The 125797-nt window shown below is 45.7% G+C and overlaps 1 protein-coding gene and 1 long non-coding RNA gene across 3 annotated transcripts; one reads left to right on the forward strand and one right to left on the reverse strand.

Moving 5' to 3' along the window:
• Nucleotides 1–16946: 16946 nt before the first annotated feature.
• On the reverse strand, nucleotides 16947–79303 carry LOC139530635 (protein GREB1-like). Of its 2 annotated transcripts, none has more exons than XM_071327218.1 (33): nucleotides 79065–79303; nucleotides 51674–51834; nucleotides 51414–51515; nucleotides 50958–51134; nucleotides 46938–47120; nucleotides 46079–46195; nucleotides 43459–43605; nucleotides 42443–42565; nucleotides 42144–42266; nucleotides 41504–41689; nucleotides 40823–41194; nucleotides 40389–40517; nucleotides 37885–38082; nucleotides 37396–37593; nucleotides 36796–36976; nucleotides 36522–36711; nucleotides 36257–36393; nucleotides 33634–33988; nucleotides 30191–30306; nucleotides 29889–30103; nucleotides 29307–29694; nucleotides 28536–28695; nucleotides 28303–28405; nucleotides 27746–27901; nucleotides 27279–27415; nucleotides 26997–27158; nucleotides 26338–26542; nucleotides 25873–26035; nucleotides 25465–25701; nucleotides 24888–25023; nucleotides 22674–22874; nucleotides 22450–22588; nucleotides 16947–19318 (listed from the first exon to the last, which is right to left on the reverse strand). In XM_071327218.1, exons 2-33 carry the CDS (start codon nucleotides 51825–51827, stop codon nucleotides 19155–19157), a joined length of 5754 nt encoding a protein of 1917 aa, XP_071183319.1. In that variant the 5' UTR covers nucleotides 51828–51834; nucleotides 79065–79303; the 3' UTR covers nucleotides 16947–19154. The 2 variants fall into 2 exon arrangements, with proteins under 2 accessions (XP_071183319.1, XP_071183317.1); XM_071327216.1 differs by having other exon boundaries at nucleotides 51414–51518.
• Nucleotides 65932–71555, forward strand: LOC139530634 (uncharacterized). Its single transcript, XR_011666087.1, has 2 exons — nucleotides 65932–70509; nucleotides 70797–71555. It is a non-coding gene; the product is annotated as an uncharacterized lncRNA (long non-coding RNA).
• Nucleotides 79304–125797: the final 46494 nt, after the last annotated feature.

Genomic DNA, 125797 nt, shown 5'->3' on the forward strand with positions numbered 1-125797 from the left:
ATTTCTGGATCAGCCAAACTCAGTAACGTAATCTGTTTACTTTCCTCTACTTTTTGATTACTTTCCCCATCACGCCTTTTTGATTACTTTCCCCATCAAACACATTTGGTGTGTCATCATAGTGGTCTCTGACTTGTGGTCAGACTTGCTCAGGTGGAACAAACTAAAACCTGCGCCTATTTTCAACGCTGAATTGAATGTCATTGAGGAAACAGAAAGGTGTCATAATGTATTTTTTTGCAAACATCCTTTCTGAATTGAAAAGTCATCCAAGAAGTAATCCTCTAGTTTTTCAAAAGTATCTGTTATCTGTTTACAATATTTCTGCTAGTAACGTAACTGATTACAGATACAGTTTTTGTTGTAATCACTTACTCCTCAAACCCTGATGCCTGGCAATGCATCCATTGACCTGTCACCAACTATGCAATAAACAATTTTCTATAGAATCTAACAGGCCTATAGGTGAGAATTCCCAGAAATGCAATACATAGCAATACAGTGTTTACAATAGGAACTAGGACTGGGTAGGGCAGGCCAAGTGGCATATTTACAGTAACTGTAATGACAGTATTTCAAGCCAGTGACCGTGCCTCTTTTCCTTTCTTCTACTCATAAACTGACACACTGAAAAAGCACCAGTGCCTGTAATCAGGGCAGGGCCTGGTTTGTTGCAGGTGCCTATAGGCTCTACGGGCAGCAGAGTGAGAGTAATAAGTGACTAAAAAGACTGAGGGTGGAAGAGCCCTGAAGCTTGTTTCAATGAGCAATGTGATTTAGTAGATACAGCCATAACTTGTGCGAGTCCTCAGGGAAACTCTGGTGACTAAAGTTGCAAGTACCGGCACAGGGACATGCTTGAGTGTACCTCAAAAAACACACATACACTCTGGCATTCACACACACCCCCGCACACACACAAACACATGAGAAGGAGTGAGTGAGTATGTATACTGTACATAGGAAAAATGGTATGTTAGAATTGCGAAAGTTGCATTTCAGCACCTTTTTGTTCCCATAGCAATCCCTTTCTCTCTCAGTATGCAAATCCAGCCAACAACAAAACTGAAGTAATTTACTTTCTAAAAACATTAATATTGGTATGCAACTGTTTTGGCGTACTCTTGGCATGCCCCACATTGATTTCAGACACAGATTGATTTATGCACTAGGAGTATCAAGTCCTCATCCTGTCCAAACACAGCAAGCTACTTTGTTGCTGCTCAGAATTCCAAGAACACCCCAGAATTCCACTCATTATGACATGACAGCACGTCTTCCCTCCACCGCAACGCTGAGTAACCCTGGGCATTGTGAGTGCTGGGCTGCCAGAGGGGAAATAAGGCTCTTGGCCCGATTACATAAAGCATCTTGGGTTAATTTCCCTCTCATCTTTCCCTTGAAGTTTCCTTAGCTTTAAGTCAGTTGCACAAAACATTTTAAGGTGAATTTCCCCCTGACATTAAGTGAAAAAGTTAAGGGTGTCCATGAGGTCCCTTAAGTGCTTCATTTAGTATGGATATCAATGTAATTAACATTTGTGGAGGTGAATGTTGCTTTCCTCTGACCTGGTTTCAAAAGGAAAACATCCACCAGCTAGCTAGCTACTTAGCTAAACAATGGAAAGTGCACAAACCATGGCTAGAAAGCTGCTGGCTAGCTAGCTGAGGCAGGCCACCAGTGATACAAGTCAGCTTTCGACATCCATCCATGTCTGAGGACGTCAGGAAATTACATGGAAACCGGCCACTAGGGGCATCAGTGAGCGCTGTTACCTTCAAGTAGGTTTCGGTTTTGCTAGAGCATTGTGGATGGGGAATGGGCATAAGCATCTGCCTCTGATTACAAAGGTTGCATATTCAAATTCAGCGATAGAACGTTGTTTTTAATATTTTAGTTTTAAGCCTATCCCAAACCATTACCCTTACCTTAACCATCGGAGTTAATGCCTAACCTTTTTAATTTGTATTTTTTTTAGTTCACCTTTATTTAACCAGGTAGGCTAGTGGAGAACAAGTTCTCATTTACAACTGCGACCTGGCCAAGATGAAGCAAAGCAGTTCGACACATACAACAACACAGAGTTACACATGTAATAAACAAACATACAGTCAATAATACAGTAGAAAAAAAAGTCTATATACATTGTGTGCAAATGAGGTAAGATAAGGGAGGTAAGGCAATAAATAAGCCATGGTGGCGAAGTAATTACAATATACCAATTAAACACTGGAATGGTAGATGTGCAGAAGATGAATGTGCAAGTAGAGATACTGGGGTGCAAAGGAGCAAGATAAATAAATAAATACAGTATGGGGATGAGGTAGTTGGATGGGCTATTTACAGATGGGCTATGTACAGGTGCAGTGATCTGTGAGCTGCTCTGACAGCTGGTGCTTAAAGCTAGTGAGAGAGATATGTGTCTCCAGCTTCAGTGATTTTTGCAGTTCGTTCCAGTCATTGGCAGCAGAGAACTGGAAGGAAAGGCGGCCAAATGAGGAATTGGCTTTGGGGGTGACCAGTGAGATATACCTGCTGGAGCGCGTGCTACGGGTGGGTTCTGCTATGGTGATCAGTGAGCTGAGATAAGGCGGGGCTTTACCTAGCAAAGACTTGTAGATGACCTGGAGCCAGCCAACGAGAGCGTACAGGTTGCAGTGGTGGGTAGTATATGGGGCTTTGGTGACAAAACGGATGGCACTGTGAAAGACTGCATCCAATTTGTTGAGTAGAGTGTTGGAGACTATTTTGTAAACGACATCGCTGAAGTCAAGGATCGGTAGGATAGTCAGTTTTATGAGGATATGTTTGGCAGCATGAGTGAAGGATGCTTTGTTGCGAAATAGGAAGCCGATTCTAGATTACATTTTGGATTGGAGATGTTTAATGTGAGTCTGTAAGGAGAGTTTACAGTCTAACCAGACACCTAGATATTTGTAGTTATATATTCTAAGTATTCACATATTCTGACATATTCTAAGTCAGAACCGTCCAGAGTAGTGATGCTGGATGGGCGGGCAGGTGCGGGCAGTGATCGGTTGAAGAGCATGCATTTAGTTTTACTTGCATTTAAGAGCAGTTGGAGGCCACGGAAGGAGAGTTGTATGGCATTGAAGCTCGTCTGGACGTTAGTTAATAACACAGTATCTAAAGAAGGGCCAGAGGTATACAGAATGGTGTCGTCTGCGTAGAGGTGGATCAGAGAATCACCAGCAGCAAGAGCGACATCATTGATGTATACAAAGAAGAGAGTCGGCCCGAGAATTGAACCCTGTGGCACCCCCGTAGAGACTGCCAGAGGTCAGACACAACAGGCCCTCCGATTTGACACACTGAACTCTATCAGAGAAGAAGTTGGTGAACCAGGCGAGGCAATTGATGGAGAGAAACCAATTGATGGAGAGAAACCGTAGAAAAATGCTTACCGATAAGAATATGGTGATTGACAGAGTCGAAATCCTTAGCCAGGTCGATGAATACGGCTGCACAGTATTGTCTCTTATCGATGGCGTTATGATATCGTTTAGGACCTTGAGCGTGGCTGAGGTGCACCCATGACCAGCTCTGAAACCAGATTGCATAGCGGAGAAGGTACGGTGGGATTCGAAATGGTCGGTAATCTGTTTGTTATCTTGGCTTTCGAAGACCTTAGAAGGGCAGGGTAGGATAGATATAGGTCTGTAACAGTTTGGGTCTAGAGTGTCTCCCCCTTTAAAGAGGGGGATTACCGCTTTAAAGAGGGGGATTACCGCTTTCCAATCTGTGGAAATCTCAGACGATAAAAAAGAGAGGTTGAACAGGCTAGTAATAGAGGTTGCAACAATTTCGGCAGATAATTTTAGAAAGAGAGGGTCCAGATTGTCTAGCCCGGCTGATTTGTAGGGGTCCAGATTTTGCAGCTTTCAGAACATTAGCTATCTGGATTTGTGTGAAGGAGAAATGGGGGAGGTTTGGGCGAGTTGCTTTGGGGGGTGCAGGGCTGTTGACCGGGGTAGGTGTAGCCAGGTGGAAAGCATGGCCAGCCGTAGAAAAATGCTTATTGAAATTCTCAATTATAATGGATTTATCGGTGGTGATACTGTTTCCTAGCCTCAGTGCAGTGGGCAGCTGGGAGGAGGTGCTCTTATTCTCCATGGACTTTACAGTGTCCCAGAACTTTTTGGAGTTTGTGCTACAGGATGCAAATTTCTGTTTGAAAAAGCTAGCCTTAGCTTTCCTAACTGCCTGTGTATATTTGTTCCTAACTTAAGAATTCTGAGTTAATTGCTCAGCTTAACCCTAACCTAAAAAGTTCATAGTTAAAACTTCTTCAGGATCGGTGTCCCGTCCGCGGGACGGTTGAGCTAACGTAGGCTAATGTGATTAGCATGAGGTTGCAAGAAACAACATTTTTTCCCAGGACAGACATATTTCATATGGGCAGAAAGCTTAAATTCTTGTTAATCTAACTGCACCGTCCAATTTAAAGCAGCTATTAGAGTGAAAGAATACCATGCTATTGTTTGAGAAGAGTGCACAATTATGAACTTGAAAATCTATGAATAAACCAATTAGGCATATTTGGGCAGTCTTGATACAACATTTTGAATAGATATGCAATACTTCACTGGATCACTCTAAAACTTTGCACATACAGTGCTTCCATCTAGTGGCCAAAGTCTAAATTGCGCCTGGGCTAGAATAATTTATTATGACCTTTCTCTTGCATTTCAAAGATGATGATATAAAAAAAAATACAAAAAAACGGTTGGCTTTTCTTTGTATTATCTTCAACCAGATCTAATGTGTTATATTCTCCAACATTCCTTTCACATATCCACAAACTTCAAGGTGTTTCCTTTCAAATGGTATCAAGAATATGCATATCCTTGCTTCAGGGCCTGAGCTACAGGCAGTTAGATTTGGGTATGCCATTTTAGGCAAAATTCAAAAAAAGGGTCCGATCCTTTTAATGCCTAAACTTAACCTTAACTTCTTATGGCTGCAGGGGCAGTATTGAGTAACTTGGATGAAAGGTGCACAGAGGTGCCCATAGTAAACTGCCTGCTCCTCAGTCCCAGTTGCTAATATATGCATATTATTATTCATACTGGATAGAAAACACTCTGAAGTTTCTAAAACTGTTTGAATGATGTCTGTGAGTATTTCAGAACTCATATGGCAGGCAAAAACCTGAGAAAAAATCCAAACAGGAAGTGGGAATTCTGAGGCTGGTCGATTTTCAACCAAGATCCTATTGAATTCACAGCGAGATATGGATGAGTTTGCCTGTAGTCTGTAGAACCTTGTCTGATGCCTCTACTGTGAAGGGGGGCCGAATGAGAGGGGAATTAGTCAGGTCTGCCATGACCTGACCATGCTCTGACCATGCGCGTTCACATGAGAGGGAGCTCTGTTCCATCGCTCATCTGAAGTCAATGTAATTCTCTGGTTGGAATGTTACTGAAGATTTATGTTAAAAACATTCTAAAGATTGATTCAATACATCGTTTGACATGTTTTTACTGACTGTTACGGAACTTTTGGACATTTCGTCAGCTTTTAGTGAACGCGCTTCCTGACGTTGGATTTGTTTACCAACCACGCTACAAAAATAGCTATTTGGACATAAATGATGGACATTACCGAACAAAACAAACATTTCTTGTGGAAGTGGGAGTCCTGGGAGTGCATTCCGACGAAGATCAGCAAAGGTAAGTGAAGATTTATAATGCTTTTTATGAGTTTTGTTGACTGCACAATTTGGCGGGTAACTGTATGGCTTGCTTTTGTGGCTGAACGCTGTTTTCAGATTATTGAATATTGTGTTTTGCCGTAAAGCTTTTTGAAATCTGACACAGCGGTTGCATTAAGAACAAGTGTATCTTTAATTCTATGTAAAACATGTATCTTTCATCAAAGTTTATGATGAGTATTTCTGTTATTTGACGTGGCTCTCTGCAATTTCTCAGAATATTTTGGAGGCATTTCTGAACATGGCGCCAATGTAAACTGAGGTTTTTGGATATAAATATTAACTTTATCGAACAAAACATATATGTATTGTGTAACATGAAGTCCTATGAGTGTCATCTGATGAAGATCATCAAAGGTTAGTGATTAATTTTATCTCTATTTCTGCTTTTTGTGACTCTTGTCTTTGGCTGGAAAAATGACTGTGTTTGTCTGTGATTTTGCGGTGACCTAACATAATCGTTTGTGGTGCTTTCGCTGAAAAGCCTATTTGAAATCGGACACTTTGGTGGGATTTACAACAAGATTACCTTTAAAATGGTATAAAATACATGTATATTTGAGGAATTTTAATTATGAGATTTCTGTTGTTTGAATTTGGCGCCCTGCATGTTCACTGGCTGTTGTCATATCGATCCCGTTAACGGGATTGCAGCCATTAAACACTTTGAAATTTGACGTCTGAGAAACATGGGTGAACGTCTAATTCTGACGTGAGACTGTGAGAGCTTGTAGAGCTAGCTACCTCCACTGTAAATTTTCTTGACATGCTAGAAAGTAATAGAAACAAAAAAAGTAACTAAAAGAGACGGGTTTTATTATTTTCCGTATCAATTTGTTTCTCCTGTCTTGAATGTAGAAGTTCTAAATTTCGACCTCCCCAAATAAATGCGCTCTCTTTGATTCGAAATTCAGTCAGTGAATCAGGTCATCTCCATAGTAACCAGAGACTCTTTCTGCCACACGGTCCTTCAAACTACCGTAAAACCCGTAAATGACGCCCTTAGCTAATGAAATGTTTGAGGGCCTCTATGCAACACCCTTAAACAATTCCCATAGCTAAGGGAAAACTATTCCTTAAGGTAAAAAAAAAAAACTTAAGGGAAATACTCACAGAAGTAGTAGCAGTTGCTGCAGGAATTGGGGCCCAATGTAAAGGATAACTCAGGGGTGGGCTGTGTGTGTGTGCACGTGCTTGCATGTGTGTGTGTGCATGCAGCGCCTGACTCCCGATTACAAAACAGCCATTTATTACGAAACAGCCAACAGTCATTTATCTGGCAACAAAAGAGCCCCGCGGGACATGGTTGGAACAGAATACACATGTGCAGTGTTTCTAGGAACTATTAGAATGGTCGGTCATTGTGTGATAGCCAAGAGGGAGGAGAATCTAATGTCCCCTGGCCTCCCCAGAATACGTATATGACTCCTGAGGGAGGTATAGGATAGATAGGGGTCAGGTCAGGGGTTAGGGTCAAATAGGGAGAGCAGCTCTGACTGAGAGACTCTTAGTTGTGCTTTTAACATTCAACTAATGGATCCAACTAATTGACCACTAGAAAGAGCTTTTGAGAGTTCAAACAGCTTTTCCACACCAAATAGAGCTGTACTTCACATGACAATATTTTTTAAATACGGCTTATACAATTGTGTTAAGAGCTATTTACAAATCAACCTAAGCATTTGACTGTTGATGTTGTGATTGTTGACCAGGCACATGATGTGTGTTTAAACTTTCCTCACCTGAAGCTGTTCATTTCCTTCCTCAGTCAGCCGCCATGTGAGAGAAAGAAGAGAGAGGGGGGAAGAGAGGGAGAGAGAGAGAGAGGGAATCAAGAGAGAGAGAGAGAGTGAGAGGGGGTAAGAGAGAGAGAGAGAGGGGGGGAATCAAGAGAGAGAGAGAGAGTGAGAGGGGGTAAGAGAGAGAGAGAGAGGGGGGGAATCAAGAGAGAGAGAGAGAGTGAGAGGGGGGAAGAGAGGGAGAGAGAGGGGGGGGAATCGAGAGAGAGAGAGAGAGAGAGAGAGAGAGTGAGAGGGGGGAAGAGAGGGAGAGAGAGAGTGAGAGGGGGGAAGAGAGGGAGAGAGGGAGAGAGGGGGGAAGAGAGAGAGAGTGAGAGGGGGGAAGAGAGGGAGAGAGAGAGGGAGAGAGAGAGGGGGGAAGAGAGGGAGAGAGAGAGGGGGGAAGAGAGGGAGAGAGAGAAAGAGAGGGGGGAAGAGAGGGAGAGAGAGAGGGGGGAAGAGAGGGAGAGAGAGAGAGGGGGAATCAAGAGAGAGAGAGAGAGTGAGAGGGGGTAAGAGAGAGAGAGAGAGGGGGGGAATCAAGAGAGAGAGAGAGAGTGAGAGGGGGGAAGAGAGGGAGAGAGAGGGGGGGAATCGAGAGAGAGAGAGAGAGAGAGAGAGTGAGAGGGGGGAAGAGAGGGAGAGAGAGAGTGAGAAGGGGGAAGAGAGGGAGAGAGAGTGAGAGGGTGAAGAGAGAGAGAGTGAGAGGGGGGAAGAGAGGGAGAGAGAGAGGGAGAGAGAGAGGGGGGAAGAGAGGGAGAGAGAGAGGGGGGAAGAGAGGGAGAGAGAGAGGGGAAGAGAGGGAGAGAGAGAAAGAGAGGGGGGAAGAGAGGGAGAGAGAGAGGGGGGAAGAGAGGGAGAGAGAGAGTGAGAGGGGGAAGAGAGGGAGAGAGAGAGAGGGGGGGGAAGAGAGGGAGAGAGAGAGTGAGAGGGGGGAATAGAGGGAGAGAGAGAGTGAGAGGGGGTAAGAGAGGGAGAGAGAGGGGGGGAATCAAGAGAGAGAGAGAGAGAGTGAGAGGGGGGAAGAGAGGGAGAGAGAGAGGGGGGGAATCGAGAGAGAGAGAGAGAGAGAGAGAGAGAGTGAGAGGGGGGAAGAGAGGGAGAGAGAGAGGGGGGAAGAGAGAGAGTGAGAGAGCGAGTGAGAGGGGGGAAGAGAGGGGGAGAGAGAGTGAGAGGGGGGAAGAGAGGGAGAGAGAGTGAGATGGGGGAAGAGAGAGAGAGTGAGAGGGGGGAAGAGAGGGAGAGAGAGAGGGAGAGAGAGAGGGGGAAGAGAGGGAGAGAGAGAGGGGGGAAGAGAGGGAGAGAGAGAGAGAAAGAGAGGGGGGAAGAGAGGGAGAGAGAGAGGGGGGAAGAGAGGGAGAGAGAGTGAGAGGGGGAAGAGAGGGAGAGAGAGAGAGAGGGGGAAGAGAGGGAGAGAGAGAGAGAGAGGGGGAAGAGAGGGAGAGAGAGAGTGAGAGGGGGAAGAGAGTGAGAGGGGGGAAGAGATGGAGAGAGAGAGGGGGGAAGAGAGGGAGAGAGAGAGGGGGGAAGAGGGGGAAGAGAGGGAGAGAGATAGTGAGGGGGGAAGAGAGGGAGAGAGAGAGTGAGGGGGGAAGAGAGGGAGAGAGAGAGTGAGAGGGGGAAGAGAGGGAGAGAGAGAGAGAGAGGGGGGAATTGAGAGAGAGAGTGAGAGGGGGGAAGAGAGGGAGAGAGAGAGAGAGAGGGGGGGGGGGAATCGAGAGAGAGAGTGAGAGGGGGGAAGAGAGAGAGAGAGAGAGTGAGAGGGGGGAAGAGAGATAGAGAGAGTGAGAGGGGGGAGAGGGAGAGAGAGAGAGAGAGAGTGAGAGGGGGGAGAGAGGGAGAGAGAGAGAGAGTGAGAGGGGGGAAGAGAGAGGGAGAGAGAGAGAGTGAGAGGGGGAAGAGAGGGAGAGAGAGAGGGGGGAAGAGAGGGAGAGAGAGAGTGAGAGGGGGGAAGAGAGGGAGAGAGAGAGAGGGGGGAAGAGAGGGAGAGAGAGAGTGAGAGGGGGGAAGAGAGGGAGAGAGAGAGTGAGAGGGGAAGAGAGGGAGAGAGAGAGGGGGTAAGAGAGGGAGAGAGAGAGAGAGAGGGGGGAAGAGAGGGAGAGAGAGGGGGGGAATCGAGAGAGAGAGAGTGAGAGGGGGGAAGAGAGGGAGAGAGATAGAGAGAGGGGGGGAATTGAGAGAGAGAGTGAGAGGGGGGAAGAGAGGGAGAGAGAGAGAGAGAGGGGGGGGGAATCGAGAGAGAGAGTGAGAGGGGGGAAGAGAGGGAGAGAGAGAGAGAGAGTGAGAGGGGGGAAGAGAGGGAGAGGGAGAGAGAGTGAGAGGGGGGAGAGGGAGAGAGAGAGAGAGAGAGTGAGAGGGGGGAAGAGAGGGAGAGAGAGAGAGAGAGTGAGAGGGGGAAGAGAGGGAGAGAGAGAGAGAGAGTGAGAGGGGGGAAGAGAGGGAGAGAGAGAGAGAGAGTGAGAGGGGGGAAGAGAGGGAGAGAGAGAGAGAGAGTGAGAGGGGGGAAGAGAGGGAGAGAGAGAGTGAGAGGGGGGAAGAGAGGGAGAGAGAGAGAGAGCGTTGCAGCCTAATCTCTTCCAGGAACTCTGGGTCAAGAATGCATTCACACTGTTGTCACGGAGACGGGGGAGTCTCCTGGGATGGGTTTTGTGGGCCAATCAGAGAGCTGCTGAGGCACGCATAATGAGTGAACTCTCAACCTGCCCCTGTGTGGGGTATTTACGAGCCATGAGACATTCCTGAGTGGTGGGAGATTCCATTGTTTACTACTATACTGCCGTTGTTGCTGAAAGGGCCGGCAGGCACAGGCTGTTCCGATCCTGGGAGTAGTCAATAAATATCCTACTGTCGCAATGTGACTGACACACGTACGCACGCACTCCGAACGCACACACACAAACACAACCCACTAATCCTGTGATATAATTCCATTGGGGGATTCACCTTTAAGAGAATTTCTCATAAAGTAGCCTTTAGCTACATGAGTCCCTATCACCTTGACCTGTTCGTTATCTCTCCCACTAAATACAGTGTCAGCTGTGCTGTGTGTGTTCTTTTGAAAGAACAGGCAGTGTCCTGGAACAGATAACACAGGCTGGGGCTGATAAACTGATGTTCAGTGACTTCCATATATAGTCCATATAGATCCATATGGTATTGATTTCTTCGCGTGGCTGTAGGGTATTACATTGGGGTCAATAGTGGGTTTCCCTGTTGTTAACATGACATAACAGGATGTGCTGTCTGGGCAATGACCTTAAATAATATCCAAGCCCGGACCATCTACCCTGCAGCCATATAGGGAGATTTAAACCCACATCGAAAGAACAGGTGCCTTTGTAACAGAGGTGGTTGGGTGAACCAAGCTCACGTCATGAGTCACCTTGCCTGAAACCTGAGTACTCAGAAGCCTGATTCACACTATAGGGCCAAACTGATCCAATCTGATCTGATCTGGACTGGTTACGCATCCATCATAGTTGCTGGAACCATACGGGACAGGACAATGTGAAAATATAATATAAACTGTGTGAATCAGGTCTCAGATGGGCTTTAGCCCCCCTAGTTTATGCCTAGACTTTAGCTCAGCGGGCTACCACAGTCTTGTGGCACACAGACGACCCAGGTTCAAACCCATTCAGTCACACTTTCAGTACCACCAGTACAATATAAGAATACTATTTAATATGCATTAGGGTAGAATCACTGAGGGCCATTACATGATCATGTTGACCTTTCAGGGAAATGCAGAAGGAAGCTAGATGTGAACTGCAGCCACAATTACTGTATTACCACAATGACTACCCATAACCATTATCCTGCTGTTCCTTTCCTGATTTATTTAATTTATTAAAAGCCTTTAATAATTATGAAACCATTAGTAAAAAAATAAAATCCATCTCCATTGCCTCTACTGTACTGTACATGGTCAGAGAAGTCCAACTCCACGCCATAAACAATGTGTTCATCACAGCTAATGGAATGCAGCATTTCACTGTCTCTGCACAAGATGTAGGATCTTAATTTGACCACTCTTAGAAATGCAAACTTGTAGTGTATTCAAGTGTAATTTTCACTTTCAAATGTCAGACTTGATTTCCCCTAACAAAAAATGTATCAACCCCTACAACAAAAAAATCCATAAATTATAATCCACATTATAATTCACATTTTCTGTTGCTGCAGAATTATTTTCCTGTTGTAGCAAACTGCCTCAAAGATCCTCCCTCTGTACAGCCTTTCAGATTAAACTCAAGATTGTGAGTGCTACAGCTGTACAGTACACATGACCATGTTATTTCACCTTACAGAGAGTTTCTGAAGAGTGTACCGTGTTAGTGCCCACCAGTGTGTGTGTGTGTGTGGGGGGGGGGGGGGGGGGGCAGTCTGTCCAAGGAAGCCTTTTGAGTGCACAGCGCAATCTGAGACGTTCCCACAGCCCCCCCTAAATCAAATCAAATTGTATTTGTCACATCCTTCGTAAACAACAGGTGTGGGCTAACAGTGAAATGCTTACTTACTTCCCGACAACGCAGAGAGAAAGAAAATAGAGAAATAATAGAAAAGTAATAACACGTTATTATAAAAGTTATATTAAATACACAATGGGTAATGATAACTTGGCTATATACATGGGGTACTAGGACAGAGTCCATGTGCAGGGGTACGAGGTCATTGAGGTAGATATGTACATATAACTAGGAATAAAGTGACAGATAATAAACAATAGCAGCAGCGTGTGCGATGAGTCAAAAAAAGTTAGTGCCAAAAGGGTCAATGCAGATAGTTAAATAGTTAACCAAGTACTGTAGCTACCCTCACACATTCTTTAGCAGTCTTATGGCTTGGGGTTAGAAGCTGTTCAGGATCGGTCCCGTTGGTTCCAGATTTGGTGCATCAGCACTGCTTGCCGTACGATAGCAGAGAAAACAGCCTGTGACTTGGGTGGCTGGATCTTTGGCACTTTTTAGAGCCTTCCTCTGACAAAGGAATACCCTCCCTCATTCCTCTCTCTCCCTCTCCCCCCTCCCCCACTCTATCCCTCGCTTTCTCCTCCCCTACTCCCTCTCCCCCTCAATGGAAAAGGAATACAGTCATCATTCACCATTCAATCTCTAAAATATAACCAAAACACAAGCAAACCCCGCTGCAAATGCATCCAACGCGTTTGTAGCGTTACACATTTGATGTAGTCATTGCGTGCTAGGAATATCCATCCCTCAACAGCAGCAGAACTAACCAGCACTGTACCATCCATGTGTGGACATGACATTTAGCTTATTAAGATTGGATAACTATCCACCAAAAGTACAGGAACAAGCTTCTACCAGCCTACATTTTCAGTATCTTTCTTCTCTCTCTCTCTCTCTTTCATCTCGCCCTCTTTCCCTTTCATCTCTATCTCCCTCTCTCTCGGACAGGCAGACAGACAGGCCACCCTACCCAGAACCAGTTGGGACAGGCAGACAGACAGGCCACCCTACCCAGAACCAGTTGGGACAGGCAGACAGACAGGCCACCCTACCCAGAACCAGTTGGGACAGGCAGACAGACAGGCCACCCTACCCAGAACCAGTTGGGACAGGCAGACAGACAGGCCACCCTACCCAGAACCAGTTGGGACAGGCAGACAGACAGGCCACCCTACCCAGAACCAGTTGGGACAGGCAGACAGACAGGCCACCCTACCCAGAACCAGTTGGGACAGGCAGACAGACAGGCCACCCTACCCAGAACCAGTTGGGACAGGCAGACAGACAGGCCACCCTACCCAGAACCAGTTGGGACAGGCAGACAGACAGGCCACCCTACCCAGAACCAGTTGGGACTGGCGTCGTTGCAGAATCCTTCCAGATGTTCCTCTGGGGTCATGGTTCCATGGCACGGCTCGATCTCCACTCAGGCGTAGGATCCTCAACTTGTGTGTCTGTGTTAGAAACCTGGTGATCCAACTGACATGTGTGTGTGTGTGTGTGTGTTAGACACTTGGTGATCCGACGGACGTGTGTATTCAGGTGCAAGAAACCCGGTAGTCCGACGTGTGTGTTCAGACGTTAAAAACAAGTAGTGATCTTTGCGATTCTCTGTAAGACTGTTATACTGTGTGTCCTCACCGGTCGAACTGTCTATATAGTGTTTCTGGAGATGTTTAATTTTACCGAGCGTGTTCTGAGAACCACGTTCCAAGGCGAAACCTGAGAGGACAGACCAGATCCCATCCCAGCTCCTTTAGATGGTGCTGCTGACACCCAGGACAACACACGCACACACACATGCGCACACACACACACTTTACCAGTATTCATGTGTACATGAGCATTTACACACATAGACATAGAATACACAAACACATGCATTAATTGCATACACACTGTCATGACATAAATGCATGCACACTTTGATGGTACAAACACAAACAAACACACACGTATGCAGGCAGGCATGCACACACACAAACACACACACACCACACACACCATAAGTAAAACATCTCTATGGGCAATAACTCCTGGAACTGGTTTGCTACCCAACTCTCAGTTCCCTAGGTGACGTGATCACAGCCATTTGGGACAGGGACCTGGTGTCCACTAAGTTCTGACCGCTGCTCTACCCCCCCCTACCCCAGGGGCTGCAAGACGAGTAGGTCAGCTCAACATGCTCTTACAACCCAGGGCTCAGTTGAACGTCCCCGTCTGCCCCCTCGCACCTCTGGGTTGGACCCCTGAGCTGTTGCTCAGAGTATTCTTTCTTCATCATATGCAATGTATTCTCTGTGAATTTGGTGTGTTTTTTTTCCCCCCTGTTCAGAGAAATGTGTCATTGAATTTGTTAGGTTAATGTCCCATCCCATCCTACATCACAGCCAGCTATGACCAGATTGGCTGTGACTTTAGTGAATTCTATACATCTGAGAAACAGTGTGCAGCTCGATTCCTTTTTAGAGTGCTGAAACAAGGCTCGGGGTACATGGGTGGATGATTTTCAGTCAGGAGACTGAGTGTCGAACACAAGTACCGATTTAGTTGATTTAGCCCAGGCACAGACTCCTGGCTTTTACCATGGCAGGAATCCTAGCATTATTGTTAACACAGAACTCCTCTGTCAATAAAACACTAAATGATGAACCTGGGCCTTAGGTGTTTCTACCAATAGACCAGTGCTGACACCGCCAATTACCACCACTCTCACAGATAAACCCTAGTCAAAAGATCCTATAGGATTCCAATATATTTTTTTTAAATTTGAATCCAAAAGGATCTTCTTTTGGATTCTAATAGGATTTTTTTGGACTAGGGTCAAATATATTATTTAAGGAGATCTGAGTTTTTGATTCCAGGACAGATGTAAATACAGAGGGTGAGGAAAGAGACAGCTGGCCAAGGAGGCATATGTGGTCTAGAGTCAGGAGCTTAGACCACGACACCAGACATCAGCACACTGATAAAGGGTTTCTTTAAGATATCCGTATAGAAATTATACAAGGCTGGCTATGCACTATAGTTAACCTGGCTCCTTAAAATATTGAGCACACACCCGCCAAATCTCTTGAGCCTAGTGGCAATAGCTTCCGCTGACTGTCAGTCATGTAAACTTATAGTGTGTGCGGCCCTCTGCTGGCCATAGATAAGGTTCAGTCTCTTGTGTGCAGCAAACAGAATGTGAAGAAAGGGAATAGAGGGAGACACCGCCCCCTAGAGGTGAGAAACTAGAGTTGCTGTGAGAGATTTGTGAAGTGAATCAACGTTTAGAGTAGGGTTGTGTAGGCTTTTGTTCCCAGTTGTCGTGAACGAGCCTAGTCAATATGACCCGAGGACTACTCCAGTCCCCAGACAGAACTCCATGTAACAGTGAAACAAGAAAGATCAAGAAGAAGCTGAAGAAGAACAGGAAGAGGCCTCAACCACAAGCAGCTAGAGAGCATCAACACCCAGTCAAGTGCAGGGAGGAAGTGACAGGTGAAGGTAGACTGTATGCAGATGTTCCTCTGCTGGGGGGCAGAGGTTAATCTAATATGTTGACATACCCGTCGAACTCGAGCCCTGGGATGGAGCTGGTGGAGTTGCCTGATGGCACATGGGTCGTGAAGCAGATGACACCACAGATTGTCTATGTAGATATCCCGGGTGAACGAGACAATTTGTTATGTAACTTTGCTTAGATGTCACGTGTAAGGGGGATGACGTGTTGTGTGGCTGTAGTCAAAGGAGGCATGAGCTTGGGCAAAAAGTGTATAAAAACCAATGTAAAAGATGGGGAAAGGGAGATTCTGGGGAAGACAGGGGCTGATTTATGTATTAGAACACTTTGGTGCAAGGTAAGAACTGAATTTAATTTATATTGTTAGAAGCTACTGCATTAAAATAGCTAAATAAAAAAATTATAAAATCAGGTGTGAAGCTGTGGAACCAAAATATAAGTGTTACTGGTTTTCATTAACTAGTTAATTTATTGGTTGAATAAATAGTCAAGAATTAGAGTAACATAACAACTAAGCTTAGGGGTTCACCTTAGGTAGCCTGCGGCCAGACCATATTGTGGGCTTGAGCAGGAAACCAAAGGGGGGCTTGAAGGTAACTGTGTAAAAAGCACACTAAAGGAGCACTGGGTGTCTTTAGTTTGTCCTCTACCCAGACGAAGTGCAGCTAGTTTTAGCTGCAACCCTATACCCGGGACTTAGCTGGTGTGACTCACCCATGTGGGTGCTGTCCAGTCAATTAGATAGGGAGGACCAGCCGCTAGCAGGAGTGTCTGACATTATTCCGGAATTATAATAGTTTAACCCCGTGGCGGAACGTATCCACGCAGTAAGAGCCGCACCACGTAATCAAGTCGTACAGAGTGGACTATAAATAATTATTGGATCGCTCGTTGGTGTTGAACACAAAAATAGCCCCGCTGACGCGTAATATACAGAGTCACAAACTACCCGTGAAGTGTAATCAGTAGGAAGGAGTGAGCTAACCTCTGTGGCAAGCAGGGCTAGACCAAGAGGGGTGACCCGGGTTGATAAAGTGAAACTCAGGGCTCCACTGCTAACTCAGCTCAGGGTAGGAGGACAAGAAGTCCCCCATCACCTAGAAAGAGGCTCATAACAACACACGGTGGGAGTTGACCCAACCTGTGAGGCCAAGAGAAGATCCACAGGTGTAAGTGAAGCTAGTAGGGCCATCAGGGAGGCGGCCCGCATCAGTCACCTCAACACCCCCCAGCACTAACTAATCCAGGTCCAGACTGAAGCCTGCGATTAGTTGATTATTAGAAACAGGGGTGCTGGGCTGGCTCCCCAGGGCATGAGGTGGAGAGGCCTTGTTTACAGCCCCGTTCAACTGTGTAACTCCCCCCAAGAAGTAGATCATAGTAAAACAGATACAACATTCAGAATGTACACAAACCTGGACTGGTGTATAACCAATAGAAGGCAGCAGAGATTGAGGTCGTTTTCAAAATACGTACATTTACACATTCAGTACATAAAATATGGATTCAAGTTTCTCAACATAGTGATCATCAGAAGGCTACAAACACTGAGCGGCAGAAATGACAACCACATACACGTACACGTAACGCTTTCGTAATGAACATTGTTACGAAGACACCGAAGAAAACATTACATAGATAGGCACTTTTTACATGACACAAAGCTGTCCAAATATATGCAAAATATTTCATCACAAAAGCCCAGGCAAAAACAAAGGTCTACAAAAATAATATTTGTACAAAATACACTAGTCATAAATATCACTACAATATGAACGGCGGCAGACACTGTGGAATGATTGCTTTTTAACACATCACAACAGAGAGGTGGAAGGTTAATAGGAGTATCGTAGTACATTGTAGTTGATACTAAATTAATACTACGGTGAACAGAGCCATACCAGCCCCAGACTCATACAGCTGAAGTCGGAAGTTTACATACACCTTAGCCAAATACATTTAAACTCAGTTTTTCACAATTACTGACATTTAATCCTAGTAAAAATTCCCTGACTTAGGTCAGGTAGGATCACCACTTTATTTTAAGAATGTGAAATGTCAGAATTATAGTAGAGAGAATGATTTATTTCAGCTTTTATTTCTTTCATCACATTCCCAGTGGGTCAGAAGTTTACATACACTCAATTAGTATTTGGTAGCATTGCCTTTAAATTGTTTAACTTGAGTCAAACGTTTCTGGTAGCCTTCCACAAGCTTAGGTGAATTTTGGCCCATTCCTTCTGACAGAGCTGGTGTAACTGAGTCAGGTTTGTAGGCCTCCTTGCTCCCCCACGCTTTTTCAGTTCTGCCCACAAATTGTCTACAGGATTGAGGTCAGGGCTTTGTGATGGCCACTCCAATACATTGACTTTGTTGTCCTTAAGACATTTTGCCACAACTGTGGAAGTATGCTTGGGGTCATTGTCCATTAAGAAGACCCATTTGTGACCAAGCTTTAACTTCCTGACTGTTGTCTTGAGATGTTGCTTCAATATATCCACATAATTCTACTGCCTCATGATGCCATGTATTCTGTGAAGTGCACCAGTCCCTCCTGCAGCAAAGCACCCCCACAACATGATGCTGCCATCCCCGTGCTTCACGGTTGGGATGGTGTTCTTCGGCTTGCAAGCCTCCCCCTTTTTTCTCCAAACATAACGATGGTCATTATGGCCAAGCAGTTCTATTTCTGTTTCATCAGACCAGAGGACATTTCTCCAAAAAGTATGATCTTTGTCCCCATGTGCAGTTGCAAACCATAGGCTGGCTTTTTTTTATGGCGGCTTTGGAGCAGTGGCTTCTTCCTTGCTGAGCGGCCTTTCAGGTTATGTTGATATAGGACTCGTTTTACTGTGGATATAGATACTTTTGTACCAGTTTCCTCCAGCATCTTCACAAGGTCCTTTGCTGTTGTTCTGGGATTCATTTGCACTTTTTGCACCAAAGTACGTTCATCTCTAGGAGACAGAACACTTCTCCTTCCTGAGCGGTATGACGGCTGCGTGGTCCCATGGTGTTTATACTTGCGTACTATTGTTTGTACAGATGAACGTGGTACCTTCAGGCATTTGGAAATTCCTCCCAAGGATGAACCAGACTTGGAGGTCTACAATTTTTTTCTGAGGTCCTGGCTGATTTCTTTTGATTTTCCCATGATGTCAAGCAAAGAGGCACTGAGTTTGAAGGTAGGCCTTGAAATACATCCACAGCTACACCACCAATTGCCTCAAATGATGTCAATTAGCCTATCAGAAGCTTCTAAAGCCATGACATAATTTCCTGGAATTTTCCAAGCTGTTTAAAGGCACAGTCAACTTAGTGTATGTAAACTTCTGACCCATTGGAATTGTGATACAGTGAATTATAAGTGAAATAATCTGTCTGTAAACAATTGTTGGAAAAATTACTTGCGTCATGCACAAAGTAGGTGTCCTAACTGACTTGCCAAAACTATAGTTTGTTAACAAGACATTTGTGGAGTGGTTGAAAAACGAGGTTTAATGACTCCAACCTAAGTGTATGTAAACTTCTGACTTCAACTGTAGCTATATTCACTACCAACTACTGTCTATGGGTTATTGGCTTGATCCACCAGAAGAATACTGCCAGTTTTTGGCTTTCTGTTTTGACCCCACTGCAGGGCTCACGGTGAGGGGTACGGCAGTTCATATATGTTTCCCTGTGAGGAAGAAGAGGGGGCGGTCCTCTTTAGCGTTGGCCGTCTGGAACTCGTCACTCAGCCGGAACCTCCACTCGTCCTCGAGCTCCAGCCTCACCACCGTCTGTCTCAGAGAGCTGCGGTCAGCACATATCACACACAGAATCGCACCTGGACGAGGGAAGAGAGAATACCTATGAGGATGTGATGGCTTTTGTGTGTGTGTGTGTATATGTGTCACACCCTGATCTCTTTCACCTGTCTTTGTGCTAGTCTCCACCCCCCACTAGGTGTCTCCCATCTCCCCTCATTATCCCCTGTGTATTTATACCTGTGTTCTTTGTTTGTCTATTGACAGTTCGTTTTGTTCGTCAAGCCTACCAGCGTTTTTCCCCTTGCTCCTGTCTTTTCTAAAGTTCCTGTTTTCTAGTTTTCCCGGTTTTGACCATTCTGCCTGCCCTGACCCTGAGCCTGCCTGCCGTCCTGTACCTTGTCCCACCACACCAGATTATTGACCTCTGCCTGCCCTGACCCTGACTGCCTGCCGTTCTGTACCTTTTGGACTCTGATATGGATTACTGACCTCTGCCTGCCCTTGACCTGTCGTTTTGCCTGCCCCCTGTTCTAGTAATACACTTTTGTTACTTCGACACTGTCTGCATCTGGGTCTTTCCTAAAATGTGATAGTACGAACTGGCCCTGACCGATCTAGCAGACTCAGACCAGCTGCACAATGCTGTATCCCTGCAAGGAGCCACCATTGGACGACACAAGGAGTTACTGTAATGTCTTATGGAGGGACTCCATACCCTGGCAGAACGCCATGACCAGACGTTCGAGACTTTGCTGGAGCAATTCCGCGGATTGCCCACTGGGCAGCAGGTCACACCCGTAATCTCCCAGCCTACCCCAGTGTCCCGAGAACCCTGCTTACCTCCTCCGGAGCCTTATGCTGGAGATTCCGGAACCTGCCGGGCTTTTCTCCCCCAGTGCTCCCTCATTTTCGAGCTGCAGCCTTCTTCGTTCCCCTCGGACCGCTCGAGGATAGGGCTACATCATAACGCTGATGTCTGGGAGGGCACTCGCCTGGGCTACGGCGGTGTGGGAGCAACAGTCCACTGTCTGCCTCAGTGTAGAGGATTTTGTGGCGGAAGTTCGGAAGGTGTTTGATTCTTCGTTGTCCGGGAGAGAGGCTGCTCGTAAGCTGCTCCAGCTACGTCAAGACTCCAGTAGTGTGGCAGACTTACGCAATGGATTTTCGCACGTTGGCGGCTGAGAGTGCCTGGAACCCGGAAGTATTGTTCGACATGTTCCTTCACGGACTATCGGAGGTGGTCAAAGATGAGCTTGCAGCCCGGGAGCTACCCATGTACCTTGATTCCCTCATAGCCTTGACCATCCGGATCGATGGGTGGCTTCGAGAATGTAGGAGAGAGAGGGAATCTGTGCCCTGTCGCCCTCGATTCCCACCTCGCCTCCAAAGAATCCCGGAGACCCCCGAAGTCTACATGTCTGAGTGAACCCGACGTCACACAAGTTCTGTCGGGAATCACAGAGGGCTGCTGACTCGCCTCCTTTGGAATCCAGGCACCTGGGCAGGGCTAGATGAACACTTACGTCGACTCCACACACAGAGCTGTCTATATTGTGGAACTACGGGACATTTCGTAGCTACCTGCCCATTAAAAAAACAGGCTCATCAAGGGGTGAGTACTCCGGTGGGCCTTTTGGAGAACTTTTCCTCTCCCCTTACTCGCACTCCTTTTCATGCCATCCTGCTGTGGGGGAACCAGTATAAATCTCTCTGGGTACTCATCGACTCTGGGGCCAATGAGAGTTTTTTTGGACGCTACCCTGGTGTCCGAGCTGGGCATCCCCACTCAGCCCCTCTCCATTCCCATGGATGTTAGAGTGCTGGACGGGCGCTCTATAGGCCGGGTCACTCACAATACCACTCCCATGGTATTGTGAGGGGCTACAGCGAGGCAATCCAATTTATGCTGATTAAGTCTCCTCAGGTTCCCGTGGTATTGGGATTCTCTTGGCTCCAGCGACACAATCCCATCATAGACTTGACTGTTGGTGCCATTATGGGCTGGAGCCAGTTCTGCCACACACATTGTCTGAAGTCAGCGCAACATGCCCCAGGACGTCTTCCTATGGGCTCGGAAGTTGCCCCGGACCTTTCCACCATACCCACGGAGTACCAGGACCTCCGGGAGGTGTTCAGTAAGGCCACAGCCTACATCCAGGGTGCAGCTACAATGTTTCCTGGGATTCTACAACTTTTATCGCCGCTTTATCCAGGGTTACAACACCCTGGCTTCCCCCTGTCTGCACTCACCTCTCCCAAGGTTCCATTCACGTAGTCCCCAGATGCTGACCGGGCGGTCCGGGATCTCAAACACCATTTCACCACAGCTCCCATCTTGGTTCATCCTGACCTGTCTCGCCAGTTTGTGGTGGAGGCCGATGCTTTGGATGTCGGAGTGGGGACTGTCCTGTCCCAGCGTTCTGCCCTGGACCTCAAGTTATACATCCCTGCTCCTTCTTCTCCCATCGCCTCAACGCCACGGAGAGGAACTACGATGTGGTGAATCGTGAGCTTCTCGCGTTGAAGATGGCGTTGGAGGAGTGGAGGCACTGGCTGGAGGGGGCGGAACATCCGTTCATTGTGTGGGCTGATCACAAGAACCTGGAATATCTCTGCACCGCCAAGCGTCTCAATTCCAGGCAAGCTAGGTGGGCCTTGCTCTTCCCCCGGTTCAACCTCTCCCTCTCTTACCGACCAGGATCCAAGAACATCAAGCCGGATGTGCTGTCACGCCGCTATAGCCCCGTGGCTACATCCTCCGAGTATCGTCTCGGACAGAAGGTATGGCTGTCCACCCGGTATCTGCCCCTCCAGGTGGAGTCCCACAAACTTTCCCCCCGGTTTATCGGCCCTTTCCCCATCTCCAAGGTCATTAGCCTCTTTGCTGTTCGTCTTCTGTTGCCCCGTACCCTCCATATATATACACCACTTTTCATGTGTCTAAAATCAAACCCATGTCTCACAGCCCTTTGTCTCCTGTTTTCACCACACTGGATTATTGACCTCTGCATGCCCTGACCCCGAGATTGCCTACCGTTCCTTTTGGACTCTGATCTGGATTTACTGACCTCTGCCTGCCCTTGACCTGTCGTTTTGCCTGCCCCCTGTTCTAGTAATACACTTTTGTTACTTCGACACCGTCTGCATCTGGGCCTTCCCAAAAACGTGATAATATGTGGTGTGCCTGCATGGGTCTTTGTGCGTGTACCTTTGAGGAAGTGAAACTTCTTAAGAAAGCCTGGTGTGACGAAGGAATCGCAGAAGCAGAGCAGCAGGCCGCTGAACAGCAGCTCTGCAGTACTGATGTTGATGGAGTGAGGTCTGGAACTCACAAAACACACCGTCACCTAGAGGGAGGGGAAGAAAAGACGCACCGTTGAGTGATCTGACATCGAAACAATCACATATGTATTTGTGTGTGTGTGTGTGTACCTCAGGCCCCAGGTTGAGGTAGCAGTCTACAGACAGAATGGGGTGTGTGTAGTTGCGTGCGCTGAGGGGGAACAGGCGTTGGCTGGTGTGTTGCAGGTATTTCTCTAGCAGTAGCTGTGCAGGCGTGGCCAGGAATGGATGCTTGCTGTCCGGGGCACAGATGTACTGTGACGGCTGGATGGAGGTGGGGACGTCAGTTATCTAAAACCACACATGACACCAACATTGCAATGGTCAAAGCATGAACAACAGACAAAATTGGCGACTGGATTCAATACATATCGCTGAAGTGCCGCCTTACAGCGCGATATACAGTGGGGAGAACAAGTATTTGATACACTGCCGATTTTGCAGGTTTTCCTACTTACAAAGCATGTAGAGGTCTGTAATTTTTATCATAGGTACACTTCAACTATGAGAGACGAAATCTAAAACAAAAATCCAGAAAATCACATTGTATGATTTTTAAGTAATTAATTTGCATTTTATTGCATGACATAAGTATTTGATACATCAGAAAAGCAGAACTTAATATTTGGTACAGAAACCTTTGTTTGCAATTACAGAGATCATACGTTTCCTGTAGTTCTTGACTAGGTTTGCACACACTGCAGCAGGGATTTTGGCCCACTCCTCCCTAGAAATCTTCTCCAGATCCTTCAGGTTTCGGGGCTGTCGCTGGGCAATACGGACTTTCAGCTCCCTCCAAAGATTTTCTATTGGGTTCAGGTCTGGAGACTGGCTAGGCCACTCCAGGACCTTGAGATGCTTCTTACGGAGCCACTCCTTAGTTGCCATGGCTGTGTGCTTTGTGTCGTTGTCATGCTGGAAGACCCAGCCACGACCCATCTTCAATGCTCTTACTGAGGGAAGGAGGTTGTTGGCCAAGATCTCGCGATACATGGCCCCATCCATCCTCCCCTCAATACGGTGCAGTCGTCCTGTCCCCTTTGCAGAAAAGCATCCCCAAAGAATGATGTTTCCACCTCCATGCTTCACGGTTGGGATGGTGTTCTTGGGGTTGTACTCATACTTCTTCTTCCTCCAAACACGGCGAGTGGAGTTAGACCAAAAAGCTCTATTTTTGTCTCATCAGACCACATGAACTTCTCCCATTCCTCCTCTGGATCATCCAGATGGTCATTGGCAAACTTCAGACAGGCCTGGACATGCACTGGCTTAAGCAGGGGGACCTTGCGTGCGCTGCAGGATTTTAATCCATGACGGCGTAGTGTGTTACTAATGGTTTTCTTTGAGACTGTGGTCCCAGCTCTCTTCAGGTCCTGCCGTGTAGTTCTGGGCTGATCCCTCACCTTCCTCATGATCATTGATGCCCCACGAGGTGAAATCTTGCATGGAGCCCCAGACCGAGGGTGATTGACCGTCATCTTGAACTTCTTCCATTTTCTAATAATTGCGCCAACAGTTGTTTCCTTCTCACCAAGCTGCTTGCCTATTGTCCTGTAGCCCATCCCAGCCTTGTGCAGGTCTACAATTTTATCCCTGATGTCCTTACACAGCTCTCTGGTCTTGGCCATTGTGGAGAGGTTGGAATCTGTTTGATTGAGTGTGTGGACAGGTGTCTTTTATACAGGTAACGAGTTCAAACAGGTGCAGTTAATACAGGTAATGAGTGGAGAACAGGAGGGCTTCTTAAAGAAAAACTAACAGGTCTGTGAGAGCCGGAATTCTTACTGGTTGGTAGGTGATCAAATACTTATGTCATGCAATAAAATGCAAATTAATTATTTAAAAATCATACAATGTGATTTTCTGGATTTTTGTTTTAGATTCCGTCTCTCACAGTTGAAGTGTACCTATGATAAAAATGACAGACCTCTACATGCTTTGTAAGTAGGAAAACCTGCAAAATCGGCAGTGTATCAAATACTTGTTCTCCCCACTGTACATTTCAAGGTAATGTTGATAACTGGATTCACGGTACACGTCACCGGCTCAATCAGAAATGACCTAAAAATGTCAATCCCGCTATAACGCGGAACTTCAGCAATCGGATTGACTCGAGCCCCAGAACTGAGGCATTAGAGAGGGATATGAATCGATCCCATCGGAACACTACATTTGATCTTAAGTCGAGTGACACGATGATGAAGGTGGTGATGTGTGTGTGTGTGTGTGGTGTTGTGTATGTCTACGTATTTGATTGTATGTTTGCGTGTGGTTTTGTGTATGTGAGTGTGTGTAAGCCTGTACCTTGGTCTTGATGATGAAGGTACGGTATCCTCCGATAGAGATCTGTTTCTTCATCACACTGAAGTTGTTGAAACGACAGATGAGCAGACCAGCACTGTGGGCTCGCAGGGTGAAGTCCACATCATCACACATGAACCTGAGGGGGAAGAAGAGGAGAGGGGGACCAGAGGAAGAGGAGGAAGAGAGTGGAGAGTGAGAAAAGGAACATAGAAAGAAGAGTGAGGAAGAGTGATGGTTCAGTGAAGTTTTTTTTTTCACCAGAGATGTGATGTGTTTCACATAGAAACCACTTCAACCTAGCAGCCACACTCTTACCATAACAATGACTTATGTAAAGTGGCTGTCCTCTCTCATCTATTCTGGTTGTATTGTATTCCATTCTTTCATATTCGGCAGCAGGTAGCCTAGCGTTCAAGAGCGTTGGGCCAGTAACTAAAAGGTTTCTGGTTCAAATCCCTGAGCTGACTAGGTGAAAAATCTGTTGTTGTACCCTTTAGCATGGCACTTAACCTTAGTTAATCTGAATAAGAGCGTCTACTAAAATGTGATAATATTTTACTCTATTCTACTGTCTCACCTGTTCTCGTTGTATTGGACATCCTGGGTCAGGTCCACATTGAGAAGCAGGAAGTCGTGGAGGTGTCCTCTGGAGAACGGTTCCTCGTGACGGGCTCCTCCCCCCTTCCCCTGACCCGGGGAGCAACTGCCCCACTTCCTGATCCCACAGAGGCCGTACTGGGTGAGGTCGGGACACGCCTCCATGTGCTGCAGCACCTGCTTCAGAGACACGTTCCTCTCTACAGGCCCTGAGGCACTGGAGGGGAGAGAGAGAAAGAGACGGAGACATGATTACAGAGCTCCGCGAGGACAATACTTTCAAAACATCAATATGAAAAAAAAAATGTGTTGATGTGTGTGTAGCTGAGACTTGTTCCTTGTTTGTGTGAGTGTGTGTGTGTGTGTGTGGGTGAGTGTGTGTGTATGCCTGTGTGAGTCCAGGTCCACGGCGTTCCACATGACGCAGGAGTCATCAGAGACTATGATGAAGGGCCAGACGTCGGCCGGCGGCCCCCCTCCTTCCAGCCTGTGCCTGCGCTCCAGCCCCAGGTTGTGATAGGACAGCTCCTTGATCAGGAAGTGGGCAGCACCTTGGGGGAGGGGCCAGAGGTCAGAGAGGGAGACATCGGGAAACACTGTTGTTATATTTCTGTGTTAGTGCGTCTCATGTTGTTAGATAGTCTGTCTGTTGTGTGTATTCTCTCCTCCACTCACTCACTCACTCACTCACTCACTCACTCACTCACTCACTCACTCACTCACTCACTCACTCACTCACTCACTCACTCACTCACTCACTCACTCACTCACTCACTCCACAACGGGGGAGAGGGTGAGAGATAGACAAAGAGAGTGAGAGGTATGGGAAAGAGAGTGGAGGTAGTTAGAGTACCGATGCCGGCTCCATTGAAGACAGTGGGCAGCACCAGCATGATGTGGTTGGGCCAGTACTTCTTATAGACAGCCATCTCGTACTCCTTGATAACCAGGATGTGGAGGTGGGCCGCCCCGTCCATGGCATGGTACAGGTTAAACAGGCCGTGCTCATGACGACCCGTTGTCGGGGTGAAGATGGGGCTCTTGATGCAGTCTGGGTTCTGATGGGGGAAAGGAGAAACATGCAGCGGTATATAAAAGTCTGAGTGGGTTCTGCAAAGATTTGATGATCTTAGGGCGTCTACACTTTGTCGGTCTGTATATAGAGGAGGTTTCAGATAGGGAAGGCGTGAAAGAAAGCGAGAAAGAGAGAAACAAAGAAAGGTTGGCAGATGAGGAAAACAGGAACTTGGGTGGGGAAATTAGGCAGTGCATTCTGCAGGGGTTAATGTAAATGTTTAGAGTATGGCTGTGCTCCGACTCTCTACTCTTCTCCTTGACTTGTGCACTTGCTCATCCCCCGTAGCAGATTGAAAGGCACCCGATTGCTGTAAGGAAGTTTGTACCACATTTCTTACATCCATAAATAGGAGTGAACGAGTGCACCCTCGAGGAAGAAGGGTAGAGAATGGGTATTACGGTTAGTAGTAGGGGTAAGGGGCTTAGTTAGGTTACCCAATCGGAGGTGAGGGGCAGTCTCATGCTCTCCAGCTGGCCTCCTGGTTGGCTGAAGCTGAAGTGGTGTTGCTTAGACTTGGGGATGATGAAGTAGAGCTGGATCTCCTCACCCAGCAGCAGGTGGGAGAAGGTGAAGCCATGCAGCAGCGATTCATACATCTACATGGTGGAACACATTATCTATCTGCAGGTCTAGAATACATTATTACACATACCGTAGACCAACTGAGCAATGATTGGTAAAAGTAAGAATAAACCGTGTGTGTGTTCTTTGCTCACCTGGTACCCGGGGTTGAAGCCCGTGTACTGGTGACACTGTTCACAGTGGTGGTAGGTGTTGTAGGCTGCGTATTTGGACAGTTTGGTCCTGGTCGTACGCCTCCGCAGATACACGTCCTCCTTACGTCTGGGGTTCCCTGGGGGACAGAGCAGGGGCTGGGGGTTAGTTAACCTGGCAAACGCAAGTCTAGAACCATGGAACATCTCTGATAACCACAGTCACGTACATATAGCTACACTCTTAGAATAAAATGTGCTTATCTAGAACCCAAAATGGTTCTACCTGGAACATAAAAGGGTTCTCCTATGGGGACAGTAGAATAAGCCTTTTTTTTTCTTCTAAGAGTGTACAGAGCTCAGCCAAGCTAGAAACAGTAGAAAAAGAGATCAGGATGTCCATGACATCATCTAGTAAATCTCACAATCATAATGATAACCGAGAGAGATGCCCCACTCCCCTATCCTACCGTCAGTGTTGGGGTAGTAGTCAGGGCAATAGACAGTGCTGATGTCTTCATATTTGGGGTTGTGGATGGTGTAGTCGAAGGGCATGCCCCTCAGTGTGCCTATTATCGGCCAGGGGGCACAGGCTGGGTGGTACTGGACACACTCCAGCTGGTCACCTATACCACACACACACACACACACACACACACACACACACACACACACACACACACACACACACACACACACACACACACACACACACACACACACACACACACACACACACACGTGTTTACATTCATAATACATTCACAACAGCTCATGGGTCCTTAATAAACATCTATACATGCATGGAAACCTATAGGATTCATTCATAATGCATTACACATGTTGTGTATACAACACACAGACATCTCTACCAGCAAATAGCTACTTAAAATAACCTCTTCGTGGAAGCTATAATTCATTCAAAGTGTATTACACACACGTGATGCATATTATTAAGACTAGTGCAGAGTGGAGGGTGGTGGTAGTTATGGAGCTGAGGCCAGGGTGTATTGTCATGGTAACTCACTGGTGTTGATCTCTTCCTCGTCATAGATGTCCACCTCCATCAGCCTGATCAGCATACGAGACAGGATGCCCAGAAACTGGAGGTACGCCCCTGTCTTCCCCACCTGAACAGGTTCCAGTAGTCAGAATAGTGTGTGTGTGTGAGTCTGTCACCAGTGTGTGTGTGTGTGTGTGTGTGTGTGTGTGTGTGTGTGTGTGTGAGTCTGTCACCAGTGTGTGTGTGTGTGTGTGTACCTGTGGGGGCCCGCTGAGCAGCAGTCTGCGGGGATGGAAGTTGTCCGTGCGTCCCTCTGCGGGGCGGTTGCTGCTGTCCATGTGGCAAGGCCTTGGGATGGTCCACTGGCGGTAATACAGAGACTGTTCTGTACACGTCATCATCTTACTCAGCAGAGGTCTGACACAGAGGAAAGGAACGCAAAGGAAACATTAATATAGAGCATCATCTTACTCACCAGTGTGTGTGGAGCTGGCCCAGACTACAGACAGGTGAGGTGTGTGTGTTTGTCCCTACCTGAAGGAGCCGGCCCAGACTACAGACAGGTGAGGTGTGTGTGTTTGTCCCTACCTGAAGGAGCTGGCCCAGACTACAGACAGGTGAGGTGTGTGTGTTTGTCCCTACCTGAAGGAGCTGGCCCAGACTACAGACAGGTGAGGTGTGTGTGTTTGTCCCTACCTGAAGGAGCTGGCCCAGGCTACAGACAGGTGAGGTGTGTGTGTTTGTCCCTACCTGAAGGAGCTGGCCCAGACTACAGACAGGTGAGGTGTGTGTGTTTGTCCCTACCTGAAGGAGCTGGCCCAGACTACAGACAGGTGAGGTGTGTGTGTGTGTGTGTTTGTTCCTCCCTGAAGGAGCCGGCCCAGGCTACAGACAGGTGAGGTGTGTGTGTTTGTCCCTACCTGAAGGAGCTGGCCCAGGCTACAGACAGGTGAGGTGTATGTGTTTGTCCCTACCTGAAGGAGCTGGCCCAGGCTACAGACAGGTGAGGTGTGTGTGTATGTCCCTACCTGAAGGAGCTGGCCCAGGCTACAGACAGGTGCGGCAGGAAGGAGGTGCAGCGAGGCAGTCCACTCTCGTCGAACGCCGTGATGATGTCATAGAGTGCCCGGGGCAGCAGCACGGAGGGGGGGCGACTCACCCCCCGCGCCCAGGAGCAGCTCTGAAGGGAGGAGGGGGGAAGGGTGGAGGAGGAGTCAGAGGAGGTTGACTTGGAGGGCCAGCGCTGGGTGTCGGAGGGGTTAGGGTTTGGACAGGGGGAGGAGTGAAGGGGGTCAGGGGGGGTGGTGTGGAGATGGAGAGTGGCCGCAGCACTGCTGTCGGAGAAGGGTCGGAGGGTTTGGGGGGCTGAGTGAGGGGGAGGGAAATGACCCAAACCAGGGAGCTCCGACTTCAGAGCTAGAGGGAAGACAGGAGAGGAAGAAGAGAGTAAGGGATGTATACAGAGATGAGTTTACTGTTATAAACCGTCAAATGTGTTGTTTAAGGTTATAAACACCCATATTGAAAGTATAGTGTCTTATTGAATAGCTAGAATTGTGTTGTATTTCATTGAATTGAATTTGGCCAGTGGATGGCGCTCCATCATTCACCGTTCTCTCTCCCCTCCTCCTCGTTGTCGGTACTGCCGTGTTTGTCCCGGTCGCTCTCTGATAGGTCGCTACCGGGGCCGGGGACGTGTCTGAGGGGTTGTGACCCCTGGGACTCCACCCTCATTAGGTAGGCAGCCAATCCCAGCTCCTCCTCCAATGACGTGCGCTGCAGGTAGGAGGAGCTTATCACACGCAGGTCACAGTACTTCAGTGATCTGGTTGGAGGAGAGAGAAAATACATCAATCAACCAATCAATCAGTCAACCAATCAGGATAAATATACAGGTACTATGTGTGTGTACCTGGGTAGGGACTCTCCCAGGGGGTCTGCCCCAGAGAGGATGAGGATACAGGGGAGAGCCTCTAGCTCCAGGTAGGTACGGGGAACCCAGTCTGTCTCCTGGATCTTCAGCCATGTCTGGACACACACACACACACACACACACACACACACACACACACACACACACACTTTAACCAGGTGCTAGAACAACAACAGATCAAATAATATAGGAAATTCCGCCCATTCACATTGACTGACATTCCCACCAACCAGTCCCATCCGCTTCCTGTTGCAGAGGCAGGACTTCTGTCACACCCACTGACTCTTTAAATTGACTCACCTGAAGGCAATCAGTGGCTACCTAATGGACTGGAAGCATGACCAGGGAATGTGTAGCGTTAGAATGTTTGATACGTAATGTATAGCTCTTCAACCTTGGTGTTTACCTGGAAGTTTTATTTAAAAAAGATATATGTGTTACCATCCCACCTATATTCATGGTAGCCCATACCAACACCAGCAATCCAACCAAATATAGTCTTTTCAGCCTACCAGTTTTTACATGGTCCTTCAAGCCGGATCAGGCTATCGCGGTGGAAATGGAGAACAGATCACCAGCCGACAGAGCGCTCACCTTCCGGGAGAAAATTAGGGCAATAAAGGGGAAAATCGAGTGTATGGACAACAAGAGATGTCCAGCCTACCAACAACCTTATAACCTGCCTCTACCCAGTCCCCACTTATGCCAGTCCCTCTCCAAGTCCCTTATCAAAAAGTTCCCAGTCCCAAATTCTACCTCCCTTATTCCCAGGATCCGGTATTGTACCTTCTGCAATCCCAGATCCTAAGTCATTCCCATGTTGTCAGGTCTGCACCAGTCCGAGTCCAAGCGACCAGCCTGCTCCCCAAGAACACCCTGGCTTCCATTGTGCCCACGAGTCCATTCCAGTGGCCATTCAACCGCATCAGTGTTCTGCTCCGCCCCCCTCCAGAGCAACTTCCTGTGGTATTCCATGGGCGTTACCCAAGCTATTCCACCACCTGCTGATGGGTGGCTCCGTGACCATCTTCCTACCCCTACAGCCCCCCAACCACTTACAGTAGCACACTTAATGGACATCTGTTCCTGTAATTAAAATATGTAGCATATTTAAGGTGGTTCTGCCCACTCATATTGACTGACTTTCCCACCAACCAATCCCATCCACTTCCTGTCCCAGAGGCAGATCTTCTGCCACACCCACTCAACTAGTGACAAACATTTAAAGGTTATCACAGCCACAAAGTTAGAATTGGCTATATACACTGTAAAAATCCATGAAAACAAACGTTTGATTTTTGGTTTTAATTTCAGGTTAGGGTTAGGCATATGGTTAACAGTGTGGTCAGATGGAAATTTCAAAGAAATTCTACTTCATATTCATCATCTCAAGCACCAACCCAACATCATAGCCATGCAGTATTACTCCCTATTCAACCTGACAGCGCTTGAGAGGATCTGCAGAGAATAATGGGAGAAACTCCTCAAATACAGGTGTGCCAAGCTTATACCCAAGAAGACTCGATACTGTAATCGCTGCCAAAGTTGCTTCAACAAAGTCCTTAGTAAAGGGTCTTAATACTTATGTAAATGTGATATTAAATGTATTTATTGTCACGTTCTGACCTTAGTTCCTTTTTTATGTCTTTGTGTTAGTTTGGTTGGGGTGGGTAGTCTATGTTCTTTTTTCTATGTTATTGTATTTCTGTGTTTGGCCTGGTATGGTTCTCAATCAGAGGCAGCTGTCGATCATTCTCTGATTGAGAATCATACTTAGGTAGCCTGTTTTCCCCATTTTGGTTGTGTGTGTTTATTTTCCGTTTCAGTGTTTGCGCCATACGCGACTGTTTCGGTTTTCATTTATTCTCTTGTTCTGTTTTTGTATTTTGTATTCATTCTCGATTAAACGATATTATGGATACATACCACGTTGCATTTTGGTCCTCCTCTCCTTCCACCAACGAAAGCCTTTACATTTATATGGTATACATTTGATACTGTAATCGCTGCCAGTTGCTTCAACAAAGTACTGAGTAAAGGGTCTTAATACTTATGTAAATGTGATATTAAATGTATTTTTATTGTATACATTTGCAAAAATAAAAAATAAAACAGTTTTTGCTTTGGCATTGTGGGGTATTGTGTGTAGATTGATGAGGGGGAAAAACGATTTAATCCAATTTAGAATAAGGCTGTAACTTAACAAAATGTGGAAAAAGTCATGTGGTCTGAATACTTCCTGTGAAAATGGCACATTTCTATGTTATGTAGAAAAAAAGATAGTGTAGTGTTTCCAATGACATCATCAACCAATTAGTAGACAATTAGTAGGCAATGCCAACTCACAATTGGTCAATCACACGACGCACACCGATGATGTCATTGGAAACACTTATTTTCCTATATTTTTTACTACAAAACATAGAAACATGCCATTATCACACATGTTGATGTTGGGGTGGTGCTGGAGATGATGAATATGAAGTTGAACAATTGTGAAGTTTCCCTTTAAGATTAGGGTTCAAATCAGATTTCAAGAAGATCAAATATTATAAATATTAGAAATAGGTGGGGTTTAGACATAATTATGACTTTGTGGCTGTGGTAACTAGTGACGATCCCTTTAAAATGGACTCACCTGAAGGCAATCAGTGGCTACCTAATGGACCGGAAGAATGACTAGGGAAATGTGTAGAGATAGTCGAATGTTAGATATGTTGGCGTTTACCTGGATGTTTTATTGAACAGAAAAAACATCTGTTACCATCCCACCTACAGTACCAGTCAAACTTTCATTCAAGGGTTTTTCTTTATTTTTACTATTTTCTACATTGTAGAATAATAGTGAAGACATCAAAATTATGAAATAACACATATGGAATCATGTAGTAACCAAAAAAAGTGTTAAACAAATCAAAATATATGTTATATTTGAGATTCTTTAAAGAAGCCAACCTTTGCCTTGATGACAGCTTTGCACACTCTTGGCATTCTCTCAACCAGAAATAAAGAAAAACCCTGGAATGAGTAGGTGTGTTCAAACTTTTGACTGGTACTGTATATTCCCTTAACCATTTCACCGGGTTAGCCCTTTTAATCTGTACTCCTGCCCCTGTGTTCTTAATAACAGCACACCACCATGGTAGCCCATACCAACACCAGCAATCCAACCTAATATAGTATTTTCATCCTACCAGTTTTTACAAATAATGTTATAATATATGTAACCTTCCCCAAATTGAGATTTTTTATCTGTCATGTTGCTAACCAGGATCTGTATGTATCAAGTGTCTCAGATTAGAGACCTGATCCAGGATCAGGTCCCTGTCCATGTAATCTTATTCATTGTGATCTAAAAGCCAACGGCACACTGATTTTAAATCAGAACTCTTCATCCAGTTGTCCAGTGGTTTATCCCCTACCTTGATGCGCTCAGTGAAGCTCTGTCCTATGCTGAGGGCTTGGCTGGGGTTTCCCAGGATGATCTCAAAGCGCTCCCCCAGCCCCAGTCTCTGTCTGACCCACGCCAGCCGCTGGTGAGCCCACCCTGCCAGAGCCAATGAGGGGATCCGTAGCAGCACCATGTGACCGTGGTGGGTGGGGCATCGCTGGGCGGAGCTGAGCAGACTCTGGACAATCTCCAGCGTCTCGACGGAGGTGTGTTTATGTATGCTCCGCCCCCCTGAGCCAGGCCGACCTGACACGGCCATCAGAGCCACACAGTAGTGCTGGACCAGAACCTGAGTCCGGATCACTGCACTGTGTAGCTTGGGGAACCTGGGACAGGGGATTGATACATTTTGTTATTTGCTACATTCTTGTGTCATTTCGATAAATCAAATGTGATTCTCTCAGTGATGTAGTCGAGTCACTAAACCTTGAGTCCGAGTTGAGTCCCAAGTACCCTGTGCTCGAGACCAAGTCTGTGTCACCAATGGGGCGGCAGGTAGCCTAGTGGTTAGAGCATTGGGCCAGTAACTGAAAGGTTGCTGGATCGAATCCCAAGCTGACAAGGTAAAAATCTGTTGTTCTGCCCCTGAACAAGGCAGTTAACCCACTGTTCCCCAGTAGGCTGTCATTGTAAATACGAATTTGTTCTTAACTGACTTGCCAAGTTAAATAAGTGGTCGAGTCCCAGTGCTTGAGTCCTGGTCGTGTTGGATTCACAGGTTCACATTAACTCAAAATAAAGTTATTTACCCAGTTAGATATAGTATAGCATAGTGGCAAGAGGATTTATTTAGTCAATAAATTGTTTGCTATCCCCTTTCTATTTTTTCTGTGCCACCAAATGTTTGCATTCGGGTATAGGCTACTGGTAAAGTTACCAGGTTGTTAGCTAGCTAGCTAGCTAATTAGGTAAATTGGCTGAACAAATTTTAGCCTAAACAAATGGTTAGCGGTACAGTCCGCAAGTCACCTACTTTTAGAACGGCCTGCGATATGGTTTATGCATGTAAAATGTGGCCCGCCAATGTATGCTAGAAAGGAAAAAAATGTAGCATCGGTCATATGGGTCCTAACTTTTTGAATGGTGAGAAACAAGCCGTACTGTCTGTAGAAAAGAGGGAGACTTGTCAGAACCTGGCTATGGGACGCAGTGGGGAAAGTGGAAGGGAGCGAGAAGACAAATTCAAATACAGCCTACTTTCTATACTCAAAGGGGAGATGGACAAAAAAAAGCGAGACCGTTGTTTTACTCATGAACTCAATGCTATCGTGTCTTGTGTTTCTGAACGTTTTACTGCAGTGGGCTAAAACAGGGTCACACAGAGTGTTTCTTGGTAGTGTTAAACAAATCTACGTCGAAACAAAAGTATAGACCTCACACACACGTTTATGGGCTTAGAAAAGAAGACAGCATGTCAGATATAGACTTAATGTATACAATGTTGAGTTTGCATCCCAATACTACACTTTATATACATCACAAAAGACTGAAATATAACAAAACTGTTTGACATAGAAACACAACATTTTCGTCAATTAAAAACAATTATTAATAACATTCCACCCATGAGGCCAAAGAGGACGCTTTTGGTCATTGGCTGCAGGGTAGCTAACTAGAAGGCTGGTGACTGGTTAGCTACAGGGAAGCAAGAGAGTCTCCTGAGCAATGTGCAATGGTCGGAGGCGGAGCCTGCCTGCCTGTCTGCCCTTACTCATCGCTTGCTCCCCCGCAGCTCACCAGCTGATGTAGGCTGTGTGCCGGCCGGATGTGGCTTGTCCCTCCCACTGCGGAACAGGACAAGACCCTCGCTGCGCTGCGCATCTAGTGCTGCTAATATTCTGCTTATCATAGCCTATCCAGTCCAAGTGCAAATACAAGTCACGAGAAGGCGAGGCCAGGTCGGAGTCACAATCAGGAAAATCCTGGACTCGAGTACTACAACACTGGCGTCTCCATTTACTGTATATTTGCATATACAGTTAATTGTGTGTATTTTCTGTACCTGTGTGATTGTGTGTGAGCATGCATGTGTGTTTGTGTGTGTGTGTGTACAGTATGTATGATGAGTGTGTGTGTGTCTGTACAGTATGCATGATGAGTCTGTGTGTGTGTGTACAGTATGCATGATGAGTCTGTGTGTGTACAGTATGTATGATGAGTCTGTGTGTGTGTGTGTTCAGTATGCATGATGAGTCTGTGTGTGTGTGTACAGTATGCATGATGAGTCTGTGTGTGTGTGTGTGTACAGTATGCATGATGAGTCTGTGTGTGTACAGTATGTATGATGAGTCTGTGTGTGTGTGTGTGTACAGTATGCATGATGAGTCTGTGTGTGTGTGTGTACAGTATGCATGATGAGTCTGTGTGTGTGTGTGTACAGTATGCATGATGAGTCTGTGTGTGTGTGTGTGTGTGTACAGTATGTATGATGAGTCTGTGTGTGTGTGTTTGTGTGTGTGTGTATGATGAGTGTGTGTTTGTACAGTATGCATGATGAGTGTGTGTGTGTACAGTATGCATGATGAGTGTGTGTGTGTACAGTATGCATGATGAGTGTGTGTGTGTACAGTATGTATGATGAGTGTGTGTGTTACCTCTCCTCCAGGACAGAGGCCATGCTTTCGAAGGAGCTGTCGTAGCGAAGGAGAGGCAGACCGCTGCCTGAACGAGTCGAGTCCAGCAGCTCAGACACACCAAAGTACCGCGTCTTCTCATGGTACAGATCCATGTCCTGACACACACACACACACACACACAGCTTGAGACAACAGTGTGTGTCTGTTTGTGACTGTGTGTGTGTGTGTCTGTGTCAGTGTGGGTCTGTGTGTGTGAGTGTGTGTGTGTGTGTGAATATCTTACGTTATTGAAAGCAGAGGGCCAGTGTATCTCGTTGTAAGGGCTGATACGTGTGTGTTGTGTCTGCAGGGCAAAGGGGAACGAGGTGACGTGGAGAGTCAGGATGTTGGTGGCATCTCTGATCTGAAGGGAGTTGAGCAGGCTGTCCACCAACCCACCGCCGGAGTCACCACCGCTGGCACCGTACGGCCCACTGGGAGACAGGGAGTATATATACTGTACGGTATGGTCACGTTATAAACACGCAGACACACGCAAGCAAAAAAAGCACACACACCTGCTGATGTCCCAGTGTGCGTGGTCGTGGACCAGGATGTAGAGTGTGTTAGAGTTCCTGTGTGCTTCCTGTATGAGGTCATCAATGCGCGCCCTCGCCTCCTGGTCCATCTTGACCACGTAGTGCTCAGCTTCTCTCTGAGACAGACACTCCTGCTCCAACCCCAGCTGCTGGAGGACACCTACATGCACAGACAGGGATTAAGCACACACAAAAGCTCGGACGCACACGTGCACATACACACGTGCAAATACACACACGACACCAATTTGTTTCAGTTGAAGGTTTGAGTAAAGCAAGTGAACACGTTTCTCAAGAATTCTACAATACACCAGCAAGGGGCTCTATACAACACAGACATCGGCTAGAGGAGGACGAGACCTGAAGACAACTTCCTGGAAGACACCTCAGAGGGATTGAGGTGAAGGAGGGAAGGAGGAGAAAGGGGAGGGGCAGAGGAGGGGAAGATGAAGAGGAGAGTATGTTGAACTGTGAGATGAAAGTGGAAGAGAAAGACAAAGAGAAAGAGGAGCGGGAGAAGGAAGAAGAGGAGGAGGAAGAAGAGGAGGAAGAATAGGAGGAAGAGAGGAGGGATCTTACCTGAGTTCCAGAGATGCAGTACAGTCTGTTGGAAGGTGACCTCAGATGGAGGGACACAGATGAGGAAGTGGACCCTGTCGAAGGAGCCCAGGTCCAGGTTCTGAGTGTTGGAGTCAGCGATGGCACACACATGGGACAGCAGCTTCCTGGCTACCGCCAACTGGATGGGCCGCACCTCCCGCCACTCCACACAGTACTCTACACACACACGGAAACACATACACGTTAGATGCAAATGTACACACACACACACACACATGGAAACACACATTTTAGACACCACACAAATTTATAAACACAATGTACACACACACGCACAGATTTTGGACAGACTACACATATCATGTACAAAGTCATAAACTCAACACACATACACACAACACGTATTACAAACACATCTTGCCACTTCACATGAAATTCTACAGCATGTAGCTTGGTCAAACTACACACAATTCATGATGTTCTCTCCACACAGATTGCATTTCTCACCTGAGCAGGAGTCCTTGTGGCTCTCAGCTCTGTCTTTGGGGTTGTCTGTGGCTGGCTCTTTGGGGCTGCATGTAGCTCTGTCCGTCTGTCTGTCTCTAGGGCTGCTGTCTCCTGTGGACTCCTGACTGCTGGACAGAGGGGGCGGATGGCTCCTGCTCTCCCTAGCAACACTCCCCAGCAACACATCTACATCACCATCTGACACACACATACAATATGGTGAGATACATACAGTTGAAGTCGGAAGTTTACATACACCTTAGCCAAATACATTTAAACTCAGTTTCACAATTCCTGACGTTTAATCCTAGTAAAAATCCCCTGTCCTATGTCAGTTAGGATCACCACTTTATTTTAAGAATGTGAAATGTCAGAATAATAGTAGAGAGAATGATTTATTTCAGCTTTCATTTCTTTCATCACATTCCCAGTGGGTCAGAAGTTTACATACACTAAATTAGTATTTGGTAGCATTGCCTTTAAATTATTTAACTTGGGTCAAACATTTCGGGTAGCCTTCCAAAAGTTTCCCACAATAAGTTGGATGAATTTGGGCCATTCCTCCTGACGGTGTAACGGCTGTCGTAGTCGTTCTCCTCCTCAGACGAGGAGGAGCATGGATCGGACCAAGATGCAGAGTAGTTAGTGTTCATATTTTAATGAAAAATCAACAAAACACTTCAAAATACAAAACCAACAAACGTGACAAACCCGAAACAGTCCTGTGTGGCCCAAACACAGTCACAGGAACAAACATCCACCAAACATAAGTGAAACCCAGGCTGCCTAAGTATGATTCTCAATCAGGGACAACGATTGACAGCTGTCTCTGATTGAGAATCATACCAGGCCGAACACCAAATCCCAACATAGAAAATCAACCATAGACCAACCCACCCAACTCACGCCCTGACCAACTAAAATAAATACAAGACAAAGGAAAACAGGTCAGGAACGTGACAGACGGAGCTGGTGTAACCCACAAATTGTCTATAGGATTGAGGTCAGGACTTTGTGACGGCCATTTCAATACCTTGACTTTGTTGTCCTTAAGCCATTTTGCCACAACTTTGGAAGTATGCTTGGGGTCATTGTCCATTAAGAAGACCCATTTGCGACCAAGCTTTAACTTCCTGACTGATGTCTTGAGATGTTGCTTCAATATATCCACACTTTTCCTCCTCATGATGCCATCTATTTTGTCAATTGCACCAGTCCCTCCTGCAGCAAAGCACCCCCACAGCATGATGCTGCCACCACTGTGCTTCACGTTTGGGATGGTGTTCTTCGGCTTGCAAGCGTCCCCCTTTTCCCTACAAACATAACGATGGTCATTATGGCCAAACAGTTCTATTTCTGTTTCATCAGACCAGAGGACATTTCTCCAAAAAGTACAATCTTTGTCCCCATGTGCAGTTGCAAACCGTAGTCTGGCTTTTTTATGGCGGTTTTGGAGCAGTGGCTTCTTCCTTGCTGAGCGGCTTTTCAGGTTATGTCGATATAGGACTCGTTTAACTGTGGATATAGATACTTTTGTACCTGTTTCCTCCAGCATCTTCACAAGGTCCTTTGCTGTTGTTCTGGGAATGATTTTCACTTTTCGTAACAAAGTACGTTCATCTCCAGGAGACAGAACGCGTCTCCTTCCTGAGCGGTATGACAGCTGTGTGGTCCCATGGTGTTTATACTTGCGTACTATTGTTTGTACAAATGAACGTGGTACTTTCAGGCGTTTGGAAATTGCTCCCAAGGATGAACCAGACTTGTGGAGGTCTACAATTATTTTTCTGAGGTCTTGGCTGATTTCTTTTGATTTTCCCATGATGTCAAGCAAAGAGGCACTGAGTTTGAAGGTAGGCCTTGAAATACATCCACAGGTACACCTCCAATTGACTCAAATGATGTCAATTAGCCTATCAGAAGCTTGGAATTTTCCAAGCACAGTCAACTTAGTGTATGTAAACTTCTGACCCACTTGAATTGGAATAATTTGTCTGTAAACAATTGTTGGAAAAATGACTTGTGTCATGCACAAAGTAGATGTCCTAACCGACTTGCCAAAACTATAGTTTGTTAAAAAGAAATTTGTGGAGTGGTTGAAAAACGAGTTTTAATGACTCCAACATAAGTGTATGTAAACTTCCGACTTCAACTGTACATACAGTAAACAGTGTACAGTGTAAATCCCTCAGAGCACTTAGAAAATATGTATATGAAACCAATCCATTAAATTTAAGATGGGTAACCCCCCCCCACACACACACACACACTTTCTCAGCATCCAGGTGGGTTGTGTACAGATGTCATTTGATCACAGTTTTGTCGATGAGAAGCAGGAAATGCACATTTCAGACTTGATCTTCCCTTATGTAAAATGTATTAACCCCTACAAAAAATGAATTCCAACAATTCTAATCCACATAATAATTCTAATTTCCTGTTGCTGCAGGACTATTTCCCTGCTGCAGTAAACTGTCTCAAATGAAGATCAGTAGCAGTCTTACCAGGTCCCAGAGAGTTGCAGAAGGCAGTGAGCTCCTGGGTCATGCCAGAGGACAGCTGTTGACTGATCTCTCTCAGACTATCAGTGGGACTGAACATCCCCTCAACCAGGATACGACACTGGTGTTTACCTACAACACACACATAGTATACACCAGTTATTACATACACGCATGCATGCACCAAAACGTCTGCAACTCCACTTAAGTCGATGTGTAAACACACACACAGCAAATTTAAGACACAGGTAGGCACCCACACACAATACAATTACACCCCCCTCCCCACCCCTCTACACACACACACACACACACACACACACACACACACACACACACACACACACACACACACACACACACACACACACACACACACACACACACACACACACACACACACACACACACACACACACACACACACCCACACACACCTGTCACCACCACACAGGACTCAGTCTCCCGTCCCTTGGCTGTACAGATGATGACCACATAGTTGGTATGAGCCAGCCGTCCCTCCATCAGCCTAGTGAAGGTGCCAGCCAGTCCCAGAGCCATCGAGGCCTTCTCCTCCAGCACCACCACACCCTCCCCACATGACGAGGCTGCCAGCTGGGCCAGCCAGGGCAGCTGGGAGGGGGTGAGGGCCTGGGCCTGTGGCAGCCCCGGCAGTGTAGAGGGCGCCTGGGGGAGGGAGAGGCCAGGCTGGGGCTGCTGGTGCTGGCGAATCTCACGGAGGTGGGACTCTCTCCAGGAGCGCATGAAGATCTGCTCCAGGTCCTGGATCAGTGGGACCTGGTCTGGGCCTGGAGGGACACGTCAATAACCAGTTATTACACACTAGGTTTTTAATGATTGCCTCAATGTAATAGTACATTCTGCACAATTCAGCCTTAGTGGTTAAGTTAAGGGGCTAGGGCCAGTAACCGAAAGGTCGCTGGTTCGAATCCCCGAGCCAACGGAAAAATCTGTCAATGTGCCCTTGAGCAAGGCACTCAATGCTTATTGCTCCTGTAAATCACTCTTGATAAGAGCATCTGCTAAATGACTACAATGTCAAATGTAACTGTGAGCATGACAAAAATGTAAAAAATGAAATCAACCATCGCTCTCACCTAGTTGCACCAGGTAGTATACAGTGAGTAGTATCTGCATCTCTACAGACAGGGGCTGTATGGGAGAGGGTCCGTAGTGTTGGTAGACCCTGGGCAGGGCCTGGCTGTTCTGGTAGCAGCTCTGGAGCAGGGAGCTGACCTGCACATCACACACCTTACCACTCAGCTGGGGTAGGCTGCCGTGACCTGGGGACCAGAGACACACACACACAGACACACACCAGATGCTACTGCACAGGATCAGGTTTTGGGAAAATGGACAGTGAGCTAATGGATACTCCCAGGGGATGGAGGGATGAGGGGGAGGGGTGGCATGTTGAGAAGTGAGAGAGAGCAGAGGACATTATGATCTTTCCATTGCTTAGCTAAGAAGCGTTGCTAAGAAGCGTAGCTAAGCAATGGACACTGGGATCAGACTCCGGGCCTCAGTGTCTGCTGAGGTTTGTGGCACTCTTGTGTTTAATGCCACTGAGGAATAGAACACCACACTCACACACACACTCGCACACACACACACTCGCACACACACACACACACACACACACACACACACACACACACACACACACACACACACACACACACACACACACACACACACACACACACACACACACACACACACACACACACTTCTGACCTCTGAAGATGACGGGCTGGAGTCTGCAGGTGTGCAGCAGTTGATCAGGCACTGTGACAGACGGCCCGGGGGGAGAGTGGGGGTTGGAGGACCCCTGGGACACACTCTCTGGGGGGGCATGGTCTGTGGGTAAAGAGAAAACACACACACACACAGCAGGGAGCAGACATAAAACAGTGGTAACTAACTGTACCCACAAAGAAAAGAGCAGCCTTGTATGCCATTTCGCTTCTGACATCTGAAAATGAATTCTCTCTCTCTCTCTCTCTCTCTCGCTCTCTCTCGCTCTGAGCTCCTACCTGGTTTGGCACCATTGGTGAGCGATGAGGAAGAGGAGGAGGAAGCTGGGGGGGTCTTCACAGCAGAAGACTCTGGAGACCAGCCTTTGTGTCTCTTTTTAGGTGGTCCCGCATTGAGTGTTCCTGACAGGACAAGCAACACACTGTTATGTATTGTATGTCTCATGGGTGATGATTCTGGATGTGCAGGCAACTTCAAAATACAGAATAACCAACCAGCCAGCCAGCAAGCCAGCCAGCCAGTCAACCAGCTGGCCAGCTAACTAACCAGCCAGCAAGCCAGCCAGCCAGTCAGCCAGCCAGCCAGCCAGCCAGCCAGCTAACTAACCAGCCAGCCAGTTAACCAACCAGCCAGCAGGCAGTATAACCGTAGCTCACTATTGATGATAAAGATAGCACTGTCTTTGTTACATTAATCATCTCCTTCCTCATTCCCCTCTACACATGCTGTCTTCCCTCTCCTCTCTGCCTGCTCTCTTCTTATGCAGCAACAGAGACAAAGACCAAAGGGCCCACGTGTTGAAACGCCCCAATCAAAACCCAGACTGGCAGGAAGAAGGCCTTCCACTTTACAACTAAACACACTGAGAATGAGACAGACAGAAAGAGAGGGAGAGAGGGAAAGAGAAAGGGAGAGACTTTTTACTGTGCTACTTTTATTGAGATAACAGTCTGAGGGAGATAGAGGGAGGGAGAGGGAGAGGGAGAGAAAGGAGAGAGTTGCTGAATGAAAGGGGGTCGTAACAATGGGGGCCCACACACACAATACGGCCGGCTCCTACTGGGCACTTTAGACTGTTAAAACACAGGAGCTCTCTCTTTCAGGGGGAGGTGTGAAGATGGGGGGGGGGGGGGGGGGGCAACAATGACATCACACATTTAAAGCCATGCCTCTTACCCCATAGAGATGCTATAATGCATATGTCATTCTATGTCATACCCCTTTATAATAAACAAACAAACACGCGCACACACACAAATAGAAACACACACACACACACGCACACACACGTTACCTATAACTGTGGGTCTCCCTGGTCCATTGGACAGTACGGCCGTATGGGGCAAAGGATTCTGGGATAGGGGTGTGTGGCTCCCATTGGTCAGGGGAGGGCGAAGGTCGGCCAGGTAAGGCTGGCCGATGGGACCTACAGGGGCGCCGGCTGGATTGATGGAAAACAACAACAGCAACCAAGGTCATCTAGTGTGGGGTCATGTCTGTGAGTGTACTGTCTGTGAGTGTACTGTCTGTGAGTGTACTGTCTGTGAGTGTACTGTCTGTGAGTGTACTGTCTGTGAGTGTACTGTGTGTGAGTGTACTGTCTGTGAGTGTACTGTGTGTGAGTGTGCTGTCTGTGAGTGTACTGTCTGTGAGTGTACTGTCTGTGAGTGTACTGTGTGTGAGTGTACTGTGTGTGAGTGTACTGTGTGTGAGTGTACTGTGTGTGAGTGTGCTGTCTGTGAGTGTGCTGTCTGTGAGTGTGCTGTCTGTGAGTGTGCTGTCTGTGAGTGTGCTGTCTGTGAGTGTGCTGTCTGTGAGTGTACTGTCTGTGAGTGTTCTGTGTGTGAGTGTACTGTGTGTGAGTGTACTGTCTGTGAGTGTACTGTCTGTGAGTGTACTGTCTGTGAGTGTACTGTCTGTGAGTGTACTGTCTGTGAGTGTACTGTGTGTGAGTGTACTGTGTGTGAGTGTACTGTCTGTGAGTATACTGTGTGTGAGTATACTGTGTGTGAGTGTACTGTCTGTGAGTGTACTGTCTGTGAGTGTACTGGGTGTGAGTGTACTGTCTGTGAGTGTACTGTCTGTGAGTATACTGTCTGTGAGTGTACTGTCTGTGAGTATACTGTCTGTGAGTGTACTGTCTGTGAGTGTACTGTCTGTGAGTGTACTGGGTGTGAGTGTACTGTGTGTGAGTGTACTGTGTGTGAGTGTACTGTGTGTGAGTGTACTGTGTGTGAGTGTACTGGGTGTGAGTGTACTGGGTGTGAGTGTACTGTCTGTGAGTGTACTGTCTGTGAGTGTACTGTCTGTGAGTATACTGTCTGTGAGTGTACTGTCTGTGAGTGTACTGTCTGTGAGTGTACTGGGTGTGAGTGTACTGTGTGTGAGTGTACTGTGTGTGAGTGTACTGGGTGTGAGTGTACTGTGTGTGAGTGTACTGGGTGTGAGTGTACTGGGTGTGAGTGTACTGTCTGTGAGTGTACTGTCTGTGAGTGTACTGTCTGTGAGTGTACTGTGTGTGAGTGTGCTGTCTGTGAGTGTACTGTCTGTGAGTGTACTGTCTGTGAGTGTACTGTGTGTGAGTGTACTGTGTGTGAGTGTGCTGTCTGTGAGTGTACTGTGTGTGAGTGTACTGTATGTGAGTGTACTGTCTGTGAGTGTACTGTCTGTGAGTGTACTGTGTGTGAGTGTACTGTCTGTGAGTGTACTGTCTGTGAGTGTACTGTGTGTGAGTGTACTGTCTGTGAGTATACTGTCTGTGAGTGTACTGTCTGTGAGTGTACTGTCTGTGAGTGTACTGGGTGTGAGTGTACTGTGTGTGAGTGTACTGTGTGTGAGTGTACTGTGTGTGAGTGTACTGTGTGTGAGTGTACTGGGTGTGAGTGTACTGGGTGTGAGTGTACTGTCTGTGAGTGTACTGTCTGTGAGTGTACTGTCTGTGAGTATACTGTCTGTGAGTGTACTGTCTGTGAGTGTACTGTCTGTGAGTGTACTGGGTGTGAGTGTACTGTGTGTGAGTGTACTGTGTGTGAGTGTACTGGGTGTGAGTGTACTGTGTGTGAGTGTACTGGGTGTGAGTGTACTGGGTGTGAGTGTACTGTCTGTGAGTGTACTGTCTGTGAGTGTACTGTCTGTGAGTGTACTGTCTGTGAGTGTACTGTCTGTGAGTGTGCTGTCTGTGAGTGTACTGTCTGTGAGTGTACTGTGTGTGAGTGTACTGTGTGTGAGTGTGCTGTCTGTGAGTGTACTGTGTGTGAGTGTACTGTATGTGAGTGTACTGTCTGTGAGTGTACTGTCTGTGAGTGTACTGTCTGTGAGTGTACTGTGTGTGAGTGTACTGTCTGTGAGTGTACTGTCTGTGAGTGTACTGTGTGTGAGTGTACTGTCTGTGAGTATACTGTGTGTGAGTGTACTGTCTGTGAGTGTACTGTCTGTGAGTGTACTGGGTGTGAGTGTACTGGGTGTGAGTGTACTGTCTGTGAGTGTACTGTGTGTGAGTGTACTGTCTGTGAGTGTACTGTCTGTGAGTATACTGTGTGTGAGTATACTGTCTGTGAGTGTACTGTGTGTGAGTGTACTGTGTGTGAGTGTACTGTGTGTGAGTGTACTGTCTGTGAGTGTACTGTGTGTGAGTGTACTGTGTGTGAGTGTACTGTCTGTGAGTGTACTGTCTGTGAGTGTACTGTGTGTGAGTGTACTGTCTGTGAGTGTACTGTCTGTGAGTGTACTGTGTGTGAGTGTACTGTCTGTGAGTGTACTGGGTGTGAGTGTACTGTCTGTGAGTGTACTGTCTGTGAGTGTACTGTCTGTGAGTGTACTGTGTGTGAGTGTACTGGGTGTGAGTGTACTGGGTGTGAGTGTACTGGGTGTGAGTGTACTGTCTGTGAGTGTACTGGGTGTGAGCGTGCGTGTACCAGTGTAGCTGCCGGGTGGGTGTCCAGGGTGAGCGGTGACTGCTGGATTGAGGAGGTGCTCGTCTGAGATCACATGACTGTCAGAGGTGTTGGGCGCTGTCTGTCTCCCTCTAGTCTCTGAAAAGACAACGCACACAGTCAGATTAGCATTTGGCTACACACACAAACACAGCCAGACCGGCATACAGAAACCTACACTGTCAAAACCATCGAAACACAGTCAATGCTCCTGTACTTACACAGTGTGTGTGTGTGTGTGTGTACTAATTTGAGAGAACAGATGGATATTTTCCGTGAAAGCATTAGAGTCACTCAAGTGATTATGTTAGTGTCAGCTCAATTTACATTTGAATGTAAACTCTACTCTAGTTACTGTAGGTCTGAAACTCATCCTTCTTCCTAATCTGTGTGGATTAGACTTGATTTACTGTCTCTCCGCCTCATATACTGTATACCACAGGCATTGTCAGTTACACAGTAACAGTCTAGCCACAGGCTTCGACCCTTCTTCACCCTGACCCCAGTCCTGACCTCTCACCCTAGGCCTCTGTCCTCCACACCTGGACAGACAGGTCGGGTCACAGACCCCTCCTCTCCTACAAACTCCAACTTTGACCCCAGACGAGCCCCCTGTCCACAGAACGACAGCAGAGATACACAGAAGGAGAGACTGACCCACTGGCCTGACGCCCCCCCCCCCTCTACTACCTCGCTCCCTTTCTCTCCCCCCCTCTACCTCGCTCTCTTTCTCAATTCAATATACTTTATTGACATGGAACGTTACACCACTTACACTGTCATGGAAAGATCACACATGAAAACATCCCCCAATCCCCTCTACTCCCACTGCTTGTGTTACCGAGGCCCTTCCAGCAGATAGCAGCCCCTCTGACCAGCAGTCCCTGGCTGTTCTTGTACAGATGGTACTTCAAGTGCTTCTGTTTCTTGGGCTGGGTGCTCAGCTTCAGGTTGATGTGGTTGGAGAACTCAGTGAAGTAGCGGAACCCCTTCTCTCCACAGCCCATACAGTTCCCAGAGAACCCTGAGGACGACCACACAAACACTAGTTCAGTGTGTGTGTGTGTGTGTGTGTGCGTGTTGTGCTTGTGTGTGTGTGTGTGTGTGTGTGTGTGTGTGTGTGTGTGTGTGTGTGTGTGTGTGTGTGTGTGTGTGTGTGTGTGTGTGTGTGTGTGGTTGGGAGACTCAGTGAAACAATAATAAGCCCTTTCTCCCATTGTGAGAGAAAGAGTGTGTGAGCGATGATGTTTCCATGGTTACAGGTCAGCTGGGTTCTGAGATGGTGTGTGTGTGTTGTGCTTGTTTGTGTGTGTGTCTAGCAGAGCCCAGGTTGAGGGACTAATAATGTGTGTATGTGTCTGCAATCAGGATACCCTGACTGTTCTCTATAGCCTCTCTCTGTCAGTCTCTCTCTCTGTCAGTCTCTCTCTCTGTCAGTCTCTCTCTCTGTCAGTCTCTCTCTCGGTCATTCTCTCTCTCGGTCATTCTCTCTCTCGGTCATTCTCTCTCTCTGTCATTCTCTCTCTCTGTCATTCTCTCTCTCTGTCATTCTCTCTCTCTGTCATTCTCTCTCTCTGTCATTCTCTCTCTCTGTCAGTCTCTCTCTCTGTCAGTCTCTCTCTCTGTCATTCTCTCTCTTGGTCATTCTCTCTCTCTGTCATTCTCTCTCTCTGTCAGTCTCTCTCTCTGTCAGTCTCTCTCTCTGTCAGTCTCTCTCTCTGTCATTCAATTCAATTCAATTCAATTTGCTTTATTGGCATGACGTAACAGTGTACATATTGCCAAAGCTTATTTACAATATAAAAAAAAAGAGAATCAAAATTGTCAACGGGACAACAGTAACAACAATAACCAAGTGTCAAAATAACCATACATTGAACAATAACAATAAACATACAGTAGAGTACATGTGCAGGTTGGTTGGTCTGTCAGACACTGTCCCTCAACTTATGGCAGGCAGCAATGTAGTGCGCTGCCAACCCACAGCTCTCTGCGTCCTCCCCCAACAGGACGGGTAGCCTATCCTCATCAGAGAGGTCTTTGAAACCTTGAATAAGAGTTTCAAATTTGGGGAAATGACACTCTCTAATTGTTTTGTATTTTTTACATTTTGTCAGGAAATGCAGCTCTGTCTCGGGTTCTGCTGTTGTGCAGTGGTTGCACAGTCTTTCCTCTACAGGGAGCCAGGTTTTCCTGTGTCTACCCTTCTCAATGGCAAGGCTGTGCTCACTGAGCCTGTACTTTGTCAAGGTTTTTCTAAGGTTTTGATCAGTAACCATGGTCAAATATTTAGCCACGGTGTACTGTCGATTTAGGGCCAGATAGCACTGCATTTTGCTTTGTGTTTGTGCTTGTGTTTCCCAATAAGCAATATAGTTTTGTTTTGACTGTGTTGTAATTTGGTTTATCCTGATTGATTGGATGTTCTGGTCCTGAGGCTTCAGTGTTTTAGTAGAACAGGTTTGTGAACTCAGCCCCAGGACCAGCTGGATGAGGGGACTCTTTTCTTTGCTCAGCTCTTGGCATTGCAGGGCTTGGTAATGATATGAGAGGGGGTCACTGTATTTTAGATGTTTCCAAAACTTAATTGCTCTTTTTTGAGTTTTTATTATTAGTGGATATTTGCCTAATTCTGCCCTGCATGCATTGTTTGTAGTTTTCCTCTGGACATGTAGGATAATCTTACAGAACTCTGCATGCAGGGTTTCAATGGGATGTTTGTCCCATTTGATGAAATCTTGTTTTGCAAGTGGACCCCACATCTCGCTGCCATAAAGTGCAATTGGTTCAATGATATATTCAATTAGTTTTAGCCAAATTTTAATAGGTATTTCAATTTGAATTTGCTTTTTAATGGCGTAGAATGCCCTGCGTGCTTTCTCTCTCAGTTCATTCACTGCCTCATTAAGGTGTTCAGTTGAGCTTATTTTTAAACCTAAGTAATTGTAGTGTGTGCAGTACTCTATATATTTTGTACCAATTGAGAACTTTGGTCTAATTCCCTGAGATCTGGATCTTCTCTGGAAAATCATTATTTTAGTCTTTTTGGGGTTTACTGCCAGGGCCCAGGTCTGGCAGTACTGCTCTAGCAGGTCCAGGCTCTGCTGTAGGCCATGTGCTGTGGGTGACAGCAGGCATAGGTCATCTGCGAAGAGTAGGCATTTAACCTCTGAATTGTGGAGACTAACACCAGGGGCTGAGGATTTTTCTAGAATAGTGGCCAATTCGTTGATGTAAATATTGAAGAGTGCAGGGCTCAGATTACAACCCTGACGAAGGCCCCGCCCCTGGTTAAAGAATTATGTTATTTTCTTGCAAATTATAATGCTGCACGTATTGCCAGTATACATTGATTTAATTATATCATATGTTTTACCCCCTACACCACTTTCAATAACTTTGTAGAACAGTCCTGTATGCCAAATAGAATCAAATGCTTTTTGGAAGTTGATAAAGCAAGCGTATATTTTGGTATTATTTTGGTGGACATGTTTATCTATCAGGGTGTGTAGGGTGTAAATATGATCAGTTGTGCGATGTTTTGGTATAAATCCAATTTGGCTTTTACTCAAGACATTGTGCTTATTAAGGAAGTTTAGAACTCTTACATTTATAATACTACAGAAAACCTTCCCCAGGTTACTGTTCACACAAATGCCTCTGTAATTGTTAGGGTCAAATTTGTCTCCGTTTTTAAAGATTGGGGTTATGAGTCCTTGATTCCAGATGTCAGGGAAATAACCTACACTCAGGATCAAATTAAACAGTTTTAATATAGCCAATTGAAATTTTGCACTAGTGAGTTTGAGCATCTCATTTAGGATGGCATCAGGTCCGCATGCTTTTTTAAATTTGAGGGCCTGAAGTTTCTTATAGAGCTCCTGGTCAGTAATTGGGGAGTCCAATGGATTTTGATTATCCTTTATAGCTTTTTCTAATCCATTCAACTTCTCATGAATTTGGCGTTGTTCTGTGTTTGTGTCAATTTGAACGGTGTTGTAGAGTGTTTTAAAATGGGTTGTCCATACTGTATGTCACCATTTTGTATCGCTAATTCCTCTTGTTTAGATTTTTTTATTTTTTTCCAATTTTGCCAGAAGTTGTTTGTGTTTATGGACTCCTCAATTAGCGTCAGCTGCTTTCTGTTGTACTGGGCTTTTTTGGTTCTGAGTGTACGTTTATAGAGTTTTAAAGTCTCACAGTAATGAAGGCGTAATTCACCATTATTTGGGTCTCTGTGCTTTTGGTTGGATAGTGTTCTAATTTTTTTCCTTATAATTTTACAATCTGCATCAAACCAGTTGTCATCTGTGATCTTTTTTGTTTTGTTTTTTATCAATTTCAATTGTGCTTCTTTTGCCGTTTGCCTGAATATATAGTTGATGTTTTGTACTGCTAGATTGATGCCTTCTTTACTGTGAGTGAATGTGGTATCCAGAAAGTTATCTAAGAGTGTTTGGATATTTTGGTTCCAGGTTGCTTTCTGGTATTCTTCTGTGCTGTTTTGGGCCCATCTGTATGAATTTGTGATGTTGTACAGCTTGCTGGGCTGTGAATGTGTGGTTGTTTCCATGTCTGCTCTTTTGAGGAACAATGTAATTTTGCTGTGATCAGACAGAGGTGTTAGTGGCTTGACAGTGAATGAGCTGAGAGAGAAAGGGTCAATGTCTGTGATCATATAGTCTACTGTACTGTGGCCAAGAGGTGAGCAGTAGGTGAATCTCCCCAAAGAGTCCCCCCGTAACCTACCATTGACAAAGTAATTATCTCATTCTCTCTCATTCTCTCTCTGTCATTCTCTCTCTCTCTGTCATGTCTGTGTGTGTCTGTGTGTCTGTGTGTATCTGTATGTGTATCTCACCCAGCAGTGCGTTGCGTCCTCGTTCGTCGGGCAGGAACCTGCAGTCGACAGCACACACCAGCAGTGTGTCTGGTGCACTGGGGGACTTGGCCCCTACCAGCAGGAAACCTGGGGCCACGTTTAGAGGCTCTGACGCCAGGGAGGACAGACGCAGGTCCCTACCGGCCTGGCAGAACCCTGAGGGACACACACACACACACACACACACACACACACACACACACACACACACACACACACACACACACACACACACACACACACACACACACACACACACACACACACACACACACACACACACACACACACACACACACACACACACACACACACACACACTGTTACCCTAACCAAACAGACAGAGATCTCTTGCCACCAGACAGAAGCCTAAGACAGGAGACAATGTATACAGTGAGGGGGGCAGCCCTGAGGGAACCGTGTGTGTGTTCATACCATCCGTGGTGCAGCATCCTTCTGGTGGGGGCTTCATCTGGTATGCAATGAGGGGGCTGTTGGACTCGGAGCCATCTTCCTCCTCCTCATTCTCCACCCGGCCTGCTGACATACATTCTCATTACAGAGTGTCACAACACACACAAACACACACAAGTCCACACATACACGCACACAGGTGCAGACACACACACACACACACACACACACACACACACACACACACACACACACACACACACACACACACACACACACACCACTGTGCAAGGGTGGCTGCTCTGCCTCCAGGTAGAGCTGTGAGAAGACAGGCCGTGGCACCACAGTGTTGGAGCGGAGAGAAGCCTCGATGGAGTTATGAAGGACCTCCTCAAAACGCGTGGTCCTCAACTGGCCAGCATACGAGTTCCCCATCGCACACCTAGACACACAGGAATGCAAACACACACGCACAAGTTCAACAAGACCGTGTACATTACCTCACAGTTTACCATAACCCGCCTACACACACACACATGCGCGCACACACACACACACACACACACACACACACACACACACACACACACACACACACACACACACACACACACACACACACACACACACACACACACACACACACACACCACATGGCCGCACCCATCCAGAGTCATATCGCTCTCTCTTTCTCTCAATAATATATATGGCTCTGTTGTCACTTCATCTGTCACACAAGCTGGACAACCTTGTGGCACTACAGGCACTGTCAGAGCTAGGAACACAAGCATTTCGCTACACCCGCAATAACATCTGGGAAATATGTGTATGTGACCAATAAAAAGAATGTGATTTGACTTGATGCTTACCCCAAATCATTCCTTAGACAGGGTGAACAGTAGCGCTCGAAAAACTCTAGGTGGCAGTCTGCCCTCCCCCGACTGTTTTCAGCCATTAGCTTCGCTCAGGTGAACTACAATCCCGACCCGGTGTTTAAACGTTTCGAAACGGCAAGGCTACACTGTAGATCTGGCCATGTGGGAACGCTACCAATGTTGACAATGTTGTGAATAAAAATGGACTTGCAGTACAGTTTGTTTGGCCTAAATGAGAGGAGGTCGGATAAAAGGTAACTCCAGGACGGCGCTGTGTCCCCTGCCTGGGGCAGTTGACCTCAGAAAGCGACAGCCGATTGTCTCTTCCTGTGTTTTACTGAGGCAACCAAACTACTCAGACTTGTCGGGAGATTCTCAAATTGGACAAAAGTCCATCCTCTCTTCGACTCCTCCGTCCTCCTCTCCTCTCCTCCAAACCAACAATTGGCAGAGTGATCGAGGAGAGTGTTAATTCGTTAGTAGGCGAACGAAGGAATCTGCTCCCCTCCTCGATTACCTACTTTGTCAGAGTATCCTCATGCACACATTTAAAAACAATACACTACTTATCCATTTAGCTATAAAATAATGATTTGCACAACTAGCTACATTTGTTTTGATCACTTGACACATCCATTTTGGGATTCACACTTGATGACGCGAGTGGAGGAGAGTCTCATTTCATACAAGTGCATCGCTCCCTGATTACCTTTGAACTTTTTGTCAAAACGAGGCAAAGAGAGGACAGAGGAGAACAAAACTTATTGAGATTTTCCCCATAGTTCGTCCCATATTACGTAACACAAACGAGAATGAGGGGGGAGGGAGACAGAGAGAGAGAGGTGGGGAGAGAGAAAATAGGGGGACAAAAGCAAGAAGAATATCGCGATACAGAAAGAGAAAATGAAGTAGTGCATCTTGTTGTGAACAGCAGACATTCGCTAACTAGCCTGTTCTTTACACTGACTCTGGCACACACACACACACACACACACACACACACACACACACACACACACACACACACACACACACACACACACACACACACACACACACACACACACACACACACACACACACACACACACACACACACACACACACACACACACACACACACACACACACACACAGCAGCGATGGCAGACACTGGCGCAGAGGCTGACCAATCTCCACCTACATAAAAACAATCAGCTGCACAGTCACAGAGTCAGGTCGCCCTGACCTATACAGCCTGCTCGGCTCAGCTCGCCCCCCCCCCCCCCCCCCCCACTCACAAACACACATTGGTGGCTCAGCTCAGCAGCATGGGTAAACAAAGCACTCATGAGTGAGTCACACAGCACGGCCAGCACTCAGTCATTATTACAGACTACTACAATGCAGTACACTACAGTGCATTTAGAAAGTATTCAGACCCCTTGACTTTTTTCACATTTTGTTCCGTTACATTCCTTATTCTAAAATTGATTAAAATGTTTTTATTCCTCATCGATCCACACACAATAACCCATAATGACGAAGCAAAAACAGCTTTTAGATTTTTTTTGCAAATGTATCAAATAAAAAAACAGAAATATTACATTTACATAAGTATTCAGACCCTTTACTCAGTATGATGCACCTTTGGCAGCAACTAAAGCCTGGAGTCTTCTTGGGTATGACGCTACAAGCTTGGCACACTGTCAGGTTGGATGGGGAGCGTCACTGCATAGCTATTTTCAGGTCTCTCCAGAGATGTTTGATAGGGTTCAAGTCCGGCCTCTGGCTCGGCCACTCAAGGACATTCAGAGACTTGTCCCGAAGCCACTCCTGCGTTTTCTTGGCTGTTGGATGGTGAACATACGCCCCAGTCTGAGGTCTTGAGCGCTCTAGAGAAGGTTTTCATCAATGATCTCTCTGTACTTTGCTCCGTTCATCTTTCCCTCATCCGGACTAGTCTCCCAATCCCTGCCGCTGAAAAATATCCCCACAGCATGATGCTGCCACCCCCATGCTTCACCGTTGGAATGGTGCCAGGTTTGCTCCAGACATGACGCTTGGCATTCAGGCCAAAGAGTTTAATCTTGGTTTCATCAGACCAGAGAATCTTGTTTCTCATGGTTTGAGAGTCCTTTAGGTGCCTCGACACAATCCTGTCTCGGAGCTCTATGGACAATTCCTTCAACCTTTTTGCTCTGACATGCACTGTCAACTGTGGGACCTTATATAGACAGGTGTGTGCCTTTCCAAATCATGTCCAATCAATTGAATTTACCACTGATGGACTCCAATCAAGTTGTAGAAACATCTCAAAGATGATCAATAGAAACAGGATGCACCTGAGCTCAACTTCGAGTCTCACAGCAAAGGGTCTGAATACTTATGTAAGTAAGGTATTTCTGTTTTTTATTTGCAATAATTTCTAACCTGTTTTTACTGTCATTATGGGGTGTTGTGATGTCATTATAGGGTATTGTGATGTCAATCTGGGGTATTGTGTGCAGATTGCTGTGGATAATTTTTTTAAAAATCCATTTTAGAATAAGGCTGTAACAAACAACATTTTCCAAAGGCACTGTAACATTGACTCTACACACTAAGCCCATACAATATACGCTCACTATTACAGAGTAACACACACACCTTCACTATCTGACATACTCCTGATGAAGGCACAAGTCAAAACGTAGGCCGTAGGGTACCATCTCTGAAGGCCAATACTTTTTACATTTTAGTCATTCAGCAGACGCTCTTATCCAGAGCGACGTACAGTTAGTGCATTCATCTTAAGATAGCTAGGTGGGACAACTACACAGTCATAGTAAGTACTTTTTTCCTCAATAAGGAAGTAAGAAAAGTCAGTGCTAGTAGGAAAAGACAAAAGCAGATTTTTCCCCCAAAAAATGTTATGAGGTCTTATTTAAGTTACTCTTTGAAGACGTAGGGTTTCAGATGTTTTGGGGAAAATGGGCTCTGCTTTCCTGACGTTATGGGGAAGCTTGTTCCACAATTGGGGTGCCAGGATAGAGAAGGGTTTTGTCTGGGCTGAGCAAGAGCTGACCCCCGTAGGGGTGGAGGGCTGAGAGGGCTCCCTGGCTGGGTGGGAGGGCTGGGAGGGCTCCCTGGCTGGGTGGGAGGGCTGGGAGGGCTCCCTGGCTGGGTGGGAGGGCTGGGAGGGCTCCCTGGCTGGGTGGGAGGGCTGGGAGGGCTCCCTGGCTGGGTGGGAGGGCCCCCTGCCTGGGGCAGTTGACCTCAGAAAGTGACAGCTGATTGGTTTCTTTAGTAAAACACAGGAAGACCGTTTGGGAGATTCTCAATTGGGCAAAAGTCTATCCTCTCCTCGACTCCTCCGTGACCCGGAAACCAATAAGTGTCAAAGTGATCGAGGAGAGTGTCAATTCGTTAGTCAAACGAAGGAGTCTGCTCCCCTCCTCGGTTACCTCACGCGGAAGTGTTTTCAAATCTCCCACACCTCCCTTTGAATCAGCTGTTCTTTTCTCAAAGGAGAAAAGCATGCACACATTTAAAAACAATACGCTACTTATCCATTTAGCTATAAAATAATGAATTGCACAACTAGCTACATTTGTTTTGATCACTTGACACATCCATTTTGGGATTCACACTTGATGACGCGAGTGGAGGAGAGTCTCATTTCATACAAGTGCTTTTTGTTTTCACGTTTCCTCTCCCCTCCGCTTCTCGATTACCGAAGAGAAGACCGAGGACAGAGGGGAGCAAAACTTATTGAGATTCCTCCACAGTTCCCCTATCAGTGAATATGATTAGGTAACACAAACAAGAGAGGGGGGAGGAGGGAGAAAGAGAGAGATTTTATTCGATTTTAGATTGATTAGGATCCCCATTAGCCAATGCCAGCAGCGACAGCTAGTTTTATTGGGGTCCGACACATAACGAAAAAGACAAAATACATTACAGACAAAATATAAAATGCAGTTTACATACATTTAAAAACATTAATAGGTAGTGTGTCTGTGGGTGTGTGTGTGTGTCTATCAGTTCCACATACATGTCAGTACATAAACAGAACAAATAGGTCACATGAGGGAGAGTTGTTGTGCTGTGAGGTGTTGCTTTATTTGTTTTTTGAAACCAAGTTTGCTGTTCACTCATGGCTCTGTATAATACTATACTCTGTATATACTGTGTGTTTTCTTGAATTTGTTCTGGACCTGGGGACTGTGAAAAGACCCCTGGTGGCATGTCTGGTGGGGTAAGTGTGTGTGTCAGTGCTGTGCGTACAGTAAGTTGACAGTGCAAACAATTAGGAATTTAGCCAAGAGAGACTGGCATGCATAGTATTAATATTAGCCCTCTGATTACAATGAAGAGCAAGACGTGCTGTTCTGTTCTGGTCCAGCTGCAGCGGTCTAAGGCACTGCATCTCAGTGCTAGAGGCATCACTACAGACCCTGGTTAGATTCCAGACTGTATCACAACCAGCCGTGATTGGGAGTCCCATAGGGCGGCACACAATTGGCTCAGCGTCGTCCGGGTTAGGGTTTGGCCGGGGTAGGCCGTCATTCTAAATAAGAATTTGTTCTTAACTGACTTGCCTAGTTAAATAAAGATGAAATAAAAATATATACAACATTTACTTGGTCTTTCTTTGCAGCACTTGACTGGACAATAATCAAGATAAGATCAAACTAGAGTCTGCAGGACTTGCTTTCTGGAGTGTGGTGTCAAAAAAGCAGAGCATCTCTTTATTACGGACAGACCTCTCCCAATCTTTATAACCGTTGAATCTATATGTTTTGACTATGACAGTTTACAATCTAAGGTAACATCAAGTAATTTAGTCTCCTCAACTTGTTCAACAGCCACACCATTCATTACCAGAGTCAGCTGATGTCTAGAACTTAGGGAATGATTTGTACCACGCTCTTTGTTTTAGAGATGTTCAGGACCAGTTTATTACTGGCCACCCATTCCAAAACAGACTGCAACTATTTGTTAAGGGTTTAAGGTACTTCATTAGATGTGGTTGTTAATGAGTACATTGTTGACTCAACATTCATGGACACACATGTTTGTTAAATGCTAGTGGCAGATCATTGGTAAAAATAGAAAAGAGGGCCTAGAGAGCTGCCCTGCGGTACACCACACTTTACATGTTTGATATTAGAGAAGCTTCCATTAAAGAAAACCCTCTGAGTTCTATTAGATATATAGCTCTGAATCCACAATATGGCAGAGGTTGAAAAGCCATAACACATACGTTTTCTCAACAACAGGTTATGGTCAATAATATCAAAGGCTGCACTGAAATATAACAATACAGCTCCCACAATGTTTTTATTATCAATTTCTTTCAACCAATCATCAGTCATCTGTGTCAGTGCAGTACATGTTGAGTGACCTTCTCTACAAGCATGCTGAAAATCTGTTAATTTGTTTACAGAGAAATAGCATTGTATTTGGTCGAACACTATTTTTTCTAACAGTTTGCTAAGAGCTGGCAGCAAGTTAATAGGTCTGCTGTTAGAACCAGTAAAGACCGCTTTACCACTCTTGGGTAGCAGAATGACTTTGGCTTCCCTCCAGGCCTGAGGACAAAGACTTTCCTCTAGGCTCAGATTAAAGATATGACAGATAGGATGGTAGCTGACTCTATAGCCACTCCTCAGTAGCTTTCCATCTAAGTTATCAATGCCAGGAGGTTTGTCATCGTTACGTTGTATAAATGATTGGAGACAGGCGCAGGAATTCATAATAGGCAGGTTTAATACGCCACCCAAAATATACAACCTGCCATGAAAAGGCATGGGGACGAAGCCCAAAACAAACACGTATACAAAAACACAGGGACGTAACCCAAACAAAAGAGCGAGGTTAAACCTCTAATGAATACACAGGACGAGACCCGCAATACACTACATGGGGCGAGACCCGTATTAACAAATGTACAACAATACACAGGACGAGACCCGTAATAACAAGTGCACAATACACGCAGCACGAAAGACGAAACCACAAAGCACAGGTACTCACAGACCAACGGACATGGGAACAATAACCGACAAGACAATGGTGAACAGAGGGCGCATATATACAATTACTAATCAGGGGAATTGGAATCAGGTGTGTGTAATGAGACAGTTCAGTGACGCCTAGAGGCCGGTGACGTAGACCTCCGTAACTGGTGCACGGAATGAGCAGCAGTACTGGGGGAATCCGTGACAATCATTATTGATCGATAACAATTTTTCCCACCTCTCCTACACTAACTTTACAAAATTCAAACTCACAATGCTTTTCTTTTGCCAAATCTATGCTGCCTGTTCGTTTTTTGGCATTTCCTGCCTAACTTTTGCCCACTTTGCCAATGAAGTAATCATTCACATAATTGGCAACATTAAATGTTTTTGTGATGAATAAGCCATTCAATGAACGATGGAGTTGAATTTGTCTTTCTGCTCATATTCATTTAAAGTACTTCAAAGTTTTTTTTTCATCATTTTATATATCATTGATCTTGGCTTCATAATACAGTTTCTTCGTCTTTTTTATTGCGTTTAGTCACATCATTTCTCAATTTGCAGTAAGTCAGCCAGTCAGATACGCAGCCAGACCTATTAGCCACTCTTTTTGCCCCATCTCTTTCAACCATAACATTTTAAAATTCTTTATCAATCCATGGAGCCTTAAGAAACGGACTGTTAGAACTGTTAACAGGTACATGTTTATCAATAATTAGAAGAAGCAATTTCATAAATTCATCAAATGCAGTGTCTGGATGCGCCTTATTAATCACATCAGACAAACACCTATTTTTAACATCATCCACATAAAAGTCACAGCAAAATCTTTATGATCTCTTATACACTATTTTAGGCCCGAATTTTGGAACTTTGGCTTTCCTGGATATAGCCACTAGATTGTGATCACTGCATCCAATGGGTACAGATTTAGAACAAGGTTCTACAGTATTAGTAAAAATTTGATCAATACATGTGAGTGATCTTGTTCCTGTAGTGTTTGTAAACACCCTGGTAGGTTGATTAATAACCTGAACCAGATTACAGGCACTGGTTACAGTAAGACGCTTCCTCTTGAGCGGACAGCTTGATGAAAACCAGTTAATATTCAGGTCCCCAAGAAAGAAAACATCTCTGTTTACATCACATACACTATCAAGCATTTCACACACATTATTTAGATACTGACTGTTAGCACTTGGTATATAGCAACACCCCAAAAGAAAAGGCTTTAGATGAGGCAGCTGAACCTGCAACCACAACACGTCAATAACACTTGACATAAGTTCTTCTCTAAGTATTACAGGTATATGGCTCTGAATATAGACAGCAACACCTCCCCCATAAGCATTCCTGTCTCTTCTATAGATGTTATATCCTTGTATTGCTACTGTTGTATCATCAAATAGATTTTCTAAGTGAGTTTCAGAAATGACTAATATGTTAATGTTATCTGATGTTATAAATAAGTCTCATGAAATCAATATCTTGCTAAGGCTACATATATTAACATGGGCTATTTTCAGCCCTTTCCTGGGTAGCTTATCAGACATCGACATAATATGGAAAAAGCAAACAAAGCAAGAAACATAATATACATTCAGCAGTCCATCGTTCATTGAATCAGATGGTGTGCGTAAGTGTTTGTGTGTGTGCTGCGGGGTTGAAGCTATGAACCAATAGGCTTGGTTCTCTCATCCCTTCCAGACTTTTGGGAGGGAGGATGGACAATGAGCCTGTCATAGTGGATGTAAGCAATGTCCCAACACGCTCTGGCAGCTTTCATGGCTGGGATAAGTTCTTCCCTCTTCTAGCGCACAGCTTCAGGATATTCCTCGTTGAGGAAGATTTACGTTCGTCTCTAGTTCTCGACTCTTTCCAGAACAGCTAGCTTGTCCTTGAACCTCAGGAACTTGACCACTATCGGCCTGAGCCTATCACCTGGGCCGGTGGTGGGCTTTCAAGTCCTGTGGCCACGCTCCACCTCAATCTTCCTGTGGTCCATCTTCAGTTTCTCTGAGATAATTTCCCTCACTTTGTCCTCAGACTCCGTCTAGGTCTCAGGTGGAGATTCTGCAGTGTTGTTCCACCTTAATTGTCCCTCAAGATAATCAGATTTCTCCGTCATTGTTATCATGGATTCACACACAGAACTGATGTCCTCTCAATGATTTACAGATCACAGTCATCCTGCCGTTCTCCTGTTTGAACTGTTCTTCAGGTCCTGGACCTCTCTGGTCAGGTCATCCAATTGTTTTATTAGTTGACTCCACCAGTATTTGGACAACACATGAAGCTATTTTCTTGTTACTTGTAGAACAACTTTTTTTTCCTTCACCTGTGATAGAGAGACACCACTGTCCTCAACGGTACTCCCGCCGGCTTTGGTCGTTGTCATGGTAGCAATGTAGGTTACGCTGTTACTCCTCGCAGTTCCAGACAGGGAACGTTGCAGGGAAGATAGAGACATGGGGAGAGAGAAAACAGGAGGGGGGGGGGGGGAGCAAGAAAAATTGTGCGATACAGAAAGAGAAAATGAAGTAGTGTATCTTGTGGTGAACAGCAGACATTCGCTAACTAGCCTGTTCTTTACACTGACTCTGGCACACACAGACATACACCTACACAAACATACACATACAGCAGTGGCGGCAGACTCCGGCGCGATGGCCATCCAATCTCCCCCTCCATAAAACAATCAGCTATACAGTCACAGAGTTAGGTCGCCCTGACCTAAACAGCCTGCTCAGCTCAGCTCGCACCCACCACACACACACAAAGGTGGCTCAGCTCAGCAGCGTGTGTAAACACAGCAAGGCCAGCACTCACAGTCACTATTACAGTACACTACAATTCATTACACACTACACCATACACACACTAACATTGGCCATACATACTAATCCTATACAACATACGCTCACTATTACAGAGTAACACACAAACCTTCACTAAGTCACATACTCCTGATGAAGGCACAAGACAAAACGTAGGCCGTAGGGTACCATCTCTGAAGGCTAATACGTTTACATTTAAGTCATTTAGCAGACGCTCTTATCCCTAGCGACTTACAGTTAGTGCATTAATCTTAAGATAGCTAGGTGGGACAACCACACATCACAGTAGTAAGTACAAGTTTCCTCAATAAAGAAGTCAGTGCTAGTAGGAAGAGACAAAGGCAGATTTTCCCCACAATTTTGAAGAGGTGGGGTTTCAGATGTTTTAGAAAGATGGGCAGGGACTCCGGTGTCCTGACGTTACGGGGAAGTTTGTACCATGATTGGGGTGCCAGAAACAGAGAAGGATTTTGGATTTTGGACTTTGGATTTTGGACTCCGGCTGAGCCGGAGCTGAGGGCCAAGAGACCAGAGGTGGCAAACGTAGTGCTCGGGTTGGGTGTAGGGTTTGAGCATAGCCTGAAGGTAGAGGGGCAGTTCCTCTTGCTGCTCCGTAGGCAGGCACCAGGGTCTTGAAGCCGACGCAAGTTTTCATCGTAAGTAACATCATTTGGGTGAACTATCCTTGTAATCACCCCGCTAACACGAGGAAACAATATAGACAGAGGAGTGTGTATAATAGAGGTATTCCCATTAAGACGCATTGAGGCCTTGGTCTATAGAGGGCTGTGTGAATTGAAGCCTTGGCAAGCCGCCCAGTCGTGTGAGTGTGACTGAGTGTGAATCTGCTCTCTAAATAGTCAGGCTGTCTGACAGAGAAACACACATCACAACACTAGGTCAATCCCACCTAATCCCACTACTCTAAACCCCCTGATCAGTCCATATGCGGCCTACACGCACACGCACACACACACACACACACACACACACACACACACACACACACACACACACACACACACACACACACACACACACACACACAAAAAAAACAGACACACTCATCATCTCAGCACAGTTCTTTAGCCCCTTATCTGAAAGGCGAGCCGTTTCATTAACAGACCACCAACTGCTAGAGGAATCCCACCCTAGCCACCAATGCTAACTGGTAATGCTACTACTACTGCTAAGGCTAACGCTAGCCTACCTTTCACTCTTACAGCAACGACAGTCAGGGGTCAATCCTTACTTCAGATCATCTTCGAGACTGCTGCCTAAATCAGTGTTTCTCAACTATTGTTGTGCCTGGGACTTGCAAGCTATGATATCAATACAAGGACCACTTGTATTGATATCAATGGAATGTTCCATGCAAGGGTGCAACTTTGGTTTTAGTGGGGGGGGGGGGGGCAATATTATTATATATTTTTTATCCAGTCGGATAAACACCACAAACAGCCTACCGGACCGATCGGAGGCGTCCGCATGGTCCTGAAGCACACTGTTGCCTCGTTTTGTCATGGAGCAAGGTGTGGGGAAAGCACAAGATGAAAGCCTACAACAGGGTTCCCCCAACTGAGCAATTTAAAAAAAAATATATAGATATTTTGGGGAATTTTCAAAAACCAGGAAAGTGATTTTAATTTTGGAAATCTGTGGCCAAGCATTACCACACATAATAGAGAGACATGTGATCGTATACAAGGTTTTGAATTATTATGTTTTTATTCAAATATTATATCTGTTTGTATTTGTATTTATTATGGATCCCCATTCTCTTCCTGGGGTCCAGCAAAATGAAGGCAGTTTATACCATTTTAAAAACATTACAATACATTCACAGATTTCACAACACACTGTGTGCCCTTAGGCCCCAACTCCACCACTACCACATACTGTATCTACAGTACAAAATCCATGTGTATGTATAGTGCGTATGTTATTGTGTGTGTGTGTGTGTGTGTGTGTGTGTGTGTGTGTGTGTGTGTGTGTGTGTGTGTGTGTGTGTGTGTGTGTGTGTGTGTGTGTGTGTCAGTATGCATGCATGTGTCTGTGCCAATGTTTGTGTTGCTTCACAGTCCCCGCTGTTCCATAAGGTTTTTTTTATCTGTTTTTTAAATCTAATTGTACTGCTTGCGTCAGTTACTTGATGTGGAATAGAGTTCCATGTAGTCATGGTTCTATGTAGTACTGTGTGCCTCCCATAGTCTGTTCTGGACTTGGGGACTGTGAAGAGACCTCTTGTGGCATGTCTTGTGGGGTATGCATGGGTGTCTAAGCTGTGTGCCAGTAGTTTAGACAGACAGCTCGGTGCATTCAATATGTCAATACCTCTCATAAATAAAAGTAGTGATGAAGTCAATCTCTCCTCCACTTTCAGCCAGGAGAGATTGACATGCATATTATTAATATTAGCTCTCTGTGTACATCCAAGGGCCAGCCGTACTGCCCTGTTCTGAGCCAATTGCAATTTTCCGAAGTCCTTTTTTGTGGCACCTGACTACACGACTGAACTTTATTTTTAAATGTTTTATTTATCCGTTATTTTACCAGGTAAGTTGACTGAGAACACGTTCTCATTTACAGCAACGACCTGGGGAATAGTTACAGGGGAGAGGTGGGGGATGAATGAGCCAATCGTAAACTGGGGATTATTAGGTGAGCGTGATGGTTTGAGGGCCAGATTGGGAATTTAGCCAGGAGACCGGGGTTAACAGTAGTCAAGGTGCGACAAAACTAGGGCCTGTAGGACCTGCCTTGTTGATAGTGTTGTTAAGAAGGCAGAGCATCGCTTTATTATAGACAGACTTCTCCCCATCTTAGCTACTACTGCATCAATATGTTTTGACCATGACAGTTTACAATCTAGGGTTACACCAAGCAGTTTAGTCATCTCAACGTGCTCAATTTCCACATGATTTATTACAATATTTTGTTGAGGTTTAGGGTTTCGTGAGTGTTTTGTTCCAAATAGAATGCTTTTAGTTTTAGAAATATTTAGGGGTAACTTATTCCTTGCCACCCACTCTGAAACTAACTGCAGCTCTTTGTTGAGTGTTGCAGTCATTTCAGTCGCTGTAGTAGCTGACGTGTATAGTGGTGAGTCATCTGCATACATAGACACTCTGGCTTTACTCAAAGTCAGTGGCATGTCGTTAGTAAAAATTTTAAAAAGCAAGGGGCCGAAACAGCTACCCTGGGGAATTGGATTATATTTGAGAGGCTTCCATTAAAGAACACTCTCTGTGTTCTGTTAGACAAGTCACTCTTTATCCACATTATAACAGGGGGTGTAAAGCCATAACACATACGTTTTTCCAGCAGCAGACTATGATCAATAATGTCAAAAGCTGCACTGAAGTCTAACAAGACAGCCCCCACAATAATTTGATCATCAATTTCTCTCAGCCAATCATTAGTCATTTGTGTAAGTGCTGTGCTTGTTGAGTGTCCTTCCATATAAGTGTGCTGAAATTCTGTTGTCAATTTGTTTACTGGGAAATAGCATTGTATCTGGTCATCAAACCCCTACAACTCATCCAGAACGCCGCAGCCCGTCTGGTGTTCAACCTTCCCAAGTTCTCTCACGTCACCCCGCTCCTCCGCTCTCTCCACTGGCTTCCAGTTGAAGCTCGCATCCGCTACAAGACCATGGTGCTTGCCTACGGAGCTGTGAGGGGAACGGCACCTCAGTACCTTCAGGCTCTGATCAGGCCCTACACCCAAACAAGGGCTCTGCGTTCATCCACCTCTGGCCTGCTCGCCTCCCTACCACTGAGGAAGTACAGTTCCCGCTCAGCCCAGTCAAAACTGTTCGCTGCTCTGGCACCCCAATGGTGGAACAAACTCCCTCACGACGCCAGGACAGCGGAGTCAATCACCACCTTCCGGAGACACCTGAAACCCCACCTCTTCAAGGAATACCTAGGATAAAGCAATCCCCCCCCCCCCCCCCCCTTAAAAGATTTAGATGCACTATTGTAAAGTGGCTGTTCCACTGGATGTCATTAGGTGAATGCACCAATTTGTAAGTCGCTCTGGATAAGAGCGTCTGCTAAATGACTTAAATGTAAATGTAAATGGTCAAACACAATTTTTTCCGGAAGTTTACTAAGGGTTGGTAACAGGCTGAGTGGTCGGCTATTTGAGCCAGTAAAGGGGGCTTTACTATTCTTGGTTAGTGGAATGACTTTAGCTTCCCTCCAGGCCTGAGGGCACACGCTCCCTAGTAGGTTTAAATTGAAGATGTGGTAAATAGGAGTGGCAATATCGTCTGCTTTTATCCTCAGTAATTTTCCATCCAGATTGTCAGACCCCAGTGGCTTGTCATTGTTGATAGACAACAACAAAAAAATTCACCTCTTCCACACTGACTTTACGGAATTCAAAAGTACAATTCTTGTCTTTCATAATTTGGTCCGATAGACATGGATGTGTAGTGTCAGCATTTGTTGCTGGCATGTCATCCCTAAGTTTGCTTATCTTGCCAATGAAAAAGTAATTAAAGTAGTTTACAATATCAGTGGGCTTTGTGATGAATGAGCCATCTGATTCAATGAATGAAGAAGCAGAGTTGGCTTTTTTCCCAACATTTCATTTAAGGTGACCCAAAGCTTTTCACTATCATTCTTTATATACTTAATCTTTGTTTCATAGTGTAGTTTCTTTTTCTTTTTCTTTAGTTTAGTCACATTATTTCATGTTTGGGCATCTTTCTGTCAATTTGCAGTCTACAAATAATTTTTGGGAATAATTTGAATCTAGTTTGTTTTAATTTTATATTTAACCTTGTATTTAACTAGGCAAGTCAGTAAAGCAAGTCAGTAAATGGCTTGTTACGTCACTTCCTGTTGAATCTGCAGACGTGTTGCTGTGCGTTTTGTTGCTGTGCGTTTTGCTGCCAACTTTACTTTGCTAGCTGCCAACTTTACGTTTTTTTGTTTTGTTTTTGTTTTTAATTACCGTTTATATTTTTAGTTTTTTTCCATCGCAACTTTTTTCCCTCATTCAACTTTTTCACTCCGGACGCTTTATCTGGACATGGTTCGTCAACACCTTCAACAGCCGAAGCTAAGTAGTAACATTAACATGATGTCTTCTAATTGCAGTCGCTGTACTCATAATATACAGGAGAACGATCGCCTTACGGCGAGAATAGCTGTGCTACAAGCCCAGCTTCAGACGCAATCGTTAGGCAAGGGTAATTTCAGTGTAGGAAAGGACGAAACAGCGTCTGTGCCACCAGTAAGTACAGATAGTAACGTTAGTATAAATCCCCCCGCACAGTCCCCGCAGCCGGACAACTTTCTCATGGCTTCTGGAGGGAAATGCTGTTGGAATGCTCAACCGGTGTCGCTCATTCAGCCGACAGAAACTTTCAACCGGTTCTCCCCATTATGTAGCGAGTCGGAGTCTGAGTCTGAGTCTTCTCTTGTCTCTACTCCTCCCGTTACGGGGTCTGAGACGCCGAAGGCTCCCACCATTAGCTCTGACAAATTGAAAACCCTAGTCATTGGCGACTCCATTACCCGCAGTATTAGACTTAAAGCGAATCACCCAGCGATCATACACTGTTTACCAGGGGGCAGGGCTACCGACGTTAAGGCTAATCTAAAGATGGTGCTGGCTAAAGCTAAATCTGGCGAGTGTAGAGAGTATAGAGATATTGTTATCCACGTCGGCACCAACGATGTTAGGATGAAACAGTCAGAGGTCACCAAGTGCAACATAGCTTCAGCGTGTAAATCAGCTAGAAAGATGTGTCGGCATCGAGTAATTGTCTCTGGCCCCCTCCCAGTTAGGGGGAGTGACGAGCTCTACAGCAGAGTCTCAGCACTCAATCGCTGGTTGAAAACTGTTTTCTGCCCCTCCCAAAAGATAGAATTTGTAGATAATTGGCCCTCTTTCTGGGACTCACCCACAAACAGGACCAAGCCTGACCTGCTGAGGAGTGACGGACTCCATCCTAGCTGGAGGGGTGCTCTCATCTTATCTACCAACATAGACAGGGCTCTAACTCCTCTAGCCCCACAATGAAATAGGGTGCAGGCCAGGCAGCAGGCTGTTAGCCAACCTGCCAGCTTAGTGGAGTCTGCCAATAGCACAGTCAGTGTAGTCAGCTCAGCCATACCCATTGAGACTGTGTCTGTGCCTCGACCTAGGTTGGGCAAAACTAAACATGGCGGTGTTCGCCTTAGCAATCTTATTAGGATAAAGACCTCCTCCATTCCTGCCATCATTGAAAGAGATCGTGATACCTCACATCTCAAAATAGGGTTACTTAATGTTAGATCCCTCACTTCAAAGGCAGTCATAGTCAATAAACTAATCACTGATCATAATCTTGATGTGATTGGCCTGACTGAAACATGGCTTAAGCCTGATGAATTTACTGTGTTAAATGAGGCCTCACCTCCTGGTTACACTAGTGACCATATCCCCCGTGCATCCCGCAAAGGCGGAGGTGTTGCTAACATTTACGATAGCAAATTTCAATTTACAAAAAAAAAAATGGCGTTTTCGTCTTTTGAGCTTCTAGTCATGAAATCTATGCAGCCTACTCAATCACTTTTTATAGCTACTGTTTACAGGCCTCCTGGGCCATATACAGCGTTCCTCTCTGAGTTTCCTGAATTCCTATCAGACCTTGTAGTCATAGCAGATCATATTCTAATTTTTGGTGATTTTAATATTCACATGGAGAAGTCCACAGACCCACTCCAAAAGTCTTTCGGAGCCATTATCGACTCAGTGGGTTTTGTCCAACATGTCTCTGGACCTACTCACTGCCACAGTCATACTCTGGACCTAGTTTTGTCCCATGGAATAAATGTTGTAGATCTTAATGTTTTTCCACATAATCCTGGACTATCGGACCACCATTTTATTACGTTTGCAATCGCAACAAATAATCTGCTCAGACCCCAACCAAGGAGCATCAAAAGTCGTGCTATAAATTCTCAGACAACACAAAAATTCCTTGATGCCCTTCCAGACTCCTTCTGCCTACCCAAGGACGTCAGAGGACAAAAATCAGTTAACCACCTAACTGAGGAACTCAATTTAACCTTGCGCAATACCCTAGATGCAGTTGCACCCCTAAAAACGAAAAACATTTGTCATAAGAAACTAGCTCCCTGGTATACAGAAAATACCCGAGCTTTGAAGCAAGCTTCCAGGAAATTGGAACGGAAATGGCGCCACACCAAACTGGAAGTCTTCCGACTAGCTTGGAAAGACAGTACCGTGCAGTACCGAAGAGCCCTCACTGCTGCTCGCTCATCCTACTTTTCCAACTTAATCGAGGAAAATAAGAACAATCCAAAATTTCTTTTTGATACTGTTGCGAAACTAACTAAAAAGCAGCATTCCCCAAGAGAGGATGGCTTTCACTTCAGCAGTAATAAATTCATGAACTTCTTTGAGGAAAAGATCATGACCATTAGAAAGCAAATTACGGACTCCTCTTTGAATCTGCGTATTCCTCCAGGGCTTAGCTGTCCTGGATCTGCACAGCTCTGCGAGGGCCTGGGATCGGGAGAGACACTTAAGTGTTTTAGTACTATATCTCTTGACACAATGATGAAAATAATCATGGCCTCTAAACCTTCAAGCTGCATACTGGATCCTATTCCTACTAAACTGCTGAAGGAGCTGCTTCCTGTGCTTGGCCCTCCTATGTTGAACATAATAAACAGCTCTCTATCCACCGGATGTGTACCAAACTCACTAAAAGTGGCAGTGATAAAGCCTCTCTTGAAAAAGCCAAACCTTGACCCGGAAAATATAAAAAACTATCGGCCTATATCGAATCTTCCATTCCTCTCAAAGATTTTAGAAAAAGCTGTTGCGCAGCAACTCACTGCCTTTCTGAAGACAAATAATGTATACGAAATGCTTCAGTCTGGTTTTAGACCCCATCATAGCACTGAGACTGCACTTGTGAAGGTGGTAAATGACCTTTTAATGGCGTCAGACCGAGGCTCTGCATCTGTCCTCGTGCTACTAGACCTTAGTGCTGCCTTTGACACCATCGATCACCACATTCTTTTGGAGAGACTGGAAACCCAAATTGGTCTACACGGACAAGTTCTGGCCTGGTTTAGATCTTACCTGTCGGAAAGATATCAGTTTGTCTCTGTGAATGGTCTGTCCTCTGACAAATCAACTGTACATTTCGGTGTTCCTCAAGGTTCCGTTTTAGGACCACTATTGTTTTCACTATATATTTTACCTCTTGGGGATGTTATTCGAAAACATAATGTTAACTTTCACTGCTATGCGGATGACACACAGCTGTACATTTCAATGAAACATGGTGAAGCCCCAAAATTGCCCTCGCTAGAAGCCTGTGTTTCAGACATAAGGAAGTGGATGGCTGAAAACTTTCTACTTTTAAACTCGGACAAAACAGAGATGCTTGTTCTAGGTCCCAAGAAACAAAGAGATCTTCTGTTAAATCTGACAATTCATCTTGATGGTTGTAAAGTCGTCTCAAATAAAACTGTGAAGGACCTCGGCGTTACTCTTGACCCTGATCTCTCTTTTGACGAACATATCAAGACTGTTTCAAGGACAGCTTTTTTCCATCTACGTAACATTGCAAAAATCAGAAATTTTCTGTCCAAAAATGATGCAGAAAAATTAATCCATGCATTTGTTACTTCTAGGTTAGACTACTGCAATGCTCTACTTTCCGGCTACCCGGATAAAGCACTAAATAAACTTCAGTTAGTGCTAAATACGGCTGCTAGAATCCTGACTAGAACCAAGAAATTTGATCATATTACTCCAGTGCTAGCTTCCCTACACTGGCTTCCTGTTAAGGCAAGGGCTGATTTCAAGGTTTTACTGTTAACCTATAAAGCGTTACATGGGCTTGCTCCTACCTATCTTTCCGAGTTGGTCCTGCCGTACATACCAATACGTACGCTACGGTCACAAGACGCAGGCCTCCTAATTGTCCCTAGAATTTCTAAGCAAACAGCGGGAGGCAGGGCTTTCTCCTATAGATCTCCATTTTTATGGAACAGTCTGCCTACCCATGTGAGAGACGCAGACTCGGTCTCAACCTTTAAGTCTTTACTGAAGACTTATTTCTTCAGTAGGTCATATGATTGAGTGTAGCCTGGCCCAGGAGTGTGAAGGTGAACGGAAAGGCTCTGGAGCAACGAACCGCCCTTGCTGTCTCTGCCAGGCCGGTTCCCCTCTCTCCACTGGGATTCTCTGCCTCTAACCCTGTTACAGGGGCTGAGTCACTGGCTTGCTGGTGCTCTTTCATGCCGTCCCTAGGAGGGGTGCGTCACTTGAGTGGGTTGAGTTACTGACGTGATCTTCCTGTCTGGGTTGGCGCCCCCCCTTGGTTTGTGCTGTGGTGGAGACCTTTGTGGGCTATACTCGGCCTTGTCTCAGGATTGTAAGTTGGTGGTTGAGGTTTTCCCTCTAGTGGTGCGGGGGCTGTGCTTTGGCAAAGTGGGTGGGGTTATATCCTTCCTATTTGGCCCTGTCCGGGGGTTTCTTCGGATGGGGCCACAGTGTCTCCTGACCGCTCCTGTCTCAGCCTCCAGTATTTATGCTGCAGTAGTTTGTGTCGGGGGGCTAGGGTCAGTTGGTTACCTGGAGTACTTCTCCTGTCTTATCCAGTGTCCTGTGTGAATTTAAGTATGCTCTCTCTAATTCTCTCGTTCTCTCTTTCTCTCTGAGAACCTGAGCCCTAGGACCATACGTCAGGACTACCGGGCATGATGACACCTTGCTGTCCCCAGTCCGCCTGGCCTTGCTGCTATTCCAGTTTCAACTGTTCTGCCTGTGGTTACGGAACCCCTACCTGTCCCAGACCTGCTGTTTTCAACTCTTAATGATCGGCTATGAAAAGCCAACTGAGATTTATTCCTGATTATTATTTGACCATGCTTGTCATTTATGGAAATTTTGAAAATCTTGGCTCTCTCTAATTTTCTCCTTCTCTCTTTCTTTCTCTCGGAGGACCTGGGCCCTAGGACCATACGTCGGGACTACCGGCCGTGGTGACTCCTTGCTGTCCCCAGTCCGCCTGGCCTTGCTGCTATTCCAGTTTCAACTGTTCTGCCTGCGGTCATGGAACCCCTACCTGTCCCAGACCTGCTGTTTTCAACTCTTAATGATCGGCTATGAAAAGCCAACTGAGATTTATTCCTGATTATTATTTGACCATGCTTGTCATTTATGGAAATTTTGAAAATCTTGGCTCTCTCTAATTTTCTCCTTCTCTCTTTCTTTCTCTCGGAGGACCTGGGCCCTAGGACCATGCGTCGGGACTGCCGCCCGTGGTGACTCCTTGCTGTCCCCAGTCCGCCTGGCCTTGCTGCTATTCCAGTTTCAGCTGTTCTGCCTGCGGTTATGGAACCGCCACCTGTCCCAGACCTGTTGTTTTTCAACTCTTGATGATCGGCTATGAAAAGCCAACTGAAAATTATTCATGATTATTATTTGACCATGCTTGTCACTTATGAACATTTTTGAACATCTTGGCATAGTTCTGTTATAATCTCCACCCGGCACAGCCAGAAGAGGACTGGCCACCCCTCATAGCCTGGTTCCTCTCTAGGTTTCTTCCTAGGTTTTGGCCTTTCTAGGGAGTTTTTCCTAGCCACCGTGCTTCTACACCTGCATTACTAGCTGTTTGGGGTTTTAGGCTGGGTGTCTGTACAGCACTTCGAGATATTAGCTGATGTACGAAGGGCTATATAAAATAAAATTGATTGATTGATTGAGTAAAGAACAAATTCTTATTTACAATGACGTCCTACCCCAGCCAAACCCTCCCCTAACCTGGACGACGCTGGGCCAATTGTGCGCCGCCCTATGGGACTCCCAATCATGGCCGGTTGTGATACAGCCCGGGATCAAACCCGAGTGGGTACTGATGCCTCGAGCGCTGCGATGCAGTGTCTTAAACCGCTGCACCACTTGGGAGGCCATCGCCACAAATACACACGCATGCACACACAGTGATACACACAGACACAGACACACACACACAGACACACACACACAAACACACACAGTGATACACACACACACACACACACACACACACACACACACACACACACACACACACACACACACACACACACACACACACACACACACACACACACACACACACACACACACACTGCTAGTTTCTGGGCCAGTTAATACACTGATGCAGTTTATGAGGAAAGGAAGAGACGGAAGACAAAACAGCGTAATGACCAGAGCAAGACAAGTCATCATCACACCTCTAAAATCATAGATTGGAGGGGTTTTAAAAGGAGAGGAAGAGAGGAGAGCAGAGGAGAGGGAGGGAAGGAGATAAAAGTAGAGGTGCACTGATGGCACTTTGGGGTCTTAAGAAGCCCCACACTCCCCCCTTCCTCACCCCCTGACAGGGAGGTGGCACTTTCTTTCATCCTCCCCTCCTCCCCATCGCCTCCCTCTCTTCCCCTCCTTTCTTTTCCCAGGGGAGAGCAGCAGCACTATTGTGTCTGTTCATGACCCCCCCCCCCCCCCCCCCCGCCCCACCCCACTCTCTGTCACACACACTTCAGTCTTGTATTTAGGAGCCTCTACACCCCCCACGTCAAACAGCGCTTAGAAATATGCTTTTCCACTGTCCTCACCTCACACCCCAGAGTAGAGGTGCAGCCAATCAATAGTAGCGACTTGAATACTGACGGACCTTCATAAAACCCTCTCTATGGTAGATGTGAAAATCACAGTTAGTTAAAACATGGGTAGCACTCTTAATGCTTCGCTACCATTACATTCATAAGGAAGTCAAATGTATGTTCTGTTGTTGGTCCTCTGTGCCACATAAACTGTAAGGAATTAGTGTTGAAAAGTGTTATTATGGTAAACCCATTTAAATATCCCCCCATGAGCATTCTAAAATGCCAACTAAGAGGCTGCTAGAAAAAGAGACATGAAGAGGAACTATGTGGCTTATGCTCGTTTCTTGACCGCAGCCTCTGATCACAGTGTTTTGGCTAGACGGCTAGTAGTGTGCCCACAGAGATTTCCCAAAAACGAGGCGCAACATCGCGATACTTCCAGGAAGGCGTCGTAAAGCAGACTCGACTGACCAGACCGGGGTTTGGGGTTTGGCAAGTCAATTGGGAGAAGTGACAAATGTGTCCTTAGTTGTTCATTTTCTCAAATTCTAAAAGGCAAAACCTTGATTCAAAGCCAATGTGTTAAGTAGCTGAACTGGTCATTACTACAACTTCGTAAAAGTGACAAACTGACACGTTTTCATTTCTGTCAAAAACAGCTTTATATCATAAAAAGTGCCTTTCGTTTGACGGCCTGCACATGCGCAGTTCGTCGCGACACGACCGTTAGAGCCGATGAAGTGTTTCTGCCAGCTAATATCGCCATGACACCGCCTACAAGTGTGATCGGGGATTTCTATTGGAGAAGCAGATTCTGCATATCTTCATACTGTACTGCCTTTGCTATGACAGGTTCTGTTTTATACTAGAGCTGCTTTCTTGGTCAGGGCCCGTATGCAGATAGTGTCTTAGAATAGTGCTGATCTAGAATCAGTTTAGCCTTTTAGATCATTATGAATCGAATCAAATCAATTGTTATTTGTCACAGGCACCAAATACAACAGGTGGAGACCTTACTGTGAAATCCTTACTTACAAGCCCTTAACCAACAAGGCAGTTCAAGAAATAGAGTTAAAAAAAAAAAAGGACTAAATAAACTACAGTAAAAAATGTAATGAAAAGTAACACAATAAAATAACAATAACAAGGCTATATACAGGGAGTACCGGTTAGTCGAGGCCATTTGTACATGTAGGTAAGGGCAAAGTGACTATTTAGATAATAAGATACTAGATGATTAGCAGCGAGTAGCAGCAGTGTAAAAACAAAAGGGGGGGGGGGGGGGGGGGGGGGTCAATGTAAACAGTCCAATGGCCATTTGATTAATTGTTCAGCAGTCTTATAGTTTCGGGGTAGAAGCTGTTAAGGAGCCTTTTGGACCTAGACTTGGCGCTCCGGTATGCTTGCCGTGCGATAGCAGAGAGAACAGTCTATGACTGAATACGATTATATGGACAGATCCTAGATCAGCCATCCTACTCTAAGATGCTTAGTGGATATGGACCCAGGTGTCCCTTGGAAAAGAGTTATCCAATGCCCTCAATGGGACATCCTGGTTTAAATAAAGGCTAAGAATGCAGCATATAGATGAGAGTAGGCCGGGCCAGGGTGGGATCTCTGTCCTGTGAGTGTTCTCACATAACAACCACAGAGACCAGGCACTTTCATTGACCCTCTAAAGAGCAGAGGGGAGGAGGAAAAGAGCATTAGAGGCTTTAGCCCTGAGGTGTGTGTGTGTGTGTGGGGGGGGGGTTGGTTCTTTTATCCTTGTGGGGACCTAAAATCCCCCAAAAGTCCCCACAAGGATAGTAAAACAAGGAAAATTCTCCCTCCCTAGAATTATAGTTAGGTTAAGAATTAGGGTAAGGGGCTAGTGGTTAGGTTTAGGGTTAGGAGTTAGGTTTAGGGTTAGAATTATGGTTAGGGTAAGAATTAGGGTTAGGGTTAGGGTAAGGGGCTAGTGGTTAGGTTTAGGGTTAGGAGTTAGGTTTAGGGTTAGAATTAGGGTTAGGGTAAGAATTAGGGTTAGGGTTAGGGTAAGGGGCTAGTGGTTAGGTTTAGGGTTAGGTTTAAGGTTAGAGGTTAGGATTTTTAAGGGAAATACATTTTAGGTCCCCACAAGAATAGAAGAACATGTGTGTGTGTGTGTGTGTGTGTGTGTGTGTGTGTGTGTGTGTGTGTGTGTGTGTGTGTGTGTGTGTGTGGTGTGTGTGTGTGGTGTGTATGTTTGTGTTTCTTTAGACACTCAGTAAACCAGTGCTATCTGACTGGTGGTGTGGGAGGGAGAAGTTCAGAAGAGCAAACACAAACATTATCCATCTACAGGGGGAGAGCAGGGCCTACATTACACACATACACACACAGACCTCCCACAAGGTTCATTTCAAGACAAGAGGTCAAAGGGTGAGTCCAGATAACAATGTTTGGGCAGAGCTTTGATGGGACCCCAAAACCCCTCCACACACACACACACACACACACACACACACACACACACACACACACACACACACACACACACACACACACACACACACACACACACGCACACGCACGTGCGCTCTGCTGTCCTGTCGGCTCAGTGGATACAAAAGGCCTCTTCCAGGGGTCATGGGTAGAAGGTCAAGGGTCAGAGAGATAGCCAGTGGTTGTTCTCTCAGGACTGGCCCACATACCACCAACCCATTCTCCTCTAACCTCTAACCTCTAACCCCTGCACGCTCGCTGACACTCACACACAGTCCTAACCTCTCACTACAGGACCACATTACCGGCACAGCCAGATGCATTCAGAGCTGCTCCCTCTGTGTGTTTCTTTGTGTGTGTGTATTGGTGTGTGTGTGTATGTGTGTGTGTGTGTGTGTGTGTTTCTTTGTGTGTATGTGTTTCTTTGTGTGTGTGCGTGTGTTTCTTTGTGTGTTTGTGTGTGCACGTGCGCGTGTGTTTTTTTTGTTGTTGAGCGAGAGAGGTGTCAGCAGTGTGAATGGCGAATGTGGCAGCAGGCAGTTCTTTGAAACGGAGCTGAATGCTCTGAAGCCAACTCCTCAGTGCGATGGGAATGGGAGTCCAGTTTAGCAGATGCTACAACTTTACTGATCAATGACTGTAAATAAACACTGTCTTTCACCATCTCCTCAATAGCTACATGGATCAATGTGCCTATCCAGGGACACAAGCTGCCCGGGGTGGGTATGGATATGGAATAGGGAATACAAGACAAGGAATTTGGGATAGAGGGCTGGAATACGAGATTCTGTTCCCGGGCTCTCTCTGAGCTACCTGTTTGTATCTTGAAAGAAATCAAACCGTAATGATACTTACTATGACATGGAATCTTTGCTACAGCTCATTAGTCCTAGAATGGTACATTGCTTCCTTGCTATCTCCCTCTCTCAGACTCAAACTTTCCCTGGTCTTTCTTCCCCCTCGTTCTCTCCTTTCTTACCAACTGTCTTCTTGCTCTCTTTTCGCTGCCGCTTCTCTCCCCGTCCTCTCTCTTCCCTTTCGTACCATCTTGCCCCCTCCCTCCATTTTCCTACTCTCTCTCTCTCTCTCTCTCCCTCCCATCCCCCGATGAGGGTTTGTAATCTCACTCTAGTGTAAATAGGACTCGTTGCGCCTCAGTGACACTCATACAATAGGCCTGCAAAATACATAATGACTGCTAGACTATTACAAATCTACCACTATCTCACAAAAGCTCTGTCTCATCCTGCGCTCTTAAAATTAATGGTGACTCGAGGAACCCTGGAGTTCATCAAGGATCCATTGCTAGTCAATGGTTCATATTGACATCTTCAGTTAGTTGAGGGGTTCATGAAGGAACCTTTAATAGTTCAATGTAGCAACCGGTTCCTGGAGGAACCCTGGAGTGGAGGCGTGGCTTCGTAGGGGCGTAGTTTTAAGATCGGTTTTGTTTTCACCACCCGTGAGAGTAAATGTCCTTCCTGTTCATGTGTTCTGTTGTATTGTTATCACATGTTAAGATTGAACACTGACTGTTGTGTAGCTTCAGTGAGGCTAACAGAGGTGTATGAGTACCTCAGGAGCCTATTCAAATCCCAATGTATGAATAGTCACCCCTTTAGCACACACTTTATTTGGATAGTCTGGACTGTCTATCTGTAGATGCTCTACCGATGGTCATATTATCAACAAACTATCTGTTTATAAGCAACTGTTTGCTATGGTTAGGGTTAAGTTTAGAATAAGGGTTAGGGTAAAGGTTAGGGTAAGGGTTAGAGTTAGGGTTAGTAGATAGTTGAAATGTTACTGATAGTCTGTGGAGCATCTACAGATGGACTATCCACGTAAAGTGTTACCCCACTTTATGACTATATGTCATCAGACATGTTAATATTATTAATATTATATTAGAATATGTCAAATGGATTTGATTTCTTTTTTAGTTCACCTTTATTTAACCAGGTAGGCCAGTTGAGAACAAGTTCTCATTTACAACTGCGACCTGGCCAAGATAAAGCAAAGCAGTGCGACAAAAACAACAACACAGAGTTACACGTGGGATAAACAAACGTACAGTCAATAACACAATAGAAAAACAAAAACAATATGGGGATGAGGTAGTTGGTTGGATGGGCTATTTACAGATGGGCTGTGCACAGCTGCAGCGATCGGTAAGCTGCTCTGACAGCTGACGCTTAAAGTTAGTGAGGGAGATATAAGTCTTCAACTTCAGTGATTTTTTCAATTCGTTCCAGTCATTGGCAGCAGAGAACTGGAAGGAAAGGCGGCCAAAGGAAGTGTTGGCTTTGGGGATGACCAGTGAAATATACCTGCTGGAGCGTGTGCTACGGGTGGGTGTTGCTATGGTGACCAGTGAGCTGAGATAAGGCGGAGCTTTACCTAGCAAAGACTTATAGAATACCTGGAGCCAGTGGGTCTGGCGACGAATATGTAGCGAGGACCAGCCAATGAGAGCATACAGGTCACAGTGGTGGGTAGTATATGGGGCTTTGGTGACAAAACGGATGGCACTGTGATAGACTGCATCCAATTTGCTGAGTAGAGTGTTGGAGGCTATGTGTTGGAGGCTAAAATGAGGGCTCTGCCGAGTGGCACAACACTCTAAAGGCACTGCATCGAAGTGCTAGAGGCATTACTACAGACCCGGGTTAATTCCCTGGCTGTGACACAACCGGCCGTGGCCGGGAGTCTCATAGTACGGCACACAATTGGCCCAGCGTAGTCTGGGTTGCTGAGGGTTTTGCCAGTGGGGCTTTACTTAGCTCATCGCACTCTAGTGGGCCGGGTGCCTGCGTGCTGACCCCGGTCGCCAGTTGAACAGTGTTTCCTCCGACACATTGGTGCGGCTGGCTTCCAGGTTAAGCTGGCGGGTTTGAATTAAGGAGCGCGGTTAGGCGGGTCATGTTTAGGAGGACACATGACTCCACCTTCGCCTCTCCCAAGCCTGTTGGGGAGTTTCAGTGATGAGACAAGATAAAAAGTTGGGGAGTAATAATAATATGTAAAATGCTATCAATATTCAAGGTCATTTTTAATTTGCTGTGTACAAACTTAACACGAACCGTAATGACATTTACACTAACGGTGTCCAAAAATAATAAGCCACAAGTCCAATCTGAAAGGATCTACAATATATTATTAAAAAGGTTCAAAATGTAACCCTTCCCATCACAAAAAGGTTCCGGTTTTAACCTTTACACACGGGTCCCCGAAGACCCTTTTCCGAGGGGTTCATCAAGGAAACTTTTTGAACTAGAAAGGTTCCGCTGGTGTGGCGACCCAAAAGGTTCTTCCAGACACCTTTCCTTCTCAGTGTAGGCTGTCTGCGACACAGCCCATAGTAAAGTGAGGTTTAAAAAACAAACAAATAGACAAAACCATCAAACACAACCCAGTCTTTACCGGGACCCGAGAGGGTAGCCATAATCCATCAGAAAAGTGTGTCCACTCCAGACTGACCATTTTGGAATGACCGATAAATACCAACAACAAACACTAGAACAAACACCGATGATGTACTGATCTAAGCACAGAAACATTACTTGTTAAATCTCTCGAGGATTCAAAGCATCCTACTTTCTTTGGCACCTAATATTCTCATGTAACTGGATGGTTCCCTTCCTAGCATGATGAAAACAGACCTCATCTCCCTGTTACTGTATTGATTCTGTTTCTGGCAGCAACAGCTCTGTCCATAGAACAATGATGGAGATACAGGACTCTGGCCTTGAGAACAGTCTAGGAGATTAACAAGGACCTTGTGTATTGGGAGTCAGAGAAGACCCGCATTTGTAACGCGAGTCGACGTGTTCAACATAAACACTAATAATAGATCAAGTCAACTTACCTGTGAATTAAACTGATAATGCTGGTATAAAAAAAAATACAATAGCGACTTGTTGCGATAGCATTAAATTATTAGGTCCATATCTCTGCGAGTAGCCGTACGCGCGGCGGTCACAGATCAGTACGGTGGTCGTCTGGTCAGTAAACCAAGTACCGGGCAAGAGAAATCTGGTCAGCGAGATAAACTACGAGGGAAACTGGGTGACGCTTCTCATCCCCTGATCCCCTGAATGAAATGTTCATACCCCTTTCACACGGACAGTGGTATCTTCCAAGACAGGAGCCATTCGTAATCTGGACTAAACCACTTTGAATCAAGTAAGATTTTTTGAAGGCAAGATTTCAGTCTAATATTTGCACAGAACGATTCACGGAAGTAGTCTACAACGAACTCAACGCATGCACCATATACTAATTTACAATATATAGGCTACATATACGCCTATGTTATATGCTATGGGTACTTGTTGACCAACGTTTATTGGTAGATATTCAATAAGAAGCTAATTATAGGCTACATTTTGGAAAATTATGAGGTAGGCTAACCTATGCAATAGCCTAGCCCATGTTACTGCCATAGTCAGAGGTGAAGGGTAGATGCAAAACATATGGGTACCATAATAATGCTTAGTCTACCTCTCACTCACCTGTTGTAAGTAATAGGTGGTATTTTCTCTATGTGATGCGATCCCTCCATCTGCTGGATGTCAGTCGGAACTACAAGCACCCCCTCATACATGTAGGCCCACATAGGCTTTAACAGCACATGGCATGTGCGTTCTGCAATCGAATATAACTATTTCTATTCAATAAAGGCCAATAAAATAAAACAGCTAAATGAAATGTTTTGAATCTCGATCAAACCGTGTTTGCGTTGTTTTTTCACCATTTTCATTTTAAACAGAATTGATGGTCCAATGCAGCCATTTCTATCTCAATATCAAATCATTTCTGGGTAACAATTAAGTACCTTACTGGGATTGTTTTGAATTATAATGGTCAAAAATAAACAAAAATAGCTACTTGGCAAAATGCAATTTCTCAAGCAAGAATTTTGCTAGGACTGTCATGGAGTGGTCTGAGAGGGGCCTAATGGGAGGGATGTGTAACCTGAAAACTAGCTGTTATAGGCAGAGAGGAGGGCAAACTCTCTTTGTTATTGGTCTATTAACATATTAAAAACAAAAAACTACTTTTTTTAGTGAGAACTAGACATTGGAAAATTCATGAGCAACACAATGCGTGAACTAAACTCTCATTTTCATATGGTGAAACTGTTCCTTTCCCCCCCAACTAATAGTCAAATCAAAGTGTAAAAGCAGGTGAACTGGTTCTACTCTTTTTGGCAATTTTCTGGTGTTTTGTGGTGTAAAACTGAGTGGGTCGAGCATAACACATCAACCCTCTTACCCATAGATAGACAGACTAGAAATGTTTCAACATAAAACATTTTTTGAATCTTGTGTAGCAGTAGCACATGGGGAAGTGTGATACTTACTCCTCAGCCTAAAGTGTCCCCATTTGTGCCAGCAAATAGCTAGCTTTGCACATGGCGCTGACTGCTAAGATGCTTCAGCAGAGCAGTCATATGTGATAACAAGGCAGAGGTCCAGAGTTTGCGCCAGGTATGGGTCAAATTTGGAGGAAATGGTACTCGCTAAGCAAGCAGCACAATGTCCTTCAGGGTGGTGCCTAGTGACTCAAAACTAAAGTTGTGCTCAGTTCAAAACTGGGGGCGCTGTTGAGTAAATTTGAGAAGTGAATGTAGCACATGGGGGTGTGTGAAATGTTGTCCTCAGCCTGAAGTGTCCCCACTTGCGCCAGCAGATACCTATAAACCTCAATCCTATAGAAAATCTGTGGGCAGAACTGAAAAAGCGTGTACGAGCAAGAAGGCCTACAAACCTGACTCAGTTACACCAGCTCTGTCAGAAGGAATGGGCCAAAATTCACCCAACTTATTGTGGGAAACTTGTGGAACTTGTGAAAAATATATGGGGGATTGGAAGTGATGCAGACAATTACATTGATAGAAGCCACAATCTGTCTGCAATATTAAAGCTGATCTACCCCCTAAAAATGTTATACAAATAAAAAGAAATACCTAAATATTTCAAGCAGATCACCATAGTCCCTGTGCCCAAGAATGCCAAGGTAACCTGTCTAAATGTGTCACGAGAATTTTCAATCCCAATGATGATAACTAAACAATTATTTAAGCTTTGACCAATCCCCGAGGTTTGTAAGACCCTGGGTTTAATAATAATTAGTCAAAGACTCAGCTTCTGCAAAAGGTCCGTAAGGTTTATTCAGAGAACGTTCTAAAGTCCAGAATGCAAAGACATGTCATTTTATAACTCCCACCCCCACCTACTTACACGCACACACAGACACACAAATAGTAGGTAGGCTGTGTCTTTCCCCCACAGTCCACATTCCTTGTTCATCACTACCAAGCTGGCAGTTCCATGCCGTTCCCTCCCTCCCTAGATTAGAGTGACCTTGGAAGGAGCCTCTTTTCTGTTGTCCTTTGTTCTCTCAACTCTCACACCACTACACAGCAACACAATGGTCTAGTCACACATATTATGGAATTATGACTACTAACACATTTCATACAATTATATGATTTCAGGGTGGAATCCTTTAGTCATTACTTTAAACATATAAATTCCCTTATCAAAATGACTATCGCCCTCGTAGCACTCACATCTGTAGCTATGAAAAGCTTTGAAAGGCTTTGTTCCACCGGAACAAGAGAAATACTTATGTGAGAATGCTGTTCATTGACTACAGCTCAGCGTTCAACACCATAGTGCCCTCGAAGCTCATCACTAAGCTAAGGACCCTGGGACTGGACACCTCCCTCTGCAACTGAATCCTGGAATTCCTGACGGGCCCCAGGTGCTGAGGGTAGGCAACAACACATTTAACCCGCAGACGTGGAAAAGTCTGCTGTTCTGCGCTTGAGCAAGGCAGTTAAACCCCAACAACAACTGCTCCCCGGGCGCCGATGACGTGGATGTCGATTAAGGCCCCCTACACCTGTCTCATTCAGAGAGGTTGGATTAAATGCGGACGACACATTTTGGTTGAATGCATTCAGCTGTGCAACTGACTAGGTATCCCATTTCCCTTTCCCTCAACATAGGGGCCCCTCAGGGTTGCGTGCTTAATACCCACCTGTACTCCCTCTTCACCCACAACTGCGTGGCCGCTTCCAACTCATACACTATCATTAAGTTTGCAGACGACATGGCGGTGGTAGGCCTGAAAACCGACAAAGATGAGACGGGCTGTAGTGGAGCCGGTCGAGAGCATCAAGTTCCTCTTTGTCAACATCACTAAGGATCTAAGTTTTGTGTTTTGTTTCGTTTTGTAGCCTCAATAATTCCCACTAAGATGGAATTGACTCAGTTCTGCTGCCTCAGTTCCAAACTGTTTGGCCAACCTAACAGATGGAATATACCCCACTATTTGGCATGCTCAGGAAATAATAACATGGGCCTAATCGATTGACGCAGGGTTGGGGGGTCACATTGTTCCCTTCCAGTTGTTGCCCCATAGAAGCAGCTATTGAACAACACGTCAACCATGCAGAAGTTTACTCCCACTGAATGTTCCCTCACTCAGACCGAACATACAGTGCTACACTTTTGAACTGTAAAATAATTATATGGGAAATAGTCTCAAAGTTAAATGTCAAATAAGTGCACACCTTATTTTTTTCAAAGGCCTATTGCCCAAAACTTATTCAGGGGAGAGCTATTGACTTCCGACAGGTCATGTCTCTCCTACGCAACGCTCATCATTCAATTGACCTGTCTTGCAGGTTGTGAAACTCATATTAAAATGTGTATTTTCCAAAGCATCCGCCATAAAAAAAGTAAACTTTATATTTCCTAATTTATGACATCACTGCGCGTTCGTATTAATTTCCATGAAATGGCCATAATTACTAGCTAAATACATTATTACAATGTTGTGACAGTGATTTCACATTAACATTTGAATATTCCCAAGCATCCGCCTTGTCACGCCCTGACCAAAGAGAGCCTTGTTATTCTCTATTTTGGTTAGGTCGGGGTGTGACCAGGGGGGGTGTTCCTATCTAGGTTAATTGTTTCTATGTTGGCCTGGTATGGTTCCCAATCAGAGGCAGCTGTTTATCGTTGTCTCTGATTGGGGATCATATTTAGGCAGCCATTCCCCACTGGTTTTTGTGGGATCTTGTTTCTGTGTAGTTGCCTGTGAGCACTGCTTGAGTTTTTGTGAGTTTCATTTGATTAAACATGTGGAACTCTACGTACGCTGCGCCTTGGTCCGTTAATTCATTAGACAATCGTGACAATACTAAAAGAGTGTATGTGAACTTCTGACCCACTGGGAATGTGATGAAAGAAATATAAACTGAAATAAATAATTCTCTCTACTATTATTCGGACATTTCACTTTCTTAAAATAAAGTGGTGATCCTAACTGACCTAAAACAGGGAATTTTTACTAGGATTAAATGTCAGGAATTGTGAAAACCTGAGTTTAAATGTATTTGGCTCAGGTGTATGTAAACTTCCGACTTCAACTGTATTATAATCTGATGATCCCATATATCCATTGGAAACATAATAAAAAACAGTTGTCTGTCCAGAGCTCACTGACAAGGGAAACTCGGGGGGCCTGGAATAGGCTATTTTATGCAATGTTGCTATTTTATGCAATGTTGCAAGTTCGCTAGCAACAGCTCAAGTCAAGGCAGATAGAAAGGGAGGTAGACAGGCGGAGTAGAGAGTCGAATGTGATCAAAGAGCCACATTCTCATCAGGATATTGTCTGCTGTTTTTATTAGATGGCTTTTTTGCTTGGTTGACATGGAAGCCATAGGCCATCTCTGAGATCGATATAAACGGTATTCGGATAGGATTAGTTTTACTGAGGGAAGTCGGGCACAAAACACAACGTCTGTAATGTTAGTCCCGTTGAAATCTTTTTGAGAGAAATGTCTTGAGTTTTACAGGTGTGGCTCGTGGTTTGAGCATGAAAACAATAACTGATTCAATACATTGAACTAAGTGCTGCGCATAGCCCATATATGAAGGGCTTACATGTATCAACGTTCACAGTGAATGCTTTTGTTGATACGTTATGTGCGAATGAATTGAAAATCGCCAAATGCATCATAAAACAATATTTCGCCTATTTAATGCAACCTTTGCTGTTAATTGTCACGCCTGCTCCCGCTCTTCCCCCCTAGGCTGCCCTGCATTACGCACTTCTGCCGCCATCATTTACGCACACCTGCCTTCCCTCGTCACACGCTTCAGCGATATTGGACTCACTCAATCACCTGTTTATTACCTCCCCTATATTTGTCAGTTCCCCAGCTCTGTTCCCCGCTGCTGCATTGTTTGTCATATGTCCGTGTTACCCGTGTGCTGACGCTGTTCCTGTCTTGTTCTATGTCTTTTCCCGAATAAATGTCTGACTCCCTGTACCTGCTTCTGCTGTCCGGCGTCGGTCCTTACATTCATAGACCGCAGAGCAGCATACTGCGCATACTGAGCTAAACGTTTAAAATGACAAGTAAAAATCAAGAGCAAGTGCGCTCTTTAGCTCACATCTCAAGGCTAGGGGGGCATTTAGGACATCTTCTACTGCGGATCGATAAAATAACCCAATGATTATGATCACACTTCCTCGATTCAAATATTATGAAGACGCTATACCAAAGAGGGTTTGGTATGGTTTAGAGAGACTGGAGTTCTCTAGTAATACTAGTCCCGTGCGAATAGGGTTCAAGCGCTCTTTTCTTTAGCCGCCCATGGACCACCGTGTATCACTGTGTCCATATGGCAGAGGGTGGTTCCCTCGCCTTAGCTGAATTTGAACTTTTAGATATTTTTACGTTTAACATCTTTTTAAACGTTTTATTATTATTGAAATGAAATTGTTCCACGAAAATGGCAATATAAAAATAATCATAACTGCCACGCAGATCAGTAGAAATTACAGGCAAAATTGTAAGCTTCCCCAAAATTGAAACTCACGAGCTGCCTATGTTCTTTACTATAACACCCGCGTGCACACAGGAGATTCCCGTGAAAAAACGTGCCCGCCTATGAAAACCAAAGGCCCGTCTAACGGACTCGTTCTGGCGCCGGCCATGGTTTAATTTAGATATTGGTTTTAGTTCATAAACCATTTGTTTGTTGCGCCGTGTATATTTAGGCTACTCTTTCTGATCATCCCGGTCGTCATTAAATTGTACCAATACAAATGTTTTGATAATTAGATCGCCCTTTATACATTAAGACATTTTCTTCCATGCTCGAGTGTGTCAACCCGAGCAGCGAGCGTTCGGGAGCGCAAATTATCCTGTGTGTTTGGTTGATGCAATGTTGCTAAATTCCAAGGTGGAGAGAAATGCGTACCTGGTATATTTAAGCAATAAAGCACGAGGGGGTGTGGTATATGGCCAATATACCACGGCTAAGGGATGTTCTTATTCCCGACGCATTGCGGAGTGCCTGGATACAGCCCTTAGCCGTGGTATTGACCATATTCCACAAACTCCCGCGGTGCCTTATTGCTATTATTAACTGGTAAACAACATAATTAGAGTAGTAAAAATACATGTTTTGTCATACCCATGGTATATCAGACCGTATACCACGGGTATGACAAAACATGTCTTTTTACTTCTCTAATTATGTTGGTTACCAGTTTATAATAGCAATAAGGCACGGTGTTTGTAATCAGCATTCAGGGCTCGAACCACCCAGTTTATAATGCTTCTTAATGCAGGGTTCTACACTAATAATTGCAGTGTGTATGCATTTAGGAATATATTGATATGTGCCTTTATATATTGTATGCCTTTATTTATGACCATTCATTTCTGATTGGTTAGTAATGGTACCTCGAGGGAAAGATATTCATCCTCTGTCACTCTTGCTATGGCCAGACAGAGTCTTTCTCTTGCTCCATAACTGTGACAAATCTAAAGAATAAGAGATGGATAGAAAAAAGGAGCTTTCCTACACAGATCAAGCTACTGCTGCTGCTACTGCTACTACTACTACTACTACTACTACTACTACTAAATTTGTTACCTGTCCAGTCAACTTCCTGTTATTTTTGTTGGACATATTTTATACACAGTATACAGTTTTGCCAGCTTTATTTCACCTCCTTTAAATAAACACCCTCGTCTTGAGTTTTACAACACTTCTACCTTGCCTCGTTCATAACTTTTTTGTCATTTAGCAGACACTCTTATCCAGAGCGAATTACAGGAACAATTAGGGTTAAGGGCCTTGCTCAAGGGCACAACGACAGATTTTTCACCTAGTTGACTCAGGGATTTGAACCAGCAACCTACCTGTCTAGACCCATTACCCAGTCCATAGGCTTGTAAGGGCCTCTGTGGATTAATAGAGATCAAAGGACTGAGTTTGGGAAACCCTGATGCAGACAGTTCTAGCTAAATTCTTGCATGAGAAATAACTTTTTTGCTAAACAGCTATTTTTGTTAATTTTTTTTACAATTTTAATTGAAAACTATCACAGTAAGGTACTTAATTGTTACCCAGAAATTAATTCATATTAAGATAAAAATAGCTGCATGGGGAGGGAAGATTCGGAGCTGGGTTTTAACCAGGATCCCTGCAGGTAAGCCTATTTGTAAGTTCACTATAGGACTACCACCTGTGCCATAAAGATCCAGAGATCTTGAATGTCCAGGCCTCTTGATAGGGCCGTATTGTCCCTTATGCAGGGAGGCTAAAGTACACTCATCACTGTGAAGTGGCCAGGGAAAGGAACCTTGATGGCTCTGTGATAATTCTATAAGTAGAAATATGAACATGGCTAGGACGGCACATTATTCAGTCCAACATTTTTTCCCCCATATATTTCCCTCTCATCTCCCACATGATGGAATTATTAAAATGACACGCACACATCACACGCTGTCACCCGGCGGGGCAGCCACGAAGCGCAAACGTTCATTTCTCATTTTCTCTCCTTGGTCCCCCCTTCTCCCAGGCAATCTGTCTTCCTGACGGGCGCGGTCCCCCGCTAAGTGCCCACGGGCGCGACAGACAGCCGCCGGTGACTGGAGCACTCTGGCGTTGTCACGCTCTGATGGCGAAGTTTCCCCCGCTACACCGGGAACGAGTGGATTCATCTTCATCTGCCTCTCAGTGATGACTCGCCTTGTGCGGCTAACCGTCGCTGTGTCGAACACAGAAGGTAAATTAAAATAACACCTCTTTCACCTCTTGCCAGCGCTCACTTCAACTCCCCTATCTCTCTCCCCCCTCTCTCTCTCTCTCTCTCTCTCTCTCTCTCTCTCTCTCTCTCTCTCTCTCTCTCTCTCTCTCTCTCTCTCTCTCTCTGTCACACACACGTACCACACATCTACACACACCACAAAAGGAAACTCTTTCGAACAATTTTCCCGGCAGACAAGCCTTAAATTAGGTGTTTCGCTTGGTACTGTGCTGCCACACTGTGTGTGGTGGTGGCGGCTGGCGGGCAGCAGACCTGTAATCCTAGTGGTGAATTATGGTGTGTAGAGGAGGAGGGGAGGGGATGCTGGCTGGACTGGAACAGGTGTTGGTGCTTGTCCAGCAGAGCGGAGAGAGGGGACCAGGGGTGAGGAGAGGGGAGAGAGGGAGATGGGTGACAAGATAGGTGAGGGGAGTTAGCAGCTGATGGGCGATGATCGGGTGGGGCTATACCCATTTCCCCCCGGCCCGAGGGAGAACGATCAAGCCATTTATAAGAGCTGTCAGACAGTGGGAAAGAGACACACAGACATCAGGACTCAGAGCCCTCAAAGGAGATGGCCACACCATGTCTTAGAGCCACAAGACCATTCAGCTCAATGCAAGACAACACAAGACAACACAACACAAGACAACTTAACTCAACACAAGACAAGACAACACAAGACGGCACAAAACAACACAACTCAACACAATGCAAGACAACTCAACAAAAGACAACACAAGACAACCCACCTCAACACAATGCAAGACAACTCAACAAAAGACAACACAAGACAACCCACCTCAACACAATGCAAGACAACTCAACAAAAGACAACACAAGACAACCCACCTCAACACAATGCAAGACAACTCAACAAAAGACAACACAAGACAACCCACCTCAACACAATGCAAGACAACTCAACAAAAGACAACACAAGACAACCCACCTCAACACAATGCAAGACAACTCAACAAAAGACAACACAAGACAACCCACCTCAACACAATGCAAGACAACTCAACAAAAGACAACACAAGACAACCCACCTCAACACAATGCAAGACAACTCAACAAAAGACAACACAAGACAACCCACCTCAACACAATGCAAGATAACTCAACAGAAGACAACACAAGACAACCCACCTCAACACAATGCAAAATAACTCAACAAAAGACAACACAAGACAACTCACCTCAACACAATGCAAGATAACTCAACAAAAGACAACACAAGACAACCCACCTCAACACAATGCAAGATAACTCAACAAAAGACAACACAAGACAACCCACCTCAACACAATGCAAGATAACTCAACAAAAGACAACACAAGACAACTCAACTCAACACAATGCAAGACAACTCAACAAAAGACAACACAAGACAACCCACCTCAACACAATGCAAGATAACTCAACAAAAGACAACACAAGACAACTCACCTCAACACAATGCAAGATAACTCAACAGAAGACAACACAAGACAACTCACCTCAACACAACTCAAGATAACTCAACAGAAGACAACACAAGACAACTCACCTCAACACAATGCAAGATAACTCAACAGAAGACAACACAAGACAACCCACCTCAACACAATGCAAGACAACTCAACAAAAGACAACACAAGACAACCCACCTCAACACAATGCAAGACAACTCAACAAAAGACAACACAAGACAACCCACCTCAACACAATGCAAGACAACTCAACAAAAGACAACACAAGACAACCCACCTCAACACAATGCAAGACAACTCAACAAAAGACAACACAAGACAACCCACCTCAACACAATGCAAGACAACTCAACAAAAGACAACACAAGACAACCCACCTCAACACAATGCAAGATAACTCAACAGAAGACAACACAAGACAACCCACCTCAACACAATGCAAAATAACTCAACAAAAGACAACACAAGACAACTCAACTCAACACAATGCAAGACAACTCAACAAAAGACAACACAAGACAACCCACCTCAACACAATGCAAGATAACTCAACAAAAGACAACACAAGACAACTCACCTCAACACAATGCAAGATAACTCAACAGAAGACAACACAAGACAACTCACCTCAACACAACTCAAGATAACTCAACAGAAGACAACACAAGACAACTCACCTCAACACAATGCAAGATAACTCAACAGAAGACAACACAAGACAACTCACCTCAACACAACTCAAGACAACTCAACAAAAGACAACACAAGACAACTCACCTCAACACAATGCAAGATACCTCAACAAAAGACAACACAAGACAACTCAGCACAACACGACACAAGACAACTTAACTCAACACAATGCAAGATAACACAACACAAGACAACACAAGACAACTCACCTCAACACAACTCAAGAAACTCAACAAAAGACAACACAAGACAACTCAGCACAACACGACACAAGACAACACAGCATTTCCCTATACAGAACTATCATTGGAAAGACCTATTGGTGTTATGCTCAGAACCGTCCCTCACCACTTTCAGTGTACCTTGCCTTGGAGGCATCCAGCTGCTTTTGTCCTGTCTTAACTTTGTCTTTTGTTACTCCAGATGCCATAGAGCTACAACGGGAAAGGGATTTAAAGGGATGAGTCAATATATCGCCATAGAAAAATAAAGGCAGCTTCAACTTATGGACAATGTGAAAAACTGACTGGCATTGCAATAGCATTTGCTCCAACTAGGGTGTCAACGCTATCAACGTCCCATGGTACCATGCATCTTAAATGTACAACACCTCCAACTGTAACAGTCCTGACCTGTTTTATGTTGTTTTTATGTGTTTATGGTCAGGGCATGTGTTTTGGGTGGGCAGTCTATGTTATTCGTTTCTATGTTGGTTTTGGTTTGCCTGGTATGGCTCTTGATTAGAGGCAGGTGGTTTGCGTTTTCCTCTAATCAAGAGTCATATTTAGGTAGGGCATTCTCACTGTTTGTTTGTGGGTGATTGTCTCCTATGTCTGTATGTATGTTCGTACCACATGGGACTGTAGGGTTTGTTTGTTTCGTTTCGATGTCGTCCGTTTCCTGTACGTAAGTTTATGTTTAGTTATGTAAGTTTATGTTCAGGTTGCGTCAACGTCGTTTTCTTGTTTTGTAGTTTGGAAAGTGTTTGTTTCGTTTCGTGTGCCATCGTAATTTATAATAAAGATGGCTTATTTCCCTGAGCCTGCGTTTTGGTCTGAAGATCCTTCTCTCCTCACCTCATCCGAGGATGAGGAGAGCGACAGCCGTTACAGAATCACCCACCCACACGCTAAGACCAAGCGGCAAGGGAAAACGAAACGGAGTAAGGGACAGGAGAGAAAGGAGCAATGGACATGGGACGATGTTTTGGATGGAAAGGGTTGCTACACTTGGGAGGAGATCCTGGCTGGGAGGGATCGCCTCCCATGGGAACAGGTGGAGGCATTGAGGAGAGCAGAGGCTACCTGGGAGAGGAACCGGAGCTATGAGGGAACGCGTCTGGCACGGAAGCCGAAAAAGCCCGTAAGTAATTCCCAAAAATTTCTTGGGGGGGGGCTAGGAGATAGTGGGCCAAGGGCAGGTAGGAGACCTGCGCCCACTTCCCAGGCTTACCGTGGAGAGCGGGAGTACGGGCAGGCGCCGTGTTACGCAGTAGAGCGCACGGTGTCTCCTGTACGAGTGCATAGCCCGGTGCGGGTTATTCCACCTCCCCGCACTGGGAGGGCTAGATTGGGTATTGAGCCAGGTGTCATGAGGCCGGCTCAACGCGTCTGGTCTCCAGTGCGTCTCCTCGGGCCGGCATACATGGCACCGGCCTTACGCATGGTTTCTCCGGTTCGCCTACATAGGCCGGTGCGGGTTATTCCACCTCCCCGCACTGGTCGGGCAACCGGGAGCATTCAACCAGGTAAGGTTGGGCAAGCTCAATGCTCAAGAGTGCCAGTACGCCTCCACGGTCCGGTATTTCCGGCACCACCTCCCCGCCCCAGCCTAGTACCTACAGTGTATACACTACGCACTAGGCTACCAGTGCGTATCCTGAGCCCTGTTCCTCCTCCACGCACTCTCCCTGTAGTGCGTGTATCTAGCCCGGTGCCTCCAGTTCCGGGCCCACGCACTAAGCTACCTGTGCGTCTCCAGAGCCCTGAACCCACTGTATCTTCTCCCCCTACTAATCCTGATGTGCTTGTCCTCAGCCCGGTGTCACCAGTGCCGGTACCACGCATCAGGGATAGAGTAGGCTTTGAGAATACTGTGTGCCCTGTCCCTGCTCTCCGCACTAGTAGGAAGGTGCTTATCCTTAGCCCGGTGCCTCCAGTTCCGGCACCACGCACCAGGTCTACAGTGCGCCATATCCGGCCAGAGCCATCCGTCTCACCAGCGCCATCTGAGCCATCCGTCTCCCCAGCGCCATCTGAGCCATCCGTCTCCCCAGCGCCATCTGAGCCATCCGTCTCCCCAGCGCCATCTGAGCCATCCGTCTCCCCAGCGCCGTCTGAGCCATCCGTCTGCCAGGAGCCTGCAAAGCCGCCCGTCTGCCATGAGCCTGCAAAGCCGCCCGTCTGCCATGAGCCTACAGAGCCGTCAGCCAGACAGGAGCCGCTAGAGCCGTCAGCCAGACAGGAGCCGCTAGAGCCGTCAGCCAGACAGGATCTGCCAGAGCCGCCAACTAGACAGGATCTGCCAGAGCCGCCAACTAGACAGGATCTGCCAGAGCCGCCAACCAGACAGGATCTGCCAGAGCCGCCAACCAGACAGGATCTGCCAGAGCCGCCAATCAGACAGGATCTGCCAGAGCCGTCAGAGAGCCATGAGCAGCCAGAGCCGTCAGAGAGCCATGAGCAGCCAGAGCCGTCAGAGAGCCATGAGCAGCCAGAGCCGTCAGAGAGCCATGAGCAGCCAGAGCCGTCAGCCTGCCATGAGCGTCGAGAGCCGTCAGCCTGCCATGAGCGTCGAGAGCCGTCAGTCTGCCATGAGCGTCGAGAGCCATCAGCCTGCCATGAGCGTAGAGAGCCGTCAGTCTGCCATGAGCGTCGAGAGCCGTCAGCCTGCATGGACCTGCCAGAGCCGTCCAAACAGGACCTGCCAGAGTCCTTCAGCCGGGATCTGCCCCTTGTCCCGGTGCTGCCCCTTGTCCCGGTGCTGCCCCTTGTCCCGGTGCTGCCCCTTGTCCCGGTGCTGCCCCTTGTCCCGGTGCTGCCCCTTGTCCCGGTGCTGCCCCTTGTCCCGGTGCTGCCCCTTATTCCGGTGATGGTCCTTATTCTGGTGCTGCCCCTTGTCCCGGTGCTGCCCCTTGTCCCGGTGCTACCCCTTGTCCCGGTGCTGCCCCTTGTCCCGGTGCTAGCTGTTTATTTAGGGGAAGGTAGTGTTAGGGTGGTCAGTAGAAGGGGTAGACAGAAGAGGGGAGTGACTATGGTGGTATGGGGACAGCGTCCTGAGCCGGAACCACCACCGTGGTCAACTGCCCACCCGGACCCTCCCCTGGACTTTGTGCTTGTGCGCCCGGCGTGCGCATCTTGAGGGGGGGGTACTGTAACAGTCCTGACCTGTTTTATGTTGTTTTTATGTGTTTATGGTCAGGGCATGTGTTTTGGGTGGGCAGTCTATGTTATTCGTTTCTATGTTGGTTTTGGTTTGCCTGGTATGGCTCTTGATTAGAGGCAGGTGGTTTGCGTTTTCCTCTAATCAAGAGTCATATTTAGGTAGGGCATTCTCACTGTTTGTTTGTGGGTGATTGTCTCCTATGTCTGTATGTATGTTCGTACCACATGGGACTGTAGGGTTTGTTTGTTTCGTTTCGATGTCGTCCGTTTCCTGTACGTAAGTTTATGTTTAGTTATGTAAGTTTATGTTCAGGTTGCGTCAACGTCGTTTTCTTGTTTTGTAGTTTGGAAAGTGTTTGTTTCGTTTCGTGTGCCATCGTAATTTATAATAAAGATGGCTTATTTCCCTGAGCCTGCGTTTTGGTCTGAAGATCCTTCTCTCCTCACCTCATCCGAGGATGAGGAGAGCGACAGCCGTTACACCAACATTAAAGTCACATATAAAATAGGCAGGGTGCGAAATAGACAGACCCACATGTCCCTTCAAACGAAGAAGAAAATGTTTTTCTAATTTAGACATAATGATGGTCAAAGTCATTTGGATGAGAATGATAGCGGTTTTGCAAGCTGTAAAGCATATCATGACCATTAGGCTTTTACACACTGCCCTGGCCTGGCATAACTGGAGATATGCTCTGCAAACTACTCATCCCCTCTAACGTCATTAAATCCCTTTAAAAAGAGACTCATTTGAGGAGCAATAAAAAGAAAAAAAAACATTTTATTACCAAAAGAGTATTTAACAAGTTGCTAATGAAATGCCAAAGGCAGGTTAGCTACGTTTAACCTTCAGAAAGAAAACCATGGATCACCGTCTTTGCCTCAAGGCATTGTGGGACAGAAAAGTCATCCTCCATTATCCTCCACACCTGAAGTGGCACATTGCCCCTCTCACTCTGTCACACACACACGTACGCACACATGCACACACACACTCCACGAGAGGGGGGTGAAAAAATTTGGTGATTCAATTAATGGACGTTCTTTATGCGTGGGGAGAGGGCGCAGCTGCACATGTCTTTATGCATGGGACGGGCGACACACACACACACACACACACACACACACACACACACACACACACACACACACACACACACACACACACACACACACACACACACACACACACACACACACACACACACACACACACACACACACACACACACACACATGCCTCACACTGTGCGAAACTTCTGACGGGACACTAGTGCAGAAAGAGACACTAGCTCGCTCTCACACAGTCTGCGCACACACACACACACACACGGGCTGTTCACCACGGCACTACAGCGGCCGCTCCACTGGAGCTCTCTACGGGTCAATTAATGGGAAAATGAGGCACTCTCAGTCTGTCACCATAAAAGAGGGATACCGCTCATATACCGTTAAACTACCTGCCTGGGTGTGTGTGTGTGTGTGTGCTGTTTCTAGTCCCTCTTGCTCCATGGTGTGTGTGTGTCAAGGTTATTATAGTTTTACATTTTTATTCGTTTTTTGATTTTTATTTGGAATTCAGTTTAGTTTCAGTTAGTTTTTCACCAGCGTTGCTAGTTTTTATTCAGTTTAAGTTGTATACAAATATTTCTATTTCATTTTTATATTATCTTGTTTTAGTGTTAGGGACAGAAAGCGTGGGTCGTGGGAGGCGACGGTCCTTTTGTGTTGTGTCGTTTTAGTGTGTGTTTTTTGGATGTCACTTCTTGCAACTGGGGGGCCGTAATACATAAGGTGATGGGTCAGGTCATAGGTTAGGTTAGGTCTAATCTCAATGTGACTTGGATTTAAAAAGAGTAGCGCTGAGACTGGTGAAAGAAATGTTGGGAAAGGAAACTCTCTCGCCCATGTTTACACCAATCAATGTTTTTTAATCTCAGTAGGGCATCTAAGAAGAACCAAATTAGCTACCTAGCCGTTTTTTTACCTGCCAGATTTACCCACCAGATTGAGTAGCATGAAAACCCCCCAAAAGCAGATCTGAATGCGACTGCTGCAGTAGAGAGAGAGATATTTTATAATTTATGCTGCTGCTCTTGCTTTTCATGAGAGTGGAGCATGGCGTGTGTAGCTTGTTGTTGACCAGTCATACAGTAAGTCATCAAGCAGCAATAAGCTACGGTCATAGAGCCTCGCTCTGTGTGCGGCAAAAGTTAGGCATTATCTAATCAATGGATGATTAACATTCTGAATGGAATTGTTGTTATTCGCAACTGTAGGATGAGAAAGCACATGCACCGCAGCCTCAGTTAGCCTAGCTAGCGAACGTTAGCTAGCTTAACAAGCTTCTCCCAGTTTGATGCAGTTAGACAGGTACTACATACTCATATTTGATGATAAATAACCCAGCTATGGCAACTACTAGTCTACTATAGCGTGAATCGGCTTGGTTGGTTTCTGTCTCCCGTCTCTCCCTCCCTCCTCCCTGCTCCCTGTGTCACTCGATCACAGTTCGGCCCCTCACCCAACCTGCTAGAGTGACACCTCTATCCCTCCTCTAGCGCTTTCTCAGCTCCGGTTTATGAAGTAGCTTCAAAAAAAATCATTTTCTGCTGCTTCCCTCACTCAGAACGGACCAGGTCTGGATCCGACCAGGTATATACGGAATGGGTCGAGTTGTCCTCGGGTCCAATCGGAACGTGTCTCTATATTTATAACAATTATTTATCAGGTCCTGGTGTGAACGGGTCCAACTTTTTGGACCCGTGAAGACCTCTACTATGCAATGCATGTTTCCAGGAGGATGCACAGCCAACTGGTTTGCATGCCCTGGCGAAGGACCCTATCATGCGGACTAGGTCGTTGGAGTTCGTTGGTCCCCAGTGGTGGTGAGTATACCGGTAGCTAGAACATAGACTGCTGGTTATGTATCTGGCTACGTATATTTTGATAATCATTATGACTATCATCGCTAGCATAGCTGACGTTAGCCAGCTAGCTAGCTACCCTAACTAGCTAAATAACATTAACCTACCTCAATACAACTCAGATTTGGCTTGGAAACATGATAACATGATTGCGATGTCACCAGATTGACTTTAGATGTAGTATAACTTTAGCCAGCTAACTAAGATTGAGTGGACCACTGTATTTTAGCTAGCTTACATTATTATTGCTAGCTATTTTTTTTTTTACACATTTTGCTAGTAACAGTAATGGCAACATTGTCATCTCTCTAAAGTAAATTTGACAACATCATAATATGGCAAAGTTGTTTCCTACTAATTATTTGCCTACTTTAGCCATTTCATCGTATTTCCATGCCACTCTAAGTTAGTGCAATTTAGACGAAACAGTCAAATTAGTCTCAGAGGTGTAACCTATGTCTAGGGAACAAATAAATATGGGATGCTTCTATGGTGGTACGAACTAACTCATGTCTGACTAAAACAGTGTACTAACTAGCAGCAACAAGTTCCCCTGAGTGGTGCAGCGGTCTAAGGCACTGCATCTACTGCCACTACAGACCCTGGTTTGATTACAGGTTGTATCACAACCGGCCGTGATTGGGAGTCCCATAGGGCGGCGCACAATTGGCCCAGCGCCGTTTGGCCGAGGTAGGCCGTCATTGTAAATAAGAATTTGTTCTTAACTGACTTGCCGAGTGAAATAAAAAATTATAAAACAGTGGCAAAGCAAAACATGTCACAGTTGGATGCGTAGTGTAACAGTGTCACCGGCCTGAAACGAATCCAATCTGAAGCCAGTTAGTCTACATCTGTAAAGTATAGAATTAGCGTCCAAACGAGATGACGTTATTTCTCAAGCTATTTTTAAACTTGAGGGATGATGACAGTCGTCGAATCGGATGCCGGAACCTACCAGAAGGAGCGAAGGTGGGTATAATAACATGTCCAGCAATGTGATTGCAATGATTTAGCGACCTCCAAAAATAATTGTATTCACTGCTCACTTGCTATTTTCACAGCTTGTCAGGGAAGACTTCAGAATAAATGTGTGACATACGACACAACTATCCTCGTGACACCTCCTCCGTTGTTGCCAGTCTCCCTTGACTCCTATGAAAAGAACACGCCATCTTGAGGCCTCTGATAGTGACCCGAGTTACTGCACTGAACACACAGACGGCTTCATCGACAACACACGTGAAATATGAAGAGTTGTATTCAAAAATACCCGGCTTGATAAACTATTAGGCTAATTCCCCAGCCAAGCAGATACTAGTAGAGTCATTTCGGTTGTGAAGTGCGTTAGCAATAAGCTTTGTCTTTTCTTTAGAACAAAATGCAATTCACCACTTGGCTGTCTATTATATAACCCTGTCACAGGCCCTCCCAATCAACACCACCTCATAATATTGCCTGCTGCAGTTGTTGGAGAGATGTCCAGTTAGCAGCCGAACATGCAGCATAGAGAAGACCAGCAAGGGGGCCCTCATCAACATCATACAGACATGCCCTCGCTGTGAGCATTCCTGTGAATGGAAGAGTCGGCCACATGTTGGCCAGCAACCTTCACCTGTCAGCGGCAACAGCTTTCACAGGCTCATCATTTGTACAAACACAGAAGGTAGCCCACTTCATTACTTTGATACATTTGAAAACCCAATTGTGAAACATAATTTATGTAAACTGACACAATTTGTTGCTTATTTTCTACTTCTTAGATGCATATAATGTCCAGGGCGTAACCTAGCCTGGTGGAACCAGCCTGATCGCCGAGTTCACCGTTCTATTTCACTTCGCATGTTATGATGTCTGAAGTGAAATAGAAAGGGGAATGCAGCGATCAGGTTGGTTCCACCAGGCTAATCATAACCACTATTGATCATGTAATCAGTGCTCTGTGTGTGTGTGTGTGTGTGTGTGTGTCTGTGTGTGTGTGTGTGTGTGTGTGTGTATTTGTGTGTGCCCAACCCGTATCTTTGATGAGGGGGATGAGGCTCAAGCAAAGACCTTACCTCCAGCCTCTTGCCTGCTCACCAACGGTCGTCGATGGGGAGAACAGAATCAGTTAGGTTTAGTCTGACCTGTTCAAAATTCAACATAGTGTATGTTTGTGTGTCACATCACCCATCCCTAACTGCCATTGGTAATAGAACAGTGACTGTGTGTTCACAGATGCATGAGATGCAGAGAGACCCGGCACTCAACACATCCACAATGAGGTGATGAGTAATAATATAGTACAGCGCAAATGTCCAGTATTGGCAGCATCCTTTCCATTCCATGTGTCACTGATGGACTCTGCCTCAACTCTGCCTATTTCTACAGATGGACTGGAGGTGCTTTTGCCAGACGGCAGCCTCAGTCGTTGGATGGGAAGACCGTAATTGGCTAGGTTTTATCTGACCTGTTCAAACTTCAACATTGTACCTGTTTGTGTGCACCTATCCTAAAAGCCATTGGTAATAGAACAGTGATATGTGTGTATGTGTTCACAGAAACATGTATGGAGCCAGCACATGGAGACATGCAAGATGACAAAATGCTGATAGGCACAGTATCTGTATCAGCTGGGAATGACAATGAAAGATGGAAGGTGCACATTGTTATATTAGCAGACCACTGCTTCTATGGTATTATGTAAAGGGTTGTTTATTTTACGTGGACCTGTTACGGCATTTGAAAGTTATCAAAACACTTAGTTTAGAATATCTACATAAATGTAGCAATTGCATTCTTCTCATATTACTCTGTAAGCTACTGACCTATTCAAAGCTTCCTCCGGCATCTCACCGTACATCTCTGCCTGTAGTTATTGAACTCAACCTGCAGGAGGTTTGTTTGTTGTGATTGAGTGGGGGGAAACAGCTGCAAGGTTCTGACAGATGGGTGTGTCTTGGTGGTGGCAAGGACACACCCAAGAAACACCCACATCAAACCACACCCCCCAAGCCAACTCACATTTGGCTTCTGCCATGTCCGCCAGAATTCCTTGAGGAGCAAGCCAAAAAACCAAAGGCAAATCAGCGGGTGCAGTTCCCCTTGAACCGCTAGTCCAGCGTTTCCCAAACTCGGTCCTCGGGACCCCAAGGGGTGCACGTTTTGGTTTTTGCCCTAGCACTACACAGCTGATTCAAATAATCAACTAATCATCAAGCTTTGATCATTTGAATCAGCTGTGTAGTGTTAGGGCAAAGCCAAAACGTTCACCTCTTGGGGTCCCGAGGACTGAGTTTGGGAAATGCAGCGTTAGGCTTCCTGCCGCCCAGTTAGTTCTGGAGTCAAAGATAATAGTTTTAGTTTTTCAAATGGGTTTATTAATTATTTTATTTCAATTGTATTTTTTTCATGATTCGTTTTCGTTTTAGGTTCAGTTTTAGTTTACTATAATAACCTTGACTGTGCGTGTATTCATGTGTGTATGTGTACGTGTGTTTATGTGTGACATATTTCTGGTGAAGTAATTGTCAAGTCCTTAAGGGGCAGATATACACCGAGGTCCTCTTGTAGTGCCCAGAATTGTCCATACATTACCGCCGAGCCACAGCTCCTTTGAAGCACAGAAATAATTTATGACCAATAACAAAAATACTCTATTTCCAATAGCTAGTTCTCTCTCCGGTCTGAGGGAAGGCCCCTCAAAGTTAATTGAAAAGAGTCCGGGCTTCATTTGCATAAGAAACACATTGTAACATTGAAAAATGATAAATAAATAGGTGGCCAGGTGTGAAATATGGCTTTTGGCTGGTTGGTCGTTTATAACTATAGGTTTAATTATCTGACGTGTGTGTGCATGCTTTCTTACTTGCATGCCGCTGTCTACAGTATGTGTGTGTGTGTGTGTATGTGGGTTGTGTGTGTGGTCTGGCTGGACCTTAATGAGAAATACTGTGATGGAGAGGAGGGAGAAGGAGGACAGAGAGGGACAAGGAAACCCTCAGGACTGTTCTCTGTTTACCAAAGGCTGGTAACACACACTTTTACAGCATACAGAGGTGGTGTAGTGAACTATGCTAGCTTGTTGAGGAACTTTGGTTTAACAACTCAAAAACTAAAAACATTCATTAAAAAAATGCAATTCTTGTGTTGGATTTTGGAGCAAATGGCAGGCTTTAGCTCAGTGGGCTAATATAGTCTTGTGGTGAGCAGAGTAGCCATAGTGAATACGTCACATTATGACTGATACGTGGCTACTGGCTCACTAGGTTTGTCAGGACCCGGTGCGAGAAACAGTCACTAATAATCGTCAGAACCCAGAAGATGAGGCAGACACAGCAGTACTAGCGATAGTGGTTTAATAAAGAACAAAATCTCCAGGCAAAGAAACTAAAACCACAATGTCCAAAAATCAAGCCAAAAGGCACAAAAATGGAAATCCTCCAAAATACTAAAGAAACTCCACAAAGTGGTAAAAAAACAGCAGGGAAAAACAAACCTCAAAAGACTACTCAAATAATACACAAAACTAAACCAGAGAACCTCTGGAAAATCCAACAAGAGAAAACACTGAATAAAACAAGGCTTGGGCTGGGGCTGGGTGCTAACTTACAAACACAGAGCAAGGAACTAAGGAACACACAGGGATTAAATACTAACAAGGGAATGACCTACAGGTGCAAACAATAATTGGAGCAAGAAAAACAAAAAGGTACAAAAAAGGTGCAATGGGGACATCTAGTGACCAAAAACCCGAACAGTCTTGGCCAAAACCTGACAGAATCCCCCTCCTAGGAACGGCTCCTGACGTTCCTACCAGCCTTCTCAGGGTGGAGGGTCCTGAACTGACGAATGAGGTCAGGGTCCAGTATGTCCTTGGCAGGAACCCAGGAGCGCTCCTCGGGACCGTAGCCTTCCCAGTCCACCAGATACTGCCAGGACCGCTGCACCCGGCGGGAATCCAGTATCCGGTGGACGGTATAAGCCGACTGGCCACCGATGACACGGGGCGGAGGGGGAGGTCTGCCTGCCGGGATAGGGGGAGAAAAAACAACAGGTTTTAATAAAGAGATGTGAAATGTTGGATTGATCTTAAGGGATCTGGGTAAGTGCAGGCGAAAAGTAACGGGATTGACTCTCCTGGCAATCTTAAAGGGACCGATGAACCTCTGGGACAGCTTGCGAGACTCCACCCGTAGTGGTAAATTTTTAGTTGAGAGCCATACTCTCTGGCCGGGGTACAGGGTAGGACCGGGACGGCGACGTCTGTTGGCTTGTCGTTGGTACTGCTGAGAGGAACGCAGAAGATTAAGACGTGCCTTCTTCCACGTAAGCCGACAGCGTCTGATGAACCTCGAGGCTGAAGGCACTCTGACTTCTGCCTCCTGGTCCGGGAACAATAGAGGCGCATAGCCAAACTGACACTCATGCGGGGATATACCAGTGGAGGAGGAGCACAAGGTGTTGTGCGCGTACTCGGCCCAAACAATGAATGATGACCATGTGGACGGGTTGTTGGAAACCATGCATCTGAGGGTGGTTTCCAGCTCCTGATTCATCCTCTCAGTTTGGCCATTGGACTCCGGATGGTACCCTGAAGATAAACTGGCCGTGGCCCCTATGAGTTGGCAGAAGGCCTTCCAAAACCTTGAGGCGAACTGGGGACCTCTGTCGGAAACCATATCTTGCGGAATCCCAAAGACTCGGAACACATGGTTAATCACCAACTCAGCTGTTTCCTTGGCAGAAGGTAATTTGGTCAAGGGAACAAACCTGGCCGCCTTAGAAAACCTGTCGATGATGACTAGGATCGTAGTATTACCATGGGACGGAGGAAGGCCAGTAATAAAGTCCAACGAGATATGGGACCAGGGTCGGTGGGGAATAGATAGAGGGTGAAGGAGTCCTTGAGGGCGGAGGTGAGAAGATTTGCCCTGGCAGCACACGGAACAGGCCTTGACGAAAGTGGCAACGTCTTCTTTTATGGTGGGCCACCAGAACTTACGCTGGATGAACTCCAAGGTGCGACCTACGCCCGGGTGACAGGTGAGGCGAGAGGAGTGCCCCCACAGAAGGACTTGGGACCTTGCTGCCTTGGGAACAAACAACCGATTAGCTGGACCTCCTCCAGGGCCCGGTTCGATGGCTTGAGCTTGTTTCACGGTATCCTCCACTTGCCACGAGATCGGAGCCACGATCTTAGCGGCCGGAAGGACAGTCATGTCAGTATCTTCTCGAATGGCAGGAGAGTAGATTCGTGACAAGGCGTCCGGTTTGAGATTCTTCGACCCGGGTCTATAGGTGAGGATAAACTGAAATCGGCTGAAGAAAAGAGACCATCGAGCTTGTCTGGAGTTCAACCGCTTCGCCTGCTGGATATACTCCAGATTTTTGTGGTCCGTAAGCACTTGAAACGGTTGAGAAGCCCCCTCGAGCCAGTGTCTCCATTCCTTCAATGCCATCTTAACCGCTAGGAGTTCACGATCCCCCACATCGTAATTCCTCTCGGCCGGGGTAAGCCGGTGAGAGAAGAAGGCGCAAGGATGAAGCTTCTTGTCTTCACCCCTCTGAGACAGGACAGCTCCAACCCCAACCTCTGATGCGTCTACCTCCACCACAAAAGGTTCATCCGCCGTTGGTAGTGTCAGGATGGGAGCAGAGAGGATGCGCTGCTTGAGTCCTTGGAAGGCCGTCTCAGCTTCTCTTCCCCACAGAAACCTTGTGTTGCCACCCTTGGTTACAGCTGATAGAGGGGCTGCCACCGAGCTGAAGTTCTTGATGAACTTGCGGTAAAAGTTGGTGAAGCCCAGGAAACGCTGAACTTCCTTAACGGACTTGGGGGTGGGCCAATCCGCTACCGCCCCTACCTTCTTGGGGTCCATCTGGACTCGACCGGGTTCCACTATAAATCCCAGGAATTGTACTCGAGAGGAATGGAATTCACACTTTTCCGGCTTAACGTACAAATGGCTGTCTAGGAGGCGTTTGAGCACTTGTCTGACATGCTTAATGTGTTCTTGAAGGGAGCTCGAAAAGATGAGGATGTCATCCAAGTAAACAAACACAAAGATGTTAAGCATATCCCTAAGCACATCGTTTATGAGCGCTTGGAACACAGCCGGAGCGTTGGTCAGGCCGAAGGGCATCACCGAGTATTCGTAGTGACCAGTAGGCGTGTTGAAAGCGGTCTTCCACTCGTCCCCGGGTTTGATCCGCACAAGATGGTATGCGTTCCGCAGGTCAAGCTTAGTGAAGACAACTGCTTCCTGGAGCAGCTCAAAGGCTGTGGCCATAAGGGGTAGCGGGTAGCGGTTACGGACGGTTATGGCATTGAGTCCCCGGTAGTCGATGCAAGGTCGTAATCCACCGTCTTTCTTGGCCACAAAGAAAAACCCTGCTCCCGCCGGCGAGGTAGATGGACGCATGAGGCCTGCTGCCAGAGCGTCCTTGATGTAGGTATCCATAGCAGCTCGTTCGGGAGGAGAAAGGGAAAAGATCCGACCCCTGGGAGGACAGGTCCCCGGCAACAGGTCGATGGTGCAATCGTAAGATCTATGGGGTGGTAGTTTGGTGGCCCTCTGTTTGCTAAATACCAGTTTGAGGTCATGGTAACACTCGGGAACTCGGGACAGGTCGATGGATTCTAGAGACTCGGAAGGGGAACTCTGGGAACTCGGGAAGATACAAGTGGCTTGACACGTAGGACCCCACTGCTTGATAGTGCCCACAGACCAGTCGATGTGAGGGTTATGGCTGTGAAGCCAGGGATAACCAAGGACGAGAGGGAACTCGGAACAGGAGATCAGATGAAAGTTCATCACTTCCTGGTGTTGGGAAACTGAAAGTCTCAAGGGGGTAGTGGCACGAGTGACAAGTCCAGATCCCAAAGGACTTCTATCCAACGTAGTAACCCTTATGGGGTCACTTTGAGGTTCAGAAGGAACGCCATTCTCCTTCGCCCAGACTCCATCCATGAAGTTACCTGCGGCTCCAGAGTCTACCAAGGCTTGAAGAGAAAACTCGTGGTCGTCCCAGGAAAGGGTAACTGGAATGAGCAGGCGGGAGTTGGATGGATGGGAGGAGGTTATATTTCCCGTTACAGTCCTCCCAGGCCTGCACGGGAGAGTGCGTTTCCCTGGAGCCCGGGACACGTGGAGCGGAAATGGCCCGGTTTGCCGCAATATAGACAGCATCGCTCCCTCATCCGGCGGTCTCTCTCAGCCTGGGAGATGCGTCCAACCTGCATGGGTTCTGGTGGAGCCAGCGAGGATAAAGGTGGAGACTCGGAGCTGGAACCGATAGGAGCTAGGGTGAGCGGTCTGCGGTTGAGTTCTCTCTCTCTCAGACGCTGGTCTATGCGTGAAGCCAACTTGATAAGGGACTCGAGGTTGTCCGGTGGTTCCCGAGTGGCCAGTTCATCTTGGATGGTGTCAGAAAGACCCTTCAAAAAACACACTGTGAGCGCCTCGTCGTTCCAGCCACTTGCTGCTGCCACAGTGCGGAACTGGATGGCATAGTCCGTCACGCTGCGCCGACCTTGGCGGAGAGTCAGGAGCTGTTTGGCTGAGTCAGGGCCGTTGGTAGGACCTTGAAACACTCGCTTGCAGCAGTAGCCCAGGCTAGGGCTTTTTCCGACAGCAGGGTGATGATATATGCTATCTTGGACCGGTCGGTGGGAAACGACGATGGTTGCAGCTCAAAGGAGAGAGAACATTGGGTGAAAAACCCCTTACAAACACTCGGATCCCCTGAGAACCGTTGGGGAGGCGGTAGACGAGGTTCAGCCAGGGGGTTAACTGCCAGGGGTACTTGAATCTGATGAACTGGAGCAGAAGCGGTTGCCGGGGAAAGTCGATCCGAAATCTGCTTTATGGAAGTCAGCATCTCTGACAGAAGTTGAGAATGTCTAGCCATTAAGGCCTCTTGCTGAACCAGAGCAGCTTCGTGGCGTTGGACAGTCCCCTCGTGGTGGGACAGCATGGAAAAAAGATCCTGGGTACTGGCTGCCTCTGGGTTCATTATAATGGCTCTGTGTTTCTGTCAGGACCCGGTGCGAGAAACAGTCACTAATAATCGTCAGAACCCAGAAGATGAGGCAGACACAGCAGTACTAGCGATAGTGGTTTAATAAAGAACAAAATCTCCAGGCAAAGAAACTAAAACCACAATGTCCAAAAATCAAGCCAAAAGGCACAAAAATGGAAATCCTCCAAAATACTAAAGAAACTCCACAAAGTGGTAAAAAACAGCAGGGAAAAACAAACCTCAAAAGACTACTCAAATAATACACAAAACTAAACCAGAGAACCTCTGGAAAATCCAACAAGAGAAAACACTGAATAAAACAAGGCTTGGGCTGGGGCTGGGTGCTAACTTACAAACACAGAGCAAGGAACTAAGGAACACACAGGGATTAAATACTAACAAGGGAATGACCTACAGGTGCAAACAATAATTGGAGCAAGAAAAACAAAAGGTACAAAAAAGGTGCAATGGGGACATCTAGTGACCAAAAACCCGAACAGTCTTGGCCAAAACCTGACAAGGTTCATATCAGACTTCTCGTTTCCACCTCTCTCTCTCTCTCTCTAAATTCAATTCAAAGGGCTTTATTGGCATGGGAAACATATGTCTACATTTCCAAAGCAAATAGAATAGACAATACACAAAAGGGAAATAAACAATCAGTAAACATTATACTCACAAACGAATATAGACATTTCAAAGGTTATATTATTGGCTATGTACAGTATTGTAGCAATGTGCAAATAGTTGATCAAAATTAACAGATAAATACGGGTTGTATTTACAATGTTGTTTGTGCTCCTCTGGTTGCCCTTTCCTCATGGCAACGGGCTACAAATCTTGCAGCTGTGATTGCAAGACAGATATAGGACAGATATAGGAGTTTATGAATGTTTCATTTGTTTTCTAATTCTTTGTTTGTCTGTGTGATCTGTGGGAAATATGTGGGAAATATGTGCCTCTAATGTGGTCATACATTTGGCAGGAGGTTAGTTAGGGTAGCTCAGTTTGCACCTCATTTTGTGGGCAGTGGGCACATAGCCAGGTCTGCCTATGGCGGCCTCTCTCTCTCTGCCTCTCTCTTCCTCTTCAATCTCTCTCTCTCTCCCGCTCCCTCTGTCTCTGGTTACCATAGTTTGCCAGTCTGACTTCCATTGTAACAAGGTTGATTATGATTTCTTTCTTTTTCTTTCTCTCTCTCGCTCTCTCTCGCAGTGCATGCTGGGAGTGTTTGGTAGTTGAGAGGATGTTTTCTTGAATTTCTTCTTGGTGTTTTCTTTCAATTGTTATTTTCTATGGTGGAGGGTTAACACACTGTTAGTTTAGCGGTACCCACTGTTTTTTTTTCAAAGTTAGGGAGGAAGAGGACAGAGTTTTAGTTTCCTGGGGTTTGGAAAGTGTGGTGTGCGCGATGGCCTCGCAGCCTAGCGAGGAGGAGATGCTGTGGTTACGGCATGGATTCAGGTGTGTTCCTGAGAATGCAATTAAGGTGGAAGAGGTTCTGCTCGCCATCAGCGAACAGGTAGGAGCTGAATTTATACATTCTGCATCTAGAATGAACAAAGCTGTGGTTGTGTTCATGAAAAGAGTAAATTTGGTGGGTAGGCTGATCGAGTCCTTCGACTAGAGTGGTATTCGCTAATTTGCCTCCGTTTATTACGGATGATTAAATCCGGAAAGAATTGAGTCGGTTTGTTAAGTTTGCCTTCGGGTTTTGTGAACTGCTGGCAGGTTTTCAGGCAGATGCCGTTAAGCATGTTGTTTCGTTCTGGAGGCAAGTGTTCATGTCGCTGAATAACAATGAGAAACAGCTTAAAGTGAGGCATGGGGAGGGTTTCTATGCTGGGTTTCCCAGCACAGAGTCTACGGTGCTTTGAGTGTGGGGATTTGGGGCATAAGAGCTTTGTGTGCCCACATAAAGGTTGTAAACAAGGTGAGGGTACAAGCGCCAGTGGGGGAAATCGAGGTCAACGTGCAGGGGGCAATGAGACGCAGGCAGCAGAGGCTGGGTCTAGTCATGCCATGGATGGTGGTATAGATGAGGCTGGGCCTAGTCAGGCTAGATATGGTGGGGTAGTCAGGCTACAGATGGAGGTGTAGATGAGACTGGGCCTAGTCAGGCTACAGATGGTGGTGTAGCTGAGGTTGGGTCTAGTCATGCTGTTACGAATCCCTTTGGCCCGACAATCTAGGAGTGATGGTAATGGGACCCGTAACAACTCATGCAAATTATTATCGTGACAACGTATCAGTGAGAACAAAAATAACCACAGACAACTTAATTACCGTCAAACACTAAATGTTTATTTATAAACACACGGTAAATGGGGTGAGCAGGAAAAGGGGCTGAGCGGGACCCAAGGATTGAAAGAATAATAATTCAAAACACCCCTAAGCTAGACTAGCCTACTTCACAAACAGCTAACTAACTAACCAAAAATACAGGGGGTGGTCCGCCCAGTTCTAACTAGTGTTTATATAACAAAGTTTAACTACGGGTAGTGTAGCCCAAGGGCAACTTGTCTGGTTACCCCCTTTTCCCACCATCAAACAAACACTCAAACACCATAACCAAAAACAATACTCACAGATGGGGACCAAGTGACATGTAACTGCAAAACACACAAGCGATCTACAGACAGGAGGCATTTACAAAAGAGATTGAGCTGGGGAGAAAACAACTGACAGGGGTTTTAAACCAAGGGAAAGGGACTGTGATTGGGTAAGGGAAAAGGAGCAGGTGTCTTCTGATTAGCGACTGATTGGGGAATGATGATGGTCACCTGTGAGTAAGGGAGAAGGAGAGAAAAGAAATACACACAGGATACACACAGAACACTTGTATCCGTAACACATGCTATGGATAGTGGTGTAGATGAGGCTGGGCCTAGTCAGGTTATGGATGGTGGTGTAGATGAGGCTGTCTAGTCAGGTTATGCTAGTGGATGAGGAGAGTATAGTGGGGAAGAGGATGATGAGGAGGCCTTTTTTTCAGACTCCTCCTCAGTAGGTCCAGAGCTGACAGCCAGTCAAGCAGAGGGGTCAAAGTACACGGTGAGGGAACTGTCAAGGTTCCTGAATGAGACTAAGGGGCAAAAAGTTAATCTTCGAGCTTTTCTTTTTTGATCCGGGAAAGTTTGTAAGATCAGTACAACACACTATGAAAAATGAGGTGCATGATGTCCTCTTACCCAGGAAACGGTTTAGGTTGAGGAAGTGGGTCACAACAGTGCGTAAAGGTCTACCTTCAGACGCTGTTTAGATGAATAGTTTCATTCTGGCACTGGGGCTTTTTGAGCTTTGCTATTGGTCTCTTTCTTTGCTGGCTTTTCTCCCACTTATGGAGACTCTTCAGGTAGACTCGTTTAATATAAATGGCACCAGAGATGCGGGAAAGAGGAGTGTGTTGGGTGAATATGTAAAACAAAACAAAAAATACAGGTGTTGTTTCTGCAGGAGACGCATAGTGATGTGGTAAATGAAGTCTATAGGCTCTGGTGGAAGGTGCAAGTGTGTTGAGCCATGGAACAAATTTTAGTGCAGGGGTGGCAGTCCTTTTTGCTCCTCAAAGGAGGTGTGTAGGGCGAGACTGCTTGTAGTAAAAGCAGAAATTAACAACATTTTGTATTTATAAATGTGTATGTGCCTAACACAGGGAAAGAGAGGGAACTTGGGCGCTACCATTCTCCTGGTGGGTTTTTCAGAGCACCACATAACCATGGCTCGGCTGTCTCTTTGACCAGGGCCTCGACATGCATCCTATTGGAAGTTTAATGTAAAGCTCTTACAAGATGCCACTTTTTGCTCAGCTTTCCAGATTTTTTGGGACAGGTGGGGGCAGCGAAGAGAGGAGTATGAGTCTCTAAGTCATTGGTGCGATGTGGGGAAAGTTCTTCTTTGGTTTGGAAAGACAGAGCGGTGAGGCCAAGGGTATGCATTGTCTACGGATGTCTGATGGGTGGGTGACCTCTCTGTTGGGGGAGATGCGGGAGCGGACTGTGGAGTTTTATACTAAGTTGTATAGGGCAGAACTGTGTGATCCTATGTGTGCTCAGGTTTTGTTTGCAGAACTCCCTATGCTCTCTCTGGCACAGAGGGATGAAATGGACATTCCCCTGTTGTTCCATGAACTGGCAGAGGCCGTAACCCAGATGTCCCCCGGCCGTGCACACTCCAGTGGAGTTTTCAAAACAATTCTGGAGATAATTGGACTGGACTTCTTTTGCGTGTTGCGTGAATGCGTCGGGGTAGGAGAGTTGCCGATGAGCTGCCGTCAGGCGGCTCTGACTCTCCTGCCCAAAAAAGGGGACTTGTGTGAACTTAAGAACTGGAGGCCTGTGGCATTGCTCTGTGCGGACTACAAGATATTTGCTAAGGTCCTCACTAACAGACTGAAATCCCATCTGGACTCTATAGTATACAAGGACCAGGCATATTGTGTACCGGGACGCTCAATCACGGACAACTTGTTCTTAATCAGGGACATGTTGGACTTGTCGAGAGGTTCTAAAGTGAACTTTGGACTGGTCTCTCTAGATCAAGAGAAGGCTTTTGACAGAGTGGGCCATGAGTATCTGTTTAATGTGATGTCTGTGTTTGCGTTTGGGGAAAGGTTTTTGACCAGTGTGAAGATGTTGTATGCTGGAGCGTCATGTATAGTCAAGGTGGGAGGGGGGCTCAGTAAGCCAGTCTGGGTGAGGCGGGGCATTAGACAAGGATGCCCTCTATCAGGGCAGTTATATACACTAGCCATTGAGTCTTTTTGGGGCGTCCTACACAGGAGACTGCAGGGAGTGTGCTGGACAGTCATGGATGTGTTGACAGGCATAGCAGTGTCGGTGTATGCAGATTACATTTCTGTGAGGGTCAGGGATGGGCAGGATATGCAGGCACTACAGACAAGTCTGAAGGTGTACAAAGGAGCTTTGTCAGCTAAGATGAACTGGGGCAAGAGCAAAGCTCTGTTATGTGGGGCATGGAGGGATTGGGTTGTGAACGGCTTAACATTTTGGGGGTGTACCTGGCCTCGGAGAGGTGTGTCAGGAAGAACTGGGAGGGGCTGCCACAGGCAGTGGGAGGAGCCTATCTTCGACAACCCAGCCATCCCTTTGAGATCGGTTCAGTCGGCCACCCTGCAGAGGCAACTAAGGTTTACTAAGTCTGGGTGACCTGCGACTGCCGGGGGAGGATGGGTGGAAAACCCTGGAAGTCCTGGCACAACAAACAGGAATAACGTCTCTTAGGCTGCTGGAGAGATTCCTGGAGGAGGTCCAGAAGGCACTGTCTGAGCCAGGAAGGGGGGGTGTTTGAGCGGCCAAAGGGGGAGGGGCCGCCAATGTTTCCGCCATTGCGGGTGACGGCAGAGACTGGGGACTGGCAAAGTGGTCTGGAGGAAAGTGGTCTGGAGACTCCCCCAGGAGTCTGGGGGAGTTTGAGGGGGTGGGAGGTGAAGCTCTCTACAACCTCTGCATTAAGGTTACAAACATTAGGAGCCTACCAGGAGTGAAGGCACATCAGTGGCAGGGGGTATGTGGAGCAGAGAGTATGGTGGGTTTTAGATGGAGGGGGCTCTACAAACTCCCAGTACCAAAGAGGCCAGGGGACCTCTAGCAGAGGGTTCTACATGGAGCCCTGGCCACTAATAGCTGGTTGGCACGGGTCGACCCGGGAGTCGGACAGGGTTGTCCTTTCTGTTTCATGAGTGAAACTGTGCATCATGTGTTTTCTGTGTGCGCCAGTTTAATGCCATTAATGTCTCTGTTGGAATGTCTATTAGAGACGTTGGGGTCACTGTCAGAATGTTTATAATGGGGTACAGGTATTTAAATAAGAAGAAGGCCAAATGTGTGTTGTTGAATTTTCTGTTTGCTCAGGCAAAGTTGGCTATTTGGCTAACAAGGAGGAACAGGGTCAAAGGTGGAGGCTAACAGATCCTTCACTATTATTTAATGGGATGGTCTCTGTGCACCTTAGGGTGGAATTTGAGTTCTATAAAATGATAAAAAGTGTGGAGATGTTTCAGGAGATATGGTGTGTCGGGGGGGGGGGGGGGGGGCGTCTGTACAGCTGGGGAAGATGGGTTGGAAATACGGTTGTTAAAGTGGTGAGATTTTTGGTTATTGTGATGTGTGGTGTTGTTTTGTATCGTGGTGAAGATGGCAAGATGAGTATGGTATGCAGTACTGCAGTACAGGAGATAATTAGTTTTTTTGTTTTAAGTGTGGGGGGGTTTAATGAAATGAGAACGTTTCATTAAAGAAAGACAAAAAGTCTAAATTCTCTCTCTCTCTCTCACTCTCTCTCACACTCTCTCACACTCTCACTCTCTCTCACTGTCACTCTCTCTCTCTCACTCTCACTCTGTTTCTGGTTATCATAGTTTACCAGTCTGATTTCCACTGTAACATGGTTGATTATGGTTTCTTTTTCTACTGTCTCTTTTCAATGTTATTGTGTGTGTATGCCCTGTTATGGCCCAGAAAAAGAAAGCCCTGTTGCAGGCAATGAAACAGTGTACTTCATATACCACTCAGGCCATGGTGATTATATATTCTATGCGGCTTTCTGGGTTGAATACATTCTGTAACGCTTCTCGTGGGCTGAAGGAAGAGTGGACCAAGGTGCAGCGTTTAAAGTGTTCATGATTAATCCAAAAAACCCAATCGAACAAAAACAACAAACAGGAGAACGAAAGTGAAACAGTTCTGTCTGGTGCAGACACAAAACAGAAAACAACTACCCACAAAACACAGGTGGGAAAAAGTTACCTAAGTATGGTTCTCAATCAGAGACAACGATAGACAGCTGCCTCTGATTGAGAACTACACCCGGCCAAACACACAGAAATAGAAAACATAGAACACAAAACATAGAATGCCCACCCCAACTCACGCCCTGACCAAACCAAAATAGAGACATAAAAAGGATCGTGACACATTCTCTGTTTTCTGATTGAAATTAGGTTGTTGAGTTAAATATATTTAACATTCAACGCTCTTCTGTGGTTTGAAACCCCTGAGTAAGATGTCTCTATTTTACCATCGGGCCTCATACTCCGGTTAGAGTGCTCATGGCATGCTTCGGTACAGATTAAGAGCTCATTTGAGCAGGAGGGCCCGACAGGCCCTCCTTCTCCCTGTCTATTCTTCCTCCGCCCTTTCTTTCTCTCCTCTTTTATGCATAAAGTAAACAGCTTGTGTTGCCCTGTAGGTAGAGCGCCTGGCTTTCACCTTCACTCCGTCTCTCCGGTCACTTCCCCGTAGTGCTTACGCCCTAGCAGCAACTCCCGGGGTGTTTTTTCTTCTTCTTTTGTCGGAGTAGATGGAGGGAGGCAGTAGCAGCAGCGGTGCATGGCACTCCCTGCTCAGCCTTATTAAAGTGGAGGAAGGTGATATATAGGGTAATGTGGGGTAACTAGCCCCCGTAAAAACAATGGATGAGGAGAGTATAGTGGATGAGGAGAGTGTGGATGATGGTCATGCTTAGGCCAACAAACGATGAAGGGAAGTGAAGTGGCTACAGTTGACACTTTTCTTGTCATTTAATGAAATGATGCTTTTACCAAGTACCAGGGTAACTGGAAAAATGTTATGAGCAAGGAAAGAATTGCTCTATTTCGAATGGTACTGTAATTCCACCCCACAGAATACAGTACTGTACCATGTCTTTGGAGTGCTATTAGGTGCATGATATTGTTGTTTCTGACTCATTAATATATTTTAAGGCGTGCCTTGTAAGAGGCTATCAGATATGAAGGTAAGACCCAGATGCAGACCACGTTGGATAACCAATAGTTTAATAATGCCAAAGGGGCAGGCAAATAGACAGGTCAAGGCAGGCAGGGGTCAATAGTCCAGAGAAGAGGAAAGGTACAAGACGGCAGGCGGGTTCAGGGTCGGGTCAGGCAGAGTGGTCAGGCAGGCGGGCTCAGAGACAGGACATGCAAGGGTCAAAACCAAGAGGGCAAGAAAGAGAGACTGGGGAAAGCAGGAGCTGAGACAAACCGCTGGTTGGCTTGAACAAACAAGACGAACTGGCAACAGACAGACAGAAAACACAGGTATAAATACACAGGGAATAATGGGGAAGATGGGCGACACCTGGAGACAATCACAAAGACAGGTGAAACAGATCAGGGTGTGACAGAGGCTAGATTTGTTGCACCCATGAGTGAGAATGCTGTAACAATTGAACTCCTATGTGGTTATAGTAAACCAATTAAACATTTATAGGGGACAGATTTGACTGGCAGCGAGTCTTAAAGCTTTGATGGTTGAGCATTTTGCCATGTCCTTTTGCTCCTTTTTGCCCTGTAGCCGCTGTGTTTTTGGAAGCCCTTTTTTAAGGCCTCTAGAAGTGATATAAAACACAACATATTCATTAATATGCTGTAATGTTTGTAAACACTTTACCTAGCAGCCAACCTGCTTGAACTAATCCCTTGTAATTACAGTAAAATACTGTGAAATACAAACCCCACCGATCAACGAATTTCATTCATTCATCTATTCATTCCGATTACGCTATAACCACATAGGAGTTAAATTGTCATTACACAGTACTTGTCATTACACTGTACTTGCTTTGATACCCTATTTATATTACAGTAGGTGTACTGTAATATGAAATACAGAATTTTACTTGCCACTGAGCTGCTTGTTAGCTACTGTCAAAATCCCGGTAACCCTTTTACAGTGTACCATTGACTTACATTGGACTGCCAGGGGGGCCAGTTGCCCCACTGGAGGGTTGCCAGTTGCTCCCGACACACTCACCTTCATTTTACTGCTTTATCACCCCCCAGCCCAGAAATACACCCAGATAGACAAGCTAGCACAGCTTATCCTAGGAATGAAATGAGCAGGCGTGGTGGCGGGGCCGGTGCAGTGCTGCTGGATAATGAAGGAGGGCGAGGCAGCTACAGGCCCGCCGTCCACCGGGATAATTACGCACGGCTCCGGGCTGTCTGTCTGTCGGTCTGTCTGTCTGTCTGTCGGCTCAGGACACCATTTTTGATGTCTCTATTTCAATGGGGAGGTTCTGCCTGAGCTTGAAATGCATAGTAAAAGCTATTAAAATTGAAATTGTTCTAGGGCGGGGAGAGGGGGGGTGTAGGGGGGAGGGAGCGTGACCCTATCAGAGGATGTTTAATAAGGTGCGAGTCGAGCGAGGCACTCCGTGCGGCGAGGGTGGCGGTCGATTCTCGTGGGTGGCGGCGAACCGAGGGCACGCGCTGCTAGCACGTCGTTGACTACTGCCTCGTGTGCCCGCCACTTGTCTCTCTCTTCCTCTCGTTCTCTTTTTCTTCATCTCTCTCTCTTTGTCCTCTGAACTCCTCTCACAGAGGTCAAATAGATTCATATTCCCGAAACTGACTACAGACAACCAGACCATAGAGGTTTTTCACCTAGAAGTAGGATCATCATTTTCAAAAACGTTTTCCAACTACATTGTTGTGTTGTGAATTTATGAAATAAAAACATTTTAAAAAATGAAGGAAAAATAACGAACTATTTAATTCACAATTCAAAATGGAATACATTATGCCTAACAGTATTTAAATACACTCTCAGTGGCAGTGCATAGGCCTAAATTATCATCAATGCATTTTATGGTTGTGATATACATTTTAACATTTTTGTGTTGTTTGTGGTGTGTAGGTAAGTGAGTGAGAATATGCATTATGTGTGTGTCCAGTGCGGAGGAGCCTAGTCCAGGCCAGGAGAGGGATGGAGAGGAGAGAAGGAGGGGGTGAGGGAGGTGAATGTGGCAGAAAGCTCTGACCAGCACACTCACCCCTCTCCAGGGAAACAATGACTTTGAGAATGTGAGAGCACAGCCTGGCACACACACACACACACTGGGAGAAGAATGGAGCGGGCAAACTCATTCATCACCTCAGCAAATATATCAGCCTATTGTTGGCCCTCACAAAATGGAGGACACGCTTACGCCTGCATTCACAGGAATGGACACAGACTGGAAGTGCAAAGTCATATGTGCACAGCCTGGGACACACACACACACACACACACACACACACACACACACACACACACACACACACACACACACACACACACACACACACACACACACACACACACACACACACACACACACACACACACACACACACACACACACACACACACAATATGTTTTTCTATCCTTGTGGGTACCTACAATATATTACCATTGAATATCCAATATTCCCTAATTTACTGTACTCCATGTAATATATTGTGTTATGTTTATATATTTGTATGCTGACATAACAAAATTAGTTTCCGTGTAGAGTATATTGTATCATATCGCAACCCCTAACGCCAAACCTCACCCTAACTCATACCATAACCCTAATTCTAACCCTAAATCTAATTGTAACCATAACCCTAAACCTAACCCCTAAGCTTAAAATAGCATTCGTCCTGGTGGGGACGTGATTTTTCCTTGTTTTACTATTCTTGTGGGGACTTTTGGGGACTCACGAGGATAATACCCACGAGGATAATAATACAAGCCCGCCGACCTACACACACACACACACACACACCCCATATGTCTACTTCTGTCTTGGTGAGAACCATGTAGTCCATGTCCCATCCCCTTCTCCTCTCCCTGCCTGGCACAAACCCTCTTTAACCTCTGGTTCTGTTCTCATTGTTACAAAACTGTGTGCCTGCCTTTGTTCCAACCTAGCTCCAACACACCTTATTAAAATAATCTTGGTCTACATTTAAGACCATGATTTAGTTGAATGTTTGAACTTTAATGTGATAGTACTAGGCTTGGACAAGTGGACGTATACCTGCACACACTGCAGCGCTCCGGGACCTACACCTGAGTTGGCTACACCTGGGTCATATTCATTAAGTCGCACCGTAGACATAAAAAAAAAAAAAAACATTGTGCAATGGAAAATGAAAATGTGCATTTCTTATTGGACAAATTCAAAAAGTATCTCCCCGTATCTTATCTTATCTCTCCGTGCCTAGTGAATACGACCCCAGACCAACCCTTCAGTCAATCCCCTCGTTCACCTAGTGTTAGTCCCTCTCCTCCGACCAGCAGATGGCCATGTTTACCATGAAATGAGACCTAATAGCTTACCCTGAGTAACTGAATGGACCGGCCTCTGCTCAGCCAGCACCCTGAAAGAGAGAGGGAGGGAAAGGAAGACAGAGGGGAGGGCGAGAGAGAGAGGGATGTAGAGGTGTTCTTTCTGTAGGGAGATGAGTTCTGGCACAGTAAGTCATTGAGGCTAATGATCATCACCTTCCTTGCCTTTGAAAGAGGAGTCCTTCGGCGCAACAATACGTAGATCAGCACAGTGCATATGGCCAGACGTCAACATTAACACAATCCATGTAATAGATACACTACTGTACATTACTCAGACAGGACATGGAAGAAGGTTAGACATGCATTGTATCCGTTGGGGACTGTTGTTACATGTGTTCTTATGAATGTAGTCAAAACCTGCAGAATAATCTCACATATAATCATCTCTGTCTTTAGTGTAAAAGAAAAAGAAAGAGTGTCTTAAAAAAAAGAAATGATCTCGGTTGAAGACTGTGACTGTAGTTTGGTGGTGACACTTAGCGAGCGAGGGTTAGAGTGTGTATGTGTGTGTGTGTGTTAATGCAGACGCACTTCTTTGGATCTTGGTGTAGCTGTGTGTGTTTGCATTTATTTGTGAGTATGTGAAACAGTGCCGACCAAGGTATACTTTTGAAGGTATAAACTGTACAGTATTTCTTTACACTTCTCAAGCTCCTTTCAACTTAATCAAATGTTCACCTTGCAGAAATGTCTCCCGTCTTGAAACTAATCCTATTTATACAGGCACCTGCGCTAAATCCTTATTTTTTCTATTTTTAAATGATAAAAAAAAAAAAAAAAACTTTGAGTAGCTACATTGTTTCATGGAAACCGATAGAACTATGGCCCACTATTTATCTTTAAGCTATCTATCTACAATTAATTCCCAAAACACATCAACATGCACAGCTAAAACATAGATGTGTTTCTGTGTTTGCATGTTTAGATGAAGCTCCAACTGAAGCACAAACTGAAAAATGCACAAGCACAACGCTCCTGGTGAATTAGAGTATGTGTCAATATCTATGGACAATAACGGCTTAATAATGTAAACAACCACTGATCAAATGTTGTGATTTAGAATCCCACTCTAAAGTTTGAAGAATAGATTAGCAGTTACTCTAACCGACAATGAAAAAATAAATACAATACAATACCATTATAATTAAGCATACTTTTATTTCTTCAATTTGGTTTTTAAAGGCACAAATATTTGAGAATAAACAGTGAATTAATAATTCATTAAATTCCAAATTAAATCATCAAGTGATGATTAAAGTGTAATTGTGCTGAGTAATAGGGCGCTTATACGCGTAAAAGTGTCCTAACATCAAACAATGCCAAAACATCCAGTGGCAATATAAAACATTTAAGTCATTTAGCAGACGCTCTTATCCAGAGCGACTTACAAATTGGAAAGTTCATACATATTCATCATGGTCCCCCCGTGGGGAATGAACCCACAACCCTGGCGTTGCAAGCGCCATGCTCTACCAACTGAGCCACACGGGCTAAAACATATACAACTATTACAATAAGACAAAAGCACATAACCAAATAAATGTGAGTAATAGAATTGAACTTGTGATTAAAAGAGGAAAACAGCAGGTTTTGATTTGGAGTGTGGCCTACAGTAGTTTGAGATGGGAGAGTTCCTGAATGGTGCGATAATTCTACATCCACTCACAGCCATATGCTGATCAACCTCTGATTTTACTGCCTCTTTCCTGATCGTCATTATGTTTTCTGAATTATTTGTAGCTCAGTCATTAGGATCACTTTTAGGCTTCTAAGAGTCATCTTAAGACACAAATGACATACACAAACCAAAGCAAATTCAGGAATAAAATATACTAACAAAATGAGCTTTGTATTTGATAAAATCATGAATATCATGTGAGACATACAATAAAAATACAATGTTTTAAAAACAATATTTCATTATGTCCATTAAATAAGTCATTCTTGTTTATAAAGTTTCAATATGAAAATGTGTATTATCAAATTGTTATCATCAAACGACATACAGGAGCAATTAGGGTTAATGACCTTGCTCAAGGGCACATCGACAGATTTTTCACTTAGTCAGCATGGGGATTCGCACCAGTGACCTTACGGTTACTGGCCCAACACGCTTATCCGCTAGGCTACCTGCCACCCTATGCATACATAAAATATATATATGCCACCTAATTAAATTAGTATGAAATTAAATAGATTAATTTCATGTTTTAATCCATCATCAATACATTCATCTAATATATTTTAATATTTTTGTGTAAAAATATTTTTGTCAATAAATAGTTCCGTATTGATTCCAATAGTGTACCATTGTTCACACATCCTAAACTGAAATGGAAAAACATTCCTGTCATAAAAAAAGGAAAAGCTGTAGATCTCCGATCCGAGCAGACCATAAGAGACAATGTACCGTCTAACCATCATTCCATTACTTATCCCTGATTACATGATCACTGAGTCTTAATAGCAGTTCTTTGTTATATACAGTATTTTATAAGGAGCAATAAATAGATGAGTCAGAGGATCAGATGAGATCAGATCAGTTATAGAAGGAGCTCTCCTAGCTCTTCCTCACTTAGTAATGTTACCAATCTAATCCACTCTCACTTACTCCCTCTCCCAGGTACCTACGCTCTGTCCTTTCACTCAATTCTGTTTACTATCTGCACAATTATTCTCAATTATACCACTTAGAGGGGGGGAGGAGAGGGCTCCACGAGGGGCAAGAGGGAGAGGGAGAGGAGAGAGGGAGAGAGGGGGAGTAGAAGCCCTCATCTTGCATGCATGTAACCTCTGAGAGAGATGAAGAGAGAGAGAGATAAAGAGGGACAAAGAGAACGTGAAAAAGAGAGTAGAAGAGAGAGAGAGAGAGAGAGAGAAAAGCGGAAAGAGGGAGATGATTTTGCAGCGTGCACCACTTATTTGCCTGGCCCTGATTTAATTCTGGGAGCCCTTAAACATGATGAATCACCGGCCCTGCCTTCACTTAATGCTTTTAACACATCCCAATAAAGACACGTAATCAGGTGAGATGGAGGCCCAGACCTGCATATACGCAGAGAGAGCGAGAGAGCGAGCTGTACCCCTCCCTCCCTCTCTCCATCTCCACACCCTCCTCTGCCTTATTAGCCTAGCCACTCGGCTAGCGACTCCAATGCACGGCCAGGTGGATAATCTCCCGGCTTTACCTCCATAATTACGCCATAATCAGTTCAGAGCCTGGCCCCTCCATGAGGTGAGAGAAGAGGGGAGGGAGGGAAAAAAGAAGCCAGAAGCTACGTTCTTCTCTTCCCCTTCCCCCCTCCCTGTTCCCCCCACCTCTCCTTCCATCCTCCCTTCCTTTCTTGATTCCTGGACCTCCCCAGCACAGGCCCCTCTCCTGCTTGTCACTGACGGAGCCCTTTGACAAATCATGTGAAGGGCAGACTAACTTTGTAGGACAAGACAAAGCTTAAACATATGGCTCCGGTCCCTTAGGTGCTCTCCTGTACTCAGCCTATTGTCTGGAGGCCTGGTGCTGCTCAACACACACACACACACACCAACACACACACACGCACGCCAACACGCACGCACACGCACGCACGCACGCACGCACGCACGCACGCACGCACGCACGCACACACACACACACACACACACACACACACACACACACACACACACACACACACACACACACACACACACACACACACACACACACACACACACACACACACACACACACACACACACACATACACACACATACACACACACATACCTCGCTTTAAATATCAGCCATTACCGCTGCCTGCCTGCTGCAGGTAGGCCCAGGTCCCAACAGGCTGGTCACAACCATTTGTGAATTGTTTAAGTGCTTTGGGCCTTGATGGATGTTTGATAGCGGTCTGGGTTGTCATCAGGTAAAAGACATGTGAAAGGCTTGTAGGAAGAGGTGCTGCTGTTTGAATGGGTTATTTCTCTTTCCTTTCCTGATACACACAACGCTGTCTGTAGAAAGGAAAGTGGAAAAACAAGGCGATTATTCATTTGGAGGTGTTAGCATGTTTTTAAAATTCTGTTTGTTTTTGTGATTGCACACACACACACACACACACACACACACACACACACACACACACACACACACACACACACACACACACACACACACACACACACACACACACACACACACACACACACACACACACACACACGCACACACGCACACAATTTAACGTCATTACAGTAAACCCGACCAGCTCCTCATAGCTCGGTTAATGAAGACGAAGTGAAATATGGCTGTTTGTCTCACCATATTCTACACACCAATTAAGGGCCCCATTTAGTGCCAATTAGCCACTAAACTTCAATTTGTGTCACGTTATTTCCTATTTGAATTGTTCTGCTCCCAAATATTGCTAGGTTCAAGAGAGGTAATCAACAGACATCTGTCTACCAGTGGCTGGCTGCTAACACACACATTAAATGCCTCACATTTTGAGAACAACACACATTATAGAACAACAAACACATTTTACGATATCGATCGAGATATACAGAGACACACACAGAAAGAGAGAGGGAGAGAGAGAGAGAGAGAGAGAGAGAGAGAGAGAGAGAGAGAGAGAGAGAGAGAGAGAGAGAGAGAGAGAGAGAGAGAGAGAGAGAGAGAGAGAGAGAGAGAGACCGGGTGTGTAAACTGAGAAACGGCATGGTCGCAAAGCTGCAAAACAACTCCAGTCACACTTCCTCTCTAGGACACAAACATGTATTTACACTGAGCTGTTTCGCAACAGGCCATGGAGACACAGAGCTTCCCTCATTACCCACATTCTGACTGAAAACAGCAGATTTGAGACCAACCACACTGTTCCTTCCCTAGCCTCTAGGCTTAGATATGTACCTATGAACCAAAGTCATTTTGATACTTACTTCCTATGTGTGTCACTTGTGTTTTCAGTCTTTGAGTCTTTGAGCCAGCTGCTAAGTGATGACAAGCCTCGTCTAGCCGCCGGTAGTAAATTAATCTCACATTACTAGATCTCACATGACTACATTTCCTTATTTTATCCTCTGTGTATTAATGCCTTTCCCCTGGTCCCTAAGGTCATCACAATGTACATTCCAGTTGACAGCCGTGAAATATAGGGATATAACGCTGGAATACATTTTCCCCTGGAATGACAGATATTATTCCGGAGCTCAGTACTCGGAGCCAGGAGGATTTCATTCAGGAAAATGCCGTTACATCTGGCTAAACCGGGCCGGACAGGCTCGTGACAGACACACATTGCCGTTGCTCTTCTCCATTTAGGGAGAAAAAAGGGAAAGCTTGACGTTCCCACAATGGGAGCGGGGAAACAGCCTGGGAGGGAGATTAAAACAAGCATGCTAATGCCGGAGAGGGGAGAGAGGAGCGGGGAGCGGGAGAGAGTGGTGTGAGAGAGGGATTGTAGTATGTGGCAGAGGAGCAGACAAGCTTTTAACTGCCCAGGCTTTTGGAGCTACACTTCAAATGGTCTGTCAGAAAGAGGGAGAGACAGAGAGAGAGAGAGAGAGAGAGGGAGAGGGAGAGAGAGGGATGGAGAGAGAGAGAGAGAGAGAGGGAGAGGGAGAGGGAGAGAGAGACAGAGGGAGAGAGAGAGAGAGAGAGAGAGAGAGAGGGAGAGGGAGAGGGAGAGAGAGACAGAGGGAGAGAGTGAGAGGGAGAGGGAGGGAGAGAGAGGGATGGAGAGAGAGGGAAAGAGAGAGAGAGACATATGTTAATGTCCGAGTGAGAAGGGTTTGAAGTCGAGTAAGCAGTTTTCCTTTTCTGTCTGACTCATTTACTTGAGTTTCCTCCATATGAAGCAGAAATACGCGTGCACACACGCAAAAAATTGCGGCCCTCTTTTCTGTGATCTAGCTATCTCAGAAACCTTTTCATCCTTGTCTAACCCCTTCCTTACCCTCCTTCTGTACTCCTCCCCACACACACACACACACACAACCTCTCTTCCCCCGAACATTCAAATAGAATAAGTGAGAGAGAGAGAGTTAAAGAAAGAGAGAGAGATAAAGAAAGAGAGGGTAAGACATAAAGAAAGAGAGATAAGAGAGGGGGATGTCCTACAAAAAATAAGTTATGCCATTAGTTTCTACCTCTACCCCTCTCCATCTCGCTCCCTCTCTCGCTAACTTTCTCTATATTTGCTGGTGTGCAGAATAGTTTGGGGGTGGTCTTGACGGTTGCAACCCGGGGGGCAGGTGTGCCCATTGGGGACAGGTGTCAGGTGTGTGTGTCAGTGACTAATAGGACTATCAGCCAGCCGCCGCGATCGATCATGCGCGTCCCTGGCCGAGCACAGCCCGGCCCAACCAGCCAGGAGACACACACACACAGACACACAAACACAGACACACACACACAGTGCAGGGCGAGATGCTGAGAGCAGCAACACAACATAGTCTACTGTAGTGGTTCCCAAACTGTGGGTCAGGACCCACTTGTGGGTCGCAGCAGGGGTCCAGGTGGGTCGTGTGATGGCATTTTGTTTTTTTAAATACATTTTCAGGATGGAAAAGCGCTTTCAATGTAAACTTAAAATGACTGAAACCAAATAGAAAGTGTGTAGAAAAGATATTAGACCTATCTATAATTTTTTGTAATAGCCTATAATTTCTGAGAACTTACAATCCACAAAATAAAAGCTAGACAATCAGACCCCGCTGATTTTGTTATCATGTTTGAGCATAAGAACACAGCATTAGCCATGTCAAAATGTGTGGAATTGCAGGAAATTAGCTTAAAATCGGCAAAACTTTCTCTCAGCTCCATGGCAAAATGTATAGAATTGAAGGAAAATGTAAAACTATACTGAACAAAAATATGAACGCAACATGCTACAATTTAAAATATTTTAAAGAGTAACAGCTCATATAAGGAAATCAATTAAAATGAATTATTTATGCCCTAATCTATGGATTTCACATGCCTGGGAATACAGATATGCATTTGTTGGTCACAGATACCGTTAAAAAAAAGTAGGGGCGTGGATCAGAAAACCAGTCAGTATCTGGTGTGACCACCATTTTCCTCATGCAGCGCGACACAAATCCTTTGCATAAAGTTGATCAGGCTGTTGATTGTGGCCTGTGGAATGTTGTCCAACTCCTCTTCAATGGCTGTCCGAAGTTACTGGATATTGGCGGGAACTGGAACCTGCAACACAGCTGAAAGAGGTTCAACAAAGGAGACGGACTCGAGAAGCTGGCTGATCTAACAAAGGAGGTGAGAGAGCCCCAACAAGATGGGCAGAGCAATTATAACGAGCTGACCACACTAAGAGAGGAGTTGCAGGAGAGAAAGAGAACAGAGGACAGGCTGCAGGAGTGCTGTCGATCCAGAGCATCCCAAACATGCTCAATGGTTGGCATGTCTGGTGAGTATGCAGGCCATGGAAGAACTGGCACATTTTCAGCTTTCAGGAATTGTGTACAGATCCTTGCGACATGGGGTCGTTCATTATCATGCTGAAACATGAGGTGAATGGCACAACAATGGGCGACCTCAGGATTCCGTCACGGTATCTCTGTGCATTCAAATTGCCATCGATAAAATGCAATTGTGTTCGATGTCTGTAGCTTATGTCTGCCCATACCATAACCCCACCGCCACCACGGGACACTCTGTTCACAACATTGACATCAGCAAACCGCTCGCCCGCACAACGCCATACATGTGGTCTGCGGTTGTGAGGCCGGTTGGACGTACTGCCAAATTCTCTAAAACGACATTGGAGGCAGCTTATGGTAGAGAAATTCATATTCAATTCTCTGGTAACAGCTCTGGTGGACATTCCTTCAGTCAGCATGCCAATTGCACGCTCCCTCAAAACTTGAGACATTTGTGGCATTGTGTTGTGTGACAAAACTGCACATTTTAGAGTAGCCATTTATTGTCCTTAGGACAAGGTGCACCTGTGTAATGATCATGATGTTTAATCTGCTTCTTGATATGCCACACCTGTCAGGTGGATGGATTATTTTGGCGAAGGACAAATGGTCACTAACAGGGATAGAAGAGAGAAATAAGCTGTTTGTATGTATGGAAAATGTCAGGGATTTTTTATTTCAGCTCATGAAACATGGGAACGAAACTTTACATGTTGCGTTTATATTTGTGTTCATTGTACAACATTTGATCTCCACTACCCAGATAATATTTGTAACTTATTCTTTGGTCTGTGTATGTTTTTTCTCCGCTCAACCCTTATGGTGGGGGTTGACCCACCACAATTGGTGGGTCATGCAACAAGTTTTGCTAACCCCTGGTCTACTGTACTGAACAAGGTTACAAACACATTTTTAAAATGTATTTTATTTAACCAGGCAAGTCAGTTAAGAACAAATTCTTATTTACAATGACGGTCTAGGAACAGTGGGTTAACTGTTCAGGGGGTTCAGGGGCAGAACGACAGATTTTTACCTTGTCAGCTCGGGGATTTGATCCACCAATTTTTCAGTTACTGGCCCAATGCTCTAACCCAGGGGTGGGCAAACTTTTTGACTCGTGGGCCACAATGGGTTCTAAAATTTGACAGAGGGGCCGGGCCAGGAGCATTTGGAGGGAGTGTTTGGGCCGGATATACTAAAGCATTAAATGTAGTGTGTGCAAACCTCATAGCACAGTAAGAACACTACAACCCAATTTATTAACTGTCTTTCAAATGTGAAAAATAGCCCTTATCAGTTAATACATTTGTCTCAAGGAATATGCAAGATATGGCATTTACATACTATTTCGCAGATACCGGGATGAGGAAATGTAAATAGATTAAAATAACATACGCACTGTGATTTATCAAGATTGCGTCTGTTTTTAATAAGTTTCAATCGAAGGTGCAAAGTTAAAGAAATCAACATTTATTGAAAAATGGAATCACTTTCAACATTCAAAACATATTATTACACAACGAAATACTCAAGCTCAATAATATCTACTTGTGTTAAACTCCGCAAAATCATGGATGGATTGTCCTGACCGCGCGCTCTACAAACTCGCCACGGACGCCCTCGCCTTCACGCGCAAACAGTACACGTGTATCGTTGCCAAGCACACAGACATAGGCTGTATTAAATATCCTACCTGCAGCTGAAAATTTAAATTTAAATTAAGAGCGATGTGCGGCGTGTTAATAAAGCTACTGTACCGCTGCTGTGCGTAAATGCGCATTGCTCTTAATTAAAAGACGCACTTCCAAACTTTCCATATGCATTTTTTCATAACACAGCAGAAAAACTCACCATTTCAGTGGGAACAGTGTTGTTGGTCTCCCTTTTTTGCCAGTGCATCAAAGTCTGGAGTTAGTTTTGTTGTGGCAATTCTCGCTTAATGGTGACGTGAAACGAAGTGAAAATTAAAGTGAAATAAAGAGAAATACGCGCCACTCCAACAACGGTCAATGTGTTTTGAGTGCGCCATCTATTGGGGAAACGTGGGCATTGCAGGGAAAGGGGAAAAAAAGGAGGTTTTTACTATAATTTGGACAAGTTCGGCGGGCCGGATTAAAAAGCCTAACGGGCCGTATGTGGCCCGCGGGCCGTAGTTTGCCCATGTCTGCTCTAACCACTAGGCTACCTGCCTCTAACCACTAGGCTACCTGCCTCTAACCACTAGGCTACCTGCCTCTAACCACTAGGCTACCTGCCTCTGACCACTAGACTACCTGCCTCTAACCACTAGGCTACCTGCCTCTAACCACTAGGTCACCTGCCGCCCCTGTGGCATTGTGTTGTGTGCCAAAACTGCACATCTGCTACCAACCATGATCAGTAACTGGCAATTTACCAGGGTCTAATTTTCTTTGTATATATATATATATATATATA

Source organism: Salvelinus alpinus, chromosome 9 (assembly GCF_045679555.1).
Source record: "Salvelinus alpinus chromosome 9, SLU_Salpinus.1, whole genome shotgun sequence".
Classification (NCBI taxonomy): Eukaryota; Metazoa; Chordata; class Actinopteri; order Salmoniformes; family Salmonidae; genus Salvelinus; species Salvelinus alpinus.

Coding starts and splice junctions, on each gene's coding strand:
- LOC139530635 (XM_071327216.1), bottom strand. CDS start 51,827: ATGGGGAACTCGTATGCTGGCCAGTTGAGGACCACGCGTTTTGAGGAG. Junction 47,121..50,957: donor AGGACGCAACGCACTGCTGG/GTGAGATACACA, acceptor GGTCGTCCTCAG/GGTTCTCTGGGAACTGTATG. Junction 36,977..37,395: donor ACTGCATCTCTGGAACTCAG/GTAAGATCCCTC, acceptor CTGTGCATGTAG/GTGTCCTCCAGCAGCTGGGG.